At 38.4% G+C, this 126,708-nt stretch overlaps 1 protein-coding gene and 1 non-coding gene across 4 annotated transcripts; both read right to left on the bottom strand.

Moving 5' to 3' along the window:
• Positions 1-40,021: 40,021 nt before the first annotated feature.
• GMPS (guanosine monophosphate synthase) lies at positions 40,022-120,201 on the bottom strand. Of its 3 annotated transcripts, none has more exons than XM_086674577.1 (16): positions 120,123-120,201; positions 94,621-94,802; positions 91,042-91,156; positions 83,696-83,793; positions 79,532-79,635; positions 73,943-74,136; positions 73,542-73,707; positions 66,167-66,318; positions 65,516-65,689; positions 62,901-63,006; positions 60,658-60,773; positions 58,184-58,309; positions 46,883-46,998; positions 42,305-42,435; positions 41,203-41,375; positions 40,022-40,144 (listed from the first exon to the last, which is right to left on the bottom strand). In XM_086674577.1, the coding sequence occupies exons 1-16, from the start codon at positions 120,165-120,167 to the stop codon at positions 40,043-40,045; spliced, it is 2,100 nt and encodes a 699-aa protein (XP_086530703.1). In that variant the 5' UTR covers positions 120,168-120,201; the 3' UTR covers positions 40,022-40,042. The 3 variants fall into 3 exon arrangements, with proteins under 3 accessions (XP_086530703.1, XP_025768930.1, XP_086530704.1); XM_025913145.2 differs by lacking the exon at positions 120,123-120,201 and adding an exon at positions 118,581-118,715; XM_086674578.1 differs by lacking the exon at positions 120,123-120,201 and adding an exon at positions 118,395-118,433.
• Positions 100,710-100,811, bottom strand: LOC112850557 (U6 spliceosomal RNA). Its single transcript, XR_003222676.1, has one exon. It is a non-coding gene; the product is annotated as a U6 spliceosomal RNA (small nuclear RNA).
• Positions 120,202-126,708: the final 6,507 nt, after the last annotated feature.

Genomic DNA, 126,708 nt, shown 5'->3' with positions numbered 1-126,708 from the left:
TTTTTCTCATTAATCAAAATTTTTTATTGAAGTATAATTAACATACAATGTTATATTAGTTTCAGGTGTACAACATATTTATTTGACAATTCTCTAATACATGACTCAACCCATGAGCTTCTTTTCTACAGACGGATGGATATTTTTTCCTTTCCTTAGCAGAAAAAGCCTTATGATCTGACCCTAATGGTGGAAGGACTACAGAAAAGAAAAATTTCATAACCAAAAGACAAGGACATGAAGAATTATTTCAAAATATTCATTTCTTTACAACAGCAATAGTAAAGTATGAGGCTCTGTCTCAGGATTTGGAGCCTTATAGCTATACTACTTACCAACTGCATGACCTTGGGCAAGTCATTTAACTATTCTATACTTCAGTTTCCTGATACATAAAAAATAGAGACAATACTAACCTTGTGATGAGGATCAAGAATGACTATGAAATAACAGGAATAGCACTCAACATAGTCACTGACACACAATGAAGTACCTAGCTAACATTAGAAACTAAATGTTTTCTTTGTCCCTTAACTACTAAAGTAGTCATTCACTCACCTTATTGAATTTCATACGCAGAAAAGGAACACTGAATGAAGGATATCCGTTATTTTCTTTTCCTACAACAACAATAAAACTCTACCGTCAGTGTTTTAGATCTCCTCACAGAGGGTCATTGCTGAGATGCCTGACTAACCGTGGATGGCAATGTTGCTTTGAGTATAATTTATTAAGACCTTGGAAAATGTGTTCTGGATTTCAGAGTAAGGGCATAGTTCAAACCAACAAAAATCTTGACAAAAATCTTAGGTGAAAATCTAGGGTCTATCACACACATGCACATTAAAACCAGCCAGCAGATATATCTAGAAAGGGTACATGCACATTTCAAATGATCTATTTAATACCATATGTTTTATTAGCATTGAAAACGTCTCTATACTATTTAGTAAGTGCTATTATCAGTATACAGTTTTCCATGTACAATTATTAAGTGTTCAGGAAAATCTGATTACTGTGGCTTTATTGCCCAAGTCACTTCTCAGTGGATGAGAAGCACTTTGAAACCTGGCTGAAACAATTTGTCTCATTGTACAAATGCAGTTCAATGAAACAAGCTAATAAATTTACTTGGCTCACAGGTATGCACTCAATCAAAGTTGCTTGAATAGCAAAAGATTATCATACAACTGCCCTGAACCAAAAGCAATTCTTTAGAAATCACCATGATGGAAATATTTGGGGCATAAAAGAAATTTTATTTAATTTATTGAGATACATATAATAAATCAGGCAATGATATTTCTTTGTTCATTGGTTCATTCACTCAACTGTGGTTGAGAGAGATCTTCAAAATGAGCCAGATTTGCAATTTCAATAACCCAAACCAGAATGCACAATTTTTCCATTTTCCTCTTAGAACCTAGCAGTCTAAATAATAAATTAGTGTTTAATTTAACTAAATATCTTAATGATACTTCTTAGATGCCTGGGATATAGTTGTGTTATAAATCACACACACCCCAGACACTACCAGAATCTTATTTATAGCATTAATTTTCACCACCTATGAAGAAAGGGTTTGCAAAGCAAACCTCAGACTCGTCCCTCCGGAATTTAAACTATGTGGAGCTTGAACTAAGGAGACTTTATAGCATTTAGAACCAGAGGCAAGCTGTTCCCCTAGAGGATATCTGTCTTCAGAAGTAATCCACTTCTTTGGCTTAGCAGAGTCTACATTTAAGAAAGTGTGAATAGTATTCTAATAAACAAAAGTTTTCTGAAATTTTTCAGAAATTTGGTCTTTCAAGCAAAAGAGAGGACTTAGAGAAGACTTTACTGCCCCACCCTGAGGGGCAGTACCTCCTCCCTCTACCAGGACATGTGGATACTGTCTCTGGGAAGCAAACAGGGAAAGAATCTGACTGATGCCACCTCCAATGTGTCCTTCTTACGCTAAGTTTCCAAAAGCAAATGGCTCTTGTCTACAGACTGCAAATGAATTTTGTCAGGTAGAGGTGCAAATCGATGTCCTTCTCTTGCCAAGAAGCCAGTTTTACATTTATTAAGCAAATTCATTTCAGCATTCCTGGTTGTCTATATACATGCCTGCTCTTTGAATTCTCTTGAACTGGCTCCACATCTCACTGGTTCTACCTTAACTAGTGAATCAAATAAAATCACTGCCATTCTTCATTTTACATTTGTATGAGAATCATGATTTTTAGCATTTTATTAAAATAATCTTTTAAACAGATCCAAGACATCCACACCGTGCTCTTCCCAAAGGGAATTTCAAATTTCCCTTCCAAAAAAAAGGAAATATTAATTCTAAAATTATACCTCAGAGAGCATCACCAGCGACAAATCACACATTCCACCATCACTGCCATTTTAACATTGTTTCATTTTTGTTTTTAACAACTTAATTAAAAAAATAAATTAACCCATAAAATTTAAATAATATATAAGCGTAGAGAGCAAAGTTTGATGACTTCGTCTGAAACCCTTACGGATCAGTTCCCAGAAGTAACCAGTGTTAATAGTTTACCTCTCCCGTTTTTATCTAGATAAAATAAAGTTTAAAATGAAGACTATGTATTTAGATGCAGACTATATAGAGAAGAATCATAGGAAGGTAATAGGGAGGAAGAAGGGATAATTTGGCCTTGGGGTTGGAGAGAAAATCTGGTCACTGGATTTAAAGTCAGGAAATAGGAATCCTGACTGGCTTTTGTGGACTCTCACACGTACCCATGTACAGACCCGTGCCCGATGAGAAGCTGCACTCTGTCTCTGGAAGTGCTTCAGGCCCACACCCCGTTCATTCACCCTCCCTGACAGGCTCCGCTCCTTGGTGTCTATCAGGTTGTTCCCCCTTTTGTTTGTGAACTTTAGTTCTTATTCTTTATACAACCTCCAAAATCCAGTTAGGGACAGTCTGCCCTAGTGCTCAGCCCTGGCACGCCCTAGAATATGACTTCCTTCTTTGCCTTCTGGGAGAGGGGGTGAATAAATATACCCCAAACCAGGTGAGAAAACAGCTCTGCTGGCAGCTAGCTATATTCAATGCTCCCAATTGAATATAAGCCACACTCACAGAGTAGGAACAATGTCTAACCAAGGCTACTCCTTTACCATATTTGGAAGGGGACAAAGATAAGGCCACTCCTGAACCACAAAAATGATGAAATATCCCCCTCTTCTGTCTAACAGAGTGATTGCTGCTCCTCTGCTTTACCAAGAACACCCACCCCACTGTGGTTCTCCTGTGTGATCAATAAACATTGTTAAGATACACAATCATAAAATTGTTCCTGCTTCCGGAAACATCCAATCCAGAATTGGCCTTCACTCTCTTCAACCCACCTTGAATCATCCAACACACACCCACAGCCTCTAAGAAGTTTCTCTCGGGGCACCTGGGTGGCCCAGTCGGTTAAGTGGCCAACTCTTAATTTTGGCTCAGGTCATCATCTCAAGGTTCATGAGTTCAACCCCCTCCTCGGGCTCTGTACTGACAGCATGGAGCCTGCTTGGGATTCTCTCTCTCTCCCTCTCTCTCTCTGCCCTACCCCCTCTTACTCTCAAAATAAATAAATAAACTTGAAAGAAAGAAAGAAAGAAAGAAAGAAAGAAAGAAAGAAAGAAAGAAAGAAAGAGAGAAAGAAAGAGAAAGAAAGAAAGTAAGTTAACTCATTCCATTTAAGCTATCTTCTCAGAGGCACTTTCTCTGGTGATTGCACACAGGGGCTATGTCTCATCTCCCTAACTAGATTTTTAGTTCCTGAGGACTAGATTTTTAGTTCCTGAGGCTTTCTATCCATTGCACATTTCTCTTAGAATGCCAGAGGAGAGGCTGGCATTTAATGAGCATCTACTGTGTGCTGAGCACAAACAGACCTCACTTAATTTGTTTCAGTAACTCCAATTACCAACTTTCATATAATTTTAAGCAAACTGAGCCCCAGAAATTGAGGACATTTACCCAAGATCACAAGGGAAGTTAATGGAAAACTTAATGCTTAAGCTATTATGTGAATCTGGGGTCCACCTACGACATAGTACTGTACTATCCACCATACCATACCATACTTACCACACCTCACGATATAGTACCGCACCACACCATGCCACGTCATACAATAAATACCATATCACATTATACTATGCCTCACTCAAGCACAGCATGAAGGCAGGTGATATTTACTAAAACCTAGCAGTGAAGCTTACGGCTGACTGAAAATTTAAGTCAGTGATAAGACACCCATATTCCTTCTTCCTATTTCCAAGAAGATCAAATCTCTACTAGTTTGAAAGGCATGCAGCAAATTGACAAGAGAATGGCAACTTGATTTCCAGCATTTATTTGCCTGACAGACTATGATCAGATCAGTCCAATACCCACAGTACAAATCTCATCACCAGAGGAAGAGGACAACCTAGCAATTACCTGGTTAGAGTTAGAGCCACATACTGACACCTACGTTCAGAAAACACTCAGTGAATAAATGAATGAATGAACGAATGAATGACTCAGAACTAAGGGAAAAAATCTTGCTATGTTAAACATTGTGAAGTCACTTCATTTACTCCTAAACTAGAAACATTAACACTAAGCATAAGATATTGAAAGGAGAGAGGCACAAGATATACTAATTCAACTGTTCACAAAAATCACACCCTGTGAGTGTGGTGTCCCTGAGGCTGGGGAGGTGAGGCACGACACTTAAGCACATGCTGCTTTGCAGCCAAGTTGGAAAAGTTCAGCGATTGCTCTTGGACCCTGGGGTTCTAAGCCTGCAGTGTTTTATTACAGTCTGGCTGAATTTCTCAGCTTTAAAACCCGAACTAGTAAAAAGAATTTGGAAATCCAAATGGTAAAAGAAAGTGAAAAAGCCAATAAATCCAGCCTGCCGGGAGGCTCTCTGCCGAGAAGACAGACAAGCCCTACCTTCCCATCCTGCATGTGTGTTCTCTCTAAATACCACAGTTGCTGCAAAACCTTAATATGGGAAAGGCCAGTAGGGGCTCCCCAGACTCTGTGAATGAAAGGTGACTCTTTAGAGACCCAGATTTGGGCTTATCATTAATGCAGCTCCTTGGAGGGTGATTCACACACCTTGCCAGATCTGCACAGAGAAGATTAATGTAAAAACAGGCAGAAAATGAAGGAAGAGGGCAAAGGGGCCTTGTAAAATCCAACCAACATCTGCTACTTCAAACCCAGCAGCATTAAGGTAGTTTAACGTGCAGGAATTTTCCCTCTGGTTCCTATAAAGGCGCTGCTTAGGCAAAAGTGGTATAGGTCATCTGGCAGTTTCGTGCCAGAGGACTTTACTGGGTGGAAATAAATGAACACAGCGGGAAGACCACAGATGTATGCCTGGGTAACAGGAAAGAGCAGCAACAGCAGAGTTGCTACTGTTGCTGCTGAGTCTACTGTGCATGGCCCCAGTAGAGTTTGGCCATGGAGCTGCTCAAGTCAGACTGAACCATGCAATTCATTCCATACCCGCAAGTTAAAAAAAAAAAAAAAAAAAGATTAAGAGGTTATCTTAGAACAAAATTTAAAAAATGGAAAATTTTTCTTGACTTTTTTTACATCTTTAGGTTTACAGAACTGAATGGATCATATTCCTCAGTTCATAGTATGCTACCATTGGTGGCACCTGCAAGGCTATTCTATTCTATTTCGATTTGTCTTATTTTGATTCTCTTTACGTCCAATCCCTATCTCTCCCCAGGTATAGACACCCACTCTAGTATATTTAGAGTCTGATATAGACACCCACTCTAGTATATTTAGAGTCTGATCTTTCACACCATCTTTCATATATATTCACTTACAAATATGTGTATCTGTATTGTGACATGTGAATCTTATTTACATCAAGCTTCTGCCAGCTGCATAGTCTTCCATTAAAATGCATTACCACATTCTACTTCTACATTTCCCTGAAGATGGACACCTATGTTATTTCCGACCTTCTGTCTGTTAGAACATGTAACATTGCCATGAACATTCTCATATGTCTTTCGGAGGTCTTTTTTTGTTTTTTATTTTTCCAAAACTCTATGCAAGTGATTCTCTGGATGTTGAAATCTCTACAGGCAAGGAATTTCTAGGCGTAGTATATGTGTATTCTTAATTTCACCCCTACTGCCAAGACAGCTTACTGGAATAGCAGTTTATAGTTCCACCAGCAACATATGAGGAATCTCATGTCCCCCGATCTTTGGCCATTATTCGGTGTTACATGACTTAATAATTTTTGCCAACTGGATTGTTGCAAGATGGAGTCATTTTATTATAAATTGCATTTTTCTGGTTATATTCAGAAATTGAAGAAGAATCCTTAATTTTGATTAAAAATAAATTTTTAATGTATAGTGTTGACTATCTGGACTCTTGTTTAAGAATCTATCCTCGGGGGGTGCCTGGGTGGCTCAGTTGGTTGAGCGTCTGACTTCGGCTCAAGTCACGATCTCATGGCTCGTGAGTTCAAGCCCCACATCAGGCTCTGTGCTAACAGCTCGGAGCCTGGAGCCTGCTTCATATTCTGGGTCTCCCTCTCTCTCTCTCTCTGCCCTCTCCTGCTCACGCTTTCTTTGTCTCTCAAAAATAAACATTAAAAAAAAAATAAAAAACAAAAAAAGAATCTATCCTCAGGGCGCCTGGGTGGCTCAGTCGTTTAAGCATCCAACTTCAGCTCAGGTAATGATCTCACGGTGCATGGGTGGAGCTCAGGTCATGATCTCACAGTGCATGGGTTCGAGCACCATGCCAGGCTCTGTGCTGACAGCCCAGAGCCTAGAGCCTGCTTTGGATTCTGTGTCTCCGTCTTTCTCTGCTCCTCCCCCACTCACACTCTGTCTCTGTCTCTCTCTCTCTCTCTCGCTCTCTCTCAAAAAATAAAAATTTTTTGAAAAAACAAAAAAGAATCTATCCTCAAACAGCATGACAAAGAGGGTGTCTTATATTTTCTTCCACAGACTTCGAAGTTTTATTTTTCATATTAACGTGTTTAATCCATCCAGATTCCAAATAGAAAGCTGGAGATTCATGTTGCTTCCCAAGGGGGCAACAGCAATGCTGCAGCCAATTTTGCCAAACAGGGATGTTGGCAAAAGTTAACAAACCTTACTATTTTTCATGAGAAGCCAGAAACCTGGATTCTTTCAATGTAACATCTCCTTTTTTTTTTTTTTTTTTTTTTTTTAATTTTAGATGGGAGGCAGGGGCAGAGGGAGAGAGAGAATCTTAAGCAGGCTCTATGCTCAGCGTGGAGCCTGACTGAGGCTCGATCTCGTGACCATTAGATTATGACTGGAGCCAAAATCAAGAGGTGGACGCTTAACTGACTGAGCCACCCAGGCTCCCCAACATCTCCTGATATTTAAAACATTGTGTTGCCCAAACAAAAGGTATATATGGCCCAGATTTATCCTGCGAGCTGCCAGCTTATGGTCTTTGAATCACAAAGTATCTCTTTAATATTTTCACCTGACTTCTGAAGCTTTGTACTCTAGCTATTGCTAGGAAAAGTACTTCCTGCATTTTTTTCTGCCCGTTTATTAGTTTACCTATCCTTAACGTGTTCCTAATCCTGCCCATTTACTAATTTTATCCCCATCTCTGAACAGATGGAATAGCTGACCATCACTCCACCAGCATATTTCCTTATTATTACACAGATGTATCTTGGCAATGGGGTAGCCACATGCTTCTCAAGAACCAAAATCTGATGTGGCATAAAAGAGGAGTCATTTTTCTACCATCTGTCTCCCAATGCAGATTCCAGGAACAAGGTTTACACCAAGGACTTGCTGGAGAGCACTGTTTTGTAAGTACCTCAAATGCAAGGGCCTGTTTTCAGCCCCACCTGATGCCCAAGAGTGCCTCACAAAAGTATTTACCTGATGAATTCCTTTGTTCCCTCATCCTCTAGCAAAAGGAACGTAAAAGAATTCAGCCTCAAAGTAAGCATGGAGGTGGCCAGTAACAACTGCCCAGTCCTGCAACATAGATAAGAGAATTCTACACAGGGGCGCCTGGGTGGCTCAGTGGGTTAAGCGTCCAGCTTCAGCTCAGGTCATGATCTCGTGGTGCGTGGTTCTAGCCCCGCGTCAGACTCTGTGCTGACAGTTCAGAGACAGGAGCCTGCTTCGGATTCAGTGTCTCCCTCTCTCTCTCTGCCCCTCTCCTGCTCATGCTCGCTCGCTCTCTGTCAAAAAATAAACATAAAAAAAATTTTTTTTCATGGAAATCTACCCCCAAAACCAAGAGCACACTGTATACACCATATGTTAGCCAACAAGACAATAAATTATATTTTAAAAAAATTTTTTTTAAAAGAGAGAATTCTATACCGACAATTCCCTTACTCCTGGGGCAAAGTTGGTAGAAGCTATATAGTATATTGTATTAACATTCAAAACATCTATACCCCTCTCTGTAGAAAGGTTATACCTCCCATCACACTGATGTCATGCTTGGCCATGTGACTTATAGCACCCTTTCCTGGAACCCACCTTACTGAACACAAGAGCACCCAGATGACTTTCTTTGAGCAAAGAAAGGTGAACAGAGGGGCTGTGTGGCTCTCTTGAGCAAAATCTTCTCTCTTCCTTTGACTGGCATGTCCCAGAGAGCACCCTCTCCTTCAAACTGCGTTGAAGAACACGGCATGGTGCAAAGGCTCAGCTGACCTTCAGTGGATTTGTAGCACGAGTGAAAATAGACCTGTGTTGTCATAAGCCACTGAGATCCTGGGTATATTTGCTACCACAGCACAAGTTAGCCTAAGCTGACAGATAAAATTTACCACAATAAATTCAGGTTACTTGCATCTTGGACACTTTCCTTCCAAACTATTCATGGAGCGTTATGTTCTCTTGTGAATTCTCTTCGAAGTACGGGGTGATTTTGTTTTGTTTTGTTTTGAAACGATCTGTTAATAAATACAATTACTGTCATGGCATCTGTCCCCTAACACCGAGTACTCTTTTCACCAGACTACTAAGCACACTGCTTACTTAATGTCCTTGAAAAGTGCTTTGAGAACTTAGGAGTGAGTTCAACTTAAAAGGTTTTGTTTGGGGGCGCCTGGGTGGCGCAGTCGGTTAAGCGTCCGACTTCAGCCAGGTCACGATCTCGCGGTCCGTGAGTTCGAGCCCCGCGTCAGGCTCTGGGCTGATGGCTCGGAGCCTGGAGCCTGTTTCCGATTCAGTGTCTCCCTCTCTCTCTGCCCCTCCCCCGTTCATGCTCTGTCTCTGTCTGTCCCAAAAATAAATAAAAATGTTGAAAAAAAAATTAAAAAAAAAAAAAAAAGGTTTTGTTTGTTTGTTTGTTTTTAATTTTAAGAGTTCATTGATGTACCAACTTCCAGCTTCCAGTCTCGTATGTAAGGTGCTTAGAAGTTGCCATTTTGTCCGAACCAGCAAGTAAAAAACTGGGCCAACAGAAAAAATCAACAACTCTTTTTAGGTATGTCAGAAAAGAGAGGTCACAGGGCAAACTGTTACCCTCAAAATTGTAGATAGGAAGATACAAGGAATCACAACTTACCAGAGCAGAAGCCTCCATGGAAACCAGTACAGGGGTAGAAAAACCTAAACTGCAACTGCTGAATTGTTGGGAGGCTCAGGGTGGACAAATATGAGAGTTAAAAATCCCAGGGAAGAGGGACATAGTTTTATGCTTCACCTCCTGGAGCTGAGCCTACTTCTCACAGTGAATATCAGACAAAAAGCCCCTCAGGCTTCCAGCAGTGGGAGAAGAAAAGGAACCATTTTGAAATATACCAGAACATTCTTTCTTAACAAGACCTGCCCTCAAGAGAAACTATTTTATGAGGGCCTAACCTACTAGGGAAAGGGAAATAGCCAACCTTAGCCACGCTAGACATCCTGTCCCAGCTAAGCCAGCCATCCTGTCCCGGCAGTAGATCTGAAACTAAGAAGCACTTGAGACATTCACAGCCCAGGGCCAGAGACTCACTACACGTCCAATCACAGGACTGTAGGACACTTCCCTTACCCCCACACCTCATATCTCCTCACCATCATATCACTAAAGGCTTATTTGTTGGCATTCCTTTCATTCAGTTCATCATGTCTGGCTTTCAACAAAATTACGAGGTATACCCAAAGGCAAACAACACAGTTTGAAAATACAGACCGTCAGAACCAGACTCGGATATGGCAAGGATGTTCAAATTATCAGACCATGAATTTAAAACAAATGTGACTAATATGCTGAGGGCTCTAATGGAAAAAGTAGACAACATGCAAGAACAGATGGGTAAAGTAAGCACAGAGATGGAAATTCCAAAAAAAGAATCAAAAAGAAATGCTGAAGACCAAACATAGTAACAAAATGAAGAAGAAGTCTTTGATAGGCTTGTTAGTAGACTAGACACGCCTGAGGAAAAAAACTGCTGAGCTTCAAGATATGGCAAGGGTTCTATTATTTAGGGCTTTAAATATAAAAATGTAAATTTTAAAAAACATAGAAACATCTCTATTTGGAATCTTTGAGTTTCAAAGTGTTAGCTTTAAAGGACAGCTTCCCTTTGGGCATCATTCAAAATGATGAGATGGAAGAATATGAAAAAAAAATAACCAATTACAGCTGTGAACACTCCAACATCTTTACCTGCCAGAAGAGAGGTTAGGTTTCCCTTTGCTATTGGATTTGTCACCTTCTAGGGTAAATTAGGGGAACCAGCAGCCCAGTGAAAGTGAAGCAGTGAAACACCAGTAAAGTATCTTACAATACTATCCCCAACATCCATTTAGTCCTGAAGCTCTGAGGACAGCCCTGCCAATTAAAGAAGGTTGGGTTTCTCTTAGACAGTAGAGAAATTCAGGGCATACACAAGGGAAGTTCATGTAAATATCTAGAGGTTTCTTTCTTCTATTTTTATTTCTGAAAACTCTTCCTTACTTTCCATCTGGCTTCCTAGGGAGAAAGGAAATCCTATGTGCATCCAGTTGTTATAATAAGTATTTTAGCATTCCCTAGCTATTTTATCAGGATACCGGGTCATGTCCACATTTTGAAGCGGACATTTCTAAGGTATATAATATTCTACATTTGTGCTGAAAGTGGACCAAGACTTTGGGATCACAGCCTATAATATCATTCAACAGTAAATAGCACCTGGTTATTTAAAAACTTGTAAGCAAATTTTTTCTTTCTAACTCTTAAAAGATCGTATCATCTGAATATTTCTAAAAAGGATTTGAATTTGGGTAATACTGGCCCATTGGCTGCATCACCAAGCCATCTTCATAGTACCTAAGAATTATAGCTATGTGACCTATCAACACATAGATATTAGCAACACAGATATTTAACCAAGAATCAATAGCAAGAATTAGTAAAGAACTCCTACAAACCAATAAAAAAGGATGCAGCAAAAAAATGTGCAAAAGACATAAGCAGGCATTCAAGGAAGAGGAAGAATCCTGAATATAAATACAGAAAAATGTTCAATCTTCTCAAGAAAACAAAGTAAAATCACATCAAGACACCATTGTATACCCTCTGCTTTGACTGACAATAGCAAGTATTGGGAAGGAAGTAGATAAATGGAAAATTCTATACCCCTATATGCATATGGGTAAATATACTACATAGGCCCTTTTACACTATGTGAAATTATAAATTGATACCAAAAACTATAGAAGGTAACTTGACATTATCTTGTAAAGGTAAACGTGTGTATCTTACAAACCAGCAATTACACCCCTTGGTATATATACCCAGAGAAATTCTTACACATGTGTACTAGGAGACTTGTACTTTTCATATAACTAGTGTTAATGATAGAAAAAACTAGAAACACCCAAAGAACCACTGACAAAAGAATGGATAAGTAAACTGTGTATTCATATAATGGCATACTATACAGCAATGAAAGTGAATTATGATTCAAGCAACACGGATGAATCTTAAACAAAGTTGACTGAAAAAAGCATGTTTTAAAAGAATAAATGTAGTACAAAAACAATATGTGATCTAGTGATACATATACAATAAAACTACTTTTTTAAAAAAGCAAGAGAGTAATAAATCTAAAATATAGGATAATGTCTCCCTCTGAAGGGAAAGGCAGAGGGCTAGAATAGAGGAGGTTAAATGGCATGTTAAAGCTCTAGCTCTCACACTAGCTTGTGGATTCATCAGTGTTCTTTTTATTATTATGCCTTACAACTTGCATCTATGTTGTACATGTTTGTATATAAATAAAATGTTAAATAGTTTTTTAAATACAATTGTAGACTATGAAAGTGATTTCTGATTGACAGTAGCCTTAAGTTCTAGAAGATCTGAATGAAGCATGGCAGCTCCTTAGTCGTTCACCATATAAGACTCTCTAACAGTCTTAACATGTCCTGAGAGTCTTAACTCTTAAATGTCTTATACAAGAAATGTTATATACTACCTATAATCTAAATTTTGATTCCTGAGGCTAAGTTGTACTGCTAGAGCAAGAAGTTCTAATTTTTTTCTTTGAAAATTCTATTTCGATTAATCAGATTTTCATGGATACAGGGTGACTTTTGTCAACATTTTCCCTTTTCTGTCTTCAGAGGATTTTGATATGTCTACTTTATATAGCACTGTAGCCTATCACACGTGTGCTACTGGTTTGAGAATATATTGCTTGATTAGCAGCTCAGTCTGGTTTTTGCTTTTTCCACTAGAAGAACAGTTCTTAAAATATGGTTTAAATATTGCTGGGAGGACCAAGACCCTTTCAAGAATTTCATGAGGTTGAGGAGCCTGGGTGGCTCAGACGGTTAATCTTCCGACTTCGGCTCAGGTCATGATCTCACGGTTCATGGGTTCAAGCCCATGGTTTGTGGGTTCAAGCCCCGCACCTGGCTCTGTGCTGACAGCTCAGAGGCTGGAGCCTGCTCTGGATTCTCTCCCTCTCTGCCCCTCCCCGACTTGCATCCTCTCTCTCAAAAATAAACATTTAAAGAAATTTAAAAAAAAAAGAATTTCATGAGGTCGAAACTAGTTTCATGATAACATTAAAACACTGTTGGCACTTTTTTGAAGTGTGTTAACATTTGCAATGCTGATGCAAAAACCACGGTGAATAAAACTGTTGGGTCTTTAGCATGAATCAGGATAGCGGCACCAAACTACACTAGTAGTCATTGCATTCCTCACTAGCAGCAGGTGAAGGCTTGCAGGGAGGAACCAGTTCCAACTACAAATGTCCTCGGGGAAGGAGTTAGATACCATTACATTTTATAGTATCTCATTTCTTGAGTAATAGTCTCTTACCCATCCTTTGGCATAGAGGTCTTCTGTGTCATACCCAAGTTTGATAGTTGTCTCAAGGGAAATCACTTCTGCATCAGTTTGATTTGCAAGGTGAACTGCTTTTCACATGGAATACCATTTTTTCTTTGAAAGAATAGCTGATAGATAAAGTAGGTTTTTCTGATTTGGGATTGGTAGACATTTTCTCAAAAATGAACAGTGAGCCTGTCACTTCAAGACAAACAACTGGCAATATGTGTTGCTAATAATAAAATTCAAGTTTCAAAGATGAAATTTGGACTTTTGAAAACTTGTGATCACCACCATGAACTTGACAGTTTCTTAATCCCAAAGACTTTTCTGATGAGATGAGTGGTGATATTAACAAATGTGACTTTCTTTTATGATATAATGAAATATGCCACATTTGGAAGATCTACATAAGGACAATCCAATAGTTTCCAAATGACCCATGCAGGAGCTTATAAAATTATGCATGGAGAAAAGCTCAATTAAAATTGCAAAACAGATGAATTAACTGTTTAAACAGATTAGGAAAATTAATAATCTTGAGAATATTATCAAATTAACTCTTACCAAATCAGATTATTTTAATAACTTTAACAAAATGTTATTTCTCCCTCTTAACTGCAAGAGAGAAAAACATTTGCTGCTTCTCTTTTTTTTAACTGAAAAAGTTATTTGGTTAACAATAAAGGCTATTTTTTTGTTTTCTGTTTTTTTAGGATCTTAGCACTTATAAACTAAAACAAGGCCTGTATAAAACTATAATGACAAAAAGCAGATCAGTGGTTGCCTGGCCCTGGGGTTGGAGGATAGGGATCGATTGTGAAGGGTCAGGAGGAATCTTCTTAGATTAAGGATCTGTTCTATATCTAGATTGTGCTGATGGTTACATGATTTCATAAAATTACTAAAATTCATCAAAATAATACCTTAAACAATAAGAGGGGGGAACCTGGCCTATAGATTTCAGTTTTACTGGCAGAAATGGAGAAAGTGATAAACAGATTTCACTTAATAAAAACTAAATGAGCAGCAGGGAGCATTTTTCTTTCCTGGGCCCAGTGGTCCATCCTGGAAGTACTACACACATAATGGCTATAAGTTCAGATGCTGGAGATGCAGTCCTAAGCCTGAAACCTGGCATTGCCACACGCCATCTGTGTGACCTTGGGCAGGTCACTTATTCTTAGCTTCACTTTCTTCATCTGTGAAATGAGGATCAACATAGCACCTATCTCATTATTTTAAGAAGGTAACATGCATAATGTGCCCAGCCCATACGAATGCTCAATAACATTAGTAATTACTTTATTGAACCATTTAGACACCTGATTGCTTCACACATATTCCCTTAGATACTGTTTTGGGTTGAAATACGTCCCTCTCAAAAAGATGTTGAAGTCCTAACTCTCAGAATGTGACCTAATTTGGAAAAAGAGTCTTTACAAAGGTAATCAAGTTAATAGGAGGTCATCCTAGAGGTAGGCATTATGACTGATATCTTTATAAAAAGGGTAAATTTAGACACAGATATGGACACAGACACAAGGAAAATGCCATGTGAACAAAAAGGCAGAGATCAGGATGATGTATCTACAAGTTAAGGAACACAAAGATGGCCAGCAAAACACCAGAAGCTGGGGGAGAGGCCTAGAACAGCTTCTTCCTCACAGCCTAAAAAGGAACCCACCCTGTCGACACCTTGATCTTAGACTTCGAGGCTCCTTAACGGTGAGACCACAAATATCTCTCATTTAAGCCACTCAGTTTGTGGCACTTTGTTACAGGAGCCCTAACAAAGTAATAAAGATGCTAACTGTGTAAAGATCAACCTTTATCAACTCAGGTCACCAAATAACTGAAAGAAACTATTCAACATGAACAAAAATGAGTCACTGCAATCAAAGAAGGAACAAAAGGAGAGGCACAGAGAGGAGGAAGAGGAAAGGAAAGGGTAAGGGTAAAGAAAACAGAAACAATGGTTGGGACTCCAAAGGTGAAAGAGAAATGCCGAGAAGAACGGTTTGCATTAACAAGAGGAAAAAGCACAGGGGCCTCTGGCTGGCTCAGCAGTAGAGCTTCTGACTCTTGATCTTGGGGTCCTGAGTTCAAGCCCCACACTGGGCATAGACCTCACTAAAAAACAAGCAAACAGGGACACCTGCGTGGCTCAGTCGGTTAAGTGCCCAACTTCAGCTCAGATCATGATCTCATGGTTTTTGAGTTGGAGCTCTGCGTCGGGCTCTGTGCTGACAACACAAAGCCTGCTTGGGATTCTCTTTCTCTCTCTCCCTCCCTCTAAATAAATAAATAAATAAACAAACAAACAAACAAAAATTTATTGAAAAAAAGTAGCAAATGAACAAAATTTTAAAAAGAGAAAAAAGCACAGAATCCTGCAAGCATGTCTCTCAATACTCAGATGCCTATCCACCATTTATCACTACATAATAATTTCAAATCTGCACAACACATAGCCTGCATAATAATGACTGTCATCTAAAGATTTCTTATAAGAAATATTTCTTATTTATTTTTGCTTTAAATTGCCCAGCACCTTGAATTCAAAGTTGGTTGAGCATCCGACTTTGGCTCTGGTTCATCATCTCATGGTTTGTTAGTTTGAGTCCCACATCAGGCTCTCTGCTGTCAGTGTGGAGCCTGCTTTGGAACCTGTTGTCCCCCTCTCTGTGCCCCTCCCCCGGCTTGCATGCACAAACTCTCTCTCTCTCTCAAAAATAAATAAACATTTAAAAAATGAGTAGTCTGGGAGTGCCTGGGTGGCTCAGTCAGTTAAACATCCGACTTCGGCTCAGGTCATGATCTCGTGGTTCGTGGGTTTGACCCCCCATGTCGGGCTCTGTGCTGACAGCTCAGAGCCTGCAGCCCGCTTCGGATTCTGTGTCTCCCTCTCTCTCTGCCCCTCCCCTGCTTGCACTCTGTCTCTCTCTCAAAAAATAACCATTAAAAAAATTTTTAATTAAAAAAATAAATAAGTATGTGGAGTGTGAGAAACTTAACAGAAGACCATGGAGGAAGGGAAGGGGAAAAATAGTTTCAAACACAGAGGGAGGCAAACCATAAGGGATTTGTAAATACAGAAAACAAACTGGGGGTTGATGGGGGTGAGGAGGGGAAAATGGGTCATGGGCATTGAGGAGGGCGCTTGTTGGCATGAGCCCTGAGTTATATGTAAGTGATGAATCATGGGAATCTACTCCTGAAGCCAAGAGCACACTGCATACACTGTATGATAGCTAGCTTGACAATAAATTATATTTTTAAAAAATGAGTAATTTGGGGCGCCTGGGTGGCTCAGTTGGTTAAGCGTCCGACTTCGGCTCAGGTCATGATCTCACGGTCTGTGAGTTCGAGCCCCGCGTTGGGCTCTGTGCTGACAGCTCAGAGCCTGGAGCCTGTTTCGGATTCTGTGTCTCCCTCTCTCTCTGACCCTCCCCCATTCATGCCCTGTCTCTCTCTGTCTCAAAAACAAATAAAACGTTAAAAAAAATTTTTAAAAAATGAGTAATTTGAGGGAACCAGAGTATCTACTTACATGATTTTCTTTAAAAATGTCCAGGGGAAAGGGTTTTTTAAGATAATCTGAGTTAATTCAACCACCAAATATTTAAATTCTGGTCAAGAACACAAAGAATAATCGAACCAGGACTCACGTATTAAATTCTTGACTTGTAGTACAGTGCTTTTTCCTGTATATCACTTACTCCCTATAACTTTATAACAAAAATAGTTTCACAATTAAGTAAGGCCAATCTGGATGCTGAGTTTGCCCTTCTAAACAGAGTGTAGACTCCTTCCTTTTACAAGAACAACTAGTTCTAAGTATACCTTAGCCTGTGGTATGGAAAGTAGGAAGCAAATGCTTGACAGATGTTTATACAGATGTTGGCAGCTATCTGTTCCTTTCTGTTGTAAGAACTCTGAAGGCCAAGTCCCTGTGTCTCAGGGTGCCAGTGCAATTACAGGATGCACAGACCAGTGACAGGGCTCAGGGTTGAGTAAAGAAGTAGGTCAAGGAGGAACCAGACGAAGAAATATATACACACACACGCACACACACACACACACACACACACACACACACACACACACCATATATATTTGTACAACACAATCACAAACCCACCTAACACACGATGCGGATCAGTTTCATATTCCCTTCCAGATTTGGTCTATAAGCACCCACATTTTTATCAAAGCATGATGATAGGGAAAATATAATTTTGAAATGTGCTGTTCTAATTTAATGCTAAATTTTGTAATTTTCCCAATTACAGAATTATATAGCATCATGAAGAACAGCTTTGAATAACAAAGGGTGTCCTTTCAAAGCATCCACTCACTTTGGGTGGCTATCAATGGGATTCCACACCTAGTATGAAAAAACTGAGGCAGAAAGTAATAGGTCTACTGGGCTGGGCTAAGTAGGGCTGATTATTGGATGAATGATCTCTTCCACATTTCCACACCTCAGAGATCACTGTAGATCCTAAGATTCCATAATTATTTCCTTGAGCTCTACCCTATGGACCCTGGAACACCTCAGTGGGAATCTAAGTGCTCCCTAGAGGCAAAGATAATCTGAGAATCTTTTCTTCTGTCTCAGAAAACAGCATACACACACACACAACTAAACACACAAAAATAAAACAAAACAACAAAAACTTAAAGGGAAACCTAAAAGAGTATTTCTTAACAGCAACCAGGAAGAGACTGAATATACTCTCTAAAGGAGCTTGGACTAGGACCTCTGGCAGGGAACTCATTTAGGATCTGCCTCAGCCATGTGAAGGTCAAAATGGAATAGAGAACTGTGGGGTCTGCTGGACCCCAGTAGCCAGAGAAACGTTGCTCCCTGGGAACTAAAGATAGGCCTGTGTTTTAGAAATAAACTTCTCAAGAGAAAGTCCTCTTAGAGGGGACTATGAGGTGTTTCGGAACTGATACCATGTCTCATAATCATCTTCCAGAACTGAGCTTGTTAAGGTCCTGTTAAATGTTTGCTGAATGAATGCAACTGACCCAGCTGGCTGAGGAAAGCACCACTAAGGGCAGGCCCCAAATTAGCTTCCCTGAAGAATGAGCTGCTGCTCTCCAGCACCACCTGTGGAAACCCTTGGGAACTCTGACAGAAAGCCCTTGGTCCCCTGCCTGGAAGCTCTGACAGGAAGTCTTGCAACCCCTGCCTGGAAACTCTGGAAACCCCTCCAGTCAGCTCTTATACTCTGCTCAGAAGCCAGGAGGAACAGAGCAGGGGCTACTGCTGTAATTGGTAAGGAGCAGAGCAGTGGTCACTCGTGAGAGTCAGGTGGGGGGATATTTGATATTTTTGCACCATGTTCTTGTCTGTGCTCAGACATGATTACACAGTGGTCTTATAATCATGACAAATTACTCACAGGAGGGACACTAAAGGCTTTGGGACCGAAGCAGGGCATGACTTGATATCTCTGGTGAGGTGCCTAGTCATATTTCCCACTGGGAAAAGGTAGAGATTGATTTCTTTTTAACCAATAGATAATGGTAGGGAGGAGGTAGGCAGCATATCCAACTAAGAAGCTTTAAGGAGTTTGGGCTGATAAACGTGACTGGAGCTAGATGTAGCATGGGGCCAACCCAGACCCACAGAGTACCAGGAAGACTGTTTTAGGGGAAAGGAGATTCATGGAAAGTATTGAATTAATTGTGACATATTCTAATATGTTTGGCTTCATATTCTGAATGTCTACATACTAGCCACTTTGGTTCTGGCTGTTGTGAAAGATATTTACCTTTGTTTGACATCTGAAATTTCTAGGTGCCTCTTCTCTGTGGAGGAAAGAAAAATCCTGAGGGCTGAGCTGGGTCTTGAGACACAAAGGGACATTGCACAGGGAAAAGTTAAAGAATTTCTCTCTCCCTAGAAGGGAAAGTATTGCCAGTCATAAGACAGAGCAAAGGGGATTGATGATCCAGAATCTTAGGGTATCTTTTTTTTAATGTTTTTTTAGAGTTCACATATCTCAAGTGTCTGAGGTAGCTATATGAAATGGAAGGGCCATAGGATCATTGCAAATTCAGCCAAGTAGGCTGGGCTGAGAGGGAAGATGAAGTGTTGCTTTTTTATTTGCTCATGATAAAAACAAGGTAAAGGGGACAGGGGAGACATATGGCCATGAAAACCATAAGAAACAGTGGAAGCACGAAACAGTCTGACTATTGGAAACATGGCCACTTCCTAGTCTAAAGCTGGGACCAGAACACGAGGAACTGGTCGGCTGAATTTTAGGAGAATGGCACTTGTTTTACTCCAACAGGAGAGAGTCTATGGTGTCACTTCTAAAATCATGTAGACAAAGGAGGGACAGAGATGAGAATAGTAGAAAGCAATAAAATATGAGGGCACAAGGAAAGGGAGAAGCTGCCAGTCAATGGAGATTTAACCAGGGTCCTAGTGTTACCCCTTACTGAGTATCACCTATGAGGCTACTGGGAGGATGTCCAGACATACGGAATCCAAACTAAATCTGGGAACACCGGACTGACAAGTGTCAATACTGGTGGGAGTAGAAGGACAGAAGCAGAGGTGTTAGGGAGTCTTCTCCAGGATGTAGAGAACTAACATCTTAATTAGGAAGGAACTGGGTCCCAAAGTGGCTGCTTTATTAGTGTGCTTGAATTCTGAAAGCCAGGTGAGGCCCACATTAGTGAGCATTGAACTGCAGAAAATGTTGGCTCCCCTGCTAATGATAACTACAGAAGTGAAGGAGAGACTATAGAGGGATATAGAGCGAAATTGTGCTAGGACAAAGCACGTGTGACCAATCTTAGTTAACAGAGACAACCCTGGCAGTGTTCACACTAGGTCAGGAACTGGTGCTGGAAAACGTTAGCTCTTTTGTTGATGGTAATTAGTGCTTTACAGTCACCATATAGGAGCCTATAGTCAAACAGATAAAACTTAGCCAATTTTTTTATTCATAGAGACAATCCTGGTTGTATCTACATTGAAGGAGGAACAAGGTACTGGAAAATGTTGGTTCCTTTGTTGATGGTAATTAGTAGAGCTTCAGGGTGACTAATGAGATTGGAGTCAAATGGTAAGGCAAAACTTGGATGGCCAGTTATTCATAGGGACCAGCTAATCAGTGCCTGTGATTGGTGAGGCTCTGGGCCCCTGAAAACGTTAGTTCCTTTGTTGACAGTAATTGGGAGGGCTTTAGGATGAATAAACAGGACCCCAAGAGAAACTGGTTTAGGATAATACCTAGAAGGCTAAGCTGGAACCAGGACAAGATTGGGAAAGATCTACATACTTAAAACTATTGACTGGGTCAGTGGCCCTGCCCGCAGGTGGTCAAATGAGAAGGCTTCCCATGAGGTCTTATTCATTAAAAAAAAAAAAAAAAAATTTAAGACAATAGGGTGAGACAAACCAAAAGTCTGTCCCACAAAAAAGAGGAAGCTTCAAACAAATAGAGTTGAAGTTGACATTGAGAATAAAAAGAAATGTAGATACAGGGAAAGAGAAGGGGAAAATGCATACTAGAAGGAAGATCAATGGTACTGAAAATGAAATGAGAAAGGGCAAGGAGGCAAGAGGAAAGCAGTGTCACACATGGAGGAGAGGCAAAGAAATCAAATTTTCCTTTCCTTCTCTCTCATTTACTCCTGCCTTTGTTTTCCTCTTTTCACAATTAAGGAATGCCTACTACATGTCAGGCTAAGTACTAGAGACAAAACAGTAAGAAGACTCCACCTCTGCTCTTTAGGTCATTGCTTCAGAGAACAATACTTGGGAGATTACAACAGTAAAGTGTTAGTCAAGTGGACTCAAGCTTTTAAGAGAAATTAAGGACTGACATAGAATGAGAACAGATTGTATATCCAAGAATTTGGCTACCAGGGATCCCATCCTGATGAAGATGGAAAAGTGAGCCTGCTGTGGAGAACAGCCAAGGTGAAAAGGATAGGTAGGTAGCTGTGAAAAGCCACTTCCCAGGGCCCAGAGGCTCTGAGGGGCCACACACTCGCCCCTCCCCACTCCGCCTTCCGCCCCATCTCATATTCCAAGATCAATTTGCCAGTGGCTGCCATTCTTGGAGTAAAAAAGTTGGATGGCCCATGCTCAGACACCTCACCACCAACTTTCCATCATCACAGGAGCAACTGACTCACATCATCCTGCATCTAGTGGCTTGACTACCTCTGGAAGATGCTGCCATCCAAATGCCTTTAGTCAAGGGGATCACTCAACACTGCAGGTGTGAGGGCAAAAAAAGGAGATTCTATATCTGTATTTGTGTTTGGAGTTTGGATTGGACCAACTAGAGTATCACCAAGCAAAGTAGATTAAGTAGATTGTGAAAAATTCATATTTTTAAGCATTACCAGCTAATGCATGGTTACTCTTCAACATATTGTTGAATAATGCTTTTCTTCCAAAGGATTTTGAGGTGGTTTGTTGTTGTTGGTACTACGTTCCCATTTTCACTTAATAGGAAGGAAAGCTCCCCAAGAAAGAGAAATTTTAATGGGAACAAATGCAGCAACCCTGAGTATTAACATCACAATGGAGACTCTTCAGAAGCTACTGGCTACTGGAGAAGTTTAGCCTATGTGCTAAGAATGGGAAAAGGATTTCAAGAGGAAGAAAACTTCTCTTCAGATATCTACAGTATTCTACCCACCTACACAAAAGGTAAAAATCATTGTATCCCTAATGTGGACTTAAATAATAATAATACATAAATAGAAATAATACATTAATTTATTCTCTTTAAAGATTCTAGCATACAGAATACAGAGTAAATGTTGAAACCCCAATTTCCCCCCTCACTGACCTATCCCAAAGGTAACTAATTTAGACAATTTACAGTTCTTTTTTATGAATTTACATAATTGTATTTTTTCAATATAAGCATCATTAAGCTATATGTTTTTCATATAAGCACATTGAACTTTTTATTCTTTTAACAGCTACATGAATACTAGATTATGCATGAATCCTATTTTGTTTGACATTTTCTGGATGGACAATGAGTTTCTTTCCTATTGTATTATTAAATACATTTCTACCAAGATAATCCTTATATAAGGATCTATGTGCCATGAATTATTACATAAACTGAAGTATAATTAAAGTCAACTTAAATAGTTTTCCTTTATAAGAACTGTGAAATGTTCCAATAGAATTAAAACAAAAAAAAATTAAGACCAAAAAGCACAATTTTTATTAAATATATGTAATTTTAAAAATAAGTGTCATTTCTTTAGCATGCATAGGGGAAGGGAGAAACAGGGAAGAGTTGTGAAGGAGAAAGGAAGACACAGGTAAAATCTTTACTCTGAAGCTCAACGGGCAAGGTATTAATAACACACTTAACACATTTTCTAAAAGTTTCTCTGCTTTTCAAAGCTCAAAGATATGGATAAATTTGCCAAGTTTAAGAATTCCTACGTAAAATATAAAAGAGAAAACTTTCCTCAGATCCTCTGTTTTCTTAGTTTTCAATGAAAACAAAAACAAAAACAAAAAAACACCACTGTGGACCAAAGAAAATGGCTTTACAGATTTGAGGAACCAGAAGTTGAATTTCGTAGAATAACACCCTTGTCCCACAAAGCCCCTAAGTTCTAGAATATTTTTACAAAATACCTTGGAAAGTGCATTTTTGTCTGTATACATGGACCAGCTCATATTAAGCAAAGGTAGAGATCAGACGGGGAACAGTTTATCCTCTTCTCTGTTGCAGTTCTAGTCACCAAGCTTGGAATTCTTTTAAGACTCTATTTACTGGGATATCTGGGGGGCTCAGCTGGTTAAGGGTCTGACTTTGTCTCATGTCATGACCTAATGGTTTGTGAGTTTCAGCCCCACGTTGAGCTCTGCAGCGATAGTGCAGAGCCTGCCTGGGATTCTCTCTCCCTCCCTCTCTGCCCCTCCCTCACTCTCTTAAAACAAATAAACTTTAAAAAAACCGTATCAAGAATGTGTAGTATCAAGTGATCAAGACACAACTGAAGATCTGACTTTAATTATTAGTCCGGAAAATAACTTGACACTAATCATCTTTCATTTCTCAGAGGCTGAAAGATCCAAAAACAGACAAGGTCACAGACAGGGTATGGTCTTTTAGTCTCCTTTTATGTATGTATTTATTTAACCAACTCATACAGAACTTTCTACAGTCCAGGCTCTAAGTTCTTTGCACTCTGCCTGTTCCTCATCTATAAACTAGGGGTAATAATAATAATACCTACTTCATGGAGTGGTCAGGAGGTTATATGAGGTTAAGTAACTTGCCTGAGGCCACGTATCTAACACCATGCTCCATCTCCTTTACAACTGGTTTAACATCTGCTTCCCTTCACTACTGGTTCATTCATTCTCCCAATTTACTGCAAAGAATGACAGAGGTAGGATTCATCTAAAAGATCTATTCGATACCTTTCACTCATCTGCAAGTTTTTTAGTACTTGTTTTTAATGGGTGCTCAGTTGAAATTTACAATATAGGAAAACATTGTTAAATATTCATTTAAATCTTGGTTTAAAATTTCATCATATGCGGAGAAAGAGGATCTCTTTTGCATTGTTGGTGGCAATGAAAGAGTGCAGCCACTCTGGAAAACAGTACGGAGGTTCATCAAAAAACTAAAAATACAGCTACCCTACAACCCAGCAACTGCACTACTAGGCATTTATCCAAGGGATATAGGTGTGCTGTTTCAAAGGGACACATGCACCCCATGTTTATAGCAGCACTATCAACAATAGCCAAAGTATGGAAAGAGCCCAAATGTCCATCGATGGATGAATTGATAAAGAAGATGTGGTATATATACACAATGGAGTATTACTCGACAATCAAAAAGAATGAAATCTTGCCATTTGCAACTACATGGATGGAACTGGAAGGTATTATGCTAAGTGAAATTAGTCAGAGAAAGACAAAAATCATATGACTTCACTCATATGAGGACTTGAAGAGACAAAACAGATGAACCTAAGGGAAGGGAAAAAAATAATATAAAAACAGGGAGGGGGACAAAATAGGAGAGACTCATAAATATGGAGAACAAACTGAGGGTTACTGGAGGGGCTGTGGGAGGGGGGGATGGGCTAAATAGGTAAGGGGCACTAAGGAATCTACTCCTGAAATCATTGTTGCACTATATGTCAACTAATTTGGATGTAAATTTTAAAAAATAAAAAATAAAATTAAAAAATAATAAATTTAAAAAAAAATCTCATAAATAGAAAATGTAAATGAATAAACTAAAATTTTTTAATAGTTTTGAGAAATTATGAAATCTTCTCCTTTTAACTACTACCTGACAACAAAATTTGATCTTTGGAGTAGAAAAGGAATTTGTTCAGGCTTCGGTTGATCTGGTTGAACGGTAAGCCAGTTTGTGCTTTTCTAAATAAACTTCCCTAGTCTGGGCAATTACTAACCACATGTTAATTAGTGATAGTGATCCAACATTAACATGCAAGAAACAAAGTGACCAAAGACAAAAAATTGCATTTCCAAGTATGCCATTAGTATATGCCATTGGTATAAGCCTCCCATATTCATTCCTCTTTACGTGCAACTTCCCGGAGACAGTGTTTTTACCTTCTACGAAATGGCCTGAGCAGCATCTCCCATGCGTGGGTGATTCAGGGCTCTCCCCTCTCTAATCCAGGCCCCCAGTTGTGTGGCTTCTAGCTGTGGATTTACATTTAAACAAGTTAATTAACATGGCGCTCATTTCACCTTATAGGATGCCCAGGTTCTGTAGGCATCCTTAGTTTCAAAGACCCAGTTCAACAAGGGCATCAGGCTAAACCACAGGCTGCAGGTTTCCGGTTAGGCAATTGCTCTTCTGTCATGTCTATCCCCCACCCCACCCCACCACAAGTTTTTCTCGGACTTTTAGAGAATTCTTATTCCCTTGCGAAGTATCAGAAAGTTTTGCTTCTATCATGACTTGTCCTTCCTCATATTTCCCTAGACTGTGAAAATTACTTTTAACCCATTAATCTCATTTAAAAGTCCTATTCCTGGTTTCTTTAGTTAATGGTTAAGCAAAATCATGGCCTAATTAAAGTACTATTAGGCCTTCGTCTAATAAGAGTACTTTTCGGGAGAATTTTTTTCTTACACGCAAGAAGCATGTAAGCATGTGTTAGCATGTGTTAAGTAGCATGTGGGGAATTTTGAAAATTCAAACGAAAAGTAGGGAACCAAATCCCCTCTAATCTCACTATCCTGAGTTAACACACTAATAACATTTTAGTGAATATCCTTATACTTTTTCCACATGCATATTTTTTGAATAGTTCCTTTAGTAATGTTTTATATACAAAAGTATTTTTTTAATTTCTTGCTGCAATTTTATGTAACGTCAATTTTAGTATTCACATGGATATGCTTTAATTCATTTAACCAGTATGCTATTGTCCTCAGTATGCTATTGTCCCTGAGGACTGGTACCTAGAAGAGAATGAACAACCAGAGACCCTGAGAACAGGAGCCACATGGTATGATGGCAGTCGTCATCTGATGGGTAGGAAAAGAGTGCATTTGTGGTTAAATGTGGAGCAGTAATTATGTTAGATAGAGGATTCTTTACCACTGTTTCCACTGACGGAACAAATGGTTCTATCCTACACAAAGAAACTATAATGTTTAAACATTACACCTCTCTTGAGGGGTTTACCCATCTCTCAGTACATTTCTTTAAAAATGATCTTCAAAGTCACGTTCAGCATTAGACACAGAGACCAAAATAATTACAGAAACATGTATATATGTGGGCTAAGCTACACATACTTATTTCCTAGTTCTGTCCACTGAGAAAACCCAGAAACAGCGATACACACCCCAATAGCAACAAGCACACTCAGCACCCAGATCTTGGTTTCTAATACCATTCTCCAATAAAAGAAACCAGGCTCCTTGAAGAAATGGCTGATTCCAGGGCTGATTTTTGAGGGTGATGAAAATGTTCTAAAACAGACTGTGAAAATGACTGTACAACTTAGTGGATATACTTAAAACCATTAAATTGTACACTTCACATGGTTGGATTTTATGATATGTGAATTCTATCACAATAAAGCCAGCATTTTTTTTAAAATGGAGGCATGTTCAACAAAATACCTGACGAGCATGCTTCAAAATCATCAAGGTAATCAAAAACAAAGTCTTACATACTGTCACAGATAAGAGGCAGTGGAGGAAACATGAAACTAAATGTACAGTGGAATCTTGGATAGGATCTTAGAACAGAAAAAGGACATTAGGACAAACCAGTGAAATATGAATAAAAAATGTTCATAGCAATATACCAATGTTTGCTCCTTAGTTGTGATAAATGTAGCACACAGTAATGCACTCAGGTTTGACTCCACAGTCTGGTGTTTTTAACCACTGAACACCCTGTCTCTCTTGTAGCCCTTACTTATGGGAGCTGAGCCTTGTTCCTGCCTGAGTGCTGCTTCAGTCTGGGACCACCTCCCATTCTGAGGTTGGGATTCATAGACATGTGGGGATTGGGAATAACCCTGAACCATGTTAGGTATACTTATCCAGGCCCTCACAGTGGAAGCTTATCTATCTCATCCAAGCCTACCACTGAGATCCCAGGAGACACCATGAAAAAAAGTTGCACAGGTTTAAAACAGAATTATCACTTTCTTCATAGCTCTATGTAGAGATTAAAATATAAAGCAGAATCAATATATCTGAGAACCATGTTAATGACTCTCTTCTGTTCAAGTCATGAGATGATTCACCATGGAGTGGGCATTCAAATGTTGAATAAATAATTAAATGAATTAGCTTTCAAAGGCATTAAATATCTTTTCTTCAAACATTTAAAAAGTTAAATTCTGCTTTCCCAAAGACCTCTGAAGACTGAAAAATCACCGTCTATAATCTGATACAAATTAGCTTGAAAGAGGAAAAGATCTTGCAGATGGTGGTTCTCTCTCTGATAGAACTCTGGTCCTGCTTCCAAGAAGCATGGTGCATTTCTAGTTTCAAACTAAACTTGACAGGGATGCCCCAAACATTACTTTTGTGACCCAAGACATGGACAAGACTAATAGGAAGAGGCACTGGCTGTCAAGTGTGGAGGTTCAGGGGTTGAGGGAGGGGGGAGGGGGCATGGCCTCCCTGACCATTAGTATCTGCAGGGCTGAAAGGCAGCCTGTAGCTATAAAGAAACCCCCCAAATCGGAGTTCTCCACCTTTAACCAGGTATGCAAACTTCCCACTGTTGGAGCCTGACTTGCACTTCGGGATTAAATACAACCGTTTTCCCAGATCTTTACCAATTCTCATCTTCTACAGACTGGAATGAACCACAGATAAGTCTCAAATAACCTTGAGGCCAACAGTATTTCCTCCCCCACTAAACGTCTTTACAGGCTCAAGTTATGAAGAAATAAAATTAGCTAGTTTGCATTTCTATGCCTTTCCCTCTTCTTTCCTTCCCAATGACCAAGATGATAACAAGCAGTTCAGCAGCTATAAAGTCAGGTGGTAAGAAGACAGAAAGCAGAAAGCATAAATAATTGGGCTTGCATTAGCATGGATAGGTATCAATAAGCATTTTCAGCTTAAATTATAATTGTACCAAGTCATGCTACACAAGCTCCAACAGCCTGCACCCAGCAATTTATATACCCTATTTTTATTCTTCCTAGAGACCAAAAAGCTCCAGAAGTGTAATAACTGATAATTGCTTACAACAAATTAAAACTGACTTCACACCATTTTTTCCCCTAGACATCTGGTTGCAAATTTATTTGAGACAGGATGACTTTTGGTGCTAAAGGATGAAAAGAGAAAGGAACCAATTAAAACAGGAACTCTTTTCCAAGCTAAATCAGAAACTTAGCTGGTAAGAGCTGTGCCTCAACTTGGGTGTTGGGGGCAGGGAGAGGGGAGATGGGATATTCTGGACATGATTAACCTTTACTGTGCAAAGAGGACCCTTAGTAAATCTTATTTCCTGAACTATTAGAATAGAATGGATGGATTGTATTGGCCCATAATTTCATTGCCTAAACTGCAAAACTGAACTAAGCTTTTTTTCCCCTTTGTTGTTCAAATTTTCAACACAGGTAGCATTTAACTTCAGTTGTAAATGGCATAGTCTGTGGACTCCTGCTCTCTGGTTCAGTTCTTTTGGCTCCTAATGCCAAGCTCCTATCCATCACATGAGTCATGAGTGTGACCTACCAGCCCAGTGCTCTGTACCCTTGGGCCACAAGAGACATTTGAGCCTCCCGGGGAGAACAGACTACTTCTGTCAAGCCTCTCCAGTGCAGAAAGGACCTAGGGATCAGATTGCAGACAATTCCTCAGTAACTCCCTGTCTGGAGAAGCACACCAGGCACCAACTCTGCAGATACTGTGTGAACCTGCCTGGCCAGCTAGACAGTCACAGCCCTAGGAGGACAGGACATAAGAGCAATAAAGCCACACACTACTCGATTCCACCTCTTGACTTCGGTGGCAACACGCAGAGGGCCACTCATACTTTCCAGAAAGCTGTTAAGAGCTACTCAGAACTGGGTCTGCCATCTCTTTCCCACCCTCCCTCCCCGACTGCTGCCCCAGTACAGTATCCCTGCTTTCTGTCCATCCACCTTCTCCTGGTTGCTCACAACTGCACCTTGCACAGGGCCAACACAGCCTCTCAAAACCCAACTTTAATTTACCTTAAGTTCCCACATCCCTATGTAACTCGTTCTTTTAGAATCACCTAGCTTAACTTCCTGCGGCAGGAAATAATGATCAAGTATCTAGGAGAAGCCCTCATGCCTGGCCGTGTCTCAGGTCACTGGCCAGTCTTTGAACAGGCTGCCCAGCTCTGTTCCTGTCAGTTGTAGCATGGAATGTTTAAGGTCACACGAGACAAAACCAGTGTACTGAAGCAGCGGAGGCTGTGGGCGGAACAGGCAATGTGTACATATGACCATTTGCTGGAAAACTGTTATGTGTCAGCATTGCACCGGGTGCTACATTTCAAATACCTTATTTCATCTTTACAACAATCCTAGTAGGTAAGTAATATTTTCATCTCATTACAAGTGAGGAAAAAGGTTCAGAAAGATTAAGTAAACTGCCCAAGATTATACAGCTGATCACAAATGCTGGAGAAACAGCCTCAAGAAATCTCCCTATCCCATGTTACTTCTCTGCTGCTGACCTGCTTGTCACGTACCAGCCGCCTTTGACCTGCTTTACCCAACCTTTTAAATCTGGATGATGAGAGTCCAGTTTCTCTTTCAAGCACAGATAATGGTACTTTATGAAAACTAAGCCAAACAGCAAGCAATTAAAAACAAATATAAAGCATAGAACATAACCTTGACCAAGCATTTGCTGAGCACCTGTTGCAGGCCAAGCATCATTATGGGCGTTGATGGGACACAAAAATCAAGACCCATTCTCTCCCCTCACAAAGTTTACAACTGAGTATGGGGAATAAGCAAACAACTGCAAAGTAAACGGAATAGATGCCATAGAACAGATGTATACCATGTGTTACAGGAATGTAGAGGAGAGAGCTAATGCTCTGACTTAAACCAAGGAAGGCTTCTCGGAGGTGACTGGAGCTGGGCCCTAAAGCGGGAGCTAGTTTCATGTCATTTGGTGGTCACACCAGCCTGGGTAGAGCATGGCCTGGTCCCCCACAGAGAAGAAAGATGCCTCAAGTGTGGGGAATGGCTAGAAAATAGTTTTAGAAGATAAATCTGGAAAAATAATTATGTGGTAGGTAAAGTGGCCAGGATGCTATTCTGTGGACAGAGGAGGTTATTGATGTGCTCTGGGCAAGTAAGGTGACCAGAAGGTTCTGAGTCCATCACCTGTGTTTTGAAATGGAGGTACTAGCTTGGAGAGGGAAGAAACAAGGGGTGGAGAATACTGCTGTCACTGCAAGAACATAGTTCAGAGACAACTGAGGGCCTGGACTGTGGTGGAAGCTGGGAATGGAAAGGAGCCAACTGAAGGGCCATCTGGGAAGGAGGAAGCAAACTGGATATAGGTGTGGAGGGCTGGCTATGGTGAAGAGCCAGAGGAATGGAGCATGACAGGACCTCCTCCAGGTCTGGAGACTTGTTCTCTGGAGTCCAGCTGGGGCTCCAGTGCTGGGCACAGAGCAGGTGCTCAGTGGTTACTGCCCCGAATGAACTCAGGTCTGCTTGGAGGGTAAGAAGTGTCAAGTTACATACACCTTCTTCTTACTAAATAAAGCAAAATGTTTAGAGGAATTGTGATGATGGGTTAATAAATCTCTCTCTTCTATCATTGAACTACAAAATAAATGCAGCCCATGGCTGCCTCATGTTTGCCAGTCCACTCAGCAGCACCAATAAACCTTGGAAGATGAATCCCATTATTCTTTTTGTTGGATAATGAACTAGTGTTCCCTGCTATAGCAAAAAGGTGAAAACACTGAAATCCTAAGACCCGTCTAACCTTCTTTTCTTCCAACTCTGCTTATATCTTCATCAAGAAGAGTACTTACAAAATGTCTAAACAAGAGATAAAAGGCTGGGGCGCCTGGGTGGCTCAGTCGGTTGAGCGACCGACTTCGGCTCAGGTCACGATCTCACAGTTTGTTGAGTTTGAGCCCCGCATCCGGCTCTGTGCTGACAGCTCAGAGCCTGGAGCCTGCTTCAGATTCTGTGTCTCCCTCCCTCTCTGCCCCCACCCCCCCACCCCCACACTCTCTCTCTCCTTCAAAAATAAACAAACAAAAAAAATCTTTTTTTTTTTTTTTTAAAGAGATAAGGGGAGGACAGTTTCTGAAAGAAACCTCAATTGCCAGTTGGCCAGTCTAACCATAAGCACCATGGGAACTGCTAAGGCCACCTGACATCAGGACTACCACCCCACTTCTTTAATTCTGTGGTTTTCTGCTTGCCACACAGCCAGGCCCTTAACCACCCAATCTCACTTAATACAGAAGATCGAACAAATCCCTAATAATTGCATGGTATTCTCCAAGCACTCATATTTTAATTTACAATTCTAACAATTTGCCAAAGAACCAGACTGTCTGCCGAAAGTTAAAACAGTAATTTTTAGAAGCACAGCAACTGCACTTAGGGTTGTTAACACAAAAAGCTGAAGCTACACATAGGTTAGAATATAAGTGGTTTCCTATTTGGTGATTTCAAGTTATGCAGGCTAGGTCACCTGGTTGAGCTCAGTTTCTTTGCTTAGGTGTCTGATGCTTGGAATTCTACTATTAGACATGTATTCCTTTGAAGTATGCCTTGTCCTCTTGCAGGTCTTTCAAAAGCATTCCATTTTTACATTTTATGAACCAGGCTCTAGAAGTTCAAAGATGAGGAAATCACTGGTCCTATAAATCAAGAAGTTTATAGTCTGAAGAAGTGTTACTCGTAAAACAGAAATAAATGAAATCAACAGCCATGGAATTCACCAGCAGTAGTGGGAGCTGAGGAGTGCTCCATTCTACAGACATGATGAACTAACAAGTCTTCATAGTGGAAACCCTCACAAATATTCAAAGCTGACTGAATGTTTGCACCGTGGGGCATGAGGACCCTGGGGCTGGCACTCCAGGCCGCAAGAGCAGTAGGGGCCAAGGTGAGAAGTGGAGCAGCAAGGGAGGTGAGGGACCCGTAGGGGATCAGCCTGCCAGCAGAAGGCAGTTAGGCCAGATTGGTGAGCAAGAGTGAGGCTGTGTATAGCCTCAAACATACAGTAGGTCACTTGAACCATACAAACAGCATGGGAAAAGCCTATGTGACTGACTAGCTGACTACAGCTTATCAGAGACGTCACATACAGCAAAGGAAAAGGGCTCATATGACTCTCAAAGGTAGCCGGGCCACCACAGACAGGAGCTTTTCGAGCGCTCCTGGCTTATCCAGCACATACTCCTAACTGGACACAATTCCAGCCTTTGGTTGAATCACAGTCCTCCACAATTTCACACCAACTCTCCAGTTTTACCTTCCCAAACCACCCAAGCTGGTCAAAGTTGATTCGCTTGGGGCTCCTCCTGGCCTCCGCTCGCCTGGAATATGTTCTACCTCTCTGGAGCCTATCACCAAGACTCCGCTCCAATCCAGGGGGTGACCTAAAGCACTTGAACATCACATGAGCTTGAGGTGTTTTCCCTCACCTCTCCACATTTTATGGAAAGTGCTGCCTGAATACTTAATTCTGCAATTACTTACATGCTGACTTATCACTTCCATTTTGTTCCAAACTTCTTCACCCAACTATGAGATTAAGAGGACAAATGTCTCATTATTGCATACACCACTAGAATCAGAACAGAAAGAAAACTACATGAAATTTGTGTAGTTTTCAAGTGCAAGATTGGAGGAGACAAGAGAGTTCTGTTCCCTCTTAGTTAATATCAAGTGGCGTAAGTTTCATAAAGATGCATGCATACATAGCCCTTGCATAGTTGAAAACAGATGATCCCATCCCACCCCATCCTCAAAATCTGAGATCTGACATGGTATAATTTTATTTGAATTATCCCAGCTAAATGAGCACAATGGGATTATTAATCCCGTATCTTTTGTTACATCTGCACTGCCATCTGTTTTAAATAACTGACTATGCTTACACCAGCATTTTACAGAGAAGGCATATTCTCATAATGTATTCACTTTTCCTACATTTTGTCACTTGACCAACCAGGTAATATTATTCCTACATCACATCCGAGTTAACCACTGCCCAGGAGATTGCTGCCTTGCCGAAGGCAGCACAGCTACATGGAGTCAGAAATACATCAAGTTAATTAGATTTCAGGCTAATGTTTTATAAGCAGAATTAGGAAGAAATATTTCTAAAATAGATTCCCAAAATAACACCTAGCAAATGAACTAGGAATCTTACTCTAGGTCATTAATATTCTAAGATTTCATGACAGATTCCTATTCCCAATTCTCAATGTTTTTCTACAATGGTTCCCTTCTGAGATCCAGAGAAGTCACACAAAGGTGAAACTGTATATAAGAGAGCTATGCTTTCAGTAAGCTTTAAATTCAATTTATTCCCAAACTGTGATGAATGTTAATTCGTTAATTCCCTCTTTGTGTCTTGATGAACTCTAAAAACATTCAAGGGATGGCCATCACTGTGTATTTAACAAAAAGATTTTTTTTAGTGTTATGTGACTGTTTCCAGTTGTTTTACAAAGAGAAATCAATATAGTATTTAATGTGTAGAAAGCATATTTGGCATGTGTAAACCCAGTAAATATTCACTTTTATACAGTATAGAGGGTGTATAGTCTACATCCTAAAAAGCACAGGATAGTTTTAAGCCTCCGTAGTAACAACTGTAACTAACAAAGCAAAGCTCCAAAGTGAGAAGTACACATCCAACTTGGATGTAGGCAGACTCTATACATGTTTACTTTATGTAGCATGGTATACCTGTCTCTCCCCTAAGATGTGTTGAGATTTTTAAACATCTCTATCTTTGCAAAATATTCCAACTCTTAACATCAAAACCAAGAAAGACAACTCTTTCAATTATTAAGGATACAAGTATATTTTATATGTATCCTTTGATGTGCAGAAAGGAAAAAAAATCAAAATACTCAAGACACCACGGTTCTCAAACTATTCAGAGGTACTCCAAGACACTGCAGCAAACTCAAATACACACAAGGTGAACTACTAGCTTATGGTAGGTCCATTTCAACACAGCAGCATGCTGCACTCCTTTCAATGTCTTATCTTTGCAAAGCTAAGTATTCAGTGGCTGCTGTGATAAAAAAAGTACTGTGCAAAACTCAGCATGGACTAGAAAACGGAGATAGCAGTGTTCATCTTACCAAGTTGCAGTCCCCAATAGAGCATACATTTAGTAATTAACTCCAGTTATTCAAAAATGAGATACATTGTTTCTTTCAATGGATGTGTAATATTTTTTCAAGTGGCTACTATGTTATTAGGACAAATATTTTTCAAGTTGTTTCAACATTACTATCACTTAAAAAATGGAACTATTAGATACTTATTTTGGTCTAGGGTTGCTATTAAAAAATCACTAACGGAACTGTGAAAGGAAAGCGTGAAAACCCCTACTAAATTCACATCAGTTGCTTTAAGAACCTGACCAGGAAAAGAAAAAAAAAAAAAAAGTAAAAAAGATCTTCCAAAATGTTTCCTATTCAATGGCAAATTATTAAATTTCTCTTTAAGCAAAAATCTGAAAACAGGCTAGAATGGCAACATAAATACTGAAATATTCCAAGATACTGCATTTACTTAAAAATCTCTGGGAACTTTTATCAACTTTGGGGAAATTTCAACTATGTGCTCTATGGTTTATTCAATAACTAAGGGAAGGCACTATTTTAATTTTTGAAGCAGAGTAGTTAAGAGTATGTAGAGAGTGCTAGCTGCACTAGTTCACTTTTTGTAGGCTTGAAAATTTTTAAGCAGATTCCTGAACACAAAAGGGTCATGATATATATCATTCTTGGTGCTTTTTTTCCCCCAAAACAATAAGCACTATGAACAAGTCCAATTCATTACATCCTCACCACCCACACTGTAAGAGAAGTTGCTTTTGAAAAGAATCAGAAGATGGAATTTTCTTGCACCTAGCTGAATATTTTTTGTCTGTTGAAACTTTTTAATTTTTTAAGTGATCTCTGCACCTAACATGGGTCTCAAACTCACAACCCTGAGAGATCAAGAGTCACACTATCAGCTGAGCCCGCCAGGTGCCCCAGAAGCTTTTTCTTCTTAAGAACAGGTCAATTACACCACAGCAATGTAGCTACCTGAAAGTAATTACTTAATTCAGTTTCTGAACATGGTTATTTCCCTTAATCATATTAGTGACTTAATACATTTACTTTCATGGGTTTGATCAATGCTCACAGTTCTCAACAAATAGGATCCAACTTTTGTATCAAATTAATAAAGGTAATAGATGTTTGAAATAATTGAGAGAGCTGATCAAATATAAATAAGTACGCATGAAGTCAAATAAGTGTGTGTGTGTGTGTGCGCGCGCGCGTGTGTGTGTAGGACTTTAATTTTCAAAACACATACACACAGCTAACTATTCACTTAAAAAGCTATCTAATATTTTGTGTCTATCACGTCCACTGTTATACTCTGGGCAAAATCCTGACACCCTCCTATAGAGACAGATTCAATTTATTATCCAGAAACCCGACAGTATATGCAATTTCTTATTTCCCATACCCTGATAACGTCTGTCCTCTTTGTTCTTCCTTCACCTTCTCATAAACACTGATGTTTAACGACAAATTATGAAAGTCATCACTGCCTCCCTTATGAAGTGTATTGAAAACAAAAGGCATTAAAGTCATTTCATATTAATTTAGCAAAGCTATTTTATGCCAACATCACCACAACATACAAGGTATTTCAATATACCATGAACAATTCACAACTATACTACTTACTCCAATTAACAAAATACTTTTTTATAAAAAAATCTGTTCAAAAGGTTACATTCACTTCTTCGTTTAATACCATAAGGTTTTAACAACGCCACATTGGGTTCAAAGACAGAAAATTACTTACCTTAAATATTTGTATTCTCCAAAGGCAATACTCCACTTGGATTACGTAAGGTTCAGGCTTCCTGAACAACTCGAAAGATTTTGGAGCTACTGAACCTAGTATACCCAAGAAATAACGAAACTCTCCCCAAAGTCTCATAATTCTGCTAATCAAAGAGCCCTTAACAAGATCAAAAGATGCCACGGGATCCACCAGTAAACAAAGACACTAATGGATACGTAGCTTGAAATGGAGCTGTTCAAAAAGACCTCCCTCAGGGAACTTAGGTTGCAGGCAGGTAATCTCCAGCTCTCTAATGAATTATATCCAAATGACACAGCTCCAGAAGGATTTCAGTGGGTGCAATAATAGCTCAGTCTGTTTCATGATCTAGCTGGAGTCAGATTCAGAGAGGTGGCTATAACATAGGGGTGGATTACTCCTCTTTGACAAAAAGCAAAAGAAGTTGTCGAGAGCCGCTAGTTCTGAAGTAATTTAGCTATGAGATGTTCAACAAGACGTTATCTGTGGCCTTCTCTTAGCATTTCTCTTATAGATTTGACTACAATTTTAAGCCATAACTAGACAGACCAGGTATATCTTTCAGCAATAGTTTTTTCCAGCTGAGATTTAAAACTATCAATAATGGGGCCCTACCAAGATTCTATTTTAATTGATTTGATTGTGGGGTCTAGACATTATACAGATTTAATTCCTCAGGTTGAGACTTAATTCCTCTCCAGGGTTGAGAACCACAGACAAAGGGTCAGAGCTGGGTGGAATACCTGGGCCTCTTTAATATGGCATTTTGCTGGCATTTTGGTACTCTTTGCAGGATTCCAAATCTCCTCACTTGTCATTAAATGGTCAGGGAATAAAAAAGCCAAGGATGCCACCATTATCGCTGTTATGACCCTACAGTGGTTAAAAAAAAAAAAAAAAAAAAAAAGATACCCTGGTTCCCTATGTTACCTGCATGGCTAAACTACCACAGTGAGAACAAAGAGGGTGCTTTCTAAGGGTAGAGACGTCCAGCTTATATTCAGTTCCCTATTACTTTCTGAATTGGGTCAATGACAAGAGTACCCATTAGCTGAGGTGTATCCTTACCACATTCCAGTGAGAATTCAGGAAACAGTGGGAGAAAGGAGGAGGGTATGGAGTGGTGGAAAGGAATAAAATAGAATAAAAAAGAAACAGAGGTATAACACTGGGCATGACAGAAACTAACCATTCTATTATTGTAAATAAGGAGAGAATTTACACTTTGTAAATACATTTATCCTTGATGGTCAACTATCCGCTGAGAACCTCCTGTTAAGCCTTGCCTTGAAGGGCCTTCAAACATAACCTCTTCAATACAGAGAAGACAAAGCCTGGATTCTAGCTCCAGCTCTGCCAACAATTTGCTGTATATAACAGATAATGGGACACTTTTCATTAGTCTCGAAGCCAAAGCACACTCTTGGTCAACTGTTCCAAAAACACACAGTAAAGAGACTGCTATCAGTTACATATATTAATGGGTAGTTTCCAAGTGTTGTGGTCACAACAGAAGATTAAGTGGTCCAATTTCGCTGATCTATACTACAGCTACAAAAAACAAGGTAATTAATATTTGATTTCACAATGTATTGTGATGTTTACCTATGACTGGGGTAAGGTCGCATCTAATATTAAAAGAACTTAAAAGCCAGGCTGTTATTTCCTGTACGGCTGAGGAGTATAAATGGCACCATTAAGGTGAAACTGGGTACTTGAAAAGTCTTTTGTGCCTGCCATTGTGGGGAATAAATGATGTTTCCACTGATCTGCCTACCTAGCCCTCATCAGTACAAATAAACAAAATAATTAAATAGGTATCCCAGGCACGTGGTAAGTGATGGGAATGCAGTCATAATCTACCAAGGATCATATTTAATTCTGAACTTCACTAGGTAACCATCACTAAGCTGAGCTTGTTTCCCTAATGTAAAATGGACCATAAATCTTAACTTTTCCCAGCTGCTTGGATGACAGACTGTGAAGATACAGACTAATACTGTACAGCACAAAGCAAACAGCACTTTGCAAAGGAAAAGAGGATACAAAAAAACATCAGGGAAGATTTCTCAATTCCAGAAAATTTTTTTTTTTTTTTTTTTTTTTTTTTTTACTTTATGATGTCAGGATATGTTTTGGAGAGACCATTTTTTCCAGTATTAAGAATTATAAAAAGGGTTTCGCAGACAGTATCAGGAAAACATTAAGTTAAAAAGTTTTAACAATTGCTTTTAACATCAAAATCTCTCAGAGCTTTGAATATAATGTATACCATGACTTTCCAAGATAGGACAAGTGAACAGCACTTTCCCAATTTATATGACCACCTAACCCTTTTGACAAGGTTCATCTTGGAGCAGTTTTCCACAGAAGATACATTAAAAAGAAAACACTTATTATATATTCTTCCTAGTTTCCTATTTGCTTGAATACAAAACTGTAAGACACTTCTGCTACAAGAGGAATTTTTTCACACAATGTAAATATTTGTAAGCCTTTTAGAGGTTGTCTATTCCAGGTCTAAGATAACATGAGTCCAAATCTGTTAAGGCCAGATCACTTACATTTCCTCTTTCCAAAAGGCAGTATGAATACCTCATCTTCAGGACAGAAAATAAACCCTTCAAGTTCTGTAGAAGTCAAATACCTCTTTGCTTTGGGGACGGGTCTCTGTTACAATAGACAGAAGTTCTTCCCTTGCAGGTCTGGCAATACAGTTTTCTTGTCCTCTGGACCAGCCAGAATAAAAAGTAGACTTCTACATTGCATAATTTTACGATTTACCTAACACTGAATCCTAAAGAAAATTTTGTACCTGATTGATACAAAGGATCTTGAAGAGGCAGCAACCTGAAATGGGTTTAGTATGCCAACAGAAACTAATCTAGTACATGTCAGTTAACCTCAATTAAAAAAAAAAAAAAAAAAAAAAAAAACCGAACAAAAACTCACTAATGTTCTTAAATAGTAAGATCAGCTAAAATATGGAGAAATGGTTGTAGAATTTAAGTCTAGTACTATTTTTATACTGCATACATGGATGTTATAAAGGATCTGGTAGAAACCAGTGGCAATGGCAATGAGTCCTACACAAGTTCTTGAATCTTTTCTTATGAATGACAGAAAGATTATAAGGTTTGGCAATATCTTGCATGGACCAAGAACTGGTCACAAGTCTTCTGAGCAGTGGGTAATAATAAATCCACCTACAGATTACATCTAAGAGTTCATTTTACACTCTTTACTAGATGATATAAACTGTGGGCATGCGTGATGGTTTCTGTAGGCTCAGAGCTGGCCCTCTGACCAAATGAGATTAAAATGCTCAGACTTTATTGATGCTACACCAGAGATAGCCTCTTGTGAGAAAAAGAACAGAAACTTCCTCGGCAAGGCTATGGGAGCTGGCAACACTGGGGTGGCGGCGGGGGAGGGGCGGTGATAAAGCTCCTTACTAATGAACAGGTTGACGGTGAACACCAAGGCATCTATGTGGAACAGGATTTGAAAACATTTTAAATTGAGGCCATTCATAGCTTCCTTCTCCCATGGCCTCCCATGACTGTGATATGGCAGCTTACATTTGATAGCCCCAGTTTCTGCAAAAGTGACTGAAACAACCCACCTACACCTTTATCTGATTATGTCCATCCCTTATCCCCACCTTTGGAGGAGTAAGGTTACTTACAGGAAAATTCAGATTCTCTGGAAGATATACATAGTAAGTCACACTGGTAAATAATGGGTGTTTTCTAACAGCTCTTAGAAACTGGAAAGGGGACAGAGGCCCATTACTAATCCCAAACTCAGCCACCTTCATACATCTTCATTGACAGAGACATTAATAGCAACAGTGAGTTTATACATAAAGAACAAGTGAGGCAAAGGCAAAAGCAGTGTCAATCTGTCTGAGTGTAGGCAATGGTGCTTTGATTATACCCGTACAAACTCTTCAGTCCCTTTTAGTTATCCCCAACTCAGCTCTTAAGCCGTAGATTTTTGCTGTAGAGAACTCAGATGTGATGCAGCCGCTCCAGTAACTCTTTTCACAGTACCGCATGTCAATACTGGGAATGGTTTCTAATCAATTTAAACTGAACACAATACTTTAATAGAACAAGAAGTTTATTACTCCCACTCGGTAGTTCCTGGGGGCTTTGATGTTAAGTCATACATAATTCGAGAAATACCAGGAATCTTCTTAATCTCAGTGACCATCTTTAACACCACCTGTTATAAAACAAAGATCATAAATAGAAGAACCAGGATCCAGTGCATGTCCAACAGACTTAGTAGGCTTGCATTTACAATTAAAATGTGATCTATCTGTATTATTGTCTTTCATGTGTATGGCATGGTCTCTGATTAGTGTTATGAGGTGAACCTAATTTCCCTCTATAGATTGAAGTGACTTAACTCAGTACTACTCAAAGTGCAGTCTGCAGTTGCCAGTCTGCAAGTTATATTTGTTGCTTGTGCATAACAAGTGTTTAGAAACACTGATAGCAATGTGACATCCAAGCACGTGATTTTATATGTTAAAGCCAATGTGTCACAAATTCTATGTGGCTGAAACATACAACTTGGAGGCCAGCAGGGTGGCACATAATGCACTGTAACAATAACCACTACAAGTGTACATGAGGAGGAGGAGGCCTGGTCACTTGAAAGAACAGAGATTTGGCAAATTTGAGCCTAAGGGAAAACAGCCACACTCCCCAGCCTAGCTATCCAGCTATAACCAGAGCCTTGCATTAGAGTATGGGAGCTGCGGGCCACCTAATAAAGTTTCACTTTGGTTTTCATTTGCTATTATGCAAATAGCTTCTTTGGAATACTCCAGTGGAGAGAGAGATAACAAGAGAGGAAGATGATGATCAAAAACAGTAAGTAGAGCATTAAGCAATTCATGGGTGTCTAGCCATCATTGCATCAAATCTCATCCTTATTTCTAATAAAATCTTCTTCGCTCCCAGGGCTTTCACCCTTTCTTAGAAAACAATATTTTAAAATATTATTATTGGCAAGATTAGACAGAATTACAGATTAGAGGTGGATACTCTCCATATAGTAATCAGACATCTGGAGGGTATAATAAATTTAAGGTCTTTTCTACTACGGTACATTAAATTATTATGTGGAGATTAAAAAAAAAAAAAAAAAAGCCTATCTTATAAACAGAAAACCAACCCGAGAAATACGAATTTTATCATAGCCTATTCCATTCACCAAATTACAAAATATAAGAGATATTAAAAACGTGTATGAGAAAAAAATATATAAATTACCTCTACAGGGATTTCATTGCCAGGCGTTGCAGGTATACCAGTCATAAAATCACTAGTAATAAAGGTTCGAATAACCACAGATCTCTGACATGAAGGCTGCTTCTGAAGTGGGTCTCGATCAAAATGTAATGGTGTCAAAATCACTGGCATCTGGCTGATTTTCCCAGCATACCCTAGAGAAAGGAAGTTAACATGCAGAACCAATCACGTACCATGGAAAAAGCCCTCTAACCTAGTTCCATTAAATCTTCCCAGACAATATCTAAAATCACATACATAAGCATAACAGTTAAGACCATCATCATGCAGCATTGTTTTCAACATCGTTGTAAGTAAACTCAATCACAAACAATAGAATTTGATGACTGTATTAATGTTACAGTGATATGATTTTATTCTTGTTACCCAAGGTAGTTATAGTCTATTCTGCAAACAGTGAATTAGTAAACAGTAAACCACTGTCCCTAGAGGAAAAACAGAGTTAGGTTCCTGTAAGCCTCTGGTCACAACATTTTCATCAACCAATCAATACATAACCTGGTTTTACATGTGTTTCTGTTTAAAGACACCTCATTTAATATTTATTCTGGATTCATTAACACTGAACTCATAGCCAACAGCACTGTAATTCATACATGAACAAAGCTTATCTAACCCACGTATTTTCTCCATAAGGCACATGACAGCCATTCTGTGCTTAGAAACCCAGACAGCACCTCAACACTATGCTTGGGGGACATTTCAAATAGTAAAAGCAGAAACAAAAAGCACAGAAATGCAAAACATATGGTACCAAGTAGACTACAAAAAGGACACTTGTTTACAGTCATAGACTGAAACAAAAAAATCACCTTATATAACCTAAACTGGGAACATGGGAGTCAGGCAACTCAAATTTTTTGCCCCTATGGACATGTCCCCAAATGACCATAAAGGTGAATAATTTTGTATAGCAGGCAATATCACAAACAATCCACAGAAATGAGTAATAAAAATAAAAGCATCTCGAAATTCAAACTTGCATCCTCCTACTAGAAACTGTAATGCCACACTTCCAAATTCTAGTTACAGCATGTAGTGATAAACAAAATGAGCAACTTACCAGACTCCCTGAGAATGTTATGTGCCTCAAAGTCAGCTTGGCGTAAAGTACTGAGCACCCCTGTTGTCAAGAAAGTGGGAGTAACATCTGTAGGAGGTTCTTTAACTGGTGGGCCAAATATATAGACAACTCTGGAAGGGAAGTAAAAATTATAGAGAAATTACATTTTAGTAGAAGCAAGGCAAATAGAGTATCATTCTTTCCCTTTATCCCCTCTCCTACTTCCAATCACCACATGGGTAGGACAGGATGTAAGATTATAGAAGGGTCTATGTTCCATGTACCTTCCTGCAAGTGTATTCTTTGGAATAATAGTATCTCAGAATGTATAAATATATATGGAATTATCACGATTCCCTTTTCATATAATGTACTGGATAGATGGGTATCCCCCAAACTTCAAGTCCACCTGGAATCTGTAAGTGAAAATAGGGTCCCTGCAGAAGTAATCAAGTTAAGGGAAGGTTGTAAGGACCAGAGTAGGCATTAATCTATGAAGGCGTCCTTCTGAGAAGATGGAAATTTGCAAACAGACACACATAGAAAAAAGAGGGCCATGTGAAAATGGCAACAAAGATTGGAGTTATACTGCACAAGCCAAGGACTGCCAGTAAATACCAGAAACTAAGAAGAGGCAAGGAAGGATCCTCTCCCAGAGCCTTATATCATAGGGAGCATAGCCCTGCTAACCCCCTGACTTCAGACTTCCAGCCTCTAGAACTGTGAAAGAACAAACGTCTGTTTTAAGTCTCTGAGTGTGTGATAATTTGTTATAGTACCCCTAAGAAATCAATCCACAGAAGTCTGGGGAAACACTGAATTGAACAAATAAATAGGTTGCTTTATGACAAAACTTCAGAAACTGTACTATGCTAATATGCACTAGAAACCTCCAAGACAAGTTTGGGAAATGCACTACAGGCTTATCTGACTACTCAATTTTGTTTTCACTTTGGGAAACACTGATCCCAAAGAAAGATTCTCATTTCCCCATTCTAAAAGGTGTGACCTGGGAATGCAAGCTGGTGCAGCCACTCTGGAAAACAGTATGGAGGTTCACCAAAAAATTAAAAATACAACTACCCTACGACCCAGCAATTACACTACTAGGCATTTATCCAAGGGATACAGGTGTGCTGTTTCGAAGGGACACATGCACCCCCATGTTTATAGCAGCACTATCAACAATAGCCAAAGTATGGAAAGAGCCCAAATGTCCATCGATGGATGAATGGATAAAGAAGATGTGGTATATATACACAATGGAGTATTACTTGGCAATCAGAAAGAATGAAATCTTGCCATTGGCAACTACGTGGATGGAACTGGAGGGTATTCTGCTAAGTGAAATCAGAGAAAGACAAAAATCATATGACTTCACTCATATGAGGACTTGAAGAGACAAAACAGATGAACCTAAGGGAAGGGAAACAAAAATAATATAAAAACAGGAAGGGGGACAAAACATAGGAGGCTCTTAAATATGGAGAACAGATTACTGGAGGAGGTGTGGAAGGGGTGATGGGCTAAATGGGTAAGGGGCATTAAGGAATCTACTCCTGAAATCACTGTTGCACTATACACTAATTTGGGTGTAAATTTACAAAATAAAATAAAAATTAAAAAAAAAAAAGTGTGACCAAAATAAAATCTGGCATCCTACTATTCCCCACCAAAGGAATAAATCACTACTTCTTTAAGTATATGTTTAAAAGAAAGATATACGCTTCCTATCTTAATAACGGTGTTAATAAAAGTAGCTTATAATAAAAGGAACAAGGCTTGAGGAAATTGGGATTAGGTAAGTACAACAACTTGAGGAGTCTTACCACTGGTTGGGAGGATCTGTTCCACAACCTTCACCCAGGAAACAAGGGGCAGTCAGGACGCGGGTATGAACATATCCTAGCTCTCCCCACTCTTGACTCCAGCCAGCACACAACTGTCCCTCTTCTCTAGCCCTATCTATCTTTACCAAAGACAATAAATATCTCTTGGCAACTTCCATGATAAAGTTTAATGAATTTTTTTTTCTTAGTAAGTACTTGGAATAAAAACACATAGAAAAAACTGCATCACATCAAAACTGCCACTACCACCAACTAATTGACTGCCTCCTCCTAAACCTATGATAGCAAGCAGGTTTTTATCCCATGCATAAAAAGCTACACTTCGACTCAGCAATACAGTCCCTAGAGTTCATAAATGATCCCCTGAGGAAAAAGCAACTAGGAAAAAGAATGCCATGAACTTGCTCTGTCTTATTTTTTACAAACAAGAGTGTTCACAGAATGTACAGGAATAGGTAGTCTTTTACACCGTACAGAACAGTGAAACTGGAGCAGTCCCTCCCTATACAAAGATTCCATAATGTGAATTAGGAAAATATTTGGCAAAAATAGAAAAAAAAAATGTCTTTAATTATTTAAATTCCAATTCCCAAAAGGACCCTGGCAAAGACATCTAAAATTCACCAAGACTCTTTTAAGGGTTTGTGATTCATGTTTTAAAAGCTATTTTTGGGGGCACCTGGGTGGGCTCAATCAGTTAAGCGTCTGACTCTTGATTTCAGCTCAGGTCACGATCTCACGGTTCCTGAGTTCGAGGCCGGCATCGGGCTCTGTGCTGACAGTGCAGAGCCTCCTTGGGAGTCTCTCTCTCCTTCTGTCTCTTCCCCTACCCTCACCTCTCTCTCTCAAAATAAACTTTAAAAATTAATAAAATAAGATCTATTGTTTTGTTTGTTGTTTGTTAGACTTTATTTTTTGGGCTGTAGGGGAAATGTTTGGGAAAGGAGGGAGGAACACACGAGGGAAGAAGAAGACAGGCAGAGAAACCAGCATACAAAAGGCCAGAGATAAAGTTTAAAAAGGGTGAGTGTCCTTCAGCAAAAGAAAAACTGCGCGAGAGCTCAAACTGTAAGAATGCTGTGAAATGAAAACCAAAAACAGTTGAGTCAAATTCAGGGAAAAGAAATTTTCTATATGACCTAAAAAGTTTATTTAGGCATTACGTATTCTCTAGAAGATGGATTATGAACCATTATTGTAACCAAGATAATTATCTCCATTCAAAATAAGCAATTACAAATTTACTGTTATTTATTAGTACTTCTTTTCAGTGTCATAAAGGTGCTTTCTGTATTTGCAGGCCTTAGATTCATCACGATAATAAGCCTTTTTAGTAAAACACTGGCTTCCCTGCAACTCCCTGAGAGCACAACCCAGCAGGCAGTTCTCGAACTATACACATCCTGCCGGGTGGACACCAATGGGTAGGTTCTTAATTACTGCAGCAAACTTGAGTAAACTGAAACCTCAAGAATTTTTTTTGGAAGGGATTATGCTGAGTGAAGTAAGTCAGAGAAGGACAGATATCATAGGTTTTCTTCACTCATGTGGATCTTGAGAAACTTAACAGAAGAACACGGGGGAAGAGAAGGGGGAAAAAAATAGTTTTTACAGAGAGGGAGGGAGGCAAACCATAAGAGACTCTTAAATACAGAGAACAAACTGAGGGTAGGTGGGGGGTGGGAGAGAGAGAAAAAGGATGATGGGCACTGAGGAGGGTACTGGTTGGGATGAGCACTAGATATTGTATATATAAGCCAATTTGACAATGAAGTATATTTAAAAAAAATATTTTTGGTTGTGAATTGCTTCATACTCATGCAGAAAACAAAAAAGTACCCAATGGTGAAACTGGAACATCTAATTAGCAATCTGGTACTAAACAAGTGATACTTCTTGAACTATAGATGGGACAATGCAATTGAGTATTACAAACAGATTATAAATCAGCTGTTGATACTCCCAACATAAGAAGTTAATGTGCAAATGAAAGGAAAGCTAGACCTGAAAAAACCAAAATCAACATAAATTCTGCATGTATTTTAATGATATCTGGCATATGCCCATTTCTTCCCTTTGATTTCCCTTGGGATTGTTACTAAATTAACAAAGTCTCTATTGAAAATTCTATAACCTGTATGTATTCCTTCTAGTAGAAGAAACCCTGGGAGAAATCCTGGACGAAAACATATTATCATAAACCAAGAACTAATAAGATGATAATATGAAAGATACGTTTTCTTTTCAAGTTTATTTATTTTGAGAGAGAGCATTGAGCGCAAGTGGGGGGAGGGGGAGGGGAGAGAGAGAGAGAGAGAGAGAGAGAGAGAGAGAAAGAGAATCCCAAACAAGCTCCACACTGTCAGCACAGAGCCTGGTGCAGGCCTCAAACCCATGAACCATGAGCTCATGACCTGAACTGAAATCAAGAATCAGACAATCGACTGAACCACCCAGGTGCCCCTGGAACACAAGTTTTAAAAGTGCCTTTAATATTTTATACTTAATAAAAAATCCTTCCTAGTTTTCCTTTAAACAACAATAGAAAGCTTTTTAATAAGCCAGTGACTACACTGTGATGAAGGAAGAAAACACAAGCTATTATTAAGTATCTGTTCAATTGTTATCTATGTATACGTTGAGTCTTTTGGTCTCTCAACAGTGAGAAGATCTTAAAAAAAACACATCTTCCCATTTCACCTCACCCCCTGTCCCCTGCAGAACATACCTGTTAATGTTGTGACACATGCGAGGTATAAGTCTAGCCAGGAAAATAAGAGATTCCCAGTCAGGCTCATCTTTACTGGAGATTCCACACACATAACTGTAGGAACGACAGTCACCCTGAAAATAAAAATACAATCAATAATTTTTAATGGTTTTATAGAAATCAAAACACGGATTGGAAAATATTTCAGTCATGATAACACCATCAACAATCATTTTCTTTTTTTTAAACAAAAACATGTTTGAATAAATGCATATTTAAGTATTTCTCTAATGATATAAATAAATCCTAAATTAAAATCCCATATTAAATTCTACCTAAATGAGCTCAGACATAAAGAAAGTATCTTGGTAATTTTAGGGGCGCCTGGGTGGCTCAGTCAGTTGAGCGTCTTAGGGTCAGGTCATGAACTCAAAGCTCGTGAGTTCAAGCCCCATGTCGGTCTCTGTGATGACAGCTCAGAGCCTGGAGCCTGCTTTGGATTCTGTGTCTCCCTCTCTCTCTCTCTCTGCCCCTCCCCCACTCATTCTCAGTCTCGCTCTCTCTCTAAAATAAACATTAAAAAAAAAATTTTTTTTTTAAAAAGAAAAGAAAGTATCTTGGTAATTTTAAAAATTCATTCAATGCATGGGAGCCTGGGTGGCTCAGTTGGTTGAGCATTTGACTCTTGATTTTGGCTCAGGTCACGATCTCAAGGTTCATGAGATAGAGTCCCATATCCTACTTCAGATTCTCTCTCCCTCTCTGCCCTGGTCTGCTTGCGCCCTCTCTCTCTCAAAATAAATATTTAAAAAAATAATTATTCAACACATGCCAGAAGCTCACTGGGATTTCATTCTAAATATCTGCCAAACTGTATATAGCCGGCATACTTAATTTGGCAGACAGGATCTACCAATGTTTTACCTCAACATAACAAAGGCCACATATGAAAAACCCACAGCTAACATCATCCTCAATGGTGAAAAACTAACAGCTTTTCCTATAAAAGCAGGAATAAGACACATTATGTCCACGCTCGCCACTTTCATTCAACATAGTACTAGAAGTCCTAGCCATACCAATCAGAGAAGGGGGAAAAAAAAAGTTATCAATATTGGTAAAGAAGTTAAGCTGTCACTAGCTGACGACATGATGCCATACATAGAAAATCCTAAGGACTCCATCAAAAAACTACTAAAAGTGGGGCGCCTGGGTGGCGCAGTCAGTTAAGCGTCCAACTTCAGCCAGGTCATGATCTCGCGGTCCGTGAGTTCGAGCCCCGCGTCAGGCTCTGGGCTGATGGCTCAGAGCCTGGAGCCTGTTTCCGACTCTGTGTCTCCCTCTCTCTCTGTCCCTCCCCCGTTCATGCTCTGTCTCTCTCTGTCCCAAAAATAAATAAACGTTAAAAAAAAAAAAATTAAAAAAAAAAAAAAACTACTAAAAGTAATAAATGAATTCAGTAAAGTTGCAGGATACAAAATTAATGCCCAGAAATCAGTAGCATTTCTATACACCATACATAAAGAGAAATTAAGAAATAATACCACTTACAACTACACTAAAGAGAATTAAATTCCTAGGGATAAAGTTAAAGAGGTGAAAGACCTAGCTCTGAAAACTATGAAATACTGATGAAAGAAACTGAAGATGACACAAACAGAAAGACAGGATTCCATGCTCATGGACTATTATCAGAATGTCTCTACTACACAGAACAATCTACACATTCAATGTAATTCTTATCAAAGTACCAACAGCATTTTTCACATAACTAGAAGTAATACTAGAATTTGTATGGAACCACAAAAGACCCTGGGTAACTAAAACAATCTTGAGAAAGAAGAACAAGGTCTTACAATTCCAGACTGGAAGATATACTATAAAGCTACAGTAATCAAAACAGTATGGTACTGGCACAAAAACAGATACATAGATCAGAGGAAAAGAATAGAGAGGCCAGAAATAAACCCACATTTATATGATGAACTACTCTATGAAAAAGGAGGTAAGAAGGAAAAGACAGTCTTTTCAATAAATGGCACCAGGAAAACTGGACATCTACGTGTAAAAGAATAAAACTGAACCACTAACACCATGTGCAAAAATGAATTCAAAAAGGATTAAAGACCTAAATGTGAGACCTGAAAACCCTAGAAGAGAACACAGGCAGTAAAATCTCTGGTATTGGCCACAGCAACATTTTTCTAGATATATCCCCTAAGGCAAGGAAAACAAAAAGCAAAAATAAACTACTGGGACTACACTGAAATAAAAAGCTTTTGCAAATGAAGGAATCTGACAAACACAAAAGGCAACCCAGTGAATGGAAAAAAATATCTGAAAAATGATACATCCAATAAGGAGTGAACATCTAAAATACGTAAAGAACTCCTACAACTCAAAACTAAAAACACCAAACAATCCAATTAAAAAATGGGCAGAGGACTTCAACAGGTATTTTTTCAAATACCTACAGATGGCAATAGACACATGAAAAGATGCATCACTAATCAGGAGGGAAATGCACATCAAAAGCACAGTAAGATATCCCCTTATACCTGTCAGAATGGCTAGTATCAAAAAGAGTTAAGTGTTGGCAAAGATGTGGAGAAAAAGAAACCCTCATGCACTGTTGGTGGGAATGTAAATTGATAGAGTTATTGTGGAAAACAGATCCTCAAAAAATTAAAAATACAAATGCCATATGATGCAATAATTCTACTAATGGGTATTCACCCAACAAAAATGCAAACATCAATTTGAAAAAATACACACCTCTATCTTTACTGCAGCATTATTTACAATAAACAAGGAAAAACCTTAAGTGTCCATCAATAGACAAATGGATAAGGAAAATGTGGTGTCTACACATACGTGTATACACACACACACACACACACACACACACACACACATATATACACACAGAATATTACGCAGTCATAAAAAAAGTGAAATTTTGCCATTTGCAAAACATGGATAGACCTAGAAGATATTTGAGGGGAGATATTTGAGGGGAGATATTTGAGGGGATATTTGAGGAGAATAGACCTAGAGGTTATTATGCTAATTCAGTCTGACTGAGAAAGACAAATACTGAATGATTTCCCTCCTATGTGGAATCTGAAAACCAAAGAGACGGCAGAATCAGACCCATGAATACAGGAACAAACTGATGATTGCCAGAGGGAAGGGTAGTGGGAGGATGGGCAAAATGGGTGAAGGGGGAGTGAGACACAAGATTCCCAGTTAGAAAATGAGCAAGTAACAGGAATAAAAGGCCCAACATAGGGAATATAGTCAATGACATTATAATAGGGATATATGGTGACTTGTGGTGAGCATTAGCATAGCATATGGAGAAGTTGAATCACTATGCTGTACACCTGAAAATAACGTAACATTGTGTGTAAACTATATTAAAAAAAAACTATGAAAAAATCTGCCCGTTTATTAGGTGGATAAAGCATTTCTAAGTCAGATAAAAATAATTTCTTAAACATTTATTATCAATTTCTTCAAAAATGAACTAAGAAAATCAATTTAAAAATAATGAATAAAACAGGGGTGCCTGGGTGGCTCAGTCGGTTGAGTGTCCAACTTCAGCTGGGGTCATGATCTTGTGGCTCGAGAGTTCAACCCTCATGTCAGGCTCTGTACTAACAGCTCGGAGCCTGGAGCCTGCTTCAGATTCTGTGTCTCCCTCTCTCTCTGCCTCTAACCAACTTGCATTGTCTCTGTCTCTCTCAAAAATAAACATTAGGGGCGCCTGGATGGCGCAGTCAGTTAAGCGTCCGACTTCAGCCAGGTCACGATCTCACGGTCTGTGAGTTCGAGCCCCGCGTCAGGCTCTGGGCTGATGGCCCGGAGCCTGGAGCCTGTTTCCGATTCTGCGTCTCCCTCTCTCTCTGCCCCTCCCCCGTTCATGCTCTGTCTCTCTCTGTCCCAAAAATAAATAAACGTTGAAAAAAAAAATTTAAAAAAAAAAAAAAAAATTAAAAAAAATTTTTTTAATAATTAAAAAATAATGAATAAAACATAATATTGATTCCCTTTTCCTTTGTCCTTTTTAATGCAAGTGATTTGCTTTTTATTTATAATATTTTTTTAATTTTTATTTCAGAGAGAGGGAGAGAGCAAGCATGTGCACAGGAGCAGGGGAGAAGAGTAGAGGGGGTTGTGGGGGAAGAGGGAGGAGGGGGAGAGAGAAAGAATCTTAAGCAGGTTCCACACTCCACAGAGCCCAATGCAGGGCTCAATCTTACGACCCTGGGATCATAACACGAGCCCAAATCAAGACCTGGACACTCAACTAACTGACTGAGCCACTCGGTTGAGCATGTGACTCTTCATTTGAGCTCAGATAATGATCTCACAGTTCATGGGTTTGAGCCCCACATCAGGCTCCATGTTGTCAGTGCAGAGGAGCCTGCTTGGGATTCTCTCTCTTTCTCTGCCCCTCCCCTACTCGCTTGTTCACACTCTCTTTCTCTTTCAAAATAAATAAACTTAAAAAAAAATTTTTTTTTTAAATTAAGGGGTGCCTGGCTGGCTCAGTCAGAAGAGTGTGCAACTTTTGATCTCAGAGTTGTGAGTTTGAGCCCCATGTTGGGTGTAGATATTACTAAAAAAAAAAATAAATAAACAAAAACTTAAAAAATTTTAAACTAAAATAAACAATTTAAAAAGATTCATTAGCTAACTACCTACTAGCCAGTATACTGAGATATGAGAATTGACTACATGAACACTAATTTGATAGTATCTACCAAAGTTCAAAATGTACATGCTCTTTAATACAAGACATGATATTATAGAAGCACAAATAACTGCTTAAAAATTATGATTAATATTTGTTGAAATACCTATAGTAATGAAAAAGTGAAATAGTTTAAATGTCCACTGGTAAGGGAATGATTAAATTATGGTATGACCATACATGGAATACAAGGTAACAGTTAAGAATAATAATCTACTTGGGGCACCTGGATGGCTCAGTCAGTTGAGTGTCCAACTTTGGCTCAGGTCATGATCTCACAGTTCATGAGTTTGAGCCCCACATTGGACTCTCTACTGTTAGTGCAGAGACCGCTTTGGATCCTCTGTCCCCCCCAGCCCCCTCTTTGCACCTTCCCTGCTCCCACTCTCTCATAAATAAACATTTCTAAAATTTTTAGAAAAAATAATAATCTACTTGTAATGGCATGTAGTAAGAAGCCCATGATGTCAAGTTAAAGGGAGAAAGGTGACAAACAATGTGCACCTATAATTCCCTTTTACTTTCTTTTTAAAGTAAAAGTAAAAGGGGAACTCTCTGAGGGGAGAAAAGATGAAAATATATATATATATAAATAAATAAATACCAAAAGCAACAAAAGATTAGAAAGGAGGCACCACCACCAGAAACTCCAACTCTACAAGCATCATAATGGCAATAAATTCATATCTTTCAGTACTCACTCTAAATGTCAATGGACTCAATGCTCCAATCAAAAGACATAGGGTAACAGAATGGATAAGAAAACAAGACCCATCTATATGCTGTTTACAAGAGACCCACTTTACACCTAAAGACACCTACAGATTGAAAACAAGGGGATGGAGAACCATCTATCATGCTAATGGTCAACAAAAGAAAGCTGGAGCAGCCATACTTAGACAATCTAGACTTGAAAATAAAGACTGTATCAAGAGATGCAGAAGGGCATTATATCATAATCAAGGGGTCTATCCAACAAGAAGACCTAACAACTGTAAACACTAATGCGCCAAATGTGGGACACCCAAATGTACAAATCAATTAATCACAAACATAAAGAAACTCATCAATAGTAATACCATAATACTAGGAGACTTCAACACCCCACTCACAGCAATGGACAGAACATCTAATCAAAATATCAACAAGGAAACAGTGGCTTTGAATGACACACTGGACCAGATGGACTTAATGGATCTATTCAGAACATTTCAACCTAAAGCAGCAGAATATACATTCTTCTCCAGTGCACGTGGAACATTCTCCAGAATAGACCATATACTGAGACACAAGTCAGCCCTAAGTAAGTACAAAAAGATCAGGATCATACCGTGCATATTTTCAGACCACAATGCTATGAAACTCAAAATCAACCACAAGAAAAAATTTGCAAAGGTAACAAATACTTGGAGACTGAAGAAAATCCTACTATAGAATGAATGGGCTAACCAAGCAGTTAAAGAAGAAATTAAAAAGTATATGGAAGTCAATGAAAATGATAGCACCACAACCCAAAACCTCTGGGATGCAGCAAAGGCTTCCTAAAGAAGGAAGAAAGATCTCAAATACACAACCTAACCTGACGCCTTAAGGAGCTGGAAAAAGAACAGCAAATAAAACCCCAAACCAGAAGAAGACAGAAAATAATAAAGATTAGAGCAGACATTAATGCTATCAAAACCAAAAAAACAGTAGAACAGATCAATAAAACCAGAAGCTGGTTCTCTGAATGAACAAAATTGATAAACAACTAGTCAGTTTGATCAAGAAGAAAAAGGAAAGGACCCAAAGAAGTAAAATCAAGAATGAAAGAGGAGAGATCACAACCAACACAACAGAAATAAAAATAATAAGAAATTATTATGAGCAATTATATGCCAATAAAATGGGTAATCTGGAAGAAATGGACAACTTCCTAGAAACATATACACTACCAAAACTGAAACAGGAAGAAATAGAAAATTTGAACAGACCCATAACCGTAAGGAAATCGAATTAGTAAAAAAAAATCTGCCAAAAAACAAGAGTCCAGGGCCTGATGGCTTTCCAGGGGAATTCTACCCAACATTTAAGGAAGAGTTAACACCTATTCTCTTGAAGCTGTTCCAAAAAATAGAAATGGAAGGAAAACTTCCAAACTCTATGAAGCGAGCATTACCCTGATTCCAAAACCAGACAGAGACCCCACTAAAAAGGAGAACTATAGACCAATTTCCCTGATGAACATGGATGCAAAAATCCTCACAAGGTATTAGCCAACTGGATCCAACAATACACTAAAAAAATTATTCACCACGACCGAGTGGAATTTATACCTGGGATGCAGGGCTGGTTCAATATACACAAAACAATTAACGTGATTCATCACATCGCTAAAAGAAAGGACAAGAACCGTATGATCCTCTCAATAGATGCAGAGAAAGCATTTGACAAAATACAGCATCCTTTCTTGATAAAAACCCTCAAGAAAGTAGGGCTAGAAGGAGCATACCTCGAGATCATAAAAGCCATATACGAGCAACCCAACGCTAATATCATCCTCAATGGGGAAAAACTGAGAGCTTTCCCCCTAAGGTCAGGAACAAGACAGGGATGTCCACTCTCGCCACTGTTATTCAACATAGGATTGGAAGTCTTAGCCTCTGCAGTCAGACAACACAAAGAAATAAAAGGCATGCAAATTGGCCAGGAGGAGGTCAAACTTTCACTCTTCACAGATGACATGAAGCTCTATATGGAAAACCCGAAAGATGCCACCAAAAAACTGCTAGAACTGATGCATGAATTCAGCAAAGTTGCTGGATACAAAATCAACGCACAGAAATCGGTTGCATTCCTATACACCAACAATGAAGTGACAGAAAGAGAAATCATGGAATCCATCCCATTTACAATTGCACCAAAAACTATAAAATACCTAAGGATAAATCTAACCAAAGAGGTAAAAAATCTATACACTGAAAACTATAGAAAGCTTATGAAAGAAATTGAAGAAGACACAAAGAAATGGAAAAAGATTCCATGCTCCTGGATAGGAAGAACAAATATTGTTAAAATGTCGATACTACCCAAAGCAATCTACATATTCAATGCAATCCCTATCAAAGTAACACCAGCATTCTTCACAGAGCTAGAACAAATAATCCTGAAATTTGTATGGAACCAAAAAAGACCCCGAATAGCCAAAGCAATCTTGAAAATGAAAACCAAAGCAGGAGGCATCACAATCCCAGACTTCAAGCTATACTACAAAGCTGTAATCATCAAGACAGTATGGTACTGGCACAAGAACAGACACTCAGATCAATGGAACAGAATAGAGAACCCAGAAATAGACCCACAAACGTATGGGCAACTAATCTTTGACAAAGCAGGAAAGAATATCCAATGGTATAAAGACAGTCTCTTCAGCAAGTGGTGCTGGGAAAACTGGACAGCGACATGCAGAAGAATGAACCTGGACCACTTTCTTACACCAGACACAAAAAGAAACTCAAAATGGATGAAAGACCTCAATGTAAGACAGGAAGCCATCAAAATCCTCAAGGAGAAAGCAGGCAAAAGCCTGCTTTGATCTTGCCCACAGCAATTTCTTACTCAACACATCTCTGGAGGCAAGGGAAACAAAAGCAAAAATGAACTACTGGGACCTCATCAAAATAAAAAGCTTCTGCACAACGAAGGAAACAATCAGAAAAACTGAAAGGCAACCAACCAACAGAATGGGAGAAGATATTTGCCAACGACATATCAGATAAAGGGTTAGTATCCAAAATCTACAAAGAACTTATCAAACTCAACACTCAAAAAACAATCCAGTGAAGAAATGGGCAAAAGACATGAACAGACACTTCTCCAAAGAAGACATCCAGATAGCCAACCGACACGTGAAAAAACGCTCAACATCACTCATCATCAGGAAAATACAAATCAAAACCACAATGAGATACCACCTTACACCTGTCAGAATGGCTAACATTAACAAGTCAGGCAACAACAGATGTTGGCGAGGATGCGGAGGAGGAGGATCTCTTTTGCACTGCTGGTGGGAATGCAAGCTGGTGCAGCCACTCTGGAAAACAGTATGGAAGTTTCTCAAAAACCTAAAAAGAGAACTATCCTATGACCCAGCAATTGCACTACTAGGTATTTATCCAAGGGATACAGGTGTGCTGTTTCAGAGGGACACATGCACCCCCATGTTTATAGCAGCACTATGAACAACAGCCAAATTATGGAAAGAGCCCAAATGTCCCTCAATGGATGAATGGAAAAAGAAGATGTGGTATATATATACACAATGCAGTGTTACTTGGCAATCAAAAAGAATGAAATCTTGCCATTTGCAACTACGTGGATGGAACTGGAGGGTATTATGCTAAGTGAAGTTAGTCAGAGAAAGACAAAAATCATATGACTTCACTCATATGAGAACTGTAAGAGACAAAACAGATGAACATAAGGGAAGGGAAACAAAAATAATATAAAAACAGAGAGATGGACAAAACAAAAGAGACTCATAAATATGGAGAACAAACTGAGGGTTGCTGGAGGGGTTGTGGGAGGGGGAATGGGCTACATGGGTAAGGGGCACTAAGGAATCTACTCCTGAAATCACTGCTTCACTATATACTAATTTGGATGTAAATTTTAAAAAATAAAAAATAGGGGCGCCTGGGTGGCGCAGTCGGTTGAGCGTCCGCCTTCAGCCAGGTCACGATCTCGCAGTCCGTGGGTTCGAGCCCCGCGTCGGGCTCTGGGCTGATGGCTCGGAGCCTGGGGCCTGTTTCCGATTCTGTGTCTCCCTCTCTCTCTGCCCCTCCCCCGTTCATGCTCTGTCTCTCTCTGTTCCAAAAATAAATAAACGTTGAAAAAAAAAATTAAAAAAAAATAAATAAATAAAATAAAAAATAAAGTTAAATTATAAAAAATAAATAAATACATACATACATAAATACATAAATAAATGTTTCTGTAAGGATGCATACAAGGAGATGCAACTACAGAACAGGAGGAGGGAAAATTACTAATGTACTGCATTTTGACCTTTTCTGTTTTTTTACAAGTATGGTTCATTTTGGTATTTAGAAAATAAACTTCATTGCTGTACTAACCATGAATTATGATTTTTATCTAGTTTTCCAAGGGTCTCACCTTCAAAAGCATAAAAGACTAAAATAAAGTAACATATCAAACAACAAAAGAAACCTTTATTTTGATGGAAAAAGTAGTGGAACTGGAATAAGCTTCATTTTTAAAAAAGAACTCATCTGGGGCGCCTGGGTGGCTCAGTCGGTTAAGCAGCCGACTTCGGCTCAGGTCATGATCTCGCGGTCCGTGAGTTCGAGCCCCGCATCAGGCTCTGTGCTGACAGCTCAGAGCCTGGAGCCTGTTTCAGATTCTGTGTCTCCCTCTCTCTGACCCTCCCCTGGTCATGCTCTGTCTCTCCCTGTCTCAAAAAATAAATAAAACGTTAAAAAAAAAAAAAAAAGAATTCATCCAACAAATTGCCTCAAACATCTATTCATCTAACATCATCTATAATACTTATCTAAAAACAGGAGTAGGGAACTAATTCAATTCACCTTCCTACCTAACAGGAGTTAGTATACAGAGATGAAAATTCTCTGTAAGAGATCTACTTGGACTGGAAAAACTTTTAACAAATCAAATAACTTGTCTGTTTTTCTGGTTTTTTTAATAGTAGGGCAATAGCTGCCTGAATTATCAAAACAAATTTCAAAACGAATCTGTAGGGGCACCTGGTTAAACGTCCGACTTCAGCTCAGATCACGATCTCGCAGTTTGTGAATTCAGGACCCACATCGGGCTCTGTGCTGACAGCTGACAGCTGGCCCGAGTCAGGCTCTGTGCCAACAGTGTGGATGGAGACTGCTTGCAATTCTTGCTCTCTCCCTCTCTCTCTGCCTCTCCCCTGGCTTGCTCGCTCTCACATACATACATACATACATACATACATACATACATACATACATCATTAAAAAAAAGTGAAAACTATATTATCCTTCTACGCTTTTACAATTAGAAAGACAGAACAATAAATATAAAAACGTTAGCTGTACATGATCAAAGCTAAGAGAGAACGTGTTGAAGAGGTGGAGAGCATTCGTTTAAGGAATACACAAGCTGAGAGCAAGACCTAAATAGTGTAAATGCTCATCTGGGAGCCTTCTTGCACTTAAAAGACTTCTAAAGCCAAAGTACATTTCCACACCAAGAGGGATACAAGACAACATGACTTCCTGGTACTTGCCCTTCAAGGCAGAAGCAAGCAAGCCAACTCTATAGCAAATCACTGTTTGAATTTTAACTTTTGGTTAGAGATGGCAGATGTTCCAAAATGCAAAATCTCAGCCTGAATTTTTAGTTCCTATAACCTCATTTACTCTACATTTTATAAAATACCACCTTTTTACATTTCTAAATCTGATATATATACTTTCATATTTCATTTTCCTAAGTCATTCCTATTTCAGTATCAATGGAAAGAACAAATTGCAGAAAGTTCTGTCACAGATCAGTGAATCCACACAACTCACCTGCACACCTACAGTTTTAATTGGCAGCAGGAAGGCATTCAATGAATGCAAACTTGTAATTTGCATCAGCTTCTCCTGATCCTCTTCTGATGTACAAGCTTTGACTCTTTGTAATAGTGTATGTGGCTGAGAAAATCAAACAGATATTTCTTAAGGTTTCAAGAAATGAGGTATTCTTTTGGTATCTATTACTCTCTTATGTATCTACACTTACTGGTTTACAGCAATAGGTCCTATCTGATATTTCTCTTTGACTTGTGTGTGCTACGCAGTGTATCAGAATTTCACTCCTAAGGGCCAGGGCTGTAAAATCTTAAGCATCAGGGTAAGAAATACAGCTTATATATTTTGAAGATTTAATCTTCATCATCAGTGAGGGCCACACCTCACGTGACTCAAACCTTTTCCTTATATTAAAACTCTTTACCATAGTTACTTTTGTCTAAAATTAATGTATCTCCACCCACTTCCTTTTTTTGGTGTATTTGCCTGGTATATATGCTCCTTCATTTTTTTACTTTCACTCCTTCTATCTCTAAGTAAACAGACTATAATTAGGTTTTACTTCTCAATCTAGTTTGACAACCTATATCATAACTAGAGATATTAGTCCTTTTAATTAACTGTGGGTTAAAAACATGGTTGGATTTAATTCTACCATTTTATTTAGCAGTTTCTTTTTGTCCCAGTTTCTGGGTTTCTTTCTCCGTTCTTACATTTTTCTAAACTATTTCTCCCACCTCATTTAATCCCGTCTACTGGTCTTTCCCGCCCCCCCCCCCCCCCCCACTTCTACTGGTTTTGAAGTTAACTCCCATATTTTTATTCTTTTAGCAGTTCCCCTTAAGTGTTAGCATGGATACTTAACAGAAGAGAATCAATCTCTCTGTCCTCCTAGCAAACAATACAAGCATCTTTGAATGCTTTAATTCCAATCCCTGTGGCTTATATGCTATTTTACATGTATACTGTTATAATGTTTTTAAACAAATAACAAAAATCAGAGATTAGTTTTATTATACAGCCCGTGTTTATTTCGGGTTGAGCAGCACTGCCTTTAGTTCCTTAAGTAATGATTGTTAATAGTAAATTCTGTTTATCTCAAAATGTCTTTATTTTGCCCTAGTTCTTACAAGACAGCTCATCTGTTCACTATTCACAATTATTCTCTCTTGGCACTTTGAAATCTTCTTGCTGTTGCCATTACTTTCAGTGTAAGTCTTTCCTTTGAAGGGCAATCAATCTTTTCTCTGCAGCTGCTTTGTCTTTGGCAGACTGCTATTTTGCTAGATATGCCTACTTGGTATCAATTTTTCTTCCCATTATTCTAATTGAGATGTGTTACGTTTCCTGAATCTGAGGCATGGTGTCTTCCACCAGCGTGGAAGAATTCAAATACTTTTGTCTATTATCTCCTCTTGGACATATGTTAAAGTTGACCTTCTCATTCTATTTTAACCTCTTCTGTCCATATTTTCTCTTTGATACTCTAATTTCTGGACTACCTTGGAGTTCATTACTTCTTTCTTTAGCTGTTTTTAGTTTTAGTTGTTTTCATTCCTAGAACTTACTTTTTTTCAAAGCTGCCCAGTCATTTATCATATACCTTATTATTCTTTGCTTCTTTTAATTCTACATATTTTACACTATCTACGAACACCAGTATCTGAATAGTGTTTCAGAGTCTTGTATCTCTTAGCATCTACCTTGGAGTTCATTACTTCTTTCTTTAGCTGTTTTTAGTTTTAGTTGTTTTCATTCCTAGAACTTACTTTTTTTCAAAGCTGCCCAGTCATTTATCATATACCTTATTATTCTTTGCTTCTTTTAATTCTACATATTTTACACTATCTATGAACACCAGTATCTGAATAGTGTTTCAGAGTCTTGTTCTGACAGTTTTTTCCACTAGCTCTCATTCATGCTGCCTGACTTCTATACATATTTTGCAATTTTTAAAATTTTAAGTTCATATATATTGGAACTCTATATGCAGGAATCTTTTAAGGGCTGGTTGAAGACACTGCAAAGAGAATTTACACTGCTAAGCCTGACACCTGGATGCATGAGCAATCAAGCTTCACTTTAAACTGAAATTCTTGGCCTGCAGTTTTTCAGACCACACAGATTATGAATTCAGGCATCGAATCTACAGAAGGACTGGGAGACTTATCTTCACTTTCGAGTTAAAACGTTTTTCCTTATTTTCTTATACTAAATATACAATATTTTTAAACACCCTTTCATATCTAGCATTTTTAAGGATTCAAGCTATCTAATCTGTTGTATGGCTGAAAAGTCTGCATTTGCAAGTCTCTAGAGAATATTTTCTTTAGAGTCACTTAACATGTTAAATTACTCTGAATTTCCAAAAAATGAAACTACTACTGCCAAGAATCCATCCAATTCCTTATACTGATTAGCTATGTCTACTTAAAACACCTACAATATATAAACTCAATGCAAATTATTACCTTCTTAACACTTGCAGAAAAATCAGCTACTATTTTCAAAATATTGTTGGTTTCAGGAAAGTCCTTACAAATATAAGGTTCTTCAGCACATATTACTCTGATTGCCAAGCCAGGACCTAAAGAGAATATTAACAATGGTATTTAATATAAATTTTATATTTATATTAAAATGTAATACAAAAGTATCAGTTTCTAATATAAAAATCCTTCCAAAAATTAAAATCCATTGACCATTGTTTCCAACTTTACTGAATTATAATTGACATAACTATAGTAAGTTTTTTGAAGTGTTTAATTTCAAATGTGACTATTAATTTCCCATCCAACTCATCATTTTTTACAACGCTTTAGTTCTCTTTACATCTCCTTTACATCAAGGATTTTTATCTATTTTTGATAGTCCATGTATTGCCACAGTATTCTCCACTGAAAATTTTTTAAATCACAATATATGTGCAATCTTTTTTAAACTTATTAAAAGAATTTTTAAACATACAAAAGTAAAGAGTACCGTATAATGAACCACCTTATTATTCACCACCCAGATTCAACTACTAATCTAATTTTAGGAAGAAGAGTATGCTGTTTAAAAAAAAAAAAAAAAAAAGTACAACAGACTGTTTAACTCCAAAAATGTGAACTGGCATTTCTCTTTCATCAAATACTTAAAAAGGATAAAAACATAAGGTATGCATAGATCTAAGAAAAATGGATTCTGCTTCTATATTGTAAGAACAGAAAAGGCATCCCTTGAGATGCCTGATTATAGACAAAACCTTAGCCATGTTCCATTAATTCCTGTTTCATTCTTCATCTGTAGAATCAACAGCTTATTTAAGGTAAGTAGTATGCCTAATTTTTTTTTAAAGCAGCACAATATTTTCTACTAAAGAAATCTAACATAATAAAAAAAATCCAATATATAAAATAGATTTTTAAAAGTCAAGTGAATCTATACGGTGTCTGGGTGGCTCAGTTAGTTAAGCACCCAACTCTTCATCTCAGTTCATGATCTCACAGTTCATGGGTTCGAATTCCACATCAGGCTCTGTGCTATCAGCAAGGAGTCCGTTTGGGATTCTCTCTCTCCCTCTCTTTCTGCCACTTGCTTGTGTGTTTTCAAAAATAAATAAAATAAATTTTAAAAAGTCAAGTGAATCTAATGCAATGATGCCCAAGGACACAGGACCACTTGGCCTCCATTACATTCATACACAATCCTTTGCCAACACACAGGTTAGGAATTAAACATCCTGAATTTCTAGATTTGAAGTTTATAGACACAAACAACACTAATTACCAAATGAGTTATAACTCTGTAACACTGTTTACGGAACCAATATGGTATTTAAGAGTACAAACTGTGAGGTGAAGCCATCGGGGCTAGAATCCCAGCTCCATACCTAATCTGTGTTAACTTTTGGCAAACTGGGCTCTGCCCCTAAAATTTCCTCATCTATAAAAAAGAATAATGGTAGTTTCTATTGTGAGGATCAAATGAGACAGTATGTGTAAATTATTTAGCAGAATGCCTGGCACATACTAGTATTTCAGAAATGTTAACCTTTACTGTGTTTTTTTAATTTAATTAGGCCATTCTTGCAAATCATCACCTAATAACTATTACAAAGAGCCAGAAACTGAGGTACAAGACTTACCCAAGCTCAAGAACTTATAACAAAAACAGTTTAAGACTCTCAGTCCTAAATTTAAACCAATACCACCTCTAATTAGTTATTTTTCTATATGACAGCAGCACATGATTAAACAAAGTACTTTTTTTGTTGTTGTTCATGAATTAGTTACATACAGCACTATGCAAAGAAGTAATTCAGACAATTTAACCATAGGATTTAGGATTTCAGAGAACCACATTTTAACCTGGTCTTCCATGGGATACATCATGGTATAGCAGAAATAACATATAAATCCCAGCTCTTGTGTGGCAATATTATTAAAATATCTCTATGCCTTGTTTTTCTCATCTGATGGCAACATCATAGGCCAGACTCACTGGGCTGGTGTAATATATACACAAATACAATGGAAAATGATTATGTAAGAAAATGAAGTATATATAGTAGATACTAAGAAGAATTTTATCCCCTACCCACCCTTTCCTTTCTCTAAAGTTACATATTCCGTGAGATAAAAAATTATTTCAAAATTGTCTGAACTGATTTTTCTTCAACATGAAGGTATAACGGCAAATCGAGCAATTCTTTTTTTTTTTTTTTCCTTACCTGGAAATGGATGCCTGGAAACTAACTCTTCTGGAAGTCCAAGTTCTCTGCCTAAAATTCTTACTTCATCTTTATGAAAATCTTTCAGAGGTTCTATTACTTTTCCCTACAGAGGCAGAAAGCCAATTAATACAAATTAGTAACAAAATGACATGGAAAATAAAGAGTGACAAATTACTGGCCTCTCCTATTGTCTTTTACCTTAGATTAAAATACCATTCTTTAAAATTTCTTATTTTTTTTTTTTAATTTTTTTTTTTCAACGTTTATTTATTTTTGGGACAGAGAGAGACAGAGCATGAACGGGGGAGGGGCAGAGAGAGAGGGAGACACAGAATCGGAAACAGGCTCCAGGCTCTGAGCCATCAGCCCAGAGCCTGACGCGGGGCTCGAACTCGGGGACCGCGAGATCGTGACCTGGCTGAAGTCAGACGCTCAACCGACTGCGCCACCCAGGCGCCCCTAAAATTTCGTATTTTAAAGTATATCTCCTCCCATATGTTTATAAGAAATTAGGCAAATATTTTACTGATCCTCATATTTCTCTTTGAAACACATTTTAAACATAAACCTTTCAAATATAAATAAATCAGAGCAGTCCTAACCACTATCTCTGATCTAGTTCTCATTAGAATACAAGACAATTAGAAAATACCATACTAGGGGCTTCTGGGTGGCTCAGTCAGTTAAGCATCCGACTTCGGCTCAGGTCATGATCCCATAGTTTTTGAGTTCGAGCCCCGCATCAGGCGCTGTGCTGACAGCTCAGGGCCTGGGGCCTGCTTCAGATTCTGTGTCTCCCTCTCTTTCTGCCCCTCCCCTGCTCACGCTCTGTCTCTCTCTCTCAAAAATAAACAAACATTAAAAAAAAAAATTAATGGGCGCCTGGGTGGCTCAGTTCGTTAGGCATCCGACTTCAGCTCAGGTCATGATCTCACGGTTTGTGAGATCGAACCCCACATCAAGCTCTGTGCTACTGACAGCCTGGAGCCTGCTTCAGATTCTGTGTCTCCCTCTCTCTCTCTGCCTCTCCCCTGCTCACACTCTGTCTTTATCTTTCAAGAATAAATAAACATTAAAAAAACAATTTTAATTAAAAACAAAAATACCATACTAGTGTTTTGAAATTAAAGCTCTCCAAATGATACTATCAAGTAATGAAAAGACAACCTAATCATACTTGATAAAGGATCTATAATTAGAATACATAAAGAACACTTGCAATTCAATAATAAAAAGACAAACCAATTAAAAATGTGCAAAAGATCTGGGGGCACCTGTTAAGCATCTGACTCTTGATTTAAGCTCAGGTCACGATCTCACGGTTTGTGAGATGGAGCCCTACTTGGGATTCTCTCTCTGCCCCTCCCTTACTCACGTTCATGTGTGCACTCTCTTTCTCTCTGTCTCAAAAATAAATAAACTTTTGGGGCGGCTGTGTGACTCAATTAGTTAAACATCCAACTCTTAATTTCAGCTCAGGTCATGATCTCACAGTTCATAAGTCAAGCCCCACACTGGGCTCTGTGCTGTCAGCTTGGGATTCTCTCTCTGCCCCTTCCCTGGTCACTCTCTCTCAAAAACGAATAAACAAACTTTTAAAAAGTTTTAAAAATAAAAATAAATCAATAAACTTTTTTATAAATGTGCAGAAGATCTGGATATTTCTCCTAAGAAGATACACAAATGGCTAATAAGCATGTAAAAGCATGATCAACATCATTAGTTATTAAGGAAATGCAAGTCAAAATCACAGATACCACTTCACATCCACTAAGATGCATGAAATAAAGACAGATAATAGCCATCCTAATGAGTGTGAATTACCAAAAAAAAAAAAAAAAAAAAAAAAAATGTGGGGGGAGTAACAATTGTTGGTAAAGTGTGGACAAACAGCAACACTTGTGCATTGCTGGTGGACTAGAATATGGTTTAATTGCCATGGAAATATTAAGAAGTTCCTTTTAAAAATTAAAAAAAGAACTATAATGGGGCACCTAGCTGGCTCACTTAGTAGAGCATGCAACTCAATCTTAGGGTTAGAAGTTTAAGCCCCATGTTGGGCATGGAGATTACTTAAAAATAACACCTTTAAAAAAAAATAGAGCTACCGTGATCCAGCCTTTCTTGTATATAGCCAAAAATACTGACAGCAGGGTCTCCAAGAGATATTTGCCAATTCATGTTCATAACAACACAATTCACAATAGGCAAAAGTGGAAGCAACCCAAATGTCCACTGACAGATAAATGAACAAAATGTGTACACATACAAAAAAATATTATTTAGCCTTAAAAAGGAAGGCAATCCTGTCACATGCTACAACATGGATGAACCCTGAGGGCCTAAGCTAAATGAAATAAGCCAGTCACAAATATGGAGTATCTAAAGTAGTAGAATGGTGATTACCAGGTGTTGGGAAGAAGAAAAGGAGGGTAGCTGTTGTTCAGTGGGTATATAAAGTTTCAGTTTTACAAGATGAAAATGTTATGGAGCTCTGTCTCATAACAATGCAAATATACTTAACATTACTGAACTGTACAATTAAAAATGATTCAGGGAGGGATGAGCGAGAGGGAGAAAGGCTTTATGTTAAAGTTCTCACAAGCTTTTACCTCTTCTCTCAACTTTCTGATAAGCTCTGTGTCATTGTGATGGGTTTTGATGAGTTCAGCTTTGCCACTTGCAACAAGGGAAGCACTTTCAATTAAATCAGGCCGTAAAGTACCTTGGGCGAGGAAAACCTCCTCTGGTTTCAGGTTCATTTCTCCAATCACTTCATTGGCGATCTATAACCAAGAGGAGTAAAACAGCCTTTTAGGAGACAAATCTTTTAAAAAGATAGCAGTCTTTTTTATACTGTCAGCAAAATTTCTCAGAGTCCTTTTACAATCCTGACCAAGAGATAAAATCTGCACCAACTCCCAGAAGTAAATTAAGAACATATGCTTTAGAGATTCAAAAAGGTATGCAAACATTCAAAGCCTGAAAAGTAGCCATTGAAATATCCAAAGAACTGAAGTCTAACATCAATTAAAAATATCTATTCTTAAATAGTTAAAACAATAGACTGGCAAAATAAGTAAACATGGTTTTTTAAAACATAAAATAGTTTCACCAATCAGTATAATAGCAACATACACTAAAATTCTTAACCAAAAAAAGAATTAAAATTAGGTAGTAAACTTGGTTATTTGATATAACAAGGAAACAAATAGTAAAATTCACATCAAAAATAGCATACAATGTGGATATCAAAAAGGTACCTTAACAAAAGTATCTCCAATAATTTTTCTTTTCTCTTCAGGACTTGTAGTCATATTTAACGTTTTGCTAATTCTTTTTCGTGGAGTTCTATCTTCATCTGATATTGGTAGAGTTGTTGTCCCATTGTAGAAGGAATGAGCAGCATTTATCACTGAAGGAGAGGGAGAAGCACATTTTACAATAGAACATTTTTAAAAACCATAAATAACAGGTCAAACCACAGAAAGAAAACCTAGATGGATCTTTTGATCACAACTTACCTTGCCTACATATTACAGAACTACCAACAAACCACGATGAACAGTCTCCAGACATAGGCACTCATTAAATTTTGTTCTTTTGAGAATCCTGTGGCATTTAATAATCCAAGGCCATGACATTATAAATTATGGTGGCTGCATTCCCTGTATTCAATGCCCCACCAGAGCAATAAGGAAAAGCTAAAGGAAGAAGCATAGCCCCAAGGGAACTGAAAGCAGTGGTTCATATAGAAGGGTCAAAGTCCTCAGAATTGCACACTGAATTAACTAGTCTCTTGAAAAACTGATGTTTATCAACATATATGTATAGCAATCTCTGGCTGTCCTTTTATTTTTATTTTATTTATTTTTATTTTTTAATTTTTTTTTTAACGTTTATTTATTTTTGAGACAGAGAGAGACAGAGCATGAACAGGGGAGGGGCAGAGAGAGAGGGAGACACAGAATCTGAAACAGGCTCCAGGCTCTGAGCTGTCAGCACAGAGCCCAACGCGGAGCTCGAACTCACGGACCGTGAGATCATGACCTGAGCCGAAGTCGGACGCTTAACCGACCAAGCCACCCAGGCGCCCCTGTCCTTTTATTTTTAAAGAGCAAGATACTTAAAAATTGACTAAGATCTCTACTTGGTAGAAAGGCTGAACAACTGGTGAGTTTCACCGAAATACAGCTGGTCATTTCACTGGGATACAGCCGTGAATTTGTAGCTCTTTCTCTTAAACTGGTTAATTACCCCAGAATAGACACCCTAAATCTCCTGCCTATCAGCATTCTGATAATGGAACACAGAAAGTGGCAAGGAGAGGGAGTAGCCATTCAGTACACAGATTTTTGCTTAATCTTACTGTTTCTACTGTAGAATCTTATTTCTACCCTCAACTATGCCTGGTATTGATATGCCCAAATCCAGAGTGTATTTTATTTAGCCTCTGTAGAGAGTAAATATAGTCTTATGATGTGGAGGGATAGAAGCAGTTTATTCCTGTGTTAAGGAAAAGGATCTCCTTCTCAGGTATTCAACCAATCGGTTTTAGGATCACCCAGAGAACCACACCACACTGGGAAGTCAACCCTGAGCCTCCCCACAAGTCTCAACTTTGTTACCTTCCTCCCCTTAACACCCCTCCCACCAAAGTTTGAGAGTCCTCCATTCTACTATATCAGTTACCAGGGACAGATGCAAGTTTTTGTGAGGATAAAACTTTTACAACTTGGAGGCTCCCTTCAAGAAAAAGAATGAGGAGCACCTGGGTGGCTCAGTCAGTTCAATGTATGACTTCAGCTCAGGTCATGATCTCACAGTTCATGGGTTCGAGCCCCGCTTCAGGGTCTGTGCTGACAGCTCAGAGCCTGCTTCAGATTCTGTGTCTCCCTCTCTGTCTGCCCCTCCCCAGCTCATGCTCTATCTCTCTCTCAAAAACAAGTAAATGTTAAAAAAAAAAAAAAAATTTAAAGAAAAAGAATGAATAACCACAAGGTTTTTTTTTTTTTTTTTAAATCACAAGTTAATATTAGGATGGTTAACACAAACTACACATAGAAATGATTACAAATCACATATATGCCACTAAACCCAAACTAAATGTGTCCCCAACTCAACTTTTTCTTAGCCTAATCCCAAAATGCCTGCAGTCACTTCAACACCATGCAACAAAGCTCAAGTTATGGTGGAAAGACAAAATGAATTAACTACAATTTATTAAAATATCTTACTTGCATCTTTCACAACAATATAGAAATATGTAAAGACACTCCTAGGGTCCATTCCAGGATTTTGGAAAAAGCTTGGCTAGTGAGGCATCCTGGTCAAGAGCCATTAGCTTATCAGAGAAAATCCACATAATCCATTTGCTTTCCACCTTCCAACATTTTGTTACACCATTAGACTGCTATCACCTCCCCTATTCCTTGTCCTGTAGCATTATATTTGTTTTATGCCTGTAATGTTATTTTAGTGAAGCTTCAAAAGAGAAAGAAATAGACTCGTCTTCACTTCGTGTTTAACGACAAGTCTTCATTTTACAGTCAACCTTCTGGCATCAATTCCAACTAATTCAATAATATGCATGGTTTGTATCATTAAAGTATGGACTTGATTTCAATGTAACTACTGATTACACCCTGTTTTTAAAAAGTATTAAAGATATGGGCGCCTGGGTGGCTCAGCTGTTAAGCCTCTGACTTCAGCTCAGGTCATGATCTCACAGTTCATGGATTTGAGCCCCACATTGGGCTCTGTGCTGACAGCGTGGAGCCTGGGGCCTGCTTCAGGCCCTCTCCCTCTCTCTGTCCTTCCTCTGCTCATGGTCACAAACTCTCTCTTGAAAATAATCATTAAAAACAAAAAAAAGTATTAAAGATAGCTACAAACATAAATGCAGTTAAAACCTAAGAAGTTTAGGGGTGTCTGGTGGCTCAGTTAAGCATCTGACTTCGGTTGAGGTCATGATCTCATGGTTCATGAGTTCCAGCCCCATGTCGGGCTCTGTGCTGACAGCTCTGTGCTTTGGCTCTCCCTCTTCTCACCTCCCACCCTCCCCCCACCCCCCCACCCCCCACCCCGCTCATGCTTTGTCTCTCTCTCTCAAAAATAAACATTAAAAAAAAAACTAAAAATTTACTAGTGGACTTAAAAAAAAGGGACCAGGTTCCTCAAAAAGTTAAAAATAGAACTACCCAAAGATCCAGCAACTGCACTACTAGGTATTTATCCAAGGGATATAGGCGTGCTGTTTTGAAGGGGCACGTGCACCCCAATGTTTATAGCAGCGCTATTGACAACAGCCAAAGTATGGAAAGAGCCCAAATGTCCATCAACAGATGAATGGATAAAGAAGATGTGGTATATATAGATATACAATGGAGTATTACTCAGCAATGAAATCTTGCCATTTGCAACAATGTGGATGGAACTAGAGGGTATTATGCTAAGCGAAGTCAGAGAAAGACAAATATCATATGACTTCACCCATATGTGGAATTTAAGATACATAACAGATGAACATAAGGGAAGGGAAGCAAAAAGAATATAAAAACAGGGAGGGGGACAAAACATAAGAGATTCTTAAATACAGAGAACTGAGGGTTACTGGAGGGATAATGGGTGGGAGATGGGCTAAATGGGTAAGGGTCATTAAGAAGGACACTTGTGGGATGAGCAATGGGTGTTACACATAGGGAATGAATCACTGGAATCTACTCCTGAAATCATTATTGTACTATATACTAACTTGGATATAAAATTAAAAAATTAAAAAAATTAAATTAAAAAAAAGTGACTATTAACAAATTAGGCACAGGAGTTAACATATCTCACCATAATAAAGGCCACATACAACAAGCCCACAGTTATATCATACTAGACGGTGTAAAGTTAAGCTTTCCCTCTAAGACCAGAAACAATACAAGGGTGCCCACCCTTATCAATCCTATTCAACATAAGTACTACAAGTCCTAGCTAGAAAAATCAGGCAAGAAAAAGAAATAAAAGATATCAGAATTGGAAAGGAAAAAAAATCAAACTGTCTGGATTTACAGGTAACATGACTTTATATTGAGAAAACCCTAAAGACTGAACCAAAAAACTTAGATCTGATCAATGAATTCAGTAAAGTTGCAAGATACAGAACATACAAAAATCAGTAGTGTCTCTATATGTTAACAACAAATTTTCTTTTTTTTTTTGTTTTTTTTAACGTTTATTTATTTTTGAGACAGAGAGAGACAGAGCATGAATGGGGGACGGCCAGAGAGAGGGAGACACAGAATCCGAAACAGGCTCCAGGCTCTGAGCTGTCAGCACAGAGCCCGACGTGGGGCTCGAACTCACGGATCGCGAGATCATGACCTGAGCCAAAGTCGGCCGCTTAACCGACTGAGCCACCCAGGCGCCCCAACAACAAATTTTCAAAAAAAATAGAGAAATCAATCCCATTTACAACAGTATCAAAAACAGTAATACTTAATTTAACTAAGAAGGTGAAAGATCTCTACTATGAAAACTACAAGATGTTGATTTAAGAAATCAAAGAAGACACAAATGGAAAATTAATGAATAAATGGATTAGAAAAATACTGTTAAAATGTCAATACTACCAAAAGCCATCTACAGATTTAATGCAACCCCTACCAAGAACCCAATGGGTTTTTTTAAACAGAAGTAGAAAAAACACCCCTAAAATATGTGTTAACTACAAAAAACCCCAAATAGCTAAAGAAATCCTGAGAAAGAAGAACAAAGCAGAAGTATCACACTTCCTAATTTCTAGCTATCCTATAAAACTATATTCATCCAAACAGTATATGGTATCAGCATAAAAACAGACAAGACAAAAAACAGAATCAAGAGCCCAGAAATAAACCCAAGCATACACAATCAACTAATATTTGATAAGAGAGCCAGGAATACTCAATAGAGAAAAGACAGTCTGTTCAATAAATGGTGATGGAATATATAAATGTAAAAGAATGAAACTGGACCCCTGCCTTTTACTACTCAGAAAAGTTAACTCAACATAGATTAAAAACCTAAATATATAAGACCTGAAACCATGAAAGAAAACACAGAAATAAAGTTCCTTGACACGGGTCTTGATAATGAATTTTTGCACAGGACCCTTAAAGCACAAGAACAGATCAAAAATGAACAAGTGGGACTATATCCAACTGAAGAACTTCTGCACAACAAAAGAAACCCATCAATAAAGTAAAAACCCACAGGGGTGTCTGGAAGGCTCAGTCAGTTAAACTTCTGACTCTTGATTTCAGCTAAGGTCATGATCTCACAGTCTTGAAATGGAGCCCCGCAGCTTGTCTCCGTGCTGAGCAGATTCTCTGCTGCTTGGGATTCCCTCTCTCCCCCTCTCTCTCTCTGCCCCCCCCCCCCACTCTCTCTCTCTCTCTCAAAATAAACAAACATTAAAAAAAAAAAGAAGGCAACCTACAGAATGAGAAAAAATGTTTGCAAACCATGTATCTGATAAGGGGGGTTAATATCCAAAATATGTAAAGAACTTCTACAATTCAATAGCAAAAACACAAATAACCCAATGAAAAAACAGAGGATCTGAATAGATATTTCTCCAAAGAAGATATACAAAAGGTCAACAGGTACCCAGAAAGAAGCTCAATATCACTAGCTATTAGATAAATGCTAATGAGAACTACAACGAGGTATTACCTCATTCCTGTCAGAATGGCCATTATCAAAAAGACGAGATTAACAAATGCGAGGATGTGGAGAAAAGGGATCCTTGTGCAATGTTGTTAGGATTGTAAATTGGTACAGTCTCTATAGAAGGGAGTTTGGAGGGGGGCGTCTAGGTGGCTCAGTCAGTTGAGCATCCGACTTCAGTTCAGGAAATGATCTCACAGCTCATGAGTTCAAGTCCCACGTCAGGATCTGTGCTGACAGCTCGGAGCCTGGAGCCTGCTTCAGATTCTGTGTCTCTCTTCTCACTCTCTCTGCCCCTAACCCACTCGCATTCTGTCTCTGTCTCTCTCAAAAATAAACAAACATTTAAAAAAAAAAAATTTAAAGAAAAGAGTTTGGAGGATCCTCAAAAAGTTAAAAATAAAACTACCATGCGATCCAGCAATTCTAATTCTGGGATATATCCAAAGGAAATGAAAGCACTCAAAAAGAGATCTGTATTCCCATGTTCATAGCAGCATAACTTCCAATAGCTAAGATATGGAGACAACCTAAGTAAGCGTCCACCAATGGGTAAATAAAGATGTGGTACATATATACAATGGAAAATTATTCATCCATTAAAAAAAACAAGAAAATCCTACCCATTTGTGACAGCATGCATGGACCTTATATGTATTAAGAGAAATAAGTCACACAGAGAAAGACAAATACTGTATGATCTCACTTATATGTTGACTCCAAAAAAACCAAACTCATAGAAAAAGAGATCAGACTTACTATCAGAGGTGGAGGGTGGGAAGAAGGGGAATTGGGAAGAAGGTTAGGTTAAAAGATACAAACTTCCAATTATAAGATGAGTAAGCACTAAGGCTATATTGTACAACATGACAATTATAGCTAATACTGCTGAATAATACACAGAAAAGTTAAGAGTAAATCCTAAGGGTTCATGTCATAAAAATTTTTTTCCTTTTTAATTTTACTGTCCCTATATGAGAAGATGGATATAAACTGGAACTACTGTGATAATCCTTTCAATACATGTAAAATCAAATCATCATGCTATTGTCTTAAACTTACAGTGATGTGTTATCAATGGTTTCTCAAAAAAAAACTAGGAAAAAAGATGACCATACGGGTGGCTGGGTGGCTCAGTCGGTTGAGCGACCGACTTCGGCTCAGGTCATGATCTCACGGTTTGTAAGTTTGAGCACTGCGTTGGGCTCTGTGCTGACAGCTCAGAGCCTGGAGCCTGCTTTGGATTCTGTGTCTCCCCCTCTCTCTGCCCCTCCCCCACTCATGCTCTGTCTCAGAAATAAACATTAAAAAAAAAAAAAAAGATGACCATAGACTCTTCACTCCTCTGTATAAGCCTTTCAGTCTGTAAAATAATCTGTACATCCATACTTGTAGGAAAACTTGAAAATTCTCATCCATAAATAATATTACAGATGGGAAAAGATAACCCAAAAAGAGAAATGAACAGAAGAGAACAAAATGGTAGCTGAAATTTTAGTTACCTGTATATAACATTAGGAATAGTCAACAGTTTTAAAATTTATACTGGGACACCTCTTGAACTGGATACTCATAAATTTTTTTTAAGGTTTTATTTATTTCTGAGAGATAGAAACAAGCATGAGCAGGAGAGGGGCAGAAAGAGGGAGACACAGAACCAGAAGCAGGCTCCAGGCTCTGAGCTGTCAGCACAGAGCCTGAAGCAAGGCTAGAACCCACGAACCGCAAGATCATGACCTGAGCCGAAGTCAGATGCTTAACTAACTGAGCCACCCAGGCGCCCCTTGAACCAGACACTTATAATGTAAATAACATAACTATAAGCTTATTGAGAAACCTGTACTTGGTTAAGGCAATGAGCTCATTCAAACCATAAGGTTAGATTTGATTTGTTAAATAAATCCTCATATATATATTAACTCTTCTGGGGTTCATCAATACCTTTGACCTGAATTCCAAGCTTTTTGAGGGCCTCTTCTACAGACTGGCTTTCTCGTTTTCTCATAAAGCCATTATCAATGTGCACGGCAATGACTTGATCTTGGTTCAAAGCACGATTCAGCAAAGCTGTACAAACTGTTGAGTCAACTCCACCACTGAGTAAAACCTAAAAGGTGAAATTAAAAGAAAAATCAAATTGAGTAAACAAACAAAACTATCAGCTTTAAAAACGCTGCTTTTAGCACAAGTATGTATGGTATTTGGAAAAGCACTCTGAACCAGTGCAACTCACAAAGCATCCCATCACCCAGTCAACATTTAAGGGCTATGGTGATGAAGCCAGTTTTGAGTTCTAACATTACTGAAATAAATTTGTAGACTTCCAGATGTAAATTCCTTACCAAAACTTTTGATGTGCCTACTCTCTCTTTGATCTCTCGAATGCACTCAAGTTCTCTGTTCTGCACAGTGAAGGTCCCACTGCACCCAGCTATATCATAGAGGAAATTCTTCAGTATTACTTTCCCATTTTCTGTAAGGCCAACTTCAGGGTGGAACTGTGCTCCGTATAATTTTTTAGATTCATTTGCTATACCTTTATAAAGAAAATAATCACAAATTAAAATTTTTTTCATGTTGAAGACTCAACTAAGTACCCATAGTAATTCCTCACAATTTCTTCCTCTATAAATGTGAAAACTGATATAAATCAGTGCATTTTTAGCTACAGGAAAAAAAAGACAACACATAAAACAAAAACTACATTGCCACAATTTTTCTTCAAAGGTTTTTATGTATGACAGTGAAATAAGTCCTACAGAGATTATTTCACAGTACTTTCAACTTCTCCACCCAGATTACTTTGTCTACATAATACAATGATAACTCAATTTTTTAAAATCTTTTAATGTTTATTTTTGAGAGAGAGAAAGAGAGACAGAGCATGAGTGGGGGAGGGGCAGAGAGAGACAGAATCTGAAGCAGGCTCCAAGCTCTGAGCTGTTAGCACAGAGCCCAATGCAGGGCTCGAACTCGTGAACTGTGAGATCATGACGTGAGCCGAAGTCAGACGCTTAACAAACTGAGCCACCCAGGCACCCCAATGATAACTCAATTTTGGCTCTCGGTCCCACGTAGCTTTCATATGCAATGTGCAGCTACCAACTTTACGTATTAGGCCTGTCAGAATATTCTAAGTACTCCTTTCTTAGATATTATTAGCTGCAGATATAACTTCATGGACTTGGCTAACGTGTTTCTGAAATTACTGACTGCCTATTAAGCAACAGGTGTTAGGCTTAATGTTTTACATGTGCATGCATTACCCCTGTTTATGGCTCTGAGATATCAAGAAATGTACAGCTAAGTAAGTAGTTAAATCAGGTCTAGCAGGCTCCCAAACTTATACTCATTCTACTATACCAACGAACTTCACATTTTCTTTACTTGGGTTCTATCCTAGGACACCATTCTCTGTTGGTTCATTGCTGATTTCACTGTTCCTTCTTAATCTTTGTTGGTTCCTCCTCATCTTATTCATCTCTACAAATGAAAGTTGCCCAGTACTGAGCACTTAAATCTCTTCTCTATATGTGGAGTGATCTATCACTCTCACGGCTCTAAATTCTACCCGTATGATGGTATACTCCCAAATTTATGCCTCAAGCCCAATTTTCTACTCTACAGTCTAGACCTACATATACAAATGTCTACTCATACCTTTATTTCTATGATTAATAAGGCATCTTGAATTTAATACACAAATCCACATGACTGCATTCTTACCCATCAGGTAAACAAAAACTTCACCTTTCTGGATACTCAGGTCATAAAACTTGGGAGTTAAAGCCCAATTATACCCTTTTTTCCCCACTCCACATGTAATCCAACAGCAATTCCTTTGTCTCTCCTTTCAAAACCTATCAGAACCCAGTCTTGCTTCCAGTATCCAGTCCAGCATGTAAGAACCTGAAGGACACTGCTCTGTCCTAACAATAAACAGAAAGTTAACCACTGCCCTTGGAAAGACTGCAGATGAACACAGAGAATCATAACTTACCATAGCAGAAACCCATGAGTGCAAACATCCACAAGAACCACTGCTGAGGTAGGGAAACTTAAACTATAGTCAATGAATTGCTTAGAGATTCAGTGTGAAAATCTGAGAGAGAAAAATTCCAAGAGTACCCATTCATCACGGGCCCTGACACTTTTGTGAATCTTACCTCCAGGAGACTGACTAAGCTCTCAAAGTAAATGTCAGGGAGAGGGAAAAAGAAACCATTTTAAAATATACCAGGACATTCTGTTCTTCTTAACTAGGTCTATCTACTCTCAGGAGAAACTAATTAATCCACTTAAAGAGTTAGCTTTCTATCAGAGACCACTGACCTGCTAGAAGGGAAATCACCAAATCCAGCCCACTCTAGTCATCACATTCCATCTAACAGTGAGAAAAAACTGAGTACTTGTGAACTCCACAGCCCAGGGACCCAGGCTTACTAAAAAACTGAGAGCTACTCTTCCTATCCCCACACCTTACCATCACATACTAAAAGCCTATTTACAACAATTCCTTTTAACTAGTACATCATGCATGACAATCAAAACAAACAAAAAATTACAAGGCATCCTAAAGGCAAAGAACACAGTTCAAAGAGATACCATAAGCATCAGAACCAGATACCCAGACTAAGATATGGCAGGGATGTTGGAATGATCAGATCAGGCTTTAAAACAATTAGGATTGGGACGCCTGGGTAGCTCAGTCAGTTAAGCGTCTGACTTCGGCTCAGGTTAAGAACTCATGGTTTCTGAGTTCTAGCCCAACATCAGGCTCTGTCTCCCTCTCTCTGCTCCTCCCTCCATCACTCTTTCTCTCAAAAATAAATAAACATTTAAAAAAAAACTGTGATTAAGCAGCTAAGACTAATGGATAAAGCAGACAGCATGCAAAAACAAATGGGTAATGTAAGCAAAGGGATGGAAAGTCTAAGAAGGGATCAAAAAAAAAAGCTAGGATAAAAAGCACTGTTAACAAAAATGAAGAATGCCTTTGATGGGTTTATTAGTTGACCAGACAGAGCTGAGGAAAGAAGCTCTCAGCTACAGGATATCTCAATAGAAATAACCAAAACTGAACAACAATGAGAAAAAACACTGAAAAAAACAGAATGAAAATAAAAGGCATGCAGGTTGAGAAAGAAGAAATAAAACTGTCTTTGTTCACAGATGACATGATCATCTATACAGAAAATCCTAAAAAATCCACAGAAAAACACTAGAAGTAATAAGCGATCATAGCAGGGTTGCAGGATCTAAGGTTGATACACAAAAGTTCACTGCCTTCCTACACATCAACAATGAACAAGTGGAACTTGAAATTGAAAATACAATTAGCACCCAAATAAATGAAATACTTGGTATAAATCTAACAAAGTACATACAAGATCTATGCGAGAAACCAGTAACTGTTGACCACTTGTACCTCTCCCACACTGTACCTTACACTCCCCTCTCCTAATTGCTACAATTGACTCCTAAGTGATCCCCCTACTCCTACATTTGACCCATTCCTCTTTGCTCTTCATTGTAGCCAAGGTAAGCCTAAAATTAGATTCAGTTTCTCCTTTGTTCAAAACTCTACCTCGCTATGAGTAAAGCCAAAAAGCTCATAGTGGTCTCAAAGGGTCTGTGTTCTGGTCCCCCAAACACCTCCCTCATCTCACCTCTACCACTCTCCCCCAGGCTTCTTCTGCTCCAACCACATAGTCTCCTTGCTGTTCCTCAAACAAGGTCCCATCCCAGGAGCTTGGTACTACTATCTCCTCTTCCCCCAACTATCTAGAAGGGTCACACTTCCTTCATGCCCAGTATCATTTTATAGGAATACCCTCCCTGAATATCCTGCAGAAAACAGTAACAACCCTAATCACACATATTCTGCAACACTCCTCTCTTCCCTGTATTTTTTCAATGCACTTACACACCGTCTGACACTTGACATATTCTGTATTTGTGTATTGTCTGTCCCATCCCTCCTCCCAACTAGAATGTTAAACAGAGACTTTTGTCCAGTTTGTTCATTACTCTGTCCTTGGCACCTAGAACCGTGACTGGCACAAAGTAGGTATACAAGTATTTGTTGAATGAAAAAAATACATAAGCCATCTAACACTGTTGATCTTTTATATTAAATAAAAACATTTCAAGACGAAAACCATTATCAATCATTTCTATGTTAATGTACTAGTCTAATTAACTAATTGCAGGCAGAATACTCAATTCAGTTTATCCATGACAAATCTTTTCTTCAACTTACTGTTTAAGCGTGGCATTTCAAACAATAACTTTACTGATAAACCCATTTTCTACTTACTTCTAGGATTGATAATTATTTACATAACAACTAACCAAGTAAGCATGTCAAAAATCACAAACTGCCAGAAAATCAATTCCTCTTCCTCAGAAAAGTCAAGAATAAAAATGGGTTTAAAGCAAAGATTGGTAAAATTTCTACAAAGGGCTAAATAGTAAAAATTTTAGGCCCTTAGGGATACATGCATACATGGGACACAATCCCTGCCTTTTATTATAACTCTTTAATAACAATAAACATCATTTTTAGGTCCTGAACATACAGAAACAGACTACAGAACACAGTTTACCAATCCTGGCTCAGAGAAATGTCCTGAGTGCTTAGTCTGATGTTTTGCAAATATCCATGTACACCTAAGGAAGGCATTTAAAAACCCAATTATGAATAAGGCACAACAGAAAAACAGACCATTCTCCAATTTTTCCTGAGCTCTAAAAGCAGTATCTTGCATCTGGAGAACTTTTATTAGAATGAACATTTTTTATTAACACCCAAAAAACAAATAATCCAGTGAAGAAATGGGCAAAAGACATGAAGAGGCACTTCTCCAAAGAAGACATCCAGATGGCTAACCGACACATGAAAAAATGCTCAACATCTCATCATCAGGGAAATACAAATCAAAACCACAATGAGATACCACCTCCCACTGGTTAGAATGGCTAACATTAACAACTCAGGCAACAACAGATGTTGGTAAGGATGCGGAAAGAGAAGATCTCTTGCGCTGCTGGTGGGAACGCAAACTGGTGTAGCCACTCTGGAAAAGGGCATGGAGGTTCCTCAAAAAATTAAAAATAGAACTACCCTACGACCCAGCAATTGCACTACTAGGTATTTATCCAAGGGATACAGGTGTGCTGTTTCAAAGGGGCACATGCACCCCAATGTTTATAGCAGCACTATCAACAATAGCCAAAGTACAGAAAGAGTCCAAATGTTCATCAACAGATGAATGGATAAAGATGTAGTCTATACACACACACACACACACACACACACACACACACGAGTATTACACGGCAATCAAAAAAATGAAATCTTGCCATTTGCAACTATATGGATGGAACTGGAGGGTATTATGTTAAGCAAAATTAGAGAAAGACAAACATCATATGACTTCACTCATATGAGGAATTTAAGATACTAAACAGATGAACATAAGGGAAGGGAAGCAAAAATAATATAAAAACAGGGAGGGGGACAAAACAGAAGAGACTCTTAAATATAGAGAACAGAGGGTTACTGGAGGGGTTGTGGGAGGGGAGATGGGCTAAATGGGTAAGCAGCATTAAGGAATCTACTCCTGAAATCATTGTTGTACTATATGCTAACTTGGATGTAAACAGTAAGTAAATTCTATAAATTAATTAATTAATTTTAAAAAATGAATGAATTAACGAACATTTTTTTTAAGTATTTCAGAGCAAACCAGTAAGTAACGTCTAAATAATCTAATATTGAATTCCCTTCATAAATTAATGGTCAATTTTATGACATTTACAATAACTCTTAAAAAAATCTTTTTGAGTACCTCATACAGAAACATATTTTTAGACTTTTCAGATAAGGTTTTTTGAAATGAGATCTGCAAAGGTTTAAAAATTTTCACCTGCCACAATGTTCCCAGAACGTGCCACAACCTTGAATCCATCAGCTACTTTGTCTACACTATCTCCGTGGGTAAGCAAAACAATTTCTTCCTTCTGAAGGCCCCTAAACATACAAAAAATAAAACACAACATACAAATATCTTAGAGACATGATCAATGAGACCTTATGCTTTATTTTTCAGCTTTATTGAAATGTAACTGACATGACATTGTGTAAGTTAAAGATATACAACCTGATGATCTGATATACACATGTATTATGAAATAATTACCACAATAAGGTTAGTTAACACATATCATTTAGCATAGGTACCATTTTTTTCATCTATTTAAGATCTACTCTCTTAGCAACTTTCAAGTATACAATACTGTGTTAACTGTAGTCATCATCCCTGAACATTAGATCCCGAGAACTTACTCATCTTATCACTAAAGTTTGTTTTTTCCCTTTAGAAATACTAGCTCACCATACATGTAAATCAAAAAATTTAGAAACATGTAACAGTGCAACTCTGCTGGAATTTAAATTTATTCTATGCATCATTAAAAAAAAAAAGTCAATGAGAGCATTAAATACCAAAAAAGGCAATCTGTTGGGGCGCCTGGGTGGTTCAGTGGGTTAAGTGCCTTACTTCAGCTAAGGTCATGATCTCACAGTTCAAGGGTTCGAGCCCCGCATCCAGCTCTGTGCTGACAGCTCAGAGCCTGGAACTTGCTTCGGATTCTGCATCTCCCTCTCTCTCTGCCCCTCACTTGCTTGTTTTCTATCTCTCGAAAAAATAAACGTAAAAAATCAATCTGTAAAATTTAAAAACTGAAAAAATAAAGTTGGTGGTATAACCACACACATAAAAAATAATTTCAAGAAGCTACAAAATACTAATTTCAAAATTTTACCTGTTAGGAAATATCTTAAGAACAAAAGGCATTTCAGAGAACTAAATATTCAGTAGTTTTCTACCAAAAAGTGATAGTACTAATACTGGTAGTGTTATTTTGCAGCTAGAGAGTATAAATACATACATATCACAGGGTAAAATAAATATTAAATAATTAACATAATTAGGAATTGAGATTTTTAGCCTCACAGTAAGGAGATGCAAAATCAAAGGAGTTAGATAAAAACCCTATAAACATTCATTTTAATTGGAAATAAGAATGTACACTGATTTTGTTTTTTCTAAAAGAATACATTTTGACTAACTTTGTTCACTGAAAAGGCCTAGAAACAAAGACAACCCGGTAGCAATGTGTATCTCTACTTCTCATGCCAAACAAAGGCATGGATTAAAGGAAATGTCAGTAACATTTATCAAATGCAACGCATGGACTTTCTCTGACCCTGATTCAGACAAATCAACTATAAAAAGACATTTTTTTATATTATGAGAAAATCTGAAAGAGGTCTGAATATTAAGAAGTTAAAAAAATTAATTAAAAATAAAGCAAGAAGATAAAAGAATATTAAAGCCAAAACAATGTTTTGGGTTTACTAACTGCTGTCATCATTGTTGTTTAGGATTAATGAAGGGGAGCCCCAGAATTGTAGAATTAGAAGACAGAAAAACTTTAAATTTTAACCAGATCTTTAGATTTTAAAAAAACCTCTTGCAGTATCATATACCACCATGACTCCTAAAATGGTTCTCAAGACTAGTCACTTGGGATACAGATGAATGTAAACAACAACCTCTCCATTATGAAATGGATAAGCACTGGATTTCAAATGTATTTTGGCAATGAATAGCTTCAGTTCATATAATTATTTTGAGCCATTTGGCTGTTTTGAAAAATGATAATCTTTGAACAGATACACTTATTTTTGCTCTTCCTCAAAATTAAAGAGGAGACAGCCACGGCCTGTTTTGTGTATCAACTGGGGTTATGTCTCTATTTCAGATAAAAATAAGTTGGATTTTAAAATTTCTGATCTGTCCAATTTGGAGAAAACTATTCATTAAGAATTAATTTAGGCACAAGTCAATGGAGCCTTTAAGAACCTTACACACAGTATGATCAAAAAGAATGAAATCCTGCCATTTGCAACAACATGGATGGAACTAGAGTATATTATGCTAAGTGAAATAAGTCAGAGAAAAATAAATATTGTATGATTTCACTCATATGTGGAATTTAAGAAACAAAACATGACCATAGGGGAAGAGAAGAAAAAATAAAACAAGATAGGGGCGCCTGGGTGGCACAGTCGGTTAAGCGTCCGACTTCAGCCAGGTTACGATCTCACGGTCCGTGAGTTCGAGCCCCGCGTCAGGCTCTGGGCTGATGGCTCGGAGCCTGGAGCCTGTTTCTGATTCTGTGTCTCCCTCTCTCTCTGCCCCTCCCCCATTCATGCTCTGTCTCTCTCTGTCCCAAAAAATAAATAAACGTTGAAAAAAAAAATTTAAAAACAAAAAAAACAAAAAAAAACAAGATAAAAACAGAGAGGGAGGCAAACCCAAGAGACTCTTAAATACAGAGAACAAATTGAGGATCACTGGAGGGGAGGTGAGTAGTAGGGTGGGCTAAATGGATGATGGGAAGCAAGGAGGGTACTTGTGACAAGCAACGGGTGTTATATGTAAGTGATGAATCACTGGGTTCTATTCCTGAAACCATTACTACACTGTTAACTAATTCAAATTAAAAAAAAAAAAAAAAAAAAGAACCTTATAACAAACCCGTAACTAAAAATAATTAGCAGTTAAAAGAAATGATAACAAGGGGAACATAAGTGGCTCAGTTGATTGAGCAACTGACTTCAGCTCAGGTCATGATCTCATGGCTCTGAGTTTGAGTTTGAGCCTGGAGCCTGCTTTGGATTCTAAGTCTCCCTCTCTCTCTGCCCCTCCCCTACTCATGCTCTGACTCTCAAAAATAAATTAAAAACAAAAAAAAAAAAGTAACCGCATCATGGATAGACTTGTCTAATCACTATATTGTACCTTGAAACTAATGTGACATCGTGTCAACTATACTTAAATTATAAATAAACAGACTTCTTGGATTCACCAAAAAAAAAAGAAAAACAGGTTAACCCTGTATCAATCGATATCAGCCTGCACTTTACAGATTTACTGCAGTAAGGGGGAAATGTAGTTTTAAAGTAAAAAGGAAATTTAAGGGGCGCCTGACTAGCTCAGTCAGTAGAGCATGTAACTCTTGATCTGAGAGTTAAGTCTGAGCTTCATGTTGAGTGTACAGATTACTTAAAATATAAAAAAAAAAAAAAAAAAGAAAAGAAAAGAAAAGAAAAAGAAATAAAAATGAAACTTAAGTCAAAATGAATTAAGTGAGGAGGGCCTTTGGCTGGCTCAGTCTTTGGAGCATGTAATTCTTGATTTTGGGGTCATGAGTTTGAAGCCCACATTGGGTGTAGAGATTACTTAAAAAATCAAGAAAGTAAGTAACACTATTAATAGTCCACCAAAATGAGCTTTACCCAAAACATGGAAAAACCCAAAAAAGGAAAGTTTATGGTTCTTTAGAAAACTGAATGAAAACAGCATTTTTTTTTTAAGTCAAGCAGAAGATAAATGATTCTAGGAAGCTATGAATAGCTCATTCACCTATCTTCAAATAGATTAGAGCTATAGCACCTTATCTATTATCACCTAGCAACAAAATCAATTAATACATTCACTATATTAAAAGATAGTACACTAGGTACAGTTACGCTCAACATAGAGAAAGTGAGGAGGGAAACATAACACATATTTAGTAATGAGTCCAACAATTTGGCTGTTTGCTAAGTACCCAGCAAAAAACATGAAGGAAGAGATATACAAACACACGTGGCAGATGCAAGATAGTTTAAAACATTATCGATTTGCCACACCTGGCACACGAATGTTTAAAATCGTACCCCAAAGAGTAAAAAAGAAAAGCCATAAATGTTAGCATCCCAGTCCACAACTCCAAACAGGAATCCAAGACTGCACAAGTGTTTTTAAATTAGGTCATAAGGGCTTTCACTATTCCTAATCACCACCCTCTGCCATCCTGACACTCAAATGGAAAACAAATATGACAATTACACCGATGGCCGCTAGGATGGCCTTAATTTCATTATATTACAGATTCTCTAATTTTGAAGAGTAACAATCCCAACTTTAAATCAGGTACTCTACTAACCGTTCTTATTCATCTAAAAATATTTATAATACCTGAACAATGAGCATGTGTTGTCCACACTAATACTGAAGACTCCATCTTCTCTAACACTTTTTTTGTGCACAGTACCTCCAAATACCTTATTCATCATCTGTTCAAAAAAAGAATAAATTGACATTAATGTAAGTCAAAAGAAAATTACCCATTTTATTATGCTAATTTAGTAATTTATATTTCTTATTTTCAGAATATCTGCTATGTTTGCGCCCCAAAAATCAAAGACTTAGATAAATATAGATAACTTGGTATTATCATATAAAATTACACAGTTATTAAGAAGAATAGTTATAAAACAAAACTAGATTAGATATCTGACCTGAGGTTAATTTCTATTAAATACTGGCAGAATTTCCATTTAGTGTACTTTAATTCATCTGTTAAAAATGGAGGTTTAATACTTACATCTGAGTTTAATTTAAAAGCATTTTAAAAGGTACTCTGAGCTTAGAAAAAGAGCAGATGATAGAAGAGCTGTGGTATTAAAACTAGACAGGTATAAATTTCTCCAAGCGATTTAATCTTTGGCCCCAAAGGAACAGTCTGAAAGCCTGCAGAAGGCTATGGTGTGGACACAGCGTAAGCAAGAATATCTGGTCTTTCAATTAAATACATTTGTACAAATCCCATACACCTACAGACTCTTATTTCAAACAGTCTCTTCATTCTGCCCCTCCTTGTGTCAATCAATCTTCTAATTTATCATTCACATTTGCCCAACCTCCTCCCCAACACCAAAAAAAATACACAAAAGATTTTTACAATCATTATTTCTGATTGAGGTAACCACTACAACTCATCTGGGTTTGTCTGTTCCACAACAGGTGTCATAAGATACCTGCCATACCCATGCAGGTTACAGGTTGACCCAGCTCCCAACAAAAAAGCAGGCAGAGGGCTAAATAAATGTCCATTCTTACAATGCACAGTGGAATATTCCTCAAAATCATCAGCAAATGCTGCCCTCTACATTCTCCTCTGAAGACATTCAAAATAAAACTTCCTGCAATAAAGGTTTGGGTTAAGCCCAAAAGAGAGAAAAAAACAAAACAAAACTTGTTAACCCATTTAGCCCAAATTTCCCTAACTAAAAACCCAGGTATTAAACACTTTCTGCAGTACATTAACTACCACACAGTTTAGGAAACATTGCTACAGTCTAACCAGTCTATATTCTAGAGATCTACCAATGTCAGCTACTAAAATATAAATATGATTGTGTTAGTCCATGATTAATTTCTTCAATGGCTCTCTACCATCTACAGCAGGGTTGGTAAACTTTTCCTGTAAAGAGTAGGTATTTTGGTCTTTGCAGGCCCTACTGCCTCTGAAGCAACCATGCAATTCTTGCCATAGCATGAAAGCTACAGACAAGTATTGTCCACAGACAACACTTAAAGAAATGGATAGGGCTATGTTCCAATAAAACTTTATTTATGGACACTGAAATTTGAACTTCACTTAATTTTCACATCACAAAATGTAATTCTCTAAAAAAAATTTTATTTCAGGACACCTGGGTGGCTGAGTCGGTTAAGCATCCAACTCTTAGTTTTGGCTCAGGTCATGACCTCACAGTTCATGAGATACAGCTGCAAGTAGAGCTCTGTGCTGACAGTATGGAGACTGCTTGGGATTCTCTCCCACTCTCTCTCTCTGTCCCTCACACCCAAAATAAATAAACATTAAAAAAAAAAAAACACACACACAGTTTAAAAAAATTTATTCCAAGTATTTGAAACCATAAAAACTGGGGCACCAGGGTGGCTCAGTTGACTGAGCAACCAACTCTTGATTTCAGCTCAGGTCATGATCCCAGGGTCATGAGATCGGCCCTGGGGTTGGGGCTCTGTGCTGAGCATGGAGCCTGCTTAAGGCTCTCCTTCTCTCATTCTGCCCCTCTCTCTGGCTCGTGCTAAAATAAACACATAAATAAAAGTAAAAAAATAAATAAAAACACAGAAACTATTCTTAGCTTGCAGGTCATACAAAAAGAGGCAATGGGCCAGATGTGGAGGCAGGCCACAGTTTGCTGACCCTCTGTCTATAGGATAAAGTCCAAGTCGCTTATATTACACAAAAAGCTTTCATTACATGGCCCCTGTCTAGTATCACCTCTCTTCCCCACCCCCACTTCTCTACTCCAGCCAAACAAGTGTAACTGCCAAAACAATGAGACCATGTGTTCTCCCCCACGTCTTCAGATTTCTTCACAGTCCCAGAGGCCTACCAAAGCATGTGGCCCAAAGCAGTCATTAAAATTTGCTGAATGAAAAATGCTGTCTTTCATATACTCAGTGAACCTTGTGCACGTCTACCTCCTTTAATTTGCCGTTCTTAATTAAAAGACAGCTGAATGATCAAGAAAACTAAAGCTGTTCAAACTCAACACAAATTAAAAGTTCACAAAACCTAAATTAAATGCTTTTACAAAGCCAAAGGCTTGCCCTAAAATTTGAAGTTATCTTACCTGTTGAGAAGGCTTTCATGTTTGTTTGGTTTTTTTCTTGGGGGGGGGGGGGTGCCTTTCCTGACTACACTACTTAAGGTTAAAATGCAAAGAGCTGACAATCAGTTAAGCTTGTGTTTGTGAGAAGGGGGGATAACTTTACCTATAATAAAACAATTTGTTTTCTTGTTAAATTTTTGTTTTAGTATTCTGACTTAAGGAAATGGTTTTCAGTATGGATTCCTCATAACCCCAATGTCATAAATGCCTCAAAAGAAACTCATGCAGGACTCCAGATCTACTGCCCCAATCAGATCAGCTCTTGTCCTGCCAGTTTTACAACAAGGGTTAGATTTGGGAGAGAGAAAGGGAAGGATACTCCCTTTTAATAGAAGTAATTTGACAAAACCTCATGGAGTGTGTAAAGAAACCAAACACTTGTAATAAAGATGTTTCTCAGGATGCAAAAAAAAAAAAAAAAAAAAAAAAAAAAAAAAAAAAAAAAAAAAAGGAAAGAAAGAAAGAGAAAGAAAAAAAGGATAAAAACAGAAACCAAGTGAAATTACAACAGTGAAGAGGCAAGTCACAATCTAGAAGGTATCTGCTATATGTATTTGGCTAATGTTTAGTATCCATCATATACAAACATGGTAAAATAAGACACTGTAATAGAAAAATGGGCAAAAATCATTAACATGCTTCTATACTAAAGCAGACACTACTGGCAAATAAACATACAAATCTTACAATAATAAGGAAAATGAACATTAAGACTACAATGTGATCCCATTTAATGCCTCTTCATATTGGCAAATAAAACAAGAAATCTGACAATGTTAAGGCTTGGCAGGAATATAGAGCACAAGGAATTTTCACATACTGCTGCAGGAATGTAAATTGGAGGGAAATATTACTAGTAAAGCTGAGATTCAGCATTTCAGTTATGGCTGCCCTAGAGAAAAGTTAGAGTATGCAGAATGCCAAAAGACAAGTACAAAAATATTCATGGCAGTATTGTCTGTAATAGCAAAAAATTGGAAAAAGACCAGCAATACCAATAGTGAAATGTATAATTAATCTGTGCCATTCAAACAAAAAATTCAGTAGTGAACATGAGTAACTTACAATTAAATGTATTAACATGCAGAATTTCATTTATATAAAGATCAATGGGCAACCTAAATAACATTATTTAAGGATATAAGCTTATGTCTAAAGCTGTAAGGAAAAGAAAGAATGAATAATAAAATTCAGGAAAAGTGCTGCCTCTGGTAGGAAAAAAACATGAATGGAGAAAAGTATAAAGAGAGTTTCAAAAGTTGTACTAATATTCTATTTCTTATGCTGAGTGGAGAGTAATAGAGATAAATGGAGCAACGAGCAGGACTAACTTTTTTCTTCTAAAGCAAAGAATTACCAGAAAGCAATTAGAAAGTCTCTGACAAGAGAGTCTCAAGAATGGGAAAAGATGGTACATAAAATAGTGAAATTACTAAAATTTCAGAATGCTGTTGGGGGCAAAAGTACATCCCAGAGTGAGACCTTTGGTGCTAAACTTACCCAACTAATAGCCATTAAGAAATATCAGTCAGTCCTTTATAGACAGCTTATCAGCTAGATGTGCCATCTATACCAGTATTTTATGGAAAGACGATTTCTGTCTAAAGACCAAGATCAGCCTATTCCACTGTCCTACTATGTAAGTTCAGAGGACATAAAGGCAGATTGTTGTACACATTTAACCTGAGCAGGCCTGGCTCTGGCTACAATAAAGATCCCTAATGAATAACAGAAAAACTAGGCCTCACAGTTATATGAGGGACTGGCATAAGGGAGAAACAGTCACTAGCACTTAAATTAAGGCAACATTTTCCACATGTATTTCACTGTAAGTGGGTCCTGAAAAAAGGTATCTATGAGAGTCTTCCTTACAGAATGTTATAATACCTCTCAATATACTAAAAAACACTTAAGTCGTGCTGTATGATTAATACTGACTACTCTGGCATGGAAAATCAATGATGTAAATACATTACATCCTACAGCAAAGATATATTTAAAAAAAAGAGTCATCCAAATATCAACTAAATCAAGATGCAGGCTCTTCTAAGAAAATGCATTTATTAGAATATTACATAAGAAAATCTAAAAATAAGTTATTAACCAAGTGAAATTCATAATCACCACTTGACATTTCAGAGAACATTAACGGGAAAAAGAGCCTTTTACTAGAAAATGTTTGTTGCATAGAGAAGAAAATATCTATTATAGCCTTTGGACTCTGTATGTCACATATTTGTAGTGATCAGTATTTCCTCTAAATCAAAGTGGAAAACTTTAACAACAATTAGCAAGAAATGAAATCTGGTAAAGCTGTTTAACAGACCGATGATTCCTAATATTCTGCTCTTGTATCAAGCATACAGATAATGAAACATTCACATTTTTTAATAATTTATTTTTTAATTTATATCCAAGTTAGAATATATTCACACTGATTTATATTTTTTTATTTTGTGAACATTGATTTATATTTTTTTTACTTTGCGGAATACTCCAGAGATAGCTAAAAGAGAATATACTGGTCTGCTCACTTTCTACCTTTTAAACAGCCTCCTTCTGTACAATATTCATATTAAAGCATAAAGGTTTCAATCAGATTGTTTTAAAAAAAAATGACTCCCTCTGTTTTGCCCACTTACTAAAATTTCAAATTATCTTCAATCCAAAAACTTAAAACAACTCGGTCATTGGGAGAAAGAACACATTGTCTTAATTATTAAGCTACGCATACAAGTAATCAAAAATTAATAGGCAGTTCTCAATAATCAATTAGGGAGGAACAGAGTATCATGGGGAAGTAAAAAGCAGTATCTGAATTAACACCAATTCCATTTGGTTAATCAATGGATTAACTCTCACAATTAGATTAATTCCACTTGTATTCCGACCCCTGTCCTCCCTTCCGCTTAAGGTGGGCAAAAGGGAAGAGATGAAGACAATTCACAAGCAAGTGAATCTAGTCATCGTATTTATTTGGCTATTCTTTTTTTTTTTTTTTTTTTCAACGTTTATTTATTTTTGGGACAGAGAGAGACAGAGCATGAACGGGGGAGGGGCAGAGAGAGGGAGACACAGAATCGGAAACAGGCTCCAGGCTCTGAGCCATCAGCCCAGAGCCTGACGCGGGGCTCGAACTCCCGGACCGCAAGATCGTGACCTGGCTGAAGTCGGACGCCCAACCGACTGCGCCACCCAGGCGCCCCTTGGCTATTCTTATCATAGCAGAGAATTCTGAATTTAACAAAAAAGTATCTTGCTTCTGACACTAGAAAAGTCAAAATACTGTAACATATCAATTAATAATTATTACTCAGGGAATATTTTCCCAGCTAACTCAATTTTCAGATGACATGGTTAAGTAAGACACAGTTAAAAATTATCTCAATTAGAAAATCATGTTGCTTACAACCACTAGGGATAACTTTAAAAAAAATTTTTTTAACATTTATTTATTTTTGAGAGAGCACAAGCAGGGGAGGGGCAGAGAGAGAGAGGGAGACACAGAATCCAAAGCAAGCTCCAGGCTCCGAGCTGTCAGCACAGAGCCTGATGCGGAGCTCGAACTCACAAACCATGATATCATGACCTGAGCCGAAGTTGGACACAACCGACTGAGCCACCCAGGTGCCCCAGGATAACTTCTCTTAATTTATTTCTATTCCCACCTCGTCAGTAAATAGACCGTATTAAACAAATCATTCTTTGCTAAGTGAGATTTTAGCAGGTTCTGGTTCATTATCTTCCCATTATCTTATTTAGTAATCACATTCTACTAGTCTAATAAACCTATACTACCTAAAAATAAAGTAACCAAAGAAGTACCAAAGCAGCCAAAATAGATTTCTAAACACCTAACTCATAAAAGAATAGCTTATGTCTAGACCTCAGTCCCTATTTATTCTTGTTTTTGATACAATTCCAAGGTGTATATTAATAACACACTGGAGACACTTGGCAGACACAATCTTAACAAAATAATCAAAATTAACATTGTCTGTCATGGTACACACAGACATCGATCGGGTGCCTCCTAGTTAGATACTCTGAAAAGAGCACAGCGTCACTTCTATGGTACTCCTGCCAAAGAAAATAAATAAATAATAACCTAAATCTAACAATGCAGAAACAGCAAATAAACCAAAATTGAAGCATCATCTACAAAGAACTGGAATATCCTTTTTTTTTTTTTTTTAATCTGTCAAGGTCATGAAAGAGAAGGAAAAGACTGAGGAATGGTTCCAAAGTAAAGGTGTCTGATAATAAGCAACATGACAACTAAATATACATGGTCCTGGTTTGGATCCAGGACTTATAACGGACATTAATGAGACAAACAGTGCAATGTAAATTCACTCTGTGGATTAGATGCACAAGTGAATCAATGTTAACTTACGGATTTTATTATTTGTACTGTGGTTACACAGAAGAGAGCCCTAGCCCTTAGGAAATACAACAAGTAACAGGACATCATGTGTGCAACTTACTCTCAAAGGTTAAAAGTGTCAATAGTAAGGGAATTGAGTAAAAATACATAGAAGCTCTGTGTGCTATTTCTGTAACACGTAAATCTGAATGTCTAAGTTTATTTATTTTTTTAATGGATAGTGTTATGTTATATGCAGTAATATAGCTGTTTTCTTCTGAAAAGAGATTTCCACTCAGGTCAATTCTGCCATGCTATTGTAGCAATTTGTAAACCCTCGTAATATGCACAAATTAGCTCATACAACTAAATATCCTACATACTCTAAAGACAGAAAATACTAATACAGTAGGAGTCACAAACAGGATAAAATTAAGTCAATTCTTAAGGCAAATTCACTGATGTACCTGCATGCCATAGCAAATTCCAAGAACAGGCTTGCCAATCGTGAATATTGCTGGATCAAACCAGGGAGCATCTTCTGCATACACAGAATTAGGGCCTCCAGAGATGATAATAGCACTGTAGATTTAAGGAAGAGAGTCAGTGAAGAATCTCTAACAGCTGATTTTTTTCTTTTCTTTTCTTGAGAGAGAGAGGGAGAAAGTGCATGAGGGGACAAGAGAGGCAGAGGGAGAAAGAGAATCTCAAGTAGGCTCCATGCTCAGTGCAGAGCCTGATGACAGGCTCGATCCCACAACCCTGGGATCATGACCCGAGCCAAAATCAAGTCAGACACTCAACCAACTGAGCCACCCAGGCGCCCCCTGTTATACAAAGTCTATCTATATTTTCTCTCCTTTGAAGCACTGAAGGAGACTCAATAAAGATTCAGGGATTATATTATGTTTTCAGTATATTATAGCAAATCCAGCCTCCTACACAGCTTAATCATTTTTACTCTACTGCAATGTGTTAAAATCTATCATTTCAACATTCACTTGTTAATAAGTACGAACTTCAAATACATAAATACTAATATTTGTATCTGTGAAAATTTAGCATGAATTTGTTTTGTCTTCTTCATTCATGAAGGAAGTAAATGAAAATGCTAAAGGGAGAAAGAGAAAATACAGATCTTCTGGGACCCAAGGAGTAAAGCACATCACAGAAAGACCCTAGATGACTCAAAGCAAGATACATCAAAGGATGACAGAATATGAATAACCTATGTTGGCTGAAAACCTGTCCAACATTCCCAACAGTTTTACCTAAGACCCAAGAAAAGGAACTAACATATGACTTTTGCCCACATGGCATTCTCTCAGGTCAATATGATAACTTCACTATATTACAATTTACAGAGCATTCTATAGGTTAACTTGGGAGTCGAACTGTTATTATGAAAAAGGCTGCAAACTGAGGCCTATGCTTCTCACCTGGCCACTGACAGATCCAATTTGGCCTTCAGAATTCACTCCAAAAACTTAGAACATTTTAATATTGAAAATTTTACATAAAAATCTGTTATTTCTGGGTTTTCTTTAGGAAGGGCGGGGGGGGGGGGGGGGAAATCTGGCAGCACCTGACCTTCACTCTCACATGGCTACAAATAACCAGAATCAGAGAGAGACCTGCACCTCCAGTAAAGATTTAATTGTATAGTAAGTTGCTAAAGGAGCACTTGGGTGACTCAGTCGGTTAAGCACCCGTCTTCGGCTAAGGTCATGAACTCCTGGTTCGGTCCGACTTCGGTTTGGTCATGAACTCAGAGTCCTGCACTGGGCTCTATGCAGACAGCTCAGAGCCTGGAGTCTGCTTCAGATTCTGTGTCTCCCTTGTTCTCTGCCCCTCCCTACTTGTATTCTCTCTCTCTCTCTCTCTCTCAAAACTAAGTGTTAAAAAAATTTTTTTTTAATGCATAAGCTAGAATTCTATAAAATATACTTAGTAATCAAGACCTCTAAAACTGCAATATGTTATACTTAGTTTTATAAAACATAACCACTATGGGACTGCCCAGCATCCTTCAATAATCTGCTAAACAACTCAGGACTGTAAGATTCTTTTTTTTTTTTAATTTTAATTTTTTTTCATGCTTATTTATTTTTGAGAGAAAGCAAGACAGTGTGTTAGTGGGGGAGGGGCAGAGAGACAGGGAGACACAGGATCCGAATCAGGCTCCAGGCTCTGAGCTGTCAGCACAGAGCCCAGCACAGGGCTCAAACTCATGAGCCAAAGTTGGCCACTTAACTGACGGAGCCACCCAGGTGCCCCAGGACTGTAAGATTCTTAACACTATTAAAAAGAAAAGGTAATGGACTTAGTCAAGGATGAAACTCAAGGAGTACTTAAGCCAATTATGAAAATTCTTATCTCAGTAACTCTCAAGAAGAGCTAATCACTCATTTTGAGTCTTCTATTTCTATTCTGCAATTATTTTGAAACTAACTTGCAATTACAAAACCCAATAAGCTATAAGGCATTCCAGATACCAATTTTATGTAACAAAGCAGGTCAAACTTCCGAAAACAAGGTTAAGAGGTCTTTCCTGTCATAATACTAATATTTTACAAAAAGGGTGATCAAATAGATCTCTCAGAAGAAAGGATTATAGTAATCAAAGCCACAGTGCTATAGTTCCTATACTCCTATACAGAAAGAACCTCTAGACACAAGCAAGACCTAGCAATTGTTTATGATGGTGAGGAGAGGGCAGGAAAAACAGTTAGCATTCTATTGCCAAGTATTTGGCTACCCTATTCTTAAATATTCAGCCTAGGTTAGTTTGCTGGAGAGTGTTTGTTTGTTTGGGTGAGGGGAATGAAGGAGCTTAGATATGACAGAAGGAATTCAGAATTCTCGCACCATTTTTTGATTCCCTAAAACTGGTTCTCACTGGCAAACAGAGACAATTGCATTAGATAAACTCAAGAGTCTCTTCTTACTCTAAAAATTCTACAGTTTAAAAGACAGAACTGTTTTTAACTGTATTCTAAGACTAGTACACAGTTAAATTTAAACCTGTCTTTTCTGATGTCCAATTCACTCTATTTCAGAAACAACACTCACAGGATAAACACGTCTATGAAGTCTTTAAAAGTTGAACATTTCTCTAATGGAAAAAAATTATGTTTTTAAGAAAAATTAAACATCTTGTATTTGGAGGAAACATAGCATTAATGTTTAAGAGCCTATCAAGGTTACAAATGGCAGTTGCTTGCTTCTGGCAACCCTCTTAGTAAGGAAAAAACATTAATTACATGAGAAAAGGCATAGCACTAACCAGAAATTGTTAAAGGAAGAGACTATATAGAAGTTGGCTGTCATTTTGACTAGTTATGAGCATGTAAGCTGTTGAATTAGACCTTATATTAGATTTGAGAAATCTTCATATTTTAGAAACTTAGTCTCTTGGGATAGGAAGCAAAAGAGACTCAATGGACACAGAATTCTTCTCATTTAGGTATTCTAGCCACTGTATACATTCCTTTGATCAAATGCTCTGGAAATGACCATATTAGCCAAATTCAAGTATGACCCCAAAATCCTATAAAATATAAAATATTCAAATGAAAGGTTCTTGTAATGGTGCAATTAAAATTAAGTCAATCTTTTTAATTGAAAAACAAACAAACAAAAAAACAAATTGGGGTGTCTAGGTGGCTTAGTCGGTAAAGCATCCAACTTTGTATCAGGTCATGATCTCATGGTGTGTGAGTCTGAGCCCCATATCAGGCTCTCTGCTGTCAACATACAGCCAGCTTCAGATCCTCTGTCCCCTTCTGTCTGTCCCTCCCCTTCCTATGCACTGTCTCTCTCTCTCAAAAATAAACATTAAAAATAAGTAAAAATAAAATAAATAATGAATATGGTTTTTCAAAAAATAAAATTTCCTTTTTTTTATAATCAGAACCATGGAAAATTTCTTGTAAAACCACTGCATGTCTTACAGTCATTTAAAAAATTCACTGTCCAAGCAAATTAATAAAAATCTCCTACAATCTAAGCTCAATCTCCTTAGAAAACATAAGTGAAAAGTCTACCGGAATCCTTGCTCTTTTATAGCAAATGCTGGTGTTTCCAAGGGGAAGATTTCCGACTGCACAAACAGTTCTCGTACTCTTCGGTCTATGACTTTCCCATACTGGGCACCAGCATCCAGAATGACAACAGCTCCTTCATAGTGGTGGCAGCCATCCTTAAGGTCTCCTCCAGCATTCTCCAGCTGCAAATATTAAGACAAATGTCTGCTTAATTATGAAAAGTAGAGCTATTTTAAAAAATAGTGGTCACTATCAGCTCTAAAAACACACAGAAACAAAAAACTTAGGACTTTGAGTTGCCAATTCAAAGCACTTCTTTCAAAGGGAAGATTTTTCAGGTCACCTGAGTGGCTCAGTCGGTTAAATGTCCAACTTTGGCTCAGGTCATCTCACGGTCCTTGAGTTCAATCAAGCTCCACATTGGGCTTTGCGCTGACAGCTTAGAGCCTGAAGCCTGCTTCAGATTCTGTTTCCTGCACTTTTGCCTCTCCCCCACGCTCACACACACAGACACACACACACACACACACACACACACACACACACTCTCACTCTTTCTCTCTCTCATATAACATTAAAAAAAATTTAAATGGAAGATCTTTATACATATCCATACATGGGCATACATAAACACTTTAATAAAAGCTACCATTTATTGACTACCTGATATAATCACTTTATGCATAAAAGTATTAAGTGTATTATCTAATAGGGTGGGCCTACAACAGTTGTGCCAAAATACAGTCCTGGTTTATGCCTGTTACACTGGCATTATTATTAAGAATGCCCCCTTTGAATCTCAAAAGCATCCTAGCTTCAACAATAAATAATTATATGGTCATCCTATCTAACAGTCACAGCATTCCTATGAAGGATTTTCTGATGAGGAACTGAAAGTTTGCAGCCAGAGTTCAGCATGCTCAAACTCACTTCATCAGAGTATTTTTGTATTACCCGAGGAAATGCTATATATGTGCATCTAACCCTTAACATTAAAATTTCTTTTAATTTTTTAATCTTACGTCAAGTATATGTTGATAACGCTTTTCTTGAAAGCAATTTGGCAAAATGTAAAATTTTTAACTATATATGCTGAAATAGTTACCAGGAACTGGCTTCAAATAACGCAGGAGTAGGTGGGTATGGATGAAACAAGACTGCCTATGCACTGAAATCACTGAAGTTAAGATAAGTACACAGTGTTCATTTTAGTCTATTCTCTATTCTGTTTTTGTATATTAACATAAGAAAAAACTTTAAAAAGTGTTTGTACTCTGGAAACCCACTTGTAGGAAGCATATATAATCCCATTTTAAAATATTTTACCACGTAAAAGAATGTATGTGCATGTATAAAAAAGGACGTATAGACATAATATAGACAGATTTATACAAAAAATATTAACAGAGGTTGTATCTGAGTAATGAGCTACAAGTGATTTAAAATTTTTCTTTCCTGTGGTGCCTGGGTGGCTGAGTCGGTTAAGGGTCCAACTTCTGATTTCAACTCAGCTCATGATCTCATGGTTCATGAGATCGAGCCCCGCAACACACCCTGCTCAAAGTGCAGAGCCTGCTTGGGGTTCTCTCTCTCTTCCTCTCTCTCTGCCCCTCCCCTGCATGCTCTCTTAAAAATAAACTTTAAAAATAATAAAATTTTTCTTTCCTTGTAACTCTTCAGTACGTTTTAAAGGTTTATAATAAACATTTCTGAGTTTTCCCCCTCCAGTTGTAAAATGTGCACATAAAAAAGCATAAGCCAGTCCTTCAGACACTTCTGTAATCCTTTCCATCCCTCTTCCCTCTCCATTTATGTGAAAAAATAAATGCAGACCTCACAACTTCACAAACACGTCTGCTGCAGTAATGAAAAAAGCAACAATCACAGCCATCTACAAAGGATTTGCGAGAAGGACCAAACCACAGGCCAGAAAGGATTATTCAGATCAAAACAATGAATATTTTAATCATACGAATACTGAACAATGTAGAAAAATCAGATCACAGAAAGAAGAAGTTTATAGAATATACTAGAGTGAAAGAAATGCTAAAACTTTTTCCTTTTAGATCTTTGCCCTTAAGACTATACACACACAGGTGCATACACACTACTCTTTAAGGCATTTGTCTTAATGGGGCGCCTGGGTGGCTCAGTCGGTTGAGCGCTGGACTTCAGCTCAGGTCATGATCTCACCGTTTGTGGGTTCAAGCCCCAAACGGGCTGACTGCGTCAGCACAGAGCCCACTTCAGGTCCTGTGAGTCTGCCTCTCTCTGCCCCTCCCCACTCATGCTTGCACACACTCACGCTCTCTTTCCCCTCTCTCAAATATAAACAAACATTTAAAAAAATTTTTTTTAATTATTTGTCTAAAATTCCTTAATCTCAATTGGGGCGCCTGGGTGGTTCAGTTGGCTCAGCACCCAACTTCGGCTGAGGTCATGATCTCACAGTTTGTGAGTTTGAGCCCCGCAGTGGAACACATGCTGTCAGCACAGAGTCCACTTCAGATCTCTCTCCCCCTCTCTACCTAATTTTGTCAAGAATAGAAAGTGTTTTTGAATGACCGCTTGGTTATTGTGTAAATTTCTCAGATTTCAGTCCCTTTATCACGGTCATAATTTTTTACCAAATCCAAGTACTAACCTGTTTTTTTACACTGCAGGCAGAGTTCTCGCTTTGCATGATTCTGACACGCACAAATTTCAGTCACCACTGTTTGTATCAAAGTTCAGTTAACTAACACCAGTCTGAGCCACAACATGGCTCAAATTTCAGTTACCATATATTAACTGTAATTACACAAAGTACAAACTTTGTTACCAGCTCTTCAATCCACAAATTTTCACATAAATAACAAACATTATGACGAGTGACTGATACGTCCTTTCTTTCAAAGTTTATTGGCAACTGGTCACTGCAAAACAAAAAAGCTAGAGTACAGCTGTGTTACCTCCTTGTTGCCCAGTGATAAATCCACATAACATTTTACTCCTATGGAAAATCCAAAGAGGGGACTGACCAATAAAGATGAAAGTGCAGCAGGGGCACCTGGGTGGCCCAGTCAGGTAAGCGTCTGATTTTTGGTTTCAGCTCAGATCATGACCTCACAGTTCATGGGTTCAAGCCCTGCATCAGGCTCCACGCTGGCAGTGCAGAGCCTGCTTTGGATTCTCTCTTTCTTCTCTCCTTCTCTCTCTGTCCTTCCTCCCCCCTCAAAATAAATAAATAAATGTTTAAAAAAAAAAAAGGGCAGCAAAGAAATGAAAAGTGACACTAGAAGTGAAATATGAATCCAGTGTAAATGAAGCTGTGGAAGAAATTGCTGGCCATGACGCTGTTGACACTGCTGTGGTTTGTGTGCCTCTTGGTTAGATGTGCAGCCAGAAGAACTTGGTGAAGGTAAACTTACCACCACCAATGAGGAAAGTGACTATGTTGAAAAGGATGACAATGTACCAGAGAAAGGGACCCAAGGAAAATACTTCACATTAAAGAAACTCTTGGAGATACTTCATGACATTTCAAAGTGTAAAGGATAAAATGTCAAAAGCCACCAAGGCACAGAAAAGATGCAAAGAGAAGCAATATTTAAACTACTCTTAATCAGTATTTTACAAAGAAAACATAAGTCTCACTGTGTCTAATGCTTTAAGTTATTTTAAAGGGCAGTTTCAGTATTTTATTTCTCTATACTTCTATAATTAACGTAAAATTAATGTTTTGACAAAAGATTTTAAAGGTCATAAAACCACTGTAATCTTCCCATTGATTAAAATTGCTTTGCATGATTTAGTTTGCACAACCATTTTTATGGTCGTTTTACTATTATACAGTGAGGACTATCTGTACTTCTTTAAATCAACTAATTTAAAAGAAAAATGTACACTGTTTCCTCATCAACTTTTGAAAAGGTTTAATCACATGACATCAGAGGTCACTGAGGAAATACTAAATCCTTGCCTCATTTCTCCCTCGGCTATCAACGTGCCTATATCCAGCACAAATCTTCAACAACTCAGGGAAAAGCAAAAAGATCACCAGTAATGAAAGCAAAAGTTCCTTTCCCTCAAAACCTTGACTCTATTTATTACTACTTCACACAGACTTGTAAAGTTTGATAATTAAACTTCCAAACTTAACAGATTAGAAAAAGGACCCTAATGAGAAAAGAAGTTGTCAGTCACATCAATAGTAGAGACAAATGAAATTCAACACTACACAACAGAGAACTTTATTATACCTATTTGTAAAATCTATTAAGTAAATACAAAAGCCTGAAAGGTTAACATCCCTCTCAACTCACCTGATGTCTATCATTTTATCTTATCATGATGACATTTTTCAAAACATCAATAATACTAAGGGAAAAAAACAAACCTATCAGTACCCTAATTTAACAATAAGACAAAAGAATCTAGAGATTCTCATAAGGTAGAGATGGTATCATTTTTGTATCTTCCTGAATTCCCATGTATCACTGAACAACTAGATAGCAAAACGAAACAGTAAATGACAAGATATTCTCCCAAGAATCCCAAAATACAAGCTTGTGGGAACAAACTACAATAGTCATAAACTCTGGTGTTAAACATTTATGTGGGAAACAACCTAGCTTCAGTGAAGAACTTGAGAATAGGACAATTCCAAAAACAATCAACAGGTATTAGTTAGAAAGCACAGGCCAATTCAAGAACAGCAGCTGCACTGGGAGGTGTGAGAACTCCATCCAATAGTGCATGGGTAGTAGGAGACCCAAGGTAAGGCTTAAACGGGTGGAAGGAATTTAATACCCATGAACCTTATAAACTAATGGGCCAGGGCTCCCTTGTAGGACAAGGCTCACAAATGAGGAGCAACTGCTGGGAGCAGAATCAAAATTAAGCAGGACAAGGACAAGGAGGAAGGAAAATAGAAGGGCCAAACTACACTCAGGGAGGATCAGAGCAAGGAATCCTGAGAAAACAATCTGCCATAATTTTAACAGAAGAAAGAGCCCTATAAAGTTACGAAAGTTTTTTTTTTTAATTTTTTTTTTTTAATGTTTATTTATTTTTGAGACAGAGAGAGACAGAGCATGAACGGGGTAGGGGCAGAGAGAGAGGAAGACACAGAATCGGAAGCAGGCTCCAGGCTCTGAGCCATCAGTCCAGAGCCCGACACAGGGCTTGAACTCACGGACCGTGCGATCGTGACCTGAGCTGAAGTCGGACGCTTAACCGACTGAGCCACCCAGGCGCCCCTAAAGTTACGAAAGTTTTATGAACCAAGATTCCATCTAAAAACTCAGGAAAATTAAATTCATATAAAAGAGAAACAGAAATTACACAAGTCAAATCCCATACAAAATTACTAAAAGTAAAAAAGAGTAAGGAATAAAACAACATCCCTACAAGAGCAAGCTGAAAAGAGAAACAGATCAAAACTGGAAAGTACCATTTTAATTTTTAAAAAATGTTTGTTAACTTTTGAGAGAGAAAGAAAGAAGAGAGTGGGGGAGGGGCAGAAAGAGAGAGACAGACAGACAGATGATCTGAGGCAGGCTCTGCCCTGACAGCAGAAAGGCCGATGCCGGGCTCAAACTCACAAACCATGAGATCATGACCTGAACCAAAGTTGGAAGCTTAACTGACTGAGTTACCCAGGCACCCCTAAATGAACTAAAAAATATTAAGAAAATTATACAAGGCATAAAAGAACACGACTCAAAATTAGACTTTGAAACCAGAATGACCAATCTCAACACATACTTTTTTAATTTAAATTCCAGTTAACATACCATGTAACATTCGCTTCAGGTGTACAATATAGTGATTCAACACTTCCATACAATACACAGTGCTTATTATCATAAGTGCACTCCTTAATCCCTATCACCTATTTCACCCATCCCCCCGCCTACCTCCCCACTGGTAACCATCTGTTTGTTCTCTGTAGTTAAGAGTCTGTCTCTCGGTTTGCCTCTTTTTTTTCTCTTTGGTCGTTTTATTCCTTAAATTCCATATATGAGTGAAAACATGCAGTATTTGTCTTTCCTGATTATTTTGGTTAGCATAATACTCTCTAGCTCCGTCCACATCATTGCAAGTGGAAAAATATGGAACACCTCATATATTTTTATGTCATCCTTGCACAGGAGCCATGCTAATCCGCTCTGTACCAACACATATGCTTAACAAAATTATAGGACTTTAAAGAAAAAAAACTTTCAATATTCTGAATAAAAAAGCACACAATTTATAATTCATCCAACTATACATTTGTTGTGTGTAGTTTTCTGTGCCCATGTTTTATTTTACAATAAAAAGATTTTTTTAATAAAAGGGAACTAGCATTTACTTCACACCTAGTATTTCATGTGCTTTACATGTTTTCTTATTCATAATGGTATGTGTTTCTATTTTACAGATGGAAGAATGAGACTCAGATACTATGTCACTTGCGTAGGGAAAAAATGGCAAAAGCTGGATGTAAATGTAGGCCTTTTCAAACCCCAAAACAATCAGCACTACAGAAGGAAAGTGGGTAAATATGCATTGTATTTTGGGGTGCCTGGGTGGCTCAGTCGGTTAAGCTTCCGACTTGGGCTTATGTCATGATCTCGCAGTCTGTGAGTTTCAGCCCCGTGTCGGGCTCTGTGCTGACAGCTCGGAGCCTGGAGCCTGTTTCAGATTCTGTGTCTCCCTCTCTCTCTGTCTCAAAAATAAATAAACATTAAAAGAAAAAAATGTTTTTTTAAATATGCATCGTATTTTTGGAAGATTACCTTCATTTTATTTTTTATTATTTTGGTACTTAAAGGAAGTAAGCTTTATTACTTTAGAAAGATTGCTTTCATGAATGAAATAATGTTCCACTGGTATCTGAGAAAGGTAGTATTATACCACATAAATGATTTTGGAAACTGGATTTCATCAGTACTAAAGTTATTCAGGTAGTTGTCCTTCAAAAAAGACATTTTAGGGGGCACCTGGGTGGCTCAGTCAGTTAAGCATCCAACCTCAGCTGAGGTCATGACCTCACAGTTCTTGAGTTTGAGCCCCACATTGGGCTCTATGCTGACAGCTTGGAGCCTGGAGTCTGCTTCAGATTCTCTCTCTCTCTCTCTCTCTCTCTCTCTCTGACCCTCCCTGACTTGTGCACGCACTCTCACTCTCTCTCTCAAAAGAAAAAAAAAAAAAAAAGAAAAAAAAAGACATTTTAGGAGCCTTCAGTTGCCAAAATAAAAGTTTTAGGGTTAAAGATATTTTGAACAACCTCCCCCACACACACACACATTTTAGTCATCTGGGATATTCAACTACCCAGAATAATCCTTTCATTACCAAAAGGCTACTGGAAGTTTGAACGTATTTACTTGTTTAATCTCACTACACCTATACTCTGGAAAAAGTGTACATCTTCATAAAATTATCCAACACCTTAGGTACTTTAGAAGTGTCAACAGGGGCACTTGGGTGGCTCAGTCAGTTAAGTGTCCGACTTCGGCTCAGGTCATAATCTCACGGTTTGTGAATTTGAGCCCCACGTCGGGCTCTGCGCTGACAGCTCGGAGCCTGGAGCCTGCTTCGGATTCTGTGTCTCCTTCTCTCTCTGCCCCTCCCCCACTTGTGCTCTGTCTCTATCAAAAATAAATAAATGTGGGGCGCCTGGGTGGCGCAGTCGGTTAAGCGTCCGACTTCAGCCAGGTCACGATCTCGCGGTCCGTGAGTTCGAGCCCCGCGTCGGGCTCTGGGCCGATGGCTCAGAGCCTGGAGCCTGTTTCCGATTCTGTGTCTCCCTCTCTCTCTGCCCCTCTCCCGTTCATGCTCTGTCTCTCTCTGTCCCAAAAATAAATAAAAAACGTTGAAAAAAAAATTAAAAAAAAATAAATAAATGTAAAAAAAAATTTTTTTAAAGAAATGTCAACAGAATTAACTGAAGGTTTTTCATAAGAAACCATCACCTCACATACAACACTGAATAAAGTCTGATCCTACAACTAAAGGGTTAAATCAGAGACCCTCTATCTCTTGACCTTATCATATGCTTGTTCGACCCTCCTTTTTTTCCCCCCCCCGAAAAACTTTAAACCTACAGAAAGGATGAAAATATGGCACAAGGGTGCCTGGCCAGCTCAGTCAAAGGAGCATGCAACTCTTGATCTTGGGGTCATGAGTTCAAGCCCCATACTGGGAGTAAGATAAACTTAAGAAAAAAACAAACAAACCAAAACTATGGCACAGTGAAACAGCACTCTCCACCTAAATTCAACAATTAGTAACATTTGCCACATTTGCATTATTCCTATCTATATATACTTCTTTCCCTGAACTACTAGAAAACAATTATAGACATTTTTCTCCCCAAAAAACCTTTTCAGAATGTACTTCCTACAAACAGGGACATTCTCCTACCTAACTACAATATATTATCACACCCAAGAAATTTAACACTGATAGTATCTACACACAAATTTCCCCAAATGTCACCAAATAATGTCCTGTATGGCTTTTTTTTTTTAATTCCAGAACCCCATCTAAAGCCACACACTTTGAACTCACATTGTCATGTCACTGTCTCCTTTAATCTAGATTTATTCATCTTTTTATGATCTTTTATGACAGTGACATTTTTTAAAAGTTCAGACCAGCTTTTTGCAGAACACGCCTCAAGCAGGATCTACTTGTTGCCTTATGATTAGATTCCAGATAAACATTTTTCTGGCAACAATCTTACACTGGTGATGTAATCATGCCTCCTCTTGACAGAACACGGTGGCAAGGACACAATGTCATTTTGTTTCGTTACTGGTGACACTGACTTTGATCAGGTGATTTAACAAGCCTGTGTGCTTAAAACGAAAAAAACTGTGATTTAAGTCCTCCTCCCCCTGCTTAATATCCTATAGTGACTTTCCCTTAGAATAAAGTTCAATTAAGTCCAAAATACCTTCCAAGCCCTACAAGGAAGGCCATGACCTACTCTTTAAGCCTAAACTGCTGTTTAAACTCTCTATGGTCCCACAGAGTGCTATACCATGTCTTCTCTGGCCGAAAAATCCCAACATGGATAAATCAATCTCAGACATGCCAAATGAAAGAAGCCAGACAGCTCAAAAATCACACAATATCTTAAGTTTTACATTAGCTCAATGACACAGCTGTCACTGCCATGGTCATAGTTATGTACAACTTGACATAAAATCCCTTAAGGGAAAGAGATTCCCTGGAGTCTCTTAGAAAATTTCCTTCAGAGCAGAAAGATGCCCCAAGGATTCAGCAAAAGAAATACAGCTGAGCTTGGCTGAAATTCATCTAGGATAGACATTCTGGAGCTTTATGTAATTCACCAAGTACATCATTTTTCTATGTTTTCTACAAACACTTGGGTAAGACCCCTGGAAAGTGCAGTGGCTTATTACTCCTTGTAGTATCTTTGGACAAGCTCAACCCCTTAACATTTCAGTCAGCAAAACATTTAAAGACCATTTGAAGAAGGACTGAGTCCTGGTCATTACCTGAAAAACTTCCATTGACATCTTCTGATAAGATCAAGGAAGTACTAGCATTAAAACTTGCAGAATGAGTTGTCAATGGCCTTGAAAAAAATCCCAGAAGTAACTGAGCACTCTCAAGAAATGGTGAATTATCAAAATTCTTGATGTCATGGAAGATGTGCGGAAAAACAATTCCTGGACAACTCAAGTCAAAAAGTAATTTCTTAGAAGAGTCAGACTGAACACAAAGAAAGTTTAGCAATACTAAAAGTAATTTATTTCATATACATATATTTTTATCTGTGTGTAAGTGCTATTATGATTCTCAAAAAAGCCTCTCTAAATAAATCTCTAATGACATATATAAAAAGTTCTAGGTGCCATTACTGAATACAAGTAATAGTTATGCACTTCATTTTAAGTAACAAATGTATAAAATGCCCTCAGGAAATGGCTTTACACCTGAGAAAAATCTACAAGTCCTGAGACATCCCAATACAATAATATACAATACTGCATATACATTTAGTTGTACATGCAATGCTTACCCATCTTCAATTGCTTCATGTTGCTTAAGTTATGATTACTGACTTTGTTTTATTTATCTTAGAATTTCACATGTGTAGGCATTAAACATTGTGAACAAAAATTATGATCACTCAGTTCACTGGAGTTCATTTTTCTCTATCTCCTTTGATCTATGTAACCTATAAGCTTCTATTGGAATTCCCTCAATAAATTACTACGTTTTTTTAAGTTTTCAGTGTTCAACAGGTCTGGAAAATACAAGGCCCTAGTGACATAAACTTTTTGTGTTAGCATTTTACTACTCTTAGTTTGCTAATGATTTCATACATTGAGAAAATTCTTTTCCCTAATGAAATTTCAAGCACTTACCAGGTATATTCATCACTCCTACTTTATTTCTACATGTTAGATAGGACCAAGCCACCACCATCTCCATATTTTTATTTTTTTCTCCTTTACTGAATCAATTTGTACTTCTGACCCGAACTTCATCTTCTTTTGAATAACCAACTATGTCTCTGGATCCTTCAAAATCATTGCAAATCCTCTTCTAACCTGTATTTATGGTGCCAACAACTCCTTTCAAGTTCAAGGGCACGACTGCTAAACATAATGAACAGTCTGAATAACGACCTAAAATCAATGAATTAAAAAATAAAAAGCAGGTTAGCTTGGACTCTAATACTACTTCCAGCATCCACTTAAACACTATCAGACTCCCATATATAAACCTTAACCACAGGAGTGGTTGAGGAAGTTCATCTTCTCAGATGAGCTAAATACAGATCTAACGGATTTAATTTATACATATGAACACTGAGTAAGAAAATAAAACCACAAGTCTATATGCTCTGTCTCATCTAACTTGCAGGGAAATAAAAATTTAGTCCAACAATATAATTTCTAATACCATTATAATTTCTAATATAAACTCTTTGAAATTATTAATTATTTTCCTCTTGGATTTCAATTATCCTAAAAGAGGTCTTTTCAGAAACCTATGGCAAGGTTACCTGATGGATAAACTATACTTACATAACCAGTTCTAAATTAAATAAAACTTGCACTGTTGGTGAAAATCAGAGTGTATTATTATTTACCTCATGATTTTTAAATCCTTTGAAGTTTTATTAAAGTTTTTCCATTCAATGGCGAACATTAACCAACTAAGAAACAAGGTTATCTCTAGGTAAATCTAAGCCACTGTGAATCAGCTCAAATCAACCTCATTCTAAAAGTTAGCAGTGTATACACATACGCAGACAACATTCAGTAACAACTGTTCTCATACTATTAAAATATTGAAAGGAAAAGTTCTGAACTATGTTTATCTCTGCTCACCCTCCTCATACATTGTTTTCTTTATATTATCCCTTAGTTTTCTCTACTGATTCTGCATTCTTATTGTGACTCAGATCAATTATTCTAACAAAAAGTACCTCTTTTGAAAGTGATTTCAGGTGTGAGCATATGTGGACCTACTCACATAAACAAGCACCAAAGGTTCTTTGCAAAGACAAACAAAGAAATAGAAATAATACAGTGACACCTGGGTGGCTTAGTTGGTTAAGAATCCAACTTTGGCCTAGGTCATGATCTCGCCGTTCTAGGCTCTGTGAGGATAGCTCAGGGCCTGGGGCCTGCTTCAAATTCTGTGTCTCACTTGCTCTCTGCCCCTTCCCCACTCATACTCTCTCAAAAATAAACATAAAAAAAATAAGAAATAATACAGATTTATCCCCAAACTTCACTGCCTCTTTTCTGATGACCTTAGGATAACACTTTTTATTTACAGATGAAAGATAATCAAAAAGCTATCTCTTCATACTGAGTTCATGAAGAGATTCAATTTTGTCTCCCACATAATTATTACTCCTAAAATACCTTTGAGAATTTTAGCTTAGGGAGGCGCCTGGATGGCTCAATCAATTAAGTGTCTGACTTTGTTTAGCTCAGGTCATGATCTCCCGATTCGTTAGTTCAAGCCCAGTGTCGGGTTCTGTGCTGACAGCTCTAACTGGAGTCTGCTTCAGGTTCTGTGTCTCCCTCTCTCTCTCTCTCTCTGTCCTTCCCCTACTCATGCTCTGTCACTCTCTCGCTCTCAAAAATAAACAAACATTTAAAAAAAGAATTTTAGCTTAGAAAGCATCAATACACTTTTTAAGGAAAAAAATGCGAAGTTTGAGGAGATGTCACAATTTCACAGGTGTTTAGCACATGGTCCATTTTTCAAGATGCTTCTACTCTACTTCATAAACACAATCTCCCTTCTGTATGTAGCCCTTCCTACTCTAGTATGTGCCTGAACTACACTTTATTGCAAATAATAAAACTTGAAAAAACTATTAATAAATTTGGTCAAAGTAATGGGAAGGAATCAAGCATGCATTCTGCTTTTCCAGTAGGAACTCTACCAAGTAACCATATAGTTCATGAGAGAGAGTTCTTTATAGCAGAATTAGAATATCACCATTTTGCAATCCTAAAGGATCTAAGCTATTGTGGTTCACCAAAGGACCAGTTCTGATCTGAAATTGTAACCAAAGGTACGTTAACAAAAGGTACATAAGTTCTACATAAACATTCATATACTTATATAACAAGTTGACAAAATAATTTTATTTCTGCTGAGTCTACAATAAAAATTGGGGGTCTTTATGTATTATGTCTTAGATTTTTAAATTTCATTTGTCTATAAATTTATTGCATTAGCATCAGTGGGCTGAAAATTTAAAAACTGGTTCTTTACAGCAGATCTATGACAAGCACTAAACTAGGCATTGGTTATTAAAATCATTAGGTGAAAGATTCATGAGAAACTTGATAATAAATGGTTATGTTGGCAATACCTGAATCAACTGATCAATCTTAACATACAAAATAGAGAATATGTATGTAACTCTGTGAGGCACTAAGTAAACATATATGAAGAAAGACTGACCATGTGCTTGTAACCGTTTAGCTAGGTAGGGACTTCATACTCTCTGCTCTACATATGCATGTTTTTAACATTCTATACGTAATCGACTGTATAATTGGCCCTAATTCTTCACTATTCCCCACATCCATGCCGTTTCTCATGTGACTTTGCAGTTCATTCTGTTTTAGGTGGAATATGTTTCTTCACTCGTGACATCAGGCTCAGCCATGAGACGAGTTTTGGCTTATGTAATGAGAGCAGAAGTGAGAGTGCCATGCCATAAGACATCTTGGCTTAGGCGGAAGGATGAAAGTAGTAGAGCTCAGCAGTGCTGAGCTGACCCATAAACTTGTCAGCAATAAATCAGTATGACACATCCTTCTGAAAATGTTTACTGCCACCTAAAGTGAAATTTCACAAAAAACTAACACCAAAGCATCCATGGCAGGTTCTAAATCAAAAAACCATGATCCTGCTTTCCCTGGAAATACATGCAAAAATACGTAAGAACACAGGGCAGAAGTATACAAAATGGCTATAATCATGCTTAGGTCTCTATGACCCTGTCTTTAAGATACAGATTACACTGAAGGTGACTGGGTGGCTCAGTCAATTAAGCATCTGAATCTTCGTTTCAGCTCAGGCCATGATCTCACAGCTTCGTGGGTTTGAGCCCTGCATCGGGCTCTGCACTGGCAGCAGGGAAACTGCTGGGTATGGTTTCTCTCTGCCCCTCTCCCCCACTCGCACTGTTTCTCAAAATAAATAAACTTAAAAAAAAAAATACACATTATACAGATTCTCTAGCTTTGTAAATTTAAAACATAAATGCATACTTAAATTTTTTTAAGGGGGTAACTAATGAAGGAAAGACATTAGGGAAGAGGAACCACTTAGAGGCACTATTAATTAACCTCTGGAGAGCTAGCCCTGGTGAATCCAAGATTTGCCATACAAGGATAATACGCCTCACAGACAAACTGATAGAAATTTTCTTATCAAAAACCTGAAAATAGTTTTTATATGCAAATACTGCATCAATTCCAAAGGTTGCATTTAAAAAGAAGAGGGGCACCTCAGTGGCTCTGTCGACTAAGCATTGGACTCGGTTCTGGCTCATGTTATGATCTCACAGTTCCTGGGTTCAAGCCCTGTGTAGGGCTCTGCACTGTCAGCATGGGCTGGCTTGGGATTCTCTCTCCCCCACGCTCTCTCTCTCTCTCTCTCTGTCCCTTCCTGACTCGTGCTATCTCTGCCTCTGTCAAAATAACTAAATAAACTTTAAATAAATAAATAATAGTTCATGCTTTGTCTCTGTCTCAAAAATAAACGTTAAAAAAAATTAAAAAAAAAAAGTGGGGGGCGCCTGGGTGGCTCAGTCGGTTAAGCGGCCAACTTAGGCTCAGGTCATGATCTCATGGTCCGTGAGTTCGAGCCCCACGTCGGGCTCTGTGCTGACAGCTCAGAGCCTGGAGCCTGTTTCAGATTCTGTGTCTCCTTCTCTCTGACCCTCCCCCCGTTCATGCTTTGTCTCTGTCTCAAAAATAAATAAACGTTAAAAAAAAATTTTTTTTAATTAATAAAAACAAAAATAAAAACCCAGCCTTATTAAATCAAGTGCTTCCAATTCTATTTTCTTTTTAAAAAAATTTTTTTAACGTTTATTTATTTTTGAGACAGAGAGAGACAGAGCATGAACAGGGGAGGGGCAGAGAGAGAGGGAGACACAGAATCGGAAGCAGGCTCCAGGCTCTGAGCCATCAGCCCAGAGCCCGACGCAGGGCTCGAACTCACGGACCATGAGATTGTGACCTGAGCTGAAGTCGGATGCTTAACCGACTGAGCCACCCAGGCGCCCCATCCAATTCTATTTTCATCAGCTTTATTGTCAAATTATTTTTGAATTTAAAATTCAGACTGTTATTATCAAATAAAGAAGTGATTCATTTCTACTGGTACAGGTTTATAAAGCCAATCCAAAAGTAGCCTCTTTGCCCACAAACCACATACTATTTCCATTAAAATACAGCTGAACAAGGTACTTTTGAAAATACTCTTAAAGATAAAATATTATGATGTAATTTTTTAAAGTTTGTTTTACTATACCAAGGTTTATCTCTTCCAGGTATCAAGTAATTTATTATTATAACCTAAATATTTTTAAACTGTACAAAATAGAAAATACCAAAACCTATTAGGGGCTCTCCTCTGACCCAAGAATTCCACTCCTAAATATTTATCCAAGAGTAATGAACATGTATGTCCACAAAAACTGGAAACAGAACACATGGCCATCAACATGTGAATGAATAAACAAATTATGGTATATCCACACAGTGGAATACTATGCAACAATAAAAATGAACAAACTACTGACACAACATGGATAAATCTGAAAAACATTATGAAAGAAGCCACAATTACTGTATGATTCCGTTTATATATAGTCCAAAAGCAGACAAAACTAATGTCTGGTTATAAAAATGGGAACAGTGGTTGCTGCTAGAGGAGTGGAGGGATTAAGTGTCAAAGGGGCACACAGGAACTTGGAAATGATAGAAATGTTTTAGATCTTGATTGGAGAAGTGGTTACATGGGTGTGTTTGTGTGTGTATATGTATACGTGTGTGTGTGTCTGTGTGTGTGTATGTGTCAAAATTCAAATTGTACACTGAACACCTGGGTGGTTCAGTCAGTTAAGCAAGCGCCCAACTCTTGATTTCGGCTCAGGTCTCACGTTTGGGGAGTCTGAGCCCCAAGCTGGGCTATGTGCTGACAGTACAGAGCCTGCTTGGGATTGTCATTCTTCCCCTCTCTCTGCCCCTCTCCTGCTTGTGCTCGCTCTCTCTCAAAATAAATTAAAAAAAATTCAAATTGTACACTTAAAGATCTGTGTATTTCAACTATGCACATTTTGCCTCAATAAAAACAAGCCAAACAAAATACCTATTAGTGACCTCTACAAACCATTTGTCTCCACAAACTGAAAAACAATGCTACAATAAGCAACTATTTACCTTCAGCCTGGGGGTGGGGGGCGCGGGGGGGGGGGGGGGGGGGGGGGCGGGGAACCAGATGGTCAGGCTCTGCCATGGTGTCAAAAACAAGGCCAACATTCAGTCAAATCTAAGAATCACTCCATTACAAAACCAAAAATCTATCACATTAAATCCATTAAGTGGATTAAGCATCCAATTAATCATCCATTAAAAATGTATACTTTTATTCCTAATTCCCTTTAATTACTTTTTAAAAAGTTACCTGCTCAGTCTAATGCTGTAAATCTGGTACCTTATTTCACTCAGTCAGATGTTGGAGTTGGAAGGAACAGATTTCACAGTTCATGACGATAATGCAATAATACGAAAATGTTCCACCAAATTATAACTTAGAGTCTCACAACAAAACGGATCAAAGACCTAAATGTAAAAGCTAAAACTACAAAGGCTTTAGAAGAAAACATAGGCAATTACACAAGACTTAAGATCATTAGGAAATGCTTCTTCGGAGGCAAACTATAAAACAAACTCTTGACTACAGAGAACAAACAGGGTTGCTGGAGGCGAGGTGGGTAGGGCGATGGGCATTAAGAAGGGCATTTGTTGTGATGAGCATTGGGTGCTATATTTAAGTGACCAATTACTAAATTCTATTCCCCAAACTAGTAATACACCATACGTTAACTAATGAATTTAAATAAAAACTTGAAGGGAAAAAAAAAAAAAAGGAAATGTTCCTTAGGTGAGATACCAAAAGCTAAAGTGACAAAAGGAAATAAGTAAGTTGAACTTCATCAAAATTATAAGCTTTTATGTATCAGAGGACACCATTAAAAAAGTAAAAATCCAGAGGATGGCAGAAAATATCTTCAAAGCATATTTCTGATAAGAAACTTGTCACTAGAATAAAGAGCTCTTACAACTCAACAAAAAGACAAGTAACCTACTTTCAAAAACAGGCAAATGATCTGAACAGACATTTCTCCAAAGAAAATATACAAATGGACAATAAGCACATGAAAAGATGTTCAACATCGTCAGTCATTAGGGAAATGCAAATCAAAATCATAATGAAATACCATTTCACACCCACTATGATGGCTATAATCCAAAAGACAAGTGTTGGTAAAAATGTGGGGAAATTAGAACCTCATGCACTACTGACAGAAAATAGAAAATACTGCAGCCACTTTGGAAAAGTCTGACAGTTCACCAAAAGGTTAGACACAGAATTACTATATGACCCAGCAATTCCACCCCAGTACACATTCAAAAGAAATGAAAACTTATGTCTACACAAACACTTGTACAGGAATATTCATAGAACCATTATGTATAATATCAAGAGTGTCCATCAACTGATGAATGTATAAAAGGTGGTATATCCATACAATGGAACATTATTTGGTAACAAAAAAGAATACGGTACTTAACACATGCTATAAGACAGATGAACTCTGAAGGCATTATACTAAAAGAAACCAGTCACAAAAGACTACATATTTTAAAATTCTAGTCATATATAATGTTCAGAAAGGCAAATCTTACAGAGACAAAAAAGATTAGTAGCTGTCTAGCATTGGGGAAAAAAGGCAGATGGCCAAAGGAGGGCTGATTGCTAAAAGCTACAGGATGTCTTTTGGGGGTGATGAGAATGTTCCAAAATTGACTGTGGTGACGACGGTCATACAAATCTGTGAATATACTAAAAACCACTGAATTGTGCCCTTTATATTGGCACAATTTTATGGTATATGAATTATATCTCAATAAAACTGTTTTAATAAAAGTGAAGAGAAGAATCTAGGAGTATGCCTAAATGGTGACTAAAATTTCTTCTAACTTGTTAGCTTGAAAAGTTTTCATAAAATGTTAAAGGAAAAAAAAAAATTGTTAAAGAAGGAAGGGGCACCTGGGTGGCTCAGTCGGTTAACCATCGAACTTTGGCTCAGGTCATGATCTCACAGTTTGTGAGTTCAAGCCCTGCATCCGGCTCTGTGCTAACACCTCAGAGCCTGGAGCCTGCTTCAGATTCTGTGTCTCCCTCTCTCTCTGCTCCTCCCCCGCTCATGCTCTCTCAAAAAAAATAAACATTAAAAAAAATTTTTTTTAAGTTAAAGAAGGAAAAATCACAGCATAAAAAGTTTCACTATTACTAATAAACACATCAAAACAATGATTTATCTGTATTTTTATATTCATCTAAATTTTCCCAAATTAATTTGGGATTGTTCATCCAAAATGTGTCCAAAGCAGCATTTTAGAATTCTGGAGTCTTAAATTTATATTCATAATGAGACTCAGAGGAGAAGAATTACTAAGACTAGTTCTCCAAATTATAGACAAGGTGAGGGTGTCTTAAATTTACATAGATCTCTGTAAGTTTTAAGACAGAAAAAGGATTCTACTCTCCTGGTGACAAACAAGAATAACAGAATTTTGCAAGTCCAGGCAGCTTTAAAAGTTTGGGAAACATCTGTTATGGTAGATTAGAGCAGATTATTTTACCTTTTGGTCAGTTTCAACACTGCTGGTTCTCATCTTTTAGAAAACAAGCAATTTGACACTCAATTTTTAAGAATTTTCATAACTCAGAATTTTATTAATTCAAAAATAACTACTCTGATATATATATTAGGATTAAATTTTAGCCAAATTTTAAATACCTGTCACTGTGAAATCAAGATCCAGACTCAGGACAATATGTGCTCTATAATTGAAGTGACCATATGGCAGTTTGCCCAGAAGGATCCTAATTTACACCTGTTATTCCAACACCCCACCCAGCTTAACATATTCTTCAGTTTTACACATATGCTTATGAATAGCTGCATTTAAGTAACATCAGATGGGTTTATTATACTTTCACTTTATATTTCCACCTTCTGACATGGTTTTGTCTAGTTCTGCATAGAGTGCAGGTGCAATATACAGTTCTCACTTCTAACTTCAGGTTCAATCTGATAACCCATTTTTTTATCCATTTCTGATAAAATGAAGTACACTTGGACCCTCGGCAACTAGGGATAGCTAACTCTATCCAGTCTTGAGTGCTCAGTTGTGCCACACAGCCGCTGCTCAGCTTGCAAGATGCTCCAAACCTGTAGGCCACCATCCACTAGGTCAATGGGAAATGTGAATAAGGTGTTTGTAAAGTATATGCAAAAAAGAGATGTCATGTGTTCCTGCACATAATGTTCAGACAGTAATCTGAGCATTCTTGCTATAGGAGTTTTGCCATTTATTTACTATATTGCATGAATCCAAACTTTTCGTTTGGTAATATTTCATTTTACAGCAATTACAAATTTATTTTCAGCAACTTCTTTTATGTTCTTTTATGTCCTTATACGCCCCAGTTTTGCAAAGAGAATATATAGTCACACTATTATAACCAAACACCTTACTTCCTATCACATTATAAAGGCCTATATCAGGGAATGTACAGACATAACTATATAACCATGTCCTTAATCCTCAAACCATGAACCTGAAGCCATGGCAAGAGCCCACCAATAAGAAAACCAACTAATAGGGGCGCCTGGGTGGCTCAGTCAGTTGAGGGTCTGGCTTGGACTTGGGTCATGATCTCACAGTTCAGGAGTTCGAGCCCCATGTCAGACTCTGTGCTGACAGCATAGAACCTGGAACCTGCTTCGAGTTCGGTGTCTCCCTCTCTCTCTCTCTGCCCCTCCCCTGCTCAGGCTCTGTCTCTTTCTCTCTCAAAAATGAATAAACATTAAAAAAATTAAAAAAGAAGAAAACCAACTATCACATTATTACTATAGTAAAGCTATTTTTTTGAACCACTGTGATTCTTTTTTATTTTTTAATTTTTTTTTTTTTTTAATGTTTACTTATTTTTGAGACAGAGAGAGACAGCATGAACAGGGGAGGGGCAGAGAGAGAGGGAGACACAGAATCGGAAGCAGGCTCCAGGCTCTGAGCTGTCAGCACAGAGCCTGACGCGGGGCTCCAACTCACAGACCGCGAGATCATGACCTGAGCCGAAGTCGGAGGCCTAACCGACTGAGCCACCCAGGCGCCCCTGAACCACTGTGATTCTTAAGCAAATACAGCAATGTCTCTATTCTACAAAATGCATGAAAAAAATAGCATTCTATTCTACACAACCCAGAATTGTATATGCTATACAAATATTCAAATTCTATGAGACTACTTTTCCATTGATTCACAAAGTGCTTCAGAATTGTTTTATCCCTGAGGACTTCATTCATCTTGAGCATCTAACAGAGTTTAGGTTAGAAGGAAACATGAAGACAATTTAAGCATCATAACAGAGATACATTTTATTGTTCTGTATAGCAAATAATTATTCTTTACTTCAAACAGCATCCTTTGGACTATAATTCATTAAATAGCCTTTTAAAAAGTATCAAATACATTTGAACTAGTATAAGACAAGTCTACATCTTTAAAAAATTCTTAAAAGACAATCATCTACCTTAAGTAACAAGTTGGCCTCGCTAAAGACAAGGCCATCTGAGGTTCCTGGAGGAATTTCAAAACCTTCCAAGTCTCAAAACCTTCCATGTCTAACGACATTAAATAATAAAAACTATTCCTTTTGTAACAGCTCTTACATTCTAGATGAGCATCTTCACAAATATTTTAAAATCTGAGGCAAAAAAAATCATCTTTGACCTTTCAAAAAAATATATACTATATAGGATTATCATAAAAGGACAGTTGTCAATGCATCCCAGGTAAAAAAATCTCATCATCTTTCAACTCAATTCAAAAACTTAAATTTAGAAATGCCAAATTTAAAAGTTTAACATTAAGGGCACCTGGGTAGCTCAGTCAGTTACGCGGCCGACTTCAGCTCAGGTCATGATCTCACGGTTCGTGAGTTCGAGCCCCGCGTCGGGCTCTGTGCTGACAGCTCAGAACCTGGAGCTGCTTTGATTCTGTGTCTCCTTCTCTCTCGGCCCCTCTGCCTCTGGAGCTCTGTCTCTCTCTCTCTCAAAAATAAATAAACATTAAAAAAAATTTTTTTTACATAAAAAAGAAGTTTAACATTAGATGTCATTAAAGATTCTGTATCACATGCAATCAACTTTAAAAACACATTAATTCAAGTATGATTACCCTAGTCAACATGTCAGGAAAGGTGATGGAGCAGGTCCCGCCTCTACTGGAACCAAGAGTCTGAGGCTTAGATAAGGCCAAAAAAAAAAAAAAAAAAAAAAGGGAAACCTGACACAGAGTCCAAAGAACAATATTCTGATAATCCTGCCTCAGTAAAACAGAAAATAGTTACTATGTCTCATACTTGACCTATATACAACATCAAGTAGCTGTAAAAAGTTTTTAAAGACATTATTAAATATGATCTTAACTTCTTAATTAAATAACATTATGTCAACTCCTTAACCAAGAAAACAATAACCTCTGCTTTAGGTGGTTAACCATTCAGCCCAAATGCTTTACAGATTTTAGGTCTCTCCCTGATTTCTATCACATAAAAATGTCATTTTGGAAAATCCTGATACAGGGGCGCCTATAGTTGGCTCAGTCAGTAGAGCTTGCAACTCTTGATCTCCAGGTTTTTCTCAGGGTTTTGAGCTCCACAGTGAGTGTAGAGATGAAAGAAAGAAAGAAAGAAAGAAAGAAAGAAAGAAAGAAAGAAAGAAAGAAAGAAAGAAAGAAAGAGAGAGAGAGAGAGAGAGAGAGAGAAAGAAAGAAAGAAAGAAAGAAAGAAAGAAAGAAAGAAAGAAAGAAAGAAAGAAAGAAAATCCTGATACAAATTGAAATGTGCCAGGATAGAAATTGAAATCGCCTCTTTAATTTATGAACCAGGATTTACATACAATCGTCAGAAACACAATCTATGCGCAAAGTAAGCTTGCGGCCAAAGCTTGAGGCCAGTACTTGTATTTCACTCCAGAGAAGAGTAATTCGGGAGTAAACTATAGAAAAGAGATACCTACCCAGATTTCCAGACAGACCTCTTAGAAATATCTCATTTCACCTACTTTACTTCTACATCTCTTTACTTGTCAATATGATGTCAATGACATATCATGGTTTAATTGTAGGGTTTTTTTTTTTCTCCTTACTCGTACATGAAATAATAATATATTTAATGAAGTATATTATTTCCCTGATGGCTCCTCCTGAAAATGCTTCCAATCCGGTTCACATCTATTAGTCCAAAATAAAAATACACATGCTTGAGTATGCTATAAAACATAAAGGACCTTGAAATTTAAAAAAAATCAGCAGTTCACTTGAAGCTCAAATACATCAAATTGATCAAGACTCTCTTTAAAATGCAAGTTAAACCAAAGTGTCAACTAGAAAAAAAGTTTATGTTCCATACTCCTGAGACAAATAAATTGGAAACTGAATCTTTAACTTCCTGCTGCCAGTTAATTTCCTGAAAATACTTATACCACTACATATTTTTCAAAGTCTGTAAATTAGGTTTCAGTTCTGTTGGTACAGTCATTTCTTCTATGAGCACAAAGCTAAGTTATAAGTCTCAAAAGAGAGAAGAAAAATGCTTTGCAAATGTACAGACTGTAAAGAGCTGTACAATGAGGTTTACATTCGCTTCTGAGGTCTGAAACTACTTCAGGGTCTTCATTTATCTTCATAATCCTGAGACAAGAGCTTCACGGGGTCTAAGCATCAGTTTCCTTGGTTTAAAAGCGCATATCGCTACCTTACTATCTCTTCTCATTTGCTCAACAAATAGTTTTTGAATGTTTAGGAGGAACTAAGCAATCATTAGCAAAAAAGGACCTACTAGCAAGTGACACTTAGGCACCACCTTGGAAACAGAATACCATGAGTAAGGCACTACTATCTGACTTAGAACACCAATTCCCACCTGACTTTTAAAATCCCACACACCCGAATGAAATTTAAAGTAATTTCTCAAAGCGAGGCTCTAAACAGCATACAGGAGGTACATCCTGCTCAAGTTAATCCCAATTCAAAACTGCAGTTTCCCGCTGACAAAAACGACTTTGTAAGGGTCTGAAAGAACGCCAAGCCAACGAAAATTTTAATACAGAAGTGAAAGCAAAGGTGCTCAGTTTCAGAAGCGAGACGGACGAAGAGGTCTAAAGAAAAAAGTGAGTTGGAGGTGACGAGAAGCGCAGCGGCGGCCCAAACGTGCTCTCCCCACACCGAGTTAGCAACTTTTCCAGCACGCCGGGATTCCCTACTTCTCCAGCCCTCGGCGGTGGCGGCCGCGGCTCGCGTCCCGGAGAGGGATCCGCACCGCGGGGAGGGGGATCCACCGCCAACAAACGAGTAAAAGCAGCCAGCGACTGGGGGCGGGGTTAGACCCACGCTCCAGCCCTCCGAGGATGCGGGGGGGGAGAGGGCAGCGGAGTGAGGGGCCATGGGCCCTGACCAGGGACTGACCTGGGGACCAGGACCGGAGGAGGGGGGAGGCGAGGGGAGCCGCAGTCACGCGGCCTCGCCGCCGCGGACCCCAAGGCCGGCGTTAGGGTACCGGGAGGGCCCCACCGAAGGCAGGCGGGAAATGGGGTGGCGGGAAGACGGGAGGCCGGCACGGCTCGAAAGCCGCACGCGAGGCCCCGACCCTGCCCTGCCTTCGGCGGGTCCCCGGAGATCCACAAAAGGCCCCCAGCCTCTCGAAGGGACGAGGGTGAGGGCTGAGGAAGCAAACACGCACAACCCGCTGGCCTCCCTACCTCCACCCTCCGGCCGCGCTCCCCGGGCTCCGAGCCCCACAGCGGCGCGGGGGAGGCGGGGGCCAGTGGCGCGGCCGCGGGAGGCTGACGCCCTCCCCGACGCCCAAAGACCGGCGGCCGCAGGAACCCCGACACGCAGACAAAATCAACAAAGCACCTGCCGCTCCCGAGGAGAAAACATGCCACAGGCCCCGACCAAGGACTCTCCGACGCGCAGCTGCCCGGGCCGCAGGGCTGCGCTGACGGGCTGGGGGGAGGGGGGGTCGAGCGGTGGTTCCCCGGCCCCGGAGCCTCGCCTGCGCCCGGAAGCGGTGAGGCAGGGACCCCCACGCGAAAGACTGACCTTGGAGTCTCCGTTGCACAGAGCCATCGGGGCTGGGGCCGCGGCAGCGGTGGCCACACTATGAGACGGGGCGGTAGAAGGCTGGCGGGGTCGACGCCGCGGGCCGGGGCTTGAGAAGGAGGCCTGGTCCAGAAGCCGGCGGGCGCCGAGAGGAGCTGGCCGACTGCGAGGCGCCGAATCGAGCAGCAGCCGCGGAACGCGGGCCCCAGCGCCGCGGGAGAGGAGACCAGCAGCGCGCACGCTGCCCCCGCCTCCTGCTTCCGCCCCGGCCGGCCACTGGGAGGAGCCAGAGCCCGTTTGGCTGGGCAGCCAAACCGCGGACACCCCGCAGCTGCCGCCACGGCCAAACAAGCCCGCCTCGGAAGGAGGGGCCTTCGGGGCCCGGCCCCGCCCCCAGGTCCGTTCGCGCCGCCGAGGCCCGCCCCCGGGAAAAGAAAACCGCCGCTTCTCCGGCCTGCCCGCCCAAGGGAAGAAGTGCCCGCGGCGTCTGGCCCCGCCTCCGCCGCCAAAGTCCGCCCCATTTAGGAACCTGCCCCGCCTCCGCCTCCCCTGGCCTGCCCTTGGGAGGAGGAGCCCGCAGCTAACAGCCCGGCTCCGCCCTTCCCGCCCCCGCACCGGGCAACGGGCCGCGGGAGGAGGGGCCCTTGGCGGGCGGCCCCACCTTCGCCCCCAAGGTCCACCTCCGAGAAAACCCTAAGCCTCGGAGAGCTTTTCATAGGCCTGCCTGACGGCATCCTTTAACCACTGTGAGAGGCTGGGGGCGCGGACTAAGAAGCCTCCCGAGGGCTGGGCCCCTGGGGGAGCTCTTAGCCGTTTTCGCGGCCGCATCTCAAGTTGAGGGACGTTGAAGAGGCCAAGGCTACTATGAAGAGTTTTGTGGTAACATCTCCAGAGACATCAAAGCGAGACTTGCTCACATAGGGTCCCAAAAGTTCTACAACGGGTGCAGATTTTCAAAAGGAAGAGGTTTGGGAGCGGCAATCTGGTGGGATGGTGGGCCAGGGAACTGGCCACGAAGTTCTGTTTGCACAGCCTCCAGTGTTTTTATTTATTCTGGGGAGGGGGCTATAGTCCTTCCAGCTACTCCTTAGCACCCATCAAGAGGAGTTGTTTAAATTTGGTCACCTGGGAGCCTAAATCGGGGTTGGAGAATGAGTAACACTTGGAACAGCTTCCAGATTAACAAAGCCTTCTAACAAATATTCAATTATTACAATACAGCCATTTGCTGAGCTCATGCTATGTGTCAGGCTCTAGTCCAGGTGTCAAGAAGCCTGAATAAGACAACCCTGATTTACGAAACCTCCATTTTATTCTAACCAATTCCACGAAAGTACTGAGGTCGGATTTATGTTCTTATACATTTTTTACTAATAATAAAAAAAAAAAAATGAGGCTCGGTGAGATAATGTTCTTCTCTGCCTCTCATTATAGGAGGTAAGGGGTACCTGATCTGGGAAAGGATAGACGGTTTATTAGTTTCAGGAACAAAAGGCCCCAAATCTTATCAGGCCTTGGAGTCAACGAAAGTATTTCACTTACCCTTTTTTGAGTTGAAAAATGGATACTTGAACTTTCTAAAGCCATGGATACTGGGCTCTCTTGGTAGGTCCGTATGAACCTACGGTGTAGTAAGAGAACGGTGTAGTAACCAATAGGAAAGACTCAGTTGCATCAATATTGACCCAGAATGGAATGGAATGTAATATGATGTGCCAGTATTAAGGATTGGCTAAAGCCCATCTATACTAGATAATGCCTATTTTAAATATGTTCTGATGGTCTCCTGTGTTTATGGCTAAGCATATCAGCATGTACCACAATCCTTAAATCTTAAGGTCCTCTGCAACTTTTGACTTGACCCCTCCCTCTTTCTTGAAACTGGATTTCGCTTACAGACACACCATTAGAGGTGTCTTTTCACCTGTAAGATTGTTCTTGGTCACTTTTTTTTTTTTTTTTTAAGGCTAGCTCATGCTCTTTTGGTCACCTTTTCTTGCCCCTCTTCCTATATCTTCCTACAGGAGAAGGCTTCAGTGTTGCTTTTCTTCAATATTTCCATTCCTAACCCTCTTCTCATCTTAACTTTTCACCTTGTTTCTCTGGGGTTTTTAAAAATATAAATTCGTTTTAAAATATCTTTTAATAGGCTCTATAACAGCTCTCTCTTCTGAGCTCCAGATCCATATTACCCTGTAAATCCCTAGTTAGATGTTCAATGGCATTTTGGGCCCCAAAACCAACAATTCCAAAACAAAACTTCCCAAATGTCTGTGCCCAATCTCACTGGAACTATGATATTAGAGGGAAAACATTCAGTCTTTCACCCATAAGTTGTAGGTTTTTCATAGATAGCCTTCACCAAGTTGAGGAGGTTCCCCTCTGTTCCTGTTTTGCTGAGAGTTTTGATCAGGAATGGATGTTGTCAAATGCTCTTTCTGTGTCTGTTGAGATTATTATATGCCTTTTTTCAGTTTATGTGGTGAATTACATTGATGAGCTGATTTGTAAATGTCAAACCAGCCCTATATTCTTGGGACAAGTTTGAAGGAATCATGATATATTTTCCTTTTTATGTATTGGATTTGTTAAATCTTGATTTCAAATTTTTGTATCTATTTTAAAGAAGAATATTAGCTTGTAGCTTTCTTTTAATGTCTTTGGATTTGGTATCAGGGTAATGCTGGCCTCAGAAAATAAGGTTGAAAGTTTGTGTAGAATTTTATTTATTTTTAAAATTTTTTTTAGCATTTATTCATTTTTGAGAGACAGAGAGAGATGGAGTGTGAGTGGGGAAGGGGCAGAGAGAGAGGGAGACACAGAATCTGAAGCAGGCTCCAGGCTCTCAGCTGTCAGCACAGAGCCCAACACAGGGCTTGAACTCAGATCATGACCTCAGCTGAAGTCAGACTCTTAACCCACACTGAGCCACCCAGGCACCCTGAGTTTATTTGTTTATTTTGAGAGAGACAGAGACAATGCAAGCAGGGAATGGCAGAGAGAATCCCAAGCAGCCTCCACACTGTCAGTGTGAAACCAGATGTACCATTTGAATCCTGAACCATGAGATCATGACCTGAGCTGAAACCAAGAGTTAGACACTTAACCGACTGAGCCACGCAGGCACTCCCTGAAATTTTACATAGAATTATTATTTCTAAAAGAGTTGGTGTGGAATTCATTTTATTTCTTTCTTACATGTTTGGTGGAATTCACCAATAAGGCCATCTGAGCCTGAAGTTTTCTTGGTAGTAAGGTTTTTAACTAACAAATAAAATTTTAAAAAGACATAGGGCTGTTCACGTTATTTTTTCTTGATTGGTCTTTGGCATTTTGTGTTTTTCAAGGAATTTGTCAGTTTTGTCTAAGTTGTCAAATTCATAGGCAAAGTGTTATTTGCAATATTCTCTTATTATCCTTTTGATATCTAGACTCTGTAGTGATGTCAAATTTCTCATTCCTGATACTGGTAATTTTGTTTTCTGCTTTTCCTCAGTCTGATTAGATTGCAGTTTACCAATTTTATTAATCCTCTCGAAGAACAGCTCTTAGGTTTATTGTCTTTCTGCTTTCTATTTCATTGATTTCCACTTTAATCTTTATTATTTCCTTTCTTCTTCTTACTTTGTGTTTAGTTTGCTCTTTTCCTATTTTACTAAGTTGGAATCTGAGATCATCAATTTGAGATCTTTTCTTTTTCTTTCTTTTTTCTCCTTCCTTTCTAATATATTTAGCTCTATGTCTCTCCCGAAGAACTGCTCTACTGATATCCCACAAAATCTTATATATGATATTTTAATTTTCATTTGGTTCTAAATAGTGTCTAATTTCTCTTTTGATTTCTTCTTTGACCCATGGCTTATCTAAAAGCCTGTTATTCCATTTCCAAACATTAGAGGATTTTTCAGAGATCTGTTATTGGTTTCTAAGTTAATTCCATTGTGGTCAGAGAATATATTTTGTAATATATTTTGTATGATTTGAATCCTTTTAAATTTATTGAGGTTTGTTTTATGGCTTAGAATATAGTCTATCTTGGTGAATGTTCTCTGTGTACTTGAAAAGAATGTGTATTCTGCTGTTGTCATGTAGAGTGTCCTATAAATGGCAAATAGGTCAAGCTGTTTGATAGTATTGCTCAAGACTATTAAATTATTTTTTTAAGTTTATTTATTTATTTTTAGATAGAGAGAGAGCACAAGCAGGGAAGGGGCAGAGAGAGAGGAGAGAGAGAGAATACCAAACAGGCTCCAGACTGTCAGCGTAGAGCCTGATGCAGGGCTTGAACTCACGAACTGCGAGATTATGACCTGAGCTAAAACCAAGTGTCATACACTTAACTGACTGAGCCACCCAGGCGCACCAAGACTATTATCTTCTTGATTTTCTATTTGTTCTATCAGTTATTGAGAGAGGAGTTCTAAAATCTCCAATTATACTTGTGATTTTTATCAACTTCTTATAGTTCCATCAGTTTTTGCTTCATGTATTTTGAAACTCTGTTGTTAGGGTCATAAATGTTTAAATTGTTATTGACCACTTTATCATTATGAAATGACGTTCTTTATCCCTGGTAATATTCTTTACTCTGACATTTACTTTGTCCAATATTAAAATAGCATGCCTGGGGTGCCTGTCTGGCTCAGTCAGAATGAGACTCTTGATCTCAGGGTTGTGAGTTCAAGCCCCATATTGGGCCTAGAGCTTACCTAAAAAACAAATGAAAAAAAAAATACAATTAAACAGCATGCCTGCTTTCTTGACTCATTGTTGACATGGTATCTTTTGCAACTCTTTAACCTGTTTTTGTATTTATGTTTAAAGTGTTTCTTATGGGCAGCAAATAATTGGGTCTGGCTTTTATTGTCTGATCTACTCATTTCTTTTCATTGGAGTATTTAGATCATTCACACTTTACATGATTATTAATTAATACAGTTATATCTATAATTTAGAGATTATCAAGGCAATAGCTGGGGAAACTGAAGGGCTCATCTCTTTCGTTTCTTGTCTCTCACGGGTCACTGTCCTTTGATGCTTGATATCCAGTATTTTGAAACCATTGCTTCATATATTTTGTCTGAATTCGTGTTGTTGCTGTTGTTGTTCCAGCAGAAGAATAAATCCAGTTCCTGTTCCTCTATCTTTGCTGGAAGGGAAGTCTGAAAACCTCTTTTAATGAGTAACTGAAGCATCTGAAACCTACAAGAACTTCACCTGTCTCATACATAGTTTTGTCCGGGGTGGGGGGGACGGGACAACTTAGGCAACATAAATGAGTGATCCTAATACTTACAAATGTAATTTTGTGGTTTCTGGAGCCATTTTTTTAGGCAATAACATCAGATAAAATCCACAGATAGAAATTTTACATGACTTTTCAGATTTGGCAAGTATCGTATCATAAAATACTTACTTCAGGTACAATCCAAGGTCATTTCATCTTTAAAAATGTAAGATATTTTAAACCTCCCATTAAAAAAAATTAACTTTTAGGGGCACATAGGTGGCTCAGTCAGTTGAGAGTCTGACTTCAGTTCAGGTCATGATCTCATAGTTTGTGAGTTTGAGCCACACATGGGGCTCGTGGCTGTCAGCCTGCTCCACATTCTTTATCCCCCTCTCTCTCTGCCCCTCCTCTGCTCGCGTGCACACTCTTTCTCAAAAATAAATATTTAATAAATAAATAAATAAAAATTAAACGATTAACTTTTAAACTCATGAAAAATATTAGATGCCAACTTAAAATGTGGAAGGAAGTACATTGTTTTTCAAAATCCTTTTAGGGTGGAATGTGAGGGGTTTTTTTTTATTGAAGACAACTGTTCTAAAATGATTTTTTATTTTAATTTGTTTTAATTTTTTAAAATTTTGAGATAGAGTGAGAGAAGGGGAGGGGCAGAGAGAGAGAAAGAGAGAGAATCACAAGCAGGTTCCACGCCATCATTGCAGAGCCCGATGTGGGGCTCAGACTCACAAATCATGAGATCATGACCTCAGCCAAAATCAAGAGTTAGACATTCAACGGACTGAGCCACTCAGATGCTCCAACTGTTCTAAAGTGATTTTTAATCATATATCCCTTGCTCAGAATCTTCTTAATAGTTCACCATTGCTCTCAGGATAAACTTAAAACTTCTGACATTATTTTGTCCTTGGAGACTTGGCTAGCCCCTGTTTACTGTATCCTGCTCTCTTACCAATGCCACCTCACTCTACTCTGGCCATATTAAACTGCTTTAGTTCCTTAAACAAGACATGTTCTCTCTTGACTCAGGCCTTTTGCGCATAAATATCTTCTGTCTAGAATATTTCTGTTCCCCTCCCAAAACTATGAAGGCTTGGGTTAGATCTCTCTTCCTTTTTTGTGCTCTCATATCCCTTTCATTAGTACTCACCACCCTCTACTGTATTTACTTGTCTCTGTGCACAGAAAAAACCTGGAAGCAGTATCCACCAGTAGCAACAAGCAAACCTAGCCTCTAGATGGCAGTTTCTAAATACTATTCTCCCACAAGAACCAGGTCTTCTTGGAGAAAAGGTTAATTTAGGATCAAAGCAGGGACAGGATGACCAGGAACATCTTTTTTGTGTCAGGAAGTGAGGAAGTGTTCAGAGAACAATGGGGACATGTCAGTTTGGGGGAAGTCAGTTTGAAAGGACTTTGCTAGCCAAATCTGAGACAATGTATCAAAATAGTGACAGTAAACAAATTATACCCATTGATTAAATTATGAGCCCATCAGTCTCTGATGATATAAATAAACGAACGATTAAATAGAAAACCCTTGTGATAAATAGAATGTCAACTAATAAAACTCAAAAGAATAATTGAATTATAAAGTTATCATATTGCAACCCTCATATAAATAATAAATTCAGTCAAGAAACATCAGTGGATGGTAAAACTTATGGATGAAAGATGGGTCACAAACAGGTTTTATTTACATTGTCTCAAAGTAGATCTCTACAAAATAATAATTATACAGGAAAAAAGAATAACTTTATTATGGACAAAACTGAAGGCACATCCTTTCTCAAGTGATCAAAGTTAACATCAACAGTAGTGGAACAAATGGACATCATAACCCAACTGTGAGTAAACATCAGGCAAACCCAAATATAGGTACATTCCACAAAATAACGGGTCTACAAGTGTTCCAGTTATCTAATGGCTTGCAACAAACACCCAAAAACCTGGTGGTTTAAAACAACACTACTCTGCTACAATTTGAACAAGGTTCAGCAGGGACAACTCTTCTCCATCCTAAGGTATCAGCTGATACAGCCCAGAGCCTGGCTCCACTAGGCCTTAGCTAGTGTGGCTCAAAGGCTGAGAGCTAGAATCACATGAAGACTTTTGCACACTCACATCTATGACACCTGATCTCGAAGATTCAAACAGCTGAGGGCTGGAATGGCTGCAGCCCATCTGAAATCTCTACCTCTCTATGGTCTCTTCATCACCACAGCCTCAGAGTAACTGGATTTCCTATACATGACCTCAGGACTTCCCAGGGAATGTGTGTATGTGTCTGTGTGTGAAAGAGAGCCAAATAGAAGATTATATGGCTTTTTCTAGCCCAGCCTCATAAGTGACACAGGTCTACTTCTATTCATGGACTGAGGCACAGAGTTTGTCTGGATTAAGAGACAGAGCTCTAGAAGAACATGGGGAACTGGAAATGTGGGGCAATGCTGGGAAAAAATACAGTTAGCCCGATAATCTTAGAACATGAAGGTCAAGGGAGGGCTGAAGAACTGTTCTAGATTGGAGAAGAAGCTGAGTAAATACATGCTCCTGGGTTGAGTCCTCTTGCTATAAAGGATATAATGGGATAATTGGCAAAACTTGAATGCCCTCTGTAAAGGAAGGGCAAATGGGAGCTTTTTGTACTGTTACTGCAACTTTGCTGTAAGTTTGAGAATACTTTAAAATTTTAAAAGATAATATCCACCATAAAAGCTCCTTAAAAAAAAATCTTGCAGTTAATCCTTTCTTGAAGGAATGACTATATAATAAAAATAACCACCCATATATGATACATTCATATGTTTAAATATCATTAAAGCAGACCATTGGATATTATTATCATAATTATATTTTTATTGATTATCCCTGCTGTGC

Source organism: Puma concolor, chromosome C2, assembly GCF_028749965.1.
Source record: "Puma concolor isolate L17-30 chromosome C2, mPumCon1.1.hap2, whole genome shotgun sequence".
NCBI classification, from domain to species: Eukaryota; Metazoa; Chordata; class Mammalia; order Carnivora; family Felidae; genus Puma; species Puma concolor.
Note: the sequence above shows the minus strand (reverse complement) of the source record. Positions and strands in the feature narration are given on the sequence as shown.

Coding starts and splice junctions, on each gene's coding strand:
- GMPS (XM_086674577.1), bottom strand. CDS start 120,167: ATGGCTTTAGAAAGTTCAAGTATCCATTTTTCAACTCAAAAAAGG. Junction 91,157..94,620: donor ATAAAAGAGCAAGGATTCCG/GTAGACTTTTCA, acceptor TTAAATCTACAG/TGCTATTATCATCTCTGGAG. Junction 79,636..83,695: donor AACACATGCTCATTGTTCAG/GTATTATAAATA, acceptor TTGTATGTTTAG/GGGCCTTCAGAAGGAAGAAA.